This window comes from Lutjanus erythropterus, chromosome 24, assembly GCF_056507025.1.
Source record: "Lutjanus erythropterus isolate fLutEry1 chromosome 24, fLutEry1.hap2, whole genome shotgun sequence".
NCBI lineage: Eukaryota > Metazoa > Chordata > Actinopteri > Lutjaniformes > Lutjanidae > Lutjanus > Lutjanus erythropterus.
The window spans coordinates 1,052,347-1,196,525 of record NC_139340.1 but is presented as its reverse complement, the minus strand read 5'-3'; the positions used below and the strand labels follow the sequence as shown (position 1 = coordinate 1,196,525).

At 39.0% G+C, this 144,179-nt stretch overlaps 4 protein-coding genes and 1 pseudogene across 4 annotated transcripts; 1 reads left to right on the top strand and 4 right to left on the bottom strand.

Moving 5' to 3' along the window:
* Window positions 1–40,670: 40,670 nt before the first annotated feature.
* slx9 (SLX9 ribosome biogenesis factor) lies at window positions 40,671–79,674 on the bottom strand. Its single transcript, XM_084713558.1, has 6 exons — window positions 79,358–79,674; window positions 79,012–79,132; window positions 51,246–51,314; window positions 47,447–47,621; window positions 41,398–41,463; window positions 40,671–41,290 (listed from the first exon to the last, which is right to left on the bottom strand). Exons 1-6 carry the CDS (start codon window positions 79,562–79,564, stop codon window positions 41,164–41,166), a joined length of 765 nt encoding a protein of 254 aa, XP_084569684.1. The 5' UTR covers window positions 79,565–79,674; the 3' UTR covers window positions 40,671–41,163.
* Window positions 79,675–84,037: 4,363 nt separating this feature from the next.
* Window positions 84,038–106,205, bottom strand: plcd4a (phospholipase C, delta 4a). Its single transcript, XM_084713546.1, has 16 exons — window positions 106,088–106,205; window positions 101,784–101,834; window positions 101,246–101,404; window positions 100,875–101,103; window positions 99,392–99,521; window positions 98,989–99,220; window positions 98,613–98,814; window positions 97,687–97,831; window positions 96,102–96,254; window positions 92,823–92,990; window positions 87,873–88,029; window positions 86,754–86,870; window positions 86,312–86,490; window positions 86,094–86,226; window positions 85,845–85,994; window positions 84,038–84,677 (listed from the first exon to the last, which is right to left on the bottom strand). Exons 2-16 carry the CDS (start codon window positions 101,806–101,808, stop codon window positions 84,586–84,588), a joined length of 2,271 nt encoding a protein of 756 aa, XP_084569672.1. The 5' UTR covers window positions 101,809–101,834; window positions 106,088–106,205; the 3' UTR covers window positions 84,038–84,585.
* Window positions 106,206–111,371: 5,166 nt separating this feature from the next.
* On the bottom strand, window positions 111,372–115,639 carry cnot9 (CCR4-NOT transcription complex subunit 9). Its single transcript, XM_084713557.1, has 8 exons — window positions 115,583–115,639; window positions 114,637–114,816; window positions 114,412–114,527; window positions 114,162–114,271; window positions 113,385–113,494; window positions 113,163–113,261; window positions 112,983–113,074; window positions 111,372–111,814 (listed from the first exon to the last, which is right to left on the bottom strand). The coding sequence occupies exons 1-8, from the start codon at window positions 115,598–115,600 to the stop codon at window positions 111,646–111,648; spliced, it is 894 nt and encodes a 297-aa protein (XP_084569683.1). The 5' UTR covers window positions 115,601–115,639; the 3' UTR covers window positions 111,372–111,645.
* Window positions 115,640–116,768: 1,129 nt separating this feature from the next.
* Window positions 116,769–132,037, bottom strand: carm1l (coactivator-associated arginine methyltransferase 1, like). The gene is made up of 15 exons (XM_084713556.1): window positions 131,939–132,037; window positions 128,612–128,723; window positions 128,374–128,499; window positions 127,123–127,295; window positions 126,918–127,022; window positions 126,205–126,315; window positions 124,974–125,151; window positions 123,475–123,565; window positions 120,694–120,775; window positions 120,369–120,454; window positions 119,245–119,334; window positions 118,395–118,532; window positions 118,086–118,175; window positions 117,624–117,706; window positions 116,769–116,801 (listed from the first exon to the last, which is right to left on the bottom strand). The coding sequence occupies exons 1-14, from the start codon at window positions 132,026–132,028 to the stop codon at window positions 117,682–117,684; spliced, it is 1,497 nt and encodes a 498-aa protein (XP_084569682.1). The 5' UTR covers window positions 132,029–132,037; the 3' UTR covers window positions 116,769–116,801; window positions 117,624–117,681.
* Window positions 132,038–136,462: 4,425 nt separating this feature from the next.
* On the top strand, window positions 136,463–142,284 carry LOC146304468 (uncharacterized; annotated as a pseudogene).
* Window positions 142,285–144,179: the final 1,895 nt, after the last annotated feature.

The following is a 144,179-nucleotide window of genomic DNA, read 5'->3' as shown; positions in this document are numbered from 1 at the left end:
TTGTACATAGATCAGTCCCCTCAAGGAAGTTGTGATGCTGCGATTCAACAACATCACAATCCCTGTGAATTCTAACCAACCTTGGAATTTTGTCAAATCCCTGCAACTTTCCCACAAATTTGAACAATCAGCATCACTTACATGCAACATGCGTCACAGTTTCTTAGAAAAGATGCTGTGAAGTGTTGCAATTTAGACTGCAACAGTCCCAAAAAAAAAAGCCCATGAAATCCTGGAGGGACTGACAGATTGATTGATTGATTAATTCATTGATGGAATGATTTTATTGTCAGAACAAGTCTGAAATTTGTCTTGTGTCATAGTAGCGCTGTTATATATACACGTATTTCTGTCCCAGCAGTGGACATCAGTTGTGCAGGTGGTCCATCAATGTGGCCCAGGACACATAAGTGTTTACTCTACAAAATCTATGTGGCCAAATACGTCCAAGACCACCTCAGCAAGTGGTTTGAGGAATCAGATCACAATCATTTTAGCTCTGCCCACGTGTGATTGGAACAGCCAAGACTAACCTAATACCAGGTGTAAACAGACTCTATGAAAGGTTCGAAAAAAGATTTGGGAATGACTTAAGTTGGATGTCAAAGTGAGTGTGAGTGCCCCTGAAATACTGCACCATCTCACAGAAAAACTGTGGACACAATTACAGAGACTGCTGGTGTTACTTGACTCGTCTGACTTCTTTTTAGGGATTTTTAGCTGCGCTCAGAGACAGGAATTATGGACAAACCTACAAAAAGGAAGCAGAATTTTCTGGACTCTGGTAACTTGCTACCCTACTTTTCTACCCTACTTTCTTTTACTTGTCTCAACAATGGTGGGCTTTAATAAATGAAGGCAGGTTCAGCTGTCAGGGTGAAAAAGTAGAACTCATAGTTCTGAATCATAGTGCAGGGAAAAGACACAGCAGGAATATCAAATAACTCAAGTGAGCAGCCTGGGAGTTTATCGCCAGAAAAAAAGAGCTCGTCACCCTCAGAAGAGAGGAATTATGAGCTGTTTTGCTTCTAGCACCACCAGTTTCTCAGAACTAATTCATACCAGTGAAGATAACCCTTCTAGTCCCAATTCGACATGGTGGAAAAATGACTCAGAACTCTCCACTGTGCTCAGCTTTCTCTTCACCCCAAATAAGCTTTTTTACAGCTTTTAATTTAATTACTAAACTGTGAGTATCAGTGAGATTATCAGTATATTAGCTAATGAGGATCTGATCCCTTAGAAAAGGTACCTGCTACACTATTTTTTGAAGCTAAACCCACAACCTGTCAATTAAATGTCTCCGGTGTCCCGTGTTGTGTCATCTAAAGCAGCAGTGACCACCCCACGGCTTGTAAATCCTCACCTCAACCTTCGTGTCTCTAATTATTAGACCAAATTTAAATCCTCCCTGTCTCTGTGAAGTGCTAGAAAGTGAAGCAGCTAACCAAATAAGCCGCCCTCTCTCCAGAGGAGGTCTTTTTCAACTTCTTCAAACAGTCTTCATGCAACATTGAGGCTGCACCCACAAAGGTGGTAAATGACCCTACAAACCCCTCTTGATCGCCACAAGTCCCTTTGTTCTAACAAGACCAGAGAAACGTACAGCGCCCACTCAAGTTCCAACCTGCTATGCAATTGTATATGTATCTTTTATACAAACTTAAAATAGAGTGGTAATTCGTGATCTTTAGAGGAGCTGTTTTTGATTGATTGATTGAGATGATTTGATTTCGTCTTTTTCTTTTCTATTTACTCAGGTATGTTTTCTAAACTCGTAATCCAATTTCTTCTTTGCTACATTTGCTATTTATAGCATTGTTACAGCCTGTCTGCTCTAAATGCAGGGATTGAATGAAGCTGAATGAAGCTCACCATTAGCTATGTTGGGCCGATGGATGATGCCATGTGGTGACGTATTTCTATAGACGTGATGCAGAGAAGAAGACCCTTTTGGACTCAGCAAAGATAATGCCAACCCTATTATTAACATTATAACATTTATTTTGTAGCCAGTGGTTTGTTTAAGTTTGTTTAAGTTCCAGAAATGTCTTCTAGAAAGCATTGTGACATGCTGGCATTGAGCTCAAATGAGTGTGGATGTACAGTCCTCTAAAAAGAAATGATTGACTCCTGTCCCATTGCTAGTAGATGAGTTCTGGTTTTTAGATGTGTCATGCTCAAAATAAGGAATGTGCTGGAACACTGGCTTAGTAAACAGGACAGCGCAGCATGGAGGCCAGACACGGTGTTACAGTGGTAACTTTTTAAAACCTTTTACTTAAATCCATCTCAGCGCCAACTGATTTGGAACAACGTTCAAATGTTGCTTGAACGGAGACGGCTGCTGAGGTTTCCTCCTCAGCAGCTTCCTCTGTTCCCCAGGATGGCAAAGTCATGTTCTATGTCAGTTATTTGTTCAGGTTTTACAAAGGAACCAGTCCATACAACACTGCTAGCAATCACATCAGGCGTTAGATGCATGTTAGATGTTTTGTTTTTTTTTAATCCATAGATACCAGATCGGCACTTGGTATTGGGCAATATGCTAAGATCAGGTATCGGAATCAGTATCAGAACATTTCTAAAATGAGCTGCACAAGGCAACAAGCCCTCATAGCATCGCACTGGAAAAGGGGCTCGAATTAGTGTGTCCATCACTGCTGATCAGAGCCAGAGCCGATAAATACCCATGACTACCCAGGAATGAATGCCAATGTACCAGTTAAGACAAAAGCCAGGTGAGAGAAGCTAATTTCAAAAATGTTTGCTGGTTTTTAAGGTGTGTGAAACTAAAGTTTTTTATATTTAAGACCACTGTATGTAACAAATTCTTACAAGATGACTTGAATGTGTTAGGACACACATGAAGAACAACAAGCCTCAGCTTTGCTTCACACACACACACACACACACAAACACACTTGTATTCCAGACGGCTACATGTGCCCTTCGCTCTCCCTCTGCTCCTTCCCTCAGACAGAATGGATGTGATCTCTGGACCTCTCGCCTGTCTGCTCTGTGTGGCCGCTGGTCATGTCACCTGCCAGCAGAGGAGGAGGAGGGAGGACGAAAGGCTCGGCTTGTCCCGCTGTCTGGCTGGCTTGTCTCCTTGAGGTGTTGCAGCGCAGACACTGACAGTCACAAGCTGGAGGTGTGAGACATGCAGCAGTAGGTGTGGAAGCTGGGCAGGTTTGAAAGTTTGCTGAGGACATTGACATCTGCTAAATATTGTGACTGTAATAACTGTAATATAAATTTAACTCAAGGCCTGTACTTTTAAATATGATATATCTGTACCAAACATAACCACTGATCACACTGAAAAGTAGCATTAAATTTATTCATGATATCTAGTTAGCAAATATGTATGGTAACAATTGTGGTTTTATTATTAATTTATGACAAAATAAAACACAACTAAACTAAGGGTACTGTCACACCTGTAGTTTGACTCATTTGGTCTGGACCAAAAGAAAAAAAAAAACAGTTACATTTTAATCCTGGTGCATCATGAGGACGTATGTGGGAAAATCAAATTCCCCTGACTGACAGAGGTTTACACCGCACTTTAACGCTTCAGATGTGTATATTTAAACTCACAAAGAAATAACCAATTATAAGCCTTATTTAGTAAAATCACGGCGTGTTCAGAATAATGACTGACAGATAGAAACAGGACAAAAAGGAGGCATCTTGTAGCTTCCAGGACACTGAACACCTGTGTGCATCTCAGTGACTTGCTGTGGCGTAATGTCCACAGTCGTGTGTGACATACAGTTGTATTATTGTGGGATCACTTCAACACACTTTTTAATCTGACAAAGCACACACAGTTTGATACAAGCACGTTAGTTTGAACAGCTGTTAGCCTATTAATCATCAATTTCATACATATAGGCTGTACATGTTTCATGAATAATACAAACGCCTCCTGAACAGATTTATTGATCAGCAGATGGATGTATTATTTATCCAGCTCTTTAAATTGTGAAAAAATCGTATCTGCTATCATAAAATCCTGTGTTTTGTTTTTTGCTTTCACACCACAAATGAACTGAGTTTGTTTGTACCCACACTGCACCAGGGTTTGGCTGACAGCTTTCACACCAGCTCAAACAAACCACACTAAACAAGCGAATGGACCGCAGTCCCTTTAAACTGGACCAAAGGCAAGTGTTTGCACCTGTGTGATCGCACAATCACACAAGAATCCATCTTACTTCAATTTATCCATGTGCGGTCGAGCAAATCAACATCCTAGGGGAGGGAGAACCAATGGCAGCTGTAGCTCTAGTGTAGTTTTAGGTGTGACGACAGTGAGAAGCGTCCATGGACGTGATCTGTCCTGAACAAACGATGGCGGTTCCTTGGTGACATTCAAGGACTGAACAGTATGTTTCCTAAAAACATTTTGCAATGAGCTTTGAGATGCATTTTCTGTCATTTGGTGTGTTACACATTTTACCTTTATCAAAAACATTTGAGTATTAGACTTGGTCATACTGCAATTTTTAAAGTATTTCAATTAACTGAACAGTACACCTCAGAGCAGCTATGGCTGACCTGAATGCTTCAAAGCTTCAATGCTTCTACCGTTTCCAAGGTAATCAATGGTATTTGAATACTTTTCTTTTTCACTACATTTGCAATTTATATATTACCCATTTTTAAGAATTAGAATCAATTATGTCCTACCAAAAAAAAAGAAGAATTAATTAAATGATTAAAACCGACACTCTAATTCCATTTTTTATGTGAAAATGTATTATTCTGGGTTGCTTTAATTTCTTTTACACCGTAAGCAGAAAATAAATTTGCTATCAGCTGGAGTGACCCGAGTATTTCAAAGCTTTGATGCTTCTACCACTGCCATCGAATCCAAATCAGCATTCGAATGGTGTGGTTTTATTGTGCTTCTCATTTTTAAAGAGAGGAAGGAGGCGTTCGTCTTCGGCCGCAGAAAAAAGGAGGTAAAAGACTGATAAAGAGCAAGAAATGGAGTTCCTCTATGCTGTTTAATGAGTCACGCACAGTAAAAATTCACATGTAAATCAGGCAAGAAAGTGATACAAGTTCTCAGAACAGGATCCTAGTGAGGGTGCATTTCTGCTCCATAGGCATAAATGCAGTCCCACGAGTACAAGGCTGTGCAAACTGGATCGTCCCTACACACTTGCAACTGCTCAGCCTTTACTCGTCAAGTTGATTTTTGAGACTTTGGAGGGGGAGATGGACTAGACTGTGGCGGATGTCTCACCTCCTGTCCTTGTCTCCACATGTTTGACAAAAGTATCATACCATTAGTCTGACTGATTGCATATTAGGCGTTTCAGTCAGGAGTGTTTTCTGTAGGAGAGAGGATTCTTGCCAACACAGAGCCCCTATATTTACTTCTGCCAGCTATTTTATTTGAGTATCCAAACTGTGTATTGCACTTCAATTTCAATTATGTATTTCAATTTTAAAAAATTATTAAGTCAAGTAATACTACAGCTGAGTGATGAGGCAAAATGGTGTGTTATATAGGAATAAAAGAGCGAATGAGGCTGTGATTTCGGACACATCCTCTCTGTTCCACTGTAGAGCAGCGAGAAAGTCACCTTGTCTGCCTGCAGTAGCAGCACCCAGGGGTCCAGTCCCGCCCTCCCTGTCACAGCGTGGCCCCTGCTGGCCCCCATCTGACGCACTGACACAGAACTGCACACGCCGCCCTTGTTCCCCCCGTCCCCTTCCCAAAATAAGCTTTGACGACATGCGCGCAAACAGAGCATCAGCTGCTATGATGTGATTCCGGCTGACATCGTTCCATAGAGATAGAACAGATAATTAGATTTTAGATTCCTTGTTGTGAGTCCAAATCTAATTTATTATCACTTTTTGGAGCTGACGTTACGCTGATATGGTAAGCTTTGCTGTTTTTGGCCTTGCACGGGGCACCAGAACTTGAGGCTTCGGAAGAATCAGACGATCTAGTTTTTAATCTTTCCATCTGTCAAAATAGAGATAAAATGTGAAATCTCTCTGGATCCACATTTCATCCTTTAAAAAAGAAAGAGAAAAGCTGCACAACAATGAATCAGCCAGCCTGAGTTTATTTGGGTAAACCCTCAGACTGCTATCAGATCTTATTCTAATTCCCAGGTGGATGAACCATAGTGCCAGTGAGTCATCCATACACACACACACACACACACACACACTACAGATACAGAATTCTCCGAACATCACCACATTAAGACTCCTCACAACTGCACTCATTTGTTGCCTTGTCAGAAATGATAACAGCAAAAAAGTGGATTGACTCTGCAGTGGTTGCGTAAGTAGCTTGTGGCAGTGTCCTGGGTTAACCTCGCCCTTTCTGCCGTATCTGACTCTGACGCTCACGATCTTCAGCCCCTTACAATCCACCTCCAGGCTCCCACTTCAGTCACAGTGTGTTTTAGGAGTGCAGTGGGCAAAAGGATCAAAGTGGAATCAGGGATCCTTCGCTTGACGTCTGACAACCTCACGCGGACTGACAATGATGCAGAGGGATTCATCTCTAAATACATAACCAGCCCCTGGAGTACAAGGTCACATCCCACCAGGCTCTCAATGCCATCAGATGCTGTGATCTTTATCGGGGTTTCTAACAGCCTTAAAAAGTCTAAAATACAATCATCTGAATTTTAGGCCTTAAAATGTATTATATAGAACTTTGACAGGTATATGATTGGATTAATGAAATTAAAATGACTTTCATCAAGTTGCAGTAACTTAAGTTCCACTTTTTATAGGCAAATTGCAACAGGGTTCTTCTTGAATGGCTGAGGTTCTACCCAGAACCATATGATTCTAAAGAATCTCAATTTTTTTTGGAGAAAGGGTTCATCAAGGGTTCTTTGTAATACTCCATTAAGAACCCTTTTCAACCAAAGAACCCTTTTTGTAAGGAAAAGTTCTATTAGGATTGTTCAGACTGTTCTCTGTTGAGATTGTTCTTCCCACCCCCAACAGAAGTAGTTGGGTACTATAAAAAAGCTTGTGAATATAAAAAGGCATGGGTTCTAGATAAAACCTTAGGAATATAACAGGTTCTTGATAGATAATGATGTCAAAGAGATGCATCAAGTTTGTCTCAGCTTGGAGATAATTTTATAGAAGAGGACTGGACATGTGGAGTTTGTAGAATGTGATGGAAAGATGCTACTGGACAAGAAGTCCTAAATCTGCTGGAGTCAAAGTCAAAGGTTTCCTCCTTCTCTTGTTCTTCACCAAATGAGATAGAATGAAGGACTATTAACGAAAAACTCCTACACAAGTGGAAGATTAAACGGGTTTAGTCAGAACCTGATAAAGGAAAGCCTTTAGCCCATTTACAGACATCAAAACTGTAAATTAGGCAATGCTGGTTGGGGTAGGTTTTCCGATGGCACTCGCCCTGGTGTGTTGGTTAGAACACACTAGACAGGAGTCAGGATGCAGCTCCATGCTCAGGTGCATGCAGACACATGAGCGCAGAGAACTAAACTGATCTTGTTTATTACAGTTTATTACAACGTTGAAGAATAAAACTGTACATCTGCCTTTTAACCTAAGAACTCACATTTAAGCAAGCTGTTATAGAAGACAGATTTCTTTCTGATTGTAAACAGCTCTGCCATCCTGTTGTCACAGTGACCAGGGCTGTGGCTGCAGTGAAGATGATAAAAAGGTCTGACCTGCCTTTACTGTGACTCTCATACATAAACCATATAAATGGTAGACAGTGTTATCTACACCTTTCAATCTGTTTTTGTTGAGGAGTAATGATGTCAAGATGTAACACGTGTAACATGTACTAATGTTCTTGCCAAACAGCTCATACACATCAGTGTCAGACTGCTGCAACATCAGTTGATGTACAGCCCATAAGACATCACTGCCCAGCTCAGGCCACAATAAACCACTGCAACCATCCACCTAGTCATGGTGCCTTAGCTTCTTAAGCAGTGTATAGCCCAGTATCTTAGCTGCTCTGGACAGAGACCACAGATGTTGTTCCCAGAATCTGCTAGAGACACTCTCCTAGTTTGGGGGTCAAAGGATTTCACTTTCCATATCAGATCTAGTTCTTCCTCAGCACTTGGTATGTCTCTAGCCTCTCATTCTCTTTCTTCCTGATGTTGCTGTCATCTACATCAGTCGCTACTACTGTCTTCTGTTACTGGTTGACCACCACAATTTTCTGGTTGGTTGTCATTCTCAACCACCTTTTGTGGTGTCTTCCATTGGGACTTTCTTCACGCAAGGTAGTCACTTGAATGGTGGTGAGTGCAACCGCCACAAACAAACCTATGCCCCTTACATTTTTTTCAAGGACATCCTTTACCAGAAATGATGCTCTGCCTCCATTCTTTTCAGTGACAAGCATATCACTGTCCCAATACGAAGGGCTCCCTAAAGACTTTGGTTCAGCGACGTAGGGTTTTTTAAGTTGTTAAAAAATTGTTTCCACCCAGGTTTAGCAACAAAAGCTGTCCTCAGTCTCTATTGTGCAAAGAGTTTCGACACTGACTTGTAAGTCCAGTGCAGTCAGTATACAGAACAATTGTTCCTGTACAGTGGACTGGGTTATGCTTTTTAATGTACGCCCAGGTAGCATCTTACACACACAGTGGGGCATTTTTTAGAAATCTGCATCTTGGGTCTTGTCTGTTGTAGCAGACCCCTGCCTCAACTGATCTGTTGCTGAGTGGCTGTTCTTGTGCTGCTATGATCAGAGCCTCTGCCCTGTCCTGTCCACCCTTTTCAAGCCACCAGTAGGATTTCTTGATATCAGCAACATCTTCTGTCTGACGATGGTACAGCCCATGGATATATACACACCACTCAGCAACAGCATTAAACCCACCTGAATAATACTATGTAATAATATGTAAAATGCAATATTGTGTTGGTCTGCCCTGTTGAGGCATAAACTCAACAAGACCTCTACAATATTAATAGCAGATCCTTTAAAGGACCAGTGTGTAATAATTACAGGAATTTCTGTACATAAATGAGATATATTATATATAAGTATGTTATTTATTATTATCAATCAACGTAAAGTCATAATCTATATGTTCCCGTTACTTTAGAAATAGCCATTTATAGTTACATACTGTCGGGTCGACTTACGGAGATCATCATCCTGCGCCGTCTACGGCAGTGCAGAGTGGACAAACTGCACTAACAGTGAGTCTTGGGAAGCCCATGGCGACCTTACGTAGATGCCGTAGCGTAAACACGGAAGTAGACAGGGAGGATAGACGCGGGTGATTTCTGGCAGATCATTTAGCTTTGTGAACCTTGACTGGCCAAACTGGACAAACGTTTTCACAGTGACGCCGAGGTTGCCTGTTTTCTGCTGGACAGGTAATTCATCCTACACACATAACTTTAGTTTGTTGTGAGATAGCTTTCGCTCGCCATTTTGTCCGCTGACGGCCACCATACTCTTGGTGAGAGAGGGGCGGTGTCGGGGTAAATCCTCTTAGTTTCAATCTAAGGTTTGAACGTTAGATGCCACTGGAAATCACACACTTCTCCTTGAAGTCCTGTAAGTTGCAACATGGGGCCTCCACAGATCGAACCTGTTGTTCCAGCACAGTCCACAGATCAGTCACATTATCAGATATTATCAGCAATGTCCTGCAATAGCTCTTCTGTAGGACTGGACCAGACAGGCTAGCCTTCCCCCACACTCATCACTGACCATTGGGTGCCCATGACTCTGTCACAATTTGTCCATCCTTGGACCACTTTTGGTATATACTAACCACTGCATGCCACTAACACCCCACACAACCCGCTGCTTTGGAGATGCTCCTACCCAATCATTCAGTCATCACAATTTGGCCCTCGTCAGATTCTCATGTTGCCAATTCCTCTTGCTTCCAACACATCAACTTCTAGTTCACTTATTACACCCCTTGACAGGCGCCATTGTAATGAGAAGTTTAATGTTATCCCGGTTCAGTCCTTAGAAATTCTATGCTTTCAATGGTCACAAGGTGCAAACCATGAAGGGATAAAAGAATATGCTCTTGATTTATTATCTGACACCAAGAGGTAGGCAAAATCAGACACAACTATGTACAATACCTGCACAGTCAAAGTTTCAATTATCATGGGGGAGTGGTTGTTCCACAACTGAGCACAGGCCACAAGATGAGGTTTGAAAGCAAGTGGTATTGATCACCAATGCTCAGAATATATATTATACAATATTACAATAATTTTCTGCAGTGAAATAAATGTTGCGCTTATATTGGTTTTAGAAATGCTTTTTCTTAGTCTGTGTTTTGCTTTGGGACCTTTAGCAGTGGCCTGATGAGACTGAGGTGTTTATCCCGAAACAGTGATTAATGATGTGCAGTTGAAGGTGGTGCTTGGCTGGTTTTGTGTAATTATTGTAGCTGAGAGGTAATGAAATCATCAACACTTCCAATATCTCCACACAGATCATAAACTGTTGATGCTGCACAGCGCTGCTATTACACGCTCAGTTTACATCTGATGCATGTCAACACTAACAATGTAGGTGTTCTTTATCGCACACACATTCCTCTAGACCCAAAGCGTGTGTGTTAAAAATATATAACCCTTCCTTAGCTGTGAGTGTGTGCAGCTCTTCTCAGTGGTTCTGTGGCAAGCCTGTGCCTGAATGCATCAAAGAGCAGGTGAGGAGAGAAAAAAGCCAATGATAAATGATTCAGCAGTGAGGCATCTACGCATTGATAGCCTGACTCCCATTAATGAGGGCCAGCGTTCCCTCTGCTTCATCAAAGTGGTGACCTATGAAATATTAAAGTGAGCTTGACAGCGGCACAACATGCAGCTACAGAGGGGCTGGGCCTGACCTCCCACAGAAAGGGAAAAAAAAAAAAAAACTGAGGGAGCCGGGAAAAGCAGAAGGAATAGCGCTGACTCGAGGAAGGATTCAGGAAACACTCGCATCAGCGTCTCAGAAACTGAGGCAGCAAAACTCAGCCGAGCAGAATATCGACGCAATGTCTGCAAAGAAGGGTCTAAAGATGGAGAGAAGAGGACAGGAGTCTGATAGATTTACAGATAGGGGTTACGACGTTCATTACATTTAATTTAATTTGATGCGATTTTCAATTAGAGCTAAATTAAAGTGCTTTGCTTCCGCCACAAAAACGGCAATGTCACTGAGCAGTGAGCATTTCATTTTAGGCATTTAGTAGTTTAGTAATTTAGCAGTTACATATGCTTTAAAATTGTGGGATGTGGGGTTGGGATGTGTGTGACAAGTCAACTTACTGATTAAACAAAGCTACCCCTGCTAGTCAGCACCAGAAATACTAGTTGGTTAAACTGTTTATTAATATTTTATCAATTAACAGTGCAGGTAAAATGTTGCTTCTAAGATGTTACACAGCCATTAACCGAGGTTGCAGCCCCAGCAGATGGCAGTGCCCCTCATCCAACAATATCTCATTAAAACTAACATGGTTAGTAAGTATTTTGACCTCAAAAATGAAAATAAAGCTGTATGTAAGCTCTTTCAGAATAAACTGGCAAATAAGCACCGTTACTGGAGCAATGTGTAATCACACTGAGGGACTGTGGACGTTAACCTACAAGGACAGCAGGCTGTTGGTGCTGACATTGCTAACGTTAGCTTCACTCACCAAACCATTATGACATTGTCTGCATTGTTTTTTGTGATCTCTTAACTGTTTATCTAGTGCATTTTCAACTGCGCTTTGTGTTAAGTGCTAATTAGCGAATGTTAGCATGCTAACATGCTAAGCTAACATGGTGAATATAGTAAACATTATGTGTAAAAGCACATTAGCAAGCATGTTAGCATGTTGATGTTTTTGTTCAAAACACCACTGCTGCTCTGCTTATCGATTCCTCCACAAATTTCAATGTAATGTAAAGTATTTTTCTTATTAAAGTATCAGTGTAGCAATATTTACAGTCAACCTACTCAGCTGTTGCTAAGTTGCTTGACTAGCAGGTGAATAGCAACAAATTGTGTCAATCTTAATGACCATTATTTAGTCGACACTGCTACAAAATGCTTTACAAGGACAGGATGCTCCTCTATAGTAAAAGTAAAGTGGTCTCAGTAATCCCCAAAATATTCTAGAAACCAGAGAAAAGACCACAATCATTATGATTATCTAGCTAACATAGCTTAGCTCAGCGTTTCCACTGTTAACGTTCACTAGGAGTGCAAGAAAATATCTATCATGATATTACATTTTGTGATACTGTATGGATTCTCAAAACACTGTAACATGATATTGTGAAACATGCAAAGATTTGTGGCAGTGGTTCATTTTGTGTTGTGTTTAAACCCCTGATTACTAGATAGAGAGTGTTGTTATCCATCTTTCCTATTCTGATTGCATAAAAAAGTGGTTTGTTTATACAAGTTTTGGGACGTTTCCCTCCAATTAGGTTAAAAAATTAGCAATATATCATCTAGCTAATAGTATTGCAGTATATTGCAATATATTGAATTGTTACCCTTGTATTGTGATATATACCGTACCGCCAGATTCTTGCCAATACACCTTTTCCTGCATTCTTCACTGCAGAGTTGTGTGAAATGCTGATTACTATGAGCAAAAACTCAAAGAACCAGAATTAAGAATTGTTACAAACCGAAATAAGTAAGCAGAATCATAATTAGAATCATTCAAATCCAAATAATATCCAAGCCTATTTTAACACACAACGGCCAAAAAGAGCAAACTGCAAGTTAAGATGAAAATCTTTAGGGTTACAGAGCAACATTTCAACAGTTAGGTAAGCAAAATGGAAAGCAGGAACAGACAGCAACCTGCTGAGGTCCTGTTTATATTTTCCTCTCCTCACATGTTACCAGTATGTTCCAGAGATCTGAGCCCTAATCTCCCTACACAGGAAGTCAGGTTCCAGTCTTGGAAGTCTAACAAATCTAACAAACGTCTAAGATGAGAGGAAAAGTTAAGAAATTCCAAAACAACCACAGGTTCTTGTGGAGGCCAGGATTTGAAGTGGAAAGACAGAAAGGAAACACTGTGACCACAAATATGTTCTGGTAGCACAAAAATCCGCCAACATCCTTCAATCAGAGAGGCCAACATCCTTTATTTACTTTATTATGCCTGCGCTCTCTCTCTGACTTTGGATTTTTTTTAATATCCTTGGAACGTATTTGTGATCATAATGTTTCCTTCATGTCTTTCACACTTGAAATATTGTCAGTTGTCTGCAGCTTGATCGGGGTGCAGCACAATTCCTCTGTCTTAAAATTAGATTTTGGCGTTCCTGTCCTCTTCAACACTTAAAATAGAAGAATACCATGTAAATTCTCTAATGGCTATGATAATGATACTGTGGTGACCAAACAAGGTTTGAGAAAACCCTCCTAACTCACCCTCATACTAAAATCAGGTTATGTAACTGCTACATTTCTGATTTTGAGAGTGCACACGCAGAAAGGTGCAAAATATAGCTTTAATACAAGTTGAAACACATTACCTCCTGAAGAGGAGGTGTGCACCCTGTTTAAACTTTGTCTGTCTGTCTATAACTACAGCTGTAAACTTGAGGTTTGGACTCAAGCTAGAATTGCCATAAAAATAACTATAATAGGTAGTTGACTACTGTGAGAGTTGATTTAATTAAAGGAGTACATCACTGTCAGACTCAGGATGAACTGTTCAAAAAAAATGATCTAGCTCAACACAGCAGAACTAGAAATATCATCCTTTTCCTCACATTCTTCTTCTTTGTCAAAACATGGTGCCTACAATACCCAGAATACAATTCAGCTGCCAACAGTTTAGTCAGATATTCAGGTGTGTATGCTACTAGCAGCGAGCCTCAAGCAGAAATGATGAGCAGGCTACAGACATCTGGTCAGACAAGCTAACCAATCACGGCAGCAGTCAGCGGCGCATGTAGATGCTGCGGCATATAGTTCCTTCAAACAGCTACATTTTTGTTGTATTCTGTTATTTTATTTTTCTTTATTGCTAAAACGTATCAGCTGTGACAAAAAATATCTCGCAGGCTCTGAAAAAGGAAGAAATAGGGTTTGGGCTAAAGAGCAGTGGACTTTGAAATGATCAACAATAGGGGTGGGTAAAAATATAGAAAAATCGATGCATCGAAATTATCCACCCCCTAATTCAATATCGATTAAGCAAACCCTCTGAATCGATTCACCTCCTGGCCATTGGGGGCGTTGTGCGCAACATCTTCGCGTGATTCGCGTTTTAAGGACGGAGGCTGCACGCGACCAAACAACAACAATATGTCTGCAAACTACCGCCAAGCTCTGTCCGCGCACAGAAGATAACAGAGTCTGTTGCCGTCTTCATTTGCAAGGACCTTCGACCGTACAGTGTCGTGGAAAATGAAGGTTTTAAGAAGATGGTACACACACTTGAACCACGATACGCTATACCAACACGAAAACACATGACAGAGGTCGCCATCCCGAAGGTGTACACAGAGGTGAAGGCAGAGGTTTATATGCACAAGTGAGCTATTATGGTGCTGCTAATGTTTTATTTTCAGATGTTTTATTGCCCAAAGATGTGAAGTAACGTACCACATGTGTTATGGGCACGAAAATATATATTTAAAAATTGCCAACAGGCACTCTTAATTATTTGTGTATTTCTACTTCTTACTGAATCGATATTGAAGAATTTAAATTAATATCGAATCGAATCGAAATCGAATCGAATCGAAACCTAAAGAATCGAAATCGAATCGAATCGTGAGGTTCTTAACAATACCCAGCCCTAATCAACAAGGCAGATGGCTTCTTTCAACAATCCAACCAGATCAGCTGGACGCACCACTGCAGACCACCTACAGAGGAGTGGAGGAGAGTGGGAATAAGAGCCTTAAGGCTTCTCCTGGCTAATGTCTGGTCAAGAAAATGAAACAGAAAAAATGAGACTGGACAAACAGCGGGACACCAGATACTGTCGTGACCACATCTTACAGAGACCTGCTTCACAACAACATGCCAATTGTAACCTGAAAGATCATCTTAACTGTGTGTTTATTTCTTATAAATTCACATATTGATTATCAGGTATCGGGCTCCAATCTGCATTCCGATCTAAATGTGCACAATTAGTTGACAACACGATTAAACATTGCCACCCTCGCTAGCCAGCAACAGAAATACTAGTTAAACTATTTATCGATATTGTATTCATGTACAATGCCAGTTAACACCTTGATGCCTCTAAGGTGTTATGCAGCCACTCACCACTAGTCGGGGCATCAGACAGCAGCCCCTCTCGCCCAGTGCATATGCCCCGATGCTCCACCCAGCTCCGGATGTTTATATCTGTAAAGTTGGACAGATGACAGCTCGTAAAACCGCTGCAGTTTCTGAGTGTTTTCTTACTGTTAGACTAGTCGACTAGTCAAAAATAATTTGTATTTCATCAACAGGGAAATTAGTCGCCAAGAACATCCCTAGTAAATATTAGGCTAGGCAGTGCAAATTGAGAGTTTAGCTTACAATATAAAGGGAACATGCTCCAACATGAGAGAAAAAATGTCCCCACCACCTTTCTCATGATGTAACAATAAGCCAGCACAAAAATGACAATTACCAACACAAGCCAGCATACACCATCATGTTCTGAACAAACACATTACAAACAATAAAGCCACAATCCTACAGTGCCCCGCAATATTTGGGTGAAGCCATTACACAAGTTGGATTACACAGACTAAACAAGCTTTCCAGATGGTGAAAACTCTGACTGCATTTGGTTCAACATCAACTGACACCGAATTCTTCACTAAACTAAAGTTCAATTTCAGCTTCATGTAATCTTACAAATGTCAAATAATAAAGAAAAAAGTGATATTCTCATTATAATATTGGTTTCTGCAGATATCCAAATTCAGATGTTGTAATCGGAACTGCAATGATGCGTCTATACAACAAATCATACTCTTTCTTTAGTCTTTCTTTAAAAACCTGTCTCTGCACCAGCCCAGGCAACAGCACTTTAGCTTCTTATATCTCCTCACCTGCTGCTGATGCATCATGTCACACGGGTTTAACATATTTCTGAGGCACGCAGCACATTCCCACCTCTGACGGCGTGATTTTAAGCCTGTTTTTAGAAGCCATCTGCCACGATCAGCATTCTGCTCCTCTCTCTGACTTACAGAGCAGATCTAATATTAACACTGACTCACTCTGCTTCATTATGAGGGAAATAATGAGGTGTGGACTGATGGCGGCCAATCACAGTGAATGATGAACAAACACAAACATTACTCCTCATTCCTCTCGTCACACTTAGACCAATCTACCTAACAGTGCTGGGAGACAGTGACCTTGCCTGACTGTGATCATGAAACCCCTCCAGGATCGCAGACAGATCTGGTCAGCGTGTAGCCTCTTGTCCTCCGCCGAGGCTCTCGCCTCTCGTTGAGATAAGGGCACTTCCTCTTTGTCCAGCTGTCGCCCAGGGACAAGCTGTCATTAAGATAAAAGAGGAGTGCCTGCACATCCCAGAGCAACTCAACGCTCAGCTCTCACTTTGAGTCGAGTTCAAAGGTGCATTGTTACAGCAAGAAAGGGGAATTGTTTGGTTAAGGATAGCAATGGAAAGGAGAACAAGAGCAGAGGCTGCACCATAGAGGTTCCAGATCATTTAAACCATATGATCGTTTTCGGAGACCAGTAGTTCCTAACTGGTCTAATCTCAGCTTCCAGTGTATTTCCATCCATCTGTTCCACCTGCCAGTGATTCGGCTAACCACCATCCAACCTTTCAATTTCATTTCATAAAAACTTCAAGTGAGGCTTAAAAATCAGTGAAATAAGCAGCATTGCAGCAAGCATGAGCAGTTTTTCAGCACAGGATGTAAATGGGCCTGATAAAAGCAAATACAACAGCTGCAGTGCTGACAATAACACGAAATGTGCACTGCACTGCTGAGAACATACTGATGTTTTTCTTTAGTGTGTGTGTGTTTCAGTGTTTCAGTTTAAAGAGTGACTTCAATCTTCTTTTTGTGGATTCTGCACACATAACTACCTTTACATTTACTTTTGGACTACATTAAAAGTACTAAGCAGGGTACTACAGTAAAAGTAAAGTTACTTTACTGAGTACTTTTACTTTAGGAATTTATAGTTGTGCATTTAAGAGACCTCTTAAATAAAGCAAAAGTAATGTAATAGAAAAAAATTGCAGAATGCGCAATATTTCTTATCCGATTACTCAATTAATCGCCCGAATAATCGATAGATTACTCAATTACTAAAAGAATCGATAGCTGCAGCCCTATTGCCAACCATTTTGATAATCGATTTATCGTTTCAGTTATTTTTCAAGTAAAAATGTCAAACATTTGCTGGTTCCAGCTTCTTAAATGTGAGATTTAGACACTTTTTTTTTTTTTTTTTTTTTTTTTACAGTAAATGATGAGTCTTTGGGTTTTGGACTGATGGTTGGACTAAAGAAACAATATAAAAACAAATGGAGACTTTGGGTGATGAGTATTTTTCACTTTTGTTTTGACATTTTATAGACAAAACAATTAATCGTGGAAATAGCGAGCAGATTAAATGATAATGAAAATAACTGTTAGCTGCAGCTCCAGGGATGGGAATTAGGAACCAGTTCCAGTTGAGAACCTGTTCCAAATTGTCTGATCCTTCATAATAGTAAGGGAATGGATGATGAATCCAATGGACCACAAGAATATTGATACCAATCATTGGTATCAATAAAATCTTATCAATTCACCCCTCCACCAGACTACACTGGCCAGTATTTTATCTTCAACACAAAGAGCATTTCAACCATCTCCATCAGCAAATATTAAGGATATTATTAATCTAACCTGCCTGAATGTGTCACAGTGTGGCTCTAAAGGACATAAGTGAAGAGCACGAATTGATTTGATGGCCTCAGTAAATGTTGTCAAGGCTGACATCAGCAAAGCAGCCATGATCTATATGAGTCAGCACCTACAGAACGCCCTTCCTCTTCAGTCCACGACTTCATGCACCCGGCTGCACGGCGGAGTGAAGAAAACTGACTGTGTCATGTAAGACGTGGGGTTAAGCTGAAGACACATTAATTGTCTAAAAGAGGATTCAGCAGTCTACAAAATGCTCTGACCACCCAGTTTGCCCCGCTAATCCTCGGAGAGCGGAGCCTCGCAGCAGCCCGCCGCTCGGCCCGGGATTTAGTCCAAGACTCCGCGGAGTGACTATCACTAAGTAGGTCTAATATGCGAGAGTGGATGGGCAGAAAAAAAGAGTAAAATCACTTTCTGCTCCTTTTATACCTCGAGGACAGTCACTGGGTGGATGTCTTGGATACTGAACATTTGAAAGTGCTGAACAGGTCATCTATCAAACACTTTAAATCTGGTGTCTGTGTGAGGAAATGCTTATTTTCTATGTTTTATATGATTATTAATTGAATGTATTTGAGCACTTGGTCAGACAAGACAAGCAAATCATTAGTTGTGGTCCTCTATTCCTGGTTAAGAAAAAAATCTAAATGTTCAGAATATTTTTCAGTCTTGTCACCAGACAAGAACATTGATACTGAGGTATGGAGTCACGTCTTTCACATCTACAATGATGCTTTTTTACACTGGACCAAAAAAAAAAAACACTGTCATCATTTCCTTTGTATTCAGCAGGAAAGGGTACATTCAGTGGAAAGTATCTGTATGACACACTTTAGTGTCCTGCACTTTGTCCTGACTGAAATGTGAAGATACGTCATGCAAAACCTTCTTCAAAACTACCAAGAACACTGAAAAAAAATTTCCAATTACAACATAAAATTCATAATAAGTTGGTTAAAATACATATTTTAATTACAAAGTAGCAACATAGCACACAATCTACCATAGGAAAACCAGAAGTAAGTTCTCACAATTTTTTTATCATATGTATGACTGACATTCAGTCTTGTTACCTCAATAATTTCTTATGATTTTTAACATATTTTTGGTTAAAAAAAAAAAATTAAAGGTGTGGCCGTGTGGCTCCATTTCATATATTTGCCAATTAAAATCTCAGCCTTGTTACTTTCAGTCATGTGAAATGCAAATGTGAAATTCAAAACAGTCTCTCTTTGAGGACAGGAGTAGGGATTTTAAGATTAAAAGTCAAAAAAATATTCTAGGCAAAAAGTAGAACTTTAAGTTGACTTCACTACATACCAACATCTAAAAATGATCTTTTGCTATTCAAATTAGGGTTAGAAACCATTAAGATGTGTGATAGAACATGAACTCTGGCCTAACATACCCTTAACTCCTGCACTGTTAAATGAACTCACTGCTTCCTGCTTTGGCACTAAACGTGAACACTGACCGTAACTAATGAGGTGTGGAATCATCCATCGTGGAATCTGACATCCTGGGTTAATAGATCTGTTTATTTAGATGTTCTATTTTCCACCACTGCATGCAAAGCACACTGTAGGCCAGGATGAACCCGAAATAAATTTGTTCTTATCAAGTCTATCTATCTATCTATCATCTTGAAGATGTTCACGGTGTTCAGGGATTGGAATCCAGAACCGGTTCCAGTTGAGAACTGGTTCCAAATTGTCAGCTCCATGGAATCATATGACTCCAACCTTATCAATTCCTTTCAAACTCATGCGTCTGCACTGCTGGAAATGGAGATGGTGGAAAGCCTTTTTTCTTCTCTGTTTCTACACTGTGTTTAGAGCTCATGTTTTCACTTTCTCTTGCAGATTTATCTGGCCCCCCTTCCAATCAGACAGATCGGGTTGGGCCAATCACAACCCTGTTTAATGTGGGGCGGGGTCTACACGATGACTGTACAGTGGAGCATCACTTCACAAAACTCAGATCAAACTGTCCAACTAGGCATTTAAATATGAATCAAGATTCTGTTTCTCCTTTGCCTATATCTTGACCCTCGAGATATTTTGGTGTACTATTTAGCCGTAGCACCAGAAATATTGTGACCAAGCGGTCGCCATTATGTACCCAGCTTAGAAAACACAGCTGTGTCACATTTCATTTTTCTGATTGGTTTAGGTCTTTCCAATTGCATGCGGAGGCTTTTTGCTCTGCACGTACTGATAACATCACTTAGAAATCAAAAATGAGTGAGTGAGAAGTTCCAGACTGAGTCACATTTGTACACTTCAGACTGTTGCACTGTCATTGAAAAACTGCGTAGGCCTACTTTGTTCCCACACAAAAATGATCAGGAATCAATTAGGGAACTGATAAAGAAGATCAGAATTAATTATGCCATTAGTATCAACAAAATCAGACTGAAAAAAGTTGCACCTCAACCTTTATAATTAGCTGGGTATTAGACCTCAATGCTTTTTTTGATACCAACCAAAATCTGTTTGTAGCACAGGGTACCATTCAAAAAATGTTCAATATTTTACTGATGAGATTTACTCCTTAGGTTCCCGAAATTTGGTATCCAATGACAAGGCGTTTTTTGATAGTTGACAGTACTGAAGCAATTTGGCTGATGTCACAGAAGCATTAAAGTTCGACACTTATCCCTAAAACTGTCCAGTAGTGAACACTGGCATTGTCTTTCCAAGTCATAATCTTGTGTATCAGATTGTTTTAGTAGCGCTTCTAAGTTCAGTCGCCACAGCAGCACTAGTATCCATGAATTTCAAATTATTCTCAGCCCTAGGTTCTGCTTAAGTGATGCAGTAAATGCAGGAGAATGAAGCCCACTGATTGAGTCACACCTAACTGACTTTGAATACACATGCATGAAAGTGAACATGCATTCTGTCATCCGCCTTTTTAGTTCTATTTTTGTGCATGTAGGCTAAGTGGAAGACAAGAGCAAAAAAAAAAAAAAAAAAAGCCTGTGGCGAGTTGAGCCAAGCCATGCAGAGGCCAGAAGTAATGGCAGCACAAATGAATTTGCCAAATAGGCATTGTGTTGCAGCCAAAGGCATTTTTCCTCACAGGGGAATTACAATTACACAGGGTGATCTGTCTTTATACCACAATAGTCTTTTAATGTGTTCTGCATAATTTATGAATGTTTCCAAGAAAATGGATGTTTAACACACACCCGTTCTTAAAGATATAGATATGAGTGCCCAATTCTCAACTTTTAACAAGCTTTTCAGATTGAAGAGGGACTTTGCTTTTATTTACACTGTTGACAATCAATTCAGCAAAAAAATGTAGTTTTGTAGAGTGATTTTAAATTAAATTAGACTAAACTGTTTTCCAAAGACAATGTAGAGAAACAACCTTCCAATAGGGTGTTGAATTATGAACTGAATGTTCCTCAGGCAAAATATCAGTTTGTTTGCATCAGGTTGTGTTTGAACTGACTGCCTCTACATGATTAACATCGAAACCATTTCAAGTGTGTCACATGGCTTAATATTGATTTCAACGCTCACTTCTGCTGACTGTTATTACTAACAGCAGCACAGCACACAGTGCAAAACAAAAGTGATAAATACAGGAAAACATGCGTGTGGATTTTTCATATAGATGAAAATGGACGTTCCACGCAGTGATGAATGACAAAGCGTGTTGTGGATGAAGCGGGCTTTAACATTTCCATCAGAAGCAGGAAGCAGAGAGGAGACACTCAAACCTGTGATAACAAACAGTATGTGGAAGAACAGCGTGAGACTGAGGGGTTTGGGTTGTATCTTCCTGATGTTTGATTTTGTGGAATCAGTGAACGTTAGGGCTGGGTATTGTTAAGAAACCTCACGATTCGATTCGATTTCGATTCTTTAGGTTTCGATTCGATTCGATTTCGATTCGATTCGATATTGATTTAAATTCTTCAATATCGATTCAGTAAGAAGTAGAAATACACAAATAATTAAGAGTGCCTGTTGGCAATTTTTAAATATTTATTTTCATGCCCATAACACATGTGTGTACCATCTTCTTAAAACCTTCATTTTCCACAACACTGTACGGTCGAAGGTCCTTGCAAATGAAGACGGCAACAGACTCTGTTATCTTCTGTGCGCGGACAGAGCTTGGCGGTAGTTTGCAGACATATTGTTGTTGCTTGGTCGCGTGCAGCCTCCGTCCTTAAAACGCGAATCACGCGAAGATGTTGCGGACAGCGCCCCCAATGGCCAGGAGGTGAATCGATTCAGAGGGTTTGCTTAATCGATATTGAATTAGGGGGCGGATAATTTCGATTGCATCGATTTTTCGATATTTTTACCCACCCCTAGTGAACGTCAATGTCAACGTCAACGTCAAGAACCTCAGGCAACTTTCTCCTTTCCTGTTTCCTGTACCAGTTCTGCTACGTACCAGGCTCATCTATGTTGACAAAGAAAATCATCTTCTGAAGATGGTTAAAAAATGTTGCTGGGGAACCTGTAAAAGTGACATCCTACGTCAGCTAATGGTAGCAAGACTCGAGCTAGCTAGCTACTCTAATATATATGAATCCTTGGCTAGTTAGTTAGCTATTGTTTTTCAGCAAATTGCTAGGTATCTACCTAGATAATTGTTAGCATAAAATAAATTGTGTTGTCTACTTATAATAGCTAATATATAAAAAAAAACACTGGCTAAATAGGTATCTAATTTACATAAATCCTTAGCTAGCTTGATAGCAAGGTTTTAGTTGCTTTTACAGGTTACCGAGCAAATTTTAACCATCGTCAGAGCGTGGTTTTCTTTTCTATGTAGATGAGTTGAGCACATAGCAAAAAGGGGGCTGGATTTTAGAATGGTCAGTTGTAACAAGGGGCAGTTGTAACACACTCAGTACCTACAATCAGACACAACTTAGAGTGATGACACTTGTTTTGCACATGTGGAAGTAGAAAAGGAGCAGGATCATTTGACCTCATTTTACCTTTTAACAAAAACTTTTTAAAAGATGTTTGAGGTACTTGAGGTTCTTATTTAATGTGTCGTATTTTTCTTCTGCTGTCTAAACTTTTAGATGACAGCAAATTTAAACTTTAATGTCTGCCAACTTCTGTCCTCACTCTGTGATCTATTCAACATATCCTGTGTTTTCCCAGAATTATAGCAATTAGCAAAACAGAGAACAAACATTACCTTTGTGTTAATTATGGATTATTTACACATTAGTGTTTTTATGAAATGTTGCATATTATAGCTTTATATACAATATTATAGTCTCTCCAATCAATCATCAATTGTTTCATAAGTGCACATGCATATGTTTCTTACATGAACAGATGAGTCTTGTATGTCATGTAGTTTGTGAGTTTAAAGGAAAATGTCAGAAGAGTTACAAATGCCCCCGGTCTCCCCTGCATGAATGATCCTTCATCAAAAAAGCTTACTTTTTCAAAAGCCTCCAAAATCATATAATGATCATCAATTATATTAAGCAACATTTGCTTCTCTTAAAAAGTCAAAAGTTTGTGCTGTTCAGGCAACAAAAACTTCCTTCCATAATTGTCAAATTTGTGGGGGTTTTTTATTAGAAGGTCGAAATATTGAATGGTAATTATTAAATGTTGTTCATTTAATGTGTGGGTATGTTTACTTATAAGAAAGGCGAGATTATGTTCAGGTTTTCATAGTTTAGTGTGATACAAGACATAATGCATCTGACGGCGCGACTCGGATTTTGACGTTTGGTTTCCTGGCAGATTTGTATGTTGTGTTGTGCTACTAAACTGCTCGTTCTAATGTCATAACATAACTGATCGGTCTTCAGATACTGCGATACACAGCAGGTATTCCACGAGTCGTGCTCGCTGCGCTTTCCTCCCGATCAAGAGATCACGCCAAACTTCATTAAATAAGCTACTAATTCAAGAAAAAACTTGATTATCTGCCAAACCATATACATCGTAAATTAACTTAAAAGCCTGTCTTATTCAATCGGACTAATGCTTCAATTCGGCGTACAGATAACACATATTACCGCGGTGGCTCCAATAATATAACAGCTTTTCCAGGTGTATCCCCAGTTTTCTTCCGCCAAAATACACAGGACTGTGCTCTGGCAAAACGCGTCAACCTGTTCTTTAAGTTGTAGTTTGACAAAAACCCAACCGCTGTTTTTCACCTTATAAACATTCCGTATCAGTCAGTGTGCTTTATTTGTTGAAAAAAATACTGTGTAATGTTTCACGAGCCGTGTGATTAAACCGTTGAGAGGAGAATTATTAAATTGGCTATTTTTTAAATGGAGTTTTGACTTAAGGAAGACAGACGCTCTAAATGTGTGAGAAAAAAAAAATATATATATATATATATGAAAGCGACCCATTAAAGGGTACTTACTGTGAGCTTCTGTGTAAAGCTGTTTTCAGTCAGTGGGAATGTGAAGTCTCTGTTAAAACCAGCCGAGCCTGATGCAGGTGATGCTGCAGCGTCTGAACTCCACGCGCGGCGCTCCGGTGGAGGACACACCGATGGAGGAGTCGCTGGAGCTCTGCGGGGTGAGGGAGGAGAAAAAAACACACACACACACACACTCAAAAAAAAAAAAAAAAACACTGGGCGATCTCATCCAAGCAAGGTCTTTCCTGACTGCTCCAAAAGCTGCCTTTTCTTATTGGACAGGAGGAAAGAGGTGGCCGCAGAAAAATGAGGCCACATTGGCGCATTACGCCCCGGTAGACACACTGATTGGACACACTGCATATACGTGTATTGACAAAACTGTTTTTATACGCCATGTGTAACACTGGAGAGTTTTTTTTTTTGGGTCAGGCATAGGGGGTGAAAAAATGAAAAGCGGAGGATTTTTATTATTGATGTTATTATTTTGCATTTCAATGGTAACATTGACACACACATATTATATTTTTTCTAAATTCTTATTTTGTATTTAGAAGATAAAGATGAAATGTTAAGAATAAAGTATACCAAAGTATACCAAATAAAAGTACTGTGTTGACTTTATTCTCAAAATAGTATTTCAACTATATCATGGACATTCTGGACACTTTTTTTCAGCATGGGGAAAAAAAATCTTCCTGCTCTGATTACTTTTTTCAGCTGACTTTTTTCTCAACATTTTGAAATATTTCAGAAATATTCATAATTTTCACTCTGTTACGATAAATTAGCACATTTCTCTGGCAATTCAGTGTCTTTATAATCAGCTAAACTAGTTATGATGTGCTGCGTAACCTATAGGGCTCAAACACCTAAATGCCACTTAAAAATGTAGTTATAAAGCATTATGAATGCTGAACTTATAATACTTGACAAGCCTTGTTATATTTACACTGATACATAACCATCATTGTAAACATTTATAATGACTTTCATAAAGCCTAATAAATACATTAGAATATTATGAATGGGCTTATAATGCATTATAGACACGGCCTTCATAGAAAGAGTTAACAGAATCAGATTATAGATACTATATATTATTAGTTATATTCAGTATTTAATGTAATAATTTGCTAATAATAACACTGACAAGCCAAAATTGAAGTTTAAATTTATAATATCTATAATTAGATTCTGACAGGTAAGAATGAACCATTGAGTTTTAAGGATATGAAGAGTCTGGTTCCACTCAAAGGGAGTTAAAGGGGAGTTTTTCCTCACCACTGTCTCTCTAGTGCTTGTTCATGGTGAGAATTTTATGGTATGGTATTTTGTGGACTTTCCTATCAAGCCCAGCATTTTTCCCCAGCTATTTTGCATGTCCTCATTTTGTCACAATCTCCATTTTTCCTCATTTATTCCCTGTTCCACCATGTTTTTCTTTGCTCTTTCTGTTTGCTATGAGGCAGTAATGGCTCAGTTTCCCCTCAGGGTTCACTGACATTTCATCTGGTTAACCTTATTACAGAGGCTCAGATCAGTGGATAAACCTGCACTTTTGTATTTACTCTGAATTACCCAGGAAGCAGCACTGTAACAGCGGCGACTGAATGAAATCGCGTGTCGAATTAAAAACAAAAATGCAGTGAGAGTTGTAATTTGCGTTGTTGTAGTTGGAGCATGTTGCCCTGTGAAATCTGCTAACCGAAACAGTTCAACATCTGGATCTAGTAGAACTTAACATTCCTCCCTCTTCTGGAACCATTAATTTGGACTTTGAGGAAACTAATTAACAATTTAATAGTTCAGATGTTCCACATAAACATCATTTAGAATCACAGAGGGTTCTGGTTGTGTTACAGGAGACTGAATAAGCAGGAATAAGAGCTACACATGACACACTGTGACCTTATGACCTCTCCTGTTCAGCTTCTTGTTTCAAGGGTTTTGATTAGAACAGCTGTGAGTTTTTATTAGTATGAATATGAATGGAAAAATACACAAAACCAGGATCTGGGGTGAAGGGTAAAACTTTTTTAAACACCTCATAAAAACAGAATCAACTCTGGTTTAAAAATGTAATTAAATATGGTTCAAATGAGTGTTTGTTATGTCTGGACACCATGTTGTGTCACTATTTTTATATTCCTCTACATCACATCGAGCTTAAAGGAACAGCGTTTCCTTAAAAAAATGTTTTGTTTTGCTATTTTTGTCCTTTTTCTAGATCACAAATTATTTCTTGTATAAATTCTTGTGTTCAAAAGATCACAAATGAATTATTTTGTTATCTCCAGAAAACAACAGGCTGTTTTTTTGTGATAATGACATTAATTAATTAATTCATAATTCATCCCGTGATCTCGAGAAAAAAAAAAGGCTGATTTCTCAAGATAACAGGTTTATTTATCTCATCTTGTTATCTCTCAACAACACCTCATTATCTCAACAAAAAGTTAGTTTTGGTTTTTGAGATTAATCTTCTGATCCTGTGACAACAACTTTTGTTTTCTCAAGATCATGAGATAAATTAAACTCTTATCACAAGAGAATAACGTTTGCTTTAACCAGTTATCACAAGAAAACAACTATTGTTTTCTTCAGAAAACAAGACACGATTAACCCACGCATTATCACAGGAACATGACTTTGTCTCATTGAGGAGACGCTGTGATTGGTTGGCTGTTAGCATGAGATTTAGTGGCAGGGTTAAGTTCAGGTATAGATGGTGGAGAAACCTTGAGTTTCTCAAATTATTATATTATCATATTTTCTCCCTATTGTGGGACACATAGAAATGTATGCAGTGATTGTTTGAAATTAATATCGTGGACCAAAGACAGTATCAGCTGACTTCAGAATTTCAAGTCACCCCACAAGGAGCCAATTAAACAAGGGCAGAAAGACATCAGCAAAAGTTTACTGTTATCTAAATTGAATTTATTTCAATATCCATTAAAGCCATTTTTCATAAAGACGTCATTTCTGAAGTTGTATTTCTTTTAGACGTTACAATTAAACTTACAACACTTCTCCACACTGTTCAGGTCAGTACAATGTGATAAATCATTCTTCCAAAAGTGTTTTACCACACAGATTTAATTGACATTCTACAGTAAGTTAGTTAAAGAAACTTTTAGTTTTTGTTTTGTTTTGTTTTGGGTTTTTTTCTGAAGAGTAGGTGTTGCAGTGCAACCAAATCCCACACTGATTATTTTTGGCACATCAGAAACTCTGAACACAACGTGGGAGCCTGAAAGAGACGGGAACTGGAAATCGTCCAGTTTGAGGAGTTTTGGAAAATTTGGTTCACTGCTGTGCATACAGCATACAGCACATACAGTTTCTGAGTATCATTTCATCACAGACGATTGGCTTCTCTCTTTTTTTTTTTTTATTAAATGAATTCACTTACTATTCTTGTAATTGTCTCTTTATTTTGTCAGTGGCCCTCATGCTTGGAAAGGTATCTTCTGTTCATTTTTGTTCCTTCTATGATGAGAGTTTAATTATTGATTTTCAGGATTCTTGATTTTTGTTTTCTGTCTCCTGTTTATTTCAAAGTCTGCTACATAAAGACAGACAGACCTGTGATTCGGCACCTGTGTGAAAAAATCTATGGAAATTTTGAACACAAACAACTTTCTCCCAAACTGCAATCTACAAGGTAAATTCAGTGAGTGAGCCCTGTGTTAAAGAGCTCGCCATCAGGTCAGGAGGTGAAGTGACTGTTATTGTCCCACAGGATGTGGGTCAATGTGGCTCATGATCAATACGTCAATAATCAATTTGTTGAGTGCTGCTCAGACTTCTCCATTTGACCCTCGGTGTTCTGTATGGGACACTGCCGTCAAGACATTTCATCCAAAGGCCAAAAAAAAATAAAGAGACGCTCCAGTGTTCTGATGACAGGTTTCTTCTTTTTGTGGCATTGTTGATGATAAATGACGAAATGTTCCTTTAATATAATCATTACTAATTTTAGATTTGTTTGGGATATCGTCCTTTTTAAAATATCTATCCTTTTCTACATGTAGTTTCACAGTAACTACAGTTCATGCGTCACAACTGTATCGTGCTAATTGGCTCTCCGCACAAAAGAATAGCTGGTATCTGACCAATCAGGTCTCACTTTGCAGTATCTGACCTACATTTAGCTGCATCATGTTAGCAAAGCCACCACACCTGTCCCAACAGGCAACCGATTGTAGTTCTCTTTTTCTGAGCAGAATGAGTCCATTGATGTATGTTAGGTCAACTTGATTTGATGCATTCGGTGTACTACTATTATTGTAACTACTATTTTTTACTATTATTGTCAAGTGGACTTTACTTTCCATCTTATTTTACATGAATGTTCATTCCTTTTCGTGTGTCTTTTTTGTTTGTCATTTGTTTTGTTTTTTTTAAAGCAGTCAGAGCTCAGTTTCTTATTTGAAAAGTATTACTATTTATTTCTTTTCTTTTTAAACTCTGCCAATTATAAGAGGAAGAATTGTTTTACTTGGCCTTTTGAGAATAAAGTTGAATTGCCGAGAATTAAGTTGAAATGTCAAAAATAAAACTGATATGTTGGGACTAAAGTTGAAATGTTGAAAATAAGTAAAATGTCAAAAAAAAAAACAAAGCTGAAGTGTTGAGAGTAAAGTTAACATGTATAAAATAAAGTAGAAATCTTTCAGATTAAAATAAAAAAAAGAGTACAAATACTGAGAATAAATCTGAAAGACTGAAAATAAAGTTGAAATATTGAGAATAAAGATCAAATCTCAAAATAATGTTGAAATGGTGAGAATAGTGTTGCAATGTTGAAAATAGTCAAAATGTCGAAAATACAACTAAGAGTTTTTAATTTGCTTTTCAGAATAAAGTTCACATGTCAAGAATAAATTTGAAATTTTTAGAATAAAGTTGAAATATTGAAAATAAAATCTAAAAGTCAAGAATAATTAAATACTTGCAGTATTTATGCAATACATTTGAAATTTGAATTTGAAATGTGAAGAATAAAACTGAAATGTCAAGAACATGTATGTATACACACACACACACACACACACACACAACATTTTGACTTTCTTTTCGAAATGCAAAACTACTCTTCCGAATTCCTAGTAATGTTTTTCAACATTCATTTTCTATTTTCTCTTTTTTTTCTCTGTCCAGGTCCCTGCCAAACAGGTTACTGCAGAATGTTTTTCACACTGAACATGAACCAGATATGTATGAAATATAAGCAGCTGCTAGTAAATTACTTTTATTCCTGTGACATGAAATATCAGAAACTATAAATGTGAAATCTAACACATCTGGGCGCTTTAATCATTTTCTGTCAGACTTTTTGTGTAGCGGGACATGTGCTCGGGATAATTCCAGTGCACGGTGACTCATTTACTGTACGCTGTGTTTTAAAGGAGGCAGCCAGGCAAGAGAGGAAGCCCTGCAGCAAAGTTTCATCTCATTAATCACCAGCACCACTCAGGAGGCACTGAGAGGACGAGTTCTTACCACCAGGAATGTCGTTAAAACACTAACTTGTATTCAAATTCTTCTTTCTGTTATTTACCAAACAGGTGTTGTGTTAAGGAATTCTCAAGATCAGTGTTTTTTTTCCAGGATCTCGCAGCAGATATGAATGAGTCACAAATGAGAAAGCTCGAGGGGAGCAGAGCTGATCCTGAGTCAGAACAGACCACAGAAGCAGACAGACGGTGTGGAAATGAAAAGACTCCAGAGCCACGAGAAGTGTACACATCAGAGAAGCAAACACACAAAGGTGTTCCTCTGCTCCATTCATGTTCCCCTTATGAACCTCAGCTCTTTGAAGAGTGGGAAATATGATAAATAAAACTCATGTCCCTGTAAAAGTATGGTGGCCCAGAGGGGACAACAAAACTGAATTTAATGAAACACAGCCAGCAATGAGAGAAAGAATTACTCACCAGTGTCATTTATCATGCTGCATTAACATTAGTACTGCAAATATGGACAATAGCAGTTGACACGTTGCCTTCAAAATAAAAGACTAAAACCAATTTTTATATAAGTTGATTTACATTTATTAAAAAAGTTGCATCTGCACACCAAACCAAAAACTGATTAGCCAACATTTGGATGTAATCAAACATCTTTGTGTCTTTGAGATTGTATGAATCCTCACAGGTGCAATGAGGGGGTAAAAAGAAGGCAGATGCTATTTGCACCCAGGTGTCCATAGCCAGCTACGCCATTTGCATCCAGATTGTAAATAGTGAGTATATAGCCTAGCATGGCACAGATAAATAGGTAAATATATAAATAGATAAAAAGGTGTCAGTGGCCAACAATGCTTTTTGCAGCCAATGTGACCACTTACTCCTGGGAGTATATAGCCACGCATGGCAGAGGCATATACCTTAATGTCAGTAGCCAACAATGCTATTTGCACCCAGGGTAAAATAACCAATGTGGCTATTTACACCCAGTAGTATATTGCCTAGCATGGCAGAGAGAAGAAACCAGGTGTTAGTGAGCAACAATACTATTTGCACCCCCAGTGGAATGGCAATATGGCTATTTGCACACAGAAGTATAGCCTAGCATGGCAGAGACAAGCAGCCAGGAGCCAGTAGCTAACAATGTTATTTGCATCCAGAGGGAATAGCTAATGTGGCTATTTACACCCAGGAGTATTATGTCTAGGTTGGCAGGGAAAAGTAACTAGGTGTCAGTCACCAACAGTGCTATTTGCACCTGGGTTAAAATAGCCAATGTGGTTATTTGCACCTGGGAGTATAGAGACAAATACCCAGATGTCAGTAGCCAACAACGTGATTTACATCTGAGGTGGAACAGCCAATGTGACTATTTACCCTTAGGAGTATAGAGACAAATATTCACATGTCAGTAACCAACAATGCTATTTGCACCTGTGCTGTAAATAGCCAAGGAGAGAGTACTGTTTTAAACCCATTCATCCACCACAACTGCTTCTCTAGAGAGACTTTGTCATTCTTAATAGCTAAACTGAAGGGCCAAGTGTAAATAGCAAAATAGCTGCCATGTGACTATTCTCACACAGCTATAAATAGTCACTATGTAAAAAAGAATTTGTGTTCACAAATGGCTAATGCCTTGGATTAATAGCATACGTTTGCAATACTTAATTTGAGCACTCTAATCAATACGGTTTGCACATGAATTCATGTAAAATTAATTATTAAACTAAATAATGGTATTAACAATCTGATATATGTTTAAGGAAAGTCTGAAGTGGAGCCAGGTAAATAAATTGGGAATGCAGTGTTGCACTTTTTGCTCCTCTACATTTACTTTACAGTTAGCACAAAGTAGCAATTTAACAGCACTGATTACTACTGTTGATCATAAAGAACGAAACCAAAAAACATTTACCCCTGACAGCTGCTCGGCTCTGCAGGAGTGAAACATTGTCTATTTAAATGAATGTGAGTCCCTCTACTAAATTTCACAGCACAGCGAAATGAACTCAAATCAGTGGCTGTCTGAAAAATAGGAAGTCAATGTAAAAACTTTGAGATGTGAAGATGAAAGGCTGAGAGCCCACACAGTGTATACTGCTCTAGCGCCTTCATTAGACCATTAAACAACGTTTGGATCCAACTGGGGATCTCGACAGGTCTTCATCTGGCCCTGTTTGATCTGACAAAGACCCTCTTGTGGATTGAAACATTGTTTGATGGTCTAATAAATGTGCTGCTGGAGGATTATACAGCGTGTGGGCTTCCATCTTTTGATCACAGTGGAAAAAGATTTATGTCTGTTGTGCTTCAGAAACTGCTCAGCAGTCATGTAAAATATACACAGTTTTTTGTTAATGGGAGAAATATGCAAAACCACAGGTATGGTTGTATAAATATACTGTATATGAATATCAAGTAGGTTCCTGAAGCTGCCATGAACAGCAGCTCTGTGGAGCAGAGTGCATTTATGTTGAGAAATAAACCTCACAAAAATATTCACAGGACCCTGTCTGTTTACACTTGAAAGATGTTTTCATAAAGTCTCTCACTGTGCATTGAAATTCAGTTTTTATTTTGAGTCGGTAACATCAGATGAGAACTCTTCTTCTTGTGAATATTCATTTAGGTTTGTTTGAGAGAGTTTGTTTACATGTCAGCTTCTACCTTCATCTTCCATCACACATCTCACCCACAGAGAAAGTGTTTTTTGAAACATTATACTACTATTCTATGCCATAAAATAGTCAACAAACTAAGGCTATAGACAACTCTCAATCAAATATTGTGTTAACTAAAACAAATAATGTTAAATTTTATGAGGTACCACGAGTTGTAAGCTTTAATTTTGTAAATGACAAAACAAATAACTGTGAAAATGTATCTCCTTGTTCTTAACATAGTCACAACCATGGCTCCTCTCTGATATACAGCAAATCATAATGAGACATGGGCAAACACAGGTCCCCGACCGGTTGAGGTACCTACACCCGAACAAGGTAACACACCAACAACTATGTAACTGGTTTTGGTGAAATTAGATCATGAATTATGGAGAAAGTATTTTATGCTTTTCTCTCAGATGTCCTCCGGCTGCTCTGCCTCAACTCTTGGTGGTTTCCTGATGGTCAGGAAGTTTTACTTGGTGTTAAAGTAACTGTTAACTGTAGCTGCTATTAGCTCTAGTAACCTTGCAGCTAGCTGTTTATCGGTTTTATCACATATGTAATCATAATAATGTTTCCCAGCTAACATTAACCTCCAAGTGCCAAGTGGCTTGACGTATACAATTATGTTACCCACCATCAACAAAGATTAGTTAGAAATGTTCTACAGGGATAAGGCAGCCCAATTTGTGACCTTGACATTGCTTGTCAATTGGGATGAAGTACATTAACTTTATGCGTCAACTAGAAACAAAGCATGTTAACATTCAGGCTGATTTACACCCTCTTCACATTCGAAAATAGGCACATCTGTTTCTCAACAACGTAACCGTTGATGTCCACATACTTCCATGTGTGCAGCTGCTCAGACTCAAAAGTTAACCGCCGTTACACACAACTGGAATGAAATACAATAATACTATGTTCCAGCTTGAATGCAATATATTCATTCATGCTTCCTTTCCTTATGAAAAATCCCACACTGCCCACATACTTCATGCGTCCTGTACGTTGGCATGGATGTAAAGCAATATGTCCAATAGAGGGCGCTGCTCAGGGTCAAAAGGTATCCCAAAGAAGATGAAGAGTCAAAAGTTTCTGACAACAGCAAACATGTGTTGATGCTTCTACCTTCATGTGATGTGATGAACCTTCAAGGAAAAGTTGAGGCAACGTTATAGATGATGGTGGTCTGTGTGGCCATTAAACACATCACAGCTGGAATATGTGAATGTCTTCGTTGTGTCCTGTTGTCAAGTCTTGACTGAACCACTGGCTACACTGTGATTTAGTTACTTCATACTTGGCCTTCACATTCCTGCTGCCTGTCATTCAAACATATTTTTAATTCTTGTTAGAAGTCCTCAATTTGGACTGCAGCTTGGTCCTTTAATCCTCTTCCTGTCTCTCCATCGCCTGTGTTTACACTAGGTCATCCTCCGCTGTCACTGAGTATCAGCTGGTGACGAGACAGAGTGTCTCTGTCAAGTCTTTCTTCAATGCCAGGCTCCATTTGGCAGTGCAGGAATGTAGGACAGCCAAATTACACAAGTCATTTAACGCTGCAGTCAAAGGAGATGAAAGAGAAAAAAGGAGAATATGTCCACACCTGTCTTCGAGACACGGCAGACTGAGATGGAGGTAAAATCCCTGCTGAAAGAAGAGAAACACACCCATTCATCCATATATTCAGTATATGTTGAAGGTTGCAAACAAAGAGCTCTGATTACTTTTAATTTGACACTATGCTCTTCTCATAGTATCCATTATTAATGAGTCCTAATGGCCCACAGCAGCACTGAACCTTGTATTGATTAGGTTTTTCTTACTTCTAATCTAATCATAGAATGCTTCCAGAAGGCTGGGGAGGGGGGGTCTCTTTTCTTCTTTTGTCACTTCCATATCTTCTTCCATACTTGGTGCAGAGGTATCCAACTGGAAAACTTGACAAACACTAACTGAAGATGTCAATCTGTATCAAGCTTACACTGAAGTTGCTGCTGCCGCTCTGAATGCTTTGTTTAGCTGAGAGTGATCGCAACAAAATGCACTGCAAAACCAATCCAAAGTCTTCAGGGTGGTCCTTCATACTGGGGCGGTGACATGACGAAGTTGTGTACCTTCTACTGAAGAGAGAGGCAGGGGTGATGCATCCAGCAAGGCATATCCTAGAAAAAATGCAGGGGTGTAACCTTGTTTTCAGCTGTTCTCACCAGTGTTCAAGCAAATATTTTGCACTTCGGAAACCCCAGATCATGCATCATGGTTTGTATTACGATATTAGGCTAGAATGTCACAGTGGATGGAGACCCCTGTGCACCGCCGAAAGCACCAACAATGGGCACAAGAGCAGAACTGGACCACGGAGCAATGGAAGAAGGTGGCCTGGTCTGATGAATCACATTTTCTTTTATATCACATGGATGGTTGGGTGTGTGTGCGTTGCTTACCTAGGGAACACATGGCACCAGGATGCACTATGGGAAGAAGGCAAGCCGGCAGAGACAGTGTGATGCTTTGGACAATGTTCTGCTGGGAAACCTTGGGTCCTGCCATCCATGTGGATGTTACTTTGACACGTACCACCTACCTAAGCATTGTTGCAGACCATGTACACCCTTTCATGGAAACGGTATTCCCTGATGGCTGTGGCCTCTTTCAGCAGGATAATGCACCGTGCCACAAAGCAAAAATGGTTCAGGAATGGTTTGAGGAGCGCAACAATGAGTTTGAGGTGTTGACTTGGCCTCCAAATTCCTCAGATCTCAATCCAATCGAGCATCTGTGGGATGTGCTGGACAAACAAGTCTGATCCATGGAGGCCCCACCTCACAACTTACAGGACTTAAAGGATCTGCTGCTAACATCTTGGTGCCAGATACCACAGCACACCTTCAGGGGTCTAGTGGAGTCCATGCCTCGACGGGTCAGGGCTGTATTGGCAGAAAAAAGGGGACCAACACAATATTAGGCACGTGGTCATAATGTTATACTTGATTGGAGTAAGATAGCAGATGATGCAAAATGTTTCATGTTATAACGTGGTAATTTATTACCGACATAAAACATTTCACATTACAATGTGATACTTTTATAACTTTTATTGTTAGAATGTTATGCTGTTTTAAGTTAGCACATTATAACACAAAATGTTTGATGCTATAACAAGATAAACAGCAGAGATAAACAGGAAAAATTCTTGTCCAGAGTTGTGTTAATTTTTTACCAAGATCTTGAATTGATGATGGGAGAGTTGGACCGCTGTGTAAAGTCTCCAGCACATCCCAAAGATTCTCTGTGGGGTTCAGGTCTGGACTCTGGTAAACAAGACATGTGTGCAAATGATGTCTCATGCTCCCTGGACCAATCTTTCACTATTTGCCTCATGGCATTGTCATTTTTTGGGCACATAACATTGCTGAACCTCGACCTGAGCAACTGAAGCAAACCCAGATCATAATACCAATGCCGTCCCAAAATAATAACTAACTTAATAATAGTTAAAAGTAGTGTGAGCAGAAACATAAATAAAAAGAGACTGAACCACCGAAGTAATGAAGTCAGAATGTGCCATACTAACAGTTCACCAAACAATTAAGTTCGAGAGACCTACTTAAATAAAATTAAAAGTAATAAAAAGTCCTACAACCAAACTGAAATTAGATCTGCATACCCAAAGAGAAATTATTGGTCCAACAACTAAACAGAAAATACCATGAATGAGGTCCACAAACTTGATTTTCCTTTTTCTTTGTGTGTGTGAATGTGTGGAAAATAATAAAAGATCACAGGGATCAAACTGAAATAAAAGGTCATAAGACCAAACAGAAATTAAGGTCAATAAGAGACCGACTTAAATAAATGGAAAGTAATAAAGGTCTGACAACCAAACAACCAAATGAAGGTCAAAAGACTAGTGAAGTAGTAGTGATCCAAGATAATAATGAAAACAATTATCGGGGATGAGTTTATCAATTTGCTGATTGGTGCAGGTCCAGTTTCCTCATATGACACTAAGAAAACTTGGCTCAGGACTGATATCGACCCCCACTAGGAAATGAGTATTGATGAGTAGGGCAATGAAATGGTAGATGATTACAAACATTTAGGAATAAAATTAGATTCTAAACTGTCGTGGAATTCAAACACAGATGCTATATATTAAGACAGGCTATATTTCATGCATAAAGTCAGACAGTTTGAAGTGGACAAACGTGATGGTCCTCTTCTACCATTCTTCGAACAGCATTGTAACTTTCTGTCCTGTGGCTTAGATAGTAAATAACTAGGTAAGAATACTGGGCAACAACAAAATTGCATGACATTGATCTGTGACTCCTGCGTGGTGAGGAAATAGCAGGCGATTATTAAAGAGGAAGCACATCCCCTATTTAGTGCATATGAACTGCTACCACCCAGCAGACGGTATAGGGTGCTGTCCCCCTGAACCAGTCAGGCTTGAAGATCATTTGTACAGACTATAATTGTACTACTGAACAAACTGTGAAACAAGCAGATAACCAAACTCAGTGTGTGTGGATGCTGCTCCGTATAATATGTAGAGCACTTAGTTGACAGATGGTGTATAAGTGTATAGTGATGTCATGTCATCTGGTGGGGTCGATCTTGTTGGTTTTGTTGAAGTTGTTGTTTGCTGTATGAGTGATGTTGTACAAGCTGTTGTTTGTCACATTAGTTATGTCTGTTGTTGGCAGTGCTGGAAAGAGTACTGAAAATTTGCTAAAATAATACTCAATTACATGTAAAAGTACTGGTGTTACAAAGTACAAAGTATTCGTTGCAAACTACTCAGAGTATAAGTTATATGACATCATATGTTAAACCATGATGTCACTGTCAAATCTAAAAACAAGGCTTGCAAGTTCTGTGTATATATTCATTCTAACACCTTGAGATGATCTTTAAGTTTTACATTTAGGTCATTTTCCCCACTATTAGGAAATTTACAGCAAAAATCCCTATTCCTTGTAGAAGGGAAGCCCGTTGGGTGGTGTGCTATTATAAAATTTACAACAATGCATTACTTGCCAGACAGGTGGACTGTAAAAATGAAAAACTCTCAGGTTGAACTACAAACTGTATGCAGCCTGAACTGGACCGTGGGAGGAAGCTGTTTGCAAAACAGCAGACAGATGCAAACATTTGCGTGAGGAGAGGTGTTACCAACTCGAACTGTGTCGGTTCTCTTGCTTTGAATGAATCTGAATCTGAATGAATGAAGCTCTGAAGACCGCTGGTGAGCTGCGACGACCAGCGATGTCCAGAGGGCTGAGGCTGAAGCGGCACTGGCGTGAACTTGGTAGTCCTGTGGGTAGACCTCGACACAGAGACAGATGCAACATGAGGCCTGGTGCGCTGATGACATGACGGGGGCTGAAGTATTTTCCGAGGACTGAATGTTTGCATGGAGCTGGCTGGAGGCTGGCATGTGCGCACTCAGACCTGGATCCAGCAGCTGAAAAGAAAAAAGGTGGCGCACTGATTCCAGCTAAGACTCGGGTGATGGGGAATTGTGGTGCATTGTCGTACTGCAGTGGACCAGGATAGGCCATTCCAAAGAGCTCGGCACTAGCCGAGTTATGGTGAGGAGCCAGGAGGACGCTGGAGACATCAACCCGGAAGCTGTCCATGGATTGGAGTATGAATCTCAGACTGGATGACTTGGATTCCACTGGGGTAAGTGGAAACGTGCAGCAGGCCCAGAACTGGGCCTGCTGCACGTCGGAGATGACTGATTTTGACCTGAAGACTGAACATTTAGCTTCACACTGATAAACAAATAAGCAAAACGCCAGAAAGGTGTACAGTGTAGCTTAATGTGGCTACAAACTAAATAAAAATGACTATTTGAGGCAGAGCTTCCACAACAACATGACACGGGGGTTTCTTCTCTGGTTGAGGAAATAGGCATTAACTTGTTACAACGCCATTCGCAACAATTCCAGAGATGACAGCAGAAAGCCGCAGAGAGAACAGATTTAAAGTTCTGGCACAACGATGATTGACTGATGGAGACTGTGGCTAAATCTGGTTGGCTAACTTAATGAGTGAACACCCATGGATAGCTGATTGAAATAAGTGGGTAAAGAGAGAGGGAGAGAAAGACAGTTAGACTGAATGAGGCATGAGGTCTTCCTGATTGAGCTTACACTGAGCTTCATGACCTTTTTCCATTGTTCCACAGTCCAATCTTTATGCCCCCCAGCAAATTGAAGCCTTTTTTTCTGATTATCATCACTGATAAGTGGTTTTCTTGAGGCTACAAAGCTCTTTAGTCCCAATCCCTTGAGTTCACTTCACATTGTGTGTGTGGAAATGCTCATACTTTTCTTATTAAACATAGCAATGAGTTCCTACTGTTGAATTTTTTCTGATTTGTTTCACCAAACATTTAAATGATCTCTGATCACAATCATTCAAGATGTTTTTCTGACCACATTTCTTCCTTGAAGATGATGGTTCTCCTCTATCCTTCCAGGTTTTAATAATGTGTTGGACAGTTCTTAACCTAGTTTTAGTAGTTTCATCAGTCTCCTTAGTTGTTTTCTTTGCTTGATACAGGACAATAATTTGACTCTTCTGAAACAGAGGAACATCTTTTCCTCGACCACAGGATTTGTCTTCTGACATGGTTGTTCAAGAAATGAAAAGCTGCTCACTGCATCAGTTAGAGTTCAATAACTTGTTACCAGCTGAAACATATTAATCACTGCAGTCATTATACAATGGAAGGATCTGAACTATTTGATTGGTTAAATCCAGGTGGTGATTTTTTGGGCCAGGCAGTGAATATCTTCAGCTGGCATAAAAGCCCAAAAAATATATACCATAAAAAAAAAGATTCTGAAAAAGCAAAAATGTATTTTGCTTTGTTCTTATTTTTTCTTGCTTCCATATAAATACATATTTTTTAGTTTTGACAACTCTGGTATTAATCTACAATGTAGAATAATAATAATAATGCTTAACATTAAAACAAACGATATTGAATGAGAGGCTGTGTCTATCATAACATGCTAATATTATGCTATAACAGTGTAAGTTGAATATGTGTGAAATGTTTCATGTCAAACAGTATATTTTTATAACCAAAAACATTTCTTGTTCTAATGTGGTTTGTATTTGCCAATCTTGAAATAACATGAAAACAATTTGTTACAACTATAAACTTTTCATGTTTTAATGTGATATTGATCCATTTTTCTTTTTCTATAAAATACGCTGTTTTAAGACAGTTACAAAATTCAAATATGAGAAACATCATGGTAAACTTGTTGAATAAGATAGTCTTATAATTGTGTTTACATTACTAAAATAAAATCAATTTGTAATGGTGGATATTTAATTATATGAAAAGCCATTTAACTAACTGAGCTCAACACTTGACAGCACTGTGTGAAAGGAAGTTTAGACTCTGGAACAAATCCAGGCAAGTGTCCTTTAAATGTGAAGTCTGCATGCACACGTCGAGCACTTGGATCTCGTGATTTGCACATCTCTCCATACCATGCTGATTTGCTCACTGATAACAGTCTGACAATATTTCCATTCAGTTTGTGGCTCAGTGTTGCCCTGACAAGATGTTCATTTACATGGATCAGTGGAGTTGCTATGGTTATTGCTGATGAGTCACTCGGCGTATTCTGAATACGGCACAATGAGATGATACTGAAAATAGAAGAGTGGGGATGGTTGTGTAGGTGTTGATAGAAACAAGGCAGATTTGTTTGTACGTGCACCGTTTGATTAAGTGTGTGAGTCGAGCCAAAACCAATGCTGCTTAAAAAGTGACATATAGAAAGTACACATGAAAAATAATTAAGTGTCCTGTGATTTATTACTGAAGAGGAGATAATGGATAATAAACTGAAAGATTAACTGTTACAGTCAACATAAACTACATTTCATGTCACTCATCTTTGCATCTTTGTCTGGGAGGAGACAACAGCGTCCTTGATGGATGTGACCTTTAAAACTTGAGGATGTAAAGGGGTTGGGATTTGTTGATTAGGTTAACTACAGTCATTTCTGACCTGTTTTCAACCTTATTTTCCCATCTTATTGTGTCTAAAGGACTAAAGGGGACAACAATTTTTGAAACTACTTAGGAGCTGCCTCTGCTGCCCACTACAAGTGCTTGTTTTGCTACTGACTGGCTCAGATTGTTAATCTGACCTTCTGAAAAGGATCCCTACAGAGAGAGAGAGAGCTTTTCGTTAAAGAGTAACCAGAAACAGCTGTCTTATTGTTCTCGCCAAGCTAACCAAACTCCAAACCAAACTTTTCGTAATACACACTTTATTCAAACTCGACAAACAAAATAAAACTCTGTCTTGGTTACTCTTTCCGCTGCTCCAAAAAATCCCAACTCTGGTTTGGATGAAATAAACCCTTAATTCACTGAGGTAGAATAATATTCTGGCTTGACACATTTTCTCTCCACTGCTTCTCCCACTGGCTTTGTCTCAAACAAAAAGGATCTTACTCCTTAACAAAAAGCTTTCTCTCTGAAGGGATCCTTTCCATAATGTTGTCAGACTTACAATAACAATCTGAGCCTATCAGTGGTTAAAAAAAAAAAGCACTTTTAATGGATGTACTTTGATGACAAGAACTGTTGTCCCCCATTAGTCACCTAGACACAAAACATTGGAAAATAGTGTCCAGGTTGAAAATTACTAAAGTTAACCTTTAACATCTGTGGAAGCACTTCGATGTTAGCAGGGACCTTGCTCTTCTTCCTGTCTCATCCTCTTCCTGAGCTGCTCACCGATATCCACCAGAGGATTCATTTTGGCAGATAGCGTCTTTACTGCATCACTAAACCGGCTCATCTCCGTTTCCCTGCAATAAAGGCAAAAACGCAGACACGTTCGGATTTTTAAAGGAGGGAGTGATTTCACTGTTGCATGTGGAGGATATGGACAAGAAGAATTTGAAAGGCTGCTTACAGGAGTTTACGTTTCTGTGACTGTTTCATCTGACTGAAATCTGTCGGCTCTGGTCTCTTCACCGGCCTGCGGGGAAGACACAGGACAAAGACAGAGACAGTTTTACATGCACCACCACAAAATCATGATAGCATGTTCCAATTCATCCAACATATCTGGCCTGCATCAAATACATAACACTGTAATATGCTATCTTAGCTGACTGTTGAGTTTCGATTTTCATTCCCAAACACTGGGTCGGGACCCACAGGTGTGTCAAAGGAGATTTTATTTGGGTCATTAAATAAATAAAAAGACAATGGAAGAAATTTAGTGGTATCTTAATTATATTCTGATAATTCAGTAGTCTAAAATGTTCTATATCATTTTCCGGATGAGAGGAAATAAAAACAATGAGCCTCATTCACAAACAAATTTGTGCTTACAGATGGTGACTTTGCCTGGGAACTTATTTTGTGCCCAAAGTAAGAACATTTCTATGCACGTTAGTAAATGAGGCCCCATGAGATGTCCTGTTAACTCAGCCTAAATGCATTTATGTATCATTTATAAAGTATTTAATGTGTGTGTATATGTGCAATAACATGCATCAAGATTAGAGCTGCAAATAATTTACTGCCCATCAATCTGTCCATTATATTCACAAATGATCGATCAGTTGGTGATGAAAAACAGTGAAAAGTCGATCTGACACTAATTTTCCCACTAATTGATTAGTTCTTTGGTCCATAAAATGTCAGAAAATATTGATCAATGTTTCTCATTTTGTTCACAACTCAAAGATACTCAGTTTACTGTCAGAGAGGAGAAAAGAAACCAGAAAATATTCACATTTAAGAAACTGAAATAAGAGAATTTCAACGTTTGAGCGAGTGCATTTTTCACCATCATTCCCATCCAGCTGTTGAGTTAGCAATAGTAAAGATACAATATCTGGTTAGATGGTAACCTGCATTATAAATAAAGAAAACAAAATCATCATCATCATGCATTAATTTGACCCGGCCAGTTGTGAGAGGTTTCCACTGGACTTTAAACATATGCTTAAGGGCATTTCAGTACAATTTTCCTGCTTACTAATAATTGGCCCTGAAAAAAACAAACAAACAAAAAAAAAAAACGCATCAGTCAACCCCTAATGTCAACAGAGCTTATTTATTTATGCTTATCTCCTCAAGAATTATAGAATTTAGTATATGGATATGAAAATTTGCAGATTTTTAATTTTGTTTGGATTTACAAAAAAAAGCAAAAATGATGAACCAGTAATGTCTTGTATTGAAGGTAGTTTGGTGTTAGGGCTGCACAGTTTGGTAAAAAAAAAAAGTCCTATTGTGTTTATTTTGACTGAAATCATGATTGGAATATGTGATACAATTGGTGGAAATGATCAGTTTTGCATTACAATTGTCATGTTCACTGAAAATAAAACAAAATAAAATCATAATTGTATCAAACAAATATGTTTTCTTTGCTCTGGAGAACAAGATTTTTAGGCCAGGTCATCTCTGCGATTGCAATTGCAATGAATTGTGCAGCACTTTTTGGTGTCACATACAGAACCAGAGCCCAGAGCTGTTGTGATATAATGGCTGGTGCTGCAGCCACAGCACTGCTGTCCACTCAACTCATCTGTTACTAGCGCAGAGCAGGATCTGATGAAAATGAGCCCTCTACTCTGAGCTGTGGAACTTTTACGATCACATTTACGACCACAAGAAAAACTACTCCATCACATAAAAGATGCAGTGCAAGAGGAGGCAGGCAGAGCTCCACAGAGAAGACAGATCATTGAAAAACTTGGTATCAGACAGGATTTATGCATCCTGCAGTGACTGCTTTTATTTGGCTTTTGCATCAAATAATCAGGATTGTATTTGATGGATTCTCTGTTCCGCTTTCATTCACACGATGTCCTGCTTCTTTATCGTGTCATTATTCACACTCACCAACCCTTTTACACTCACCTGCCTCCCTCTTTTCACTGACAGTAACTCCTCACCTACTCTGATACACTGGACCTGTCCACACCGGTTTCAGCTGCAGCACAACCCTCTCTGACTTGCTTCATTACCCAGAGTCCTGTTCAGTCAGTGATAGTGAGGCTAATCTGTCTTCCTGAAGAGGATCTGAAATGTTTCTTTCTGACGGGAGACAAAAGTTTGGACATGAGCCATACAACTGTCTGACCACTCTCCATCACCAGGTATGACAGAGCATTGGAGGCACTCCGAGGAAAACTACATTGAAATTTTATAAGAATTAAGCTGTAAAATAGAGAAAACAGTCATTGTTGTTGTTATTATGAAACTTTTTCTGTTTCTATAATATATTTTTCATAATTCTGACCTTATCATGCAATACTGTGACTTGCCTAAAGAAGCATGTGAGAAAAGAAACTGTTCTGTCCTGTGTTCATTACTTAAAGTTATGATGTGCATTATTTCTGCATTACAATGTCAAAAAAAAACTAGACCTATCTGTCAATTCTTCAAGGTTACTTCTGGGGAAATCTACAAATGTAACAAAACGCAACATCAATGAAAACTGAAAATATTGTGGGCTTGCTTATAGCCCCCAGCTCAGCCGCCATGTGTTGGAGTTTTTCCGCGGTGAACGAGAGGGTCGTCGGCCTGCACCTTTGGGTCGGGGATAGGTGCCTCACTGTCGTTTCGGCCTATGGGCTGAACGGCAGTGCAGAGTACCCGGCTTTCTTAGAGACCTTGGGAAGGGTGCTGGAAAGTGCTCTGACTGGGGACTCTGTCGTTCTGCTGGAGGACTTCAACGCCCACGTGGGTGGCAACAGTGTTACCTGGAGGGGGGTGATTGGGAGGAACGCCCCCCCCGAACTGAACCTGAGTGGTGTTCTGTTATTGGACTTGTGCTAGTCATGGTTTGTCCATAACGAACACCACAGGGACACCCTAGGTCGGAGGTCAATGATCGACTTTGTAGTCGTGTCAACTGACCTTCGGCCATATGTCTTGGACACTCGGGTGAAGAGAGGGGCTGAGCTGTCAACTGATCACTACCTGGTGGTGAGGTGGATCTGCTGGCAGAGGAGGAAGCTGGACAGACTTGGCACGCCCAAACGTATTGTGAGGGTCTGTTGGGAACATCTGGAGGAACCCTCTGTCAGAGGGCTCTTCAACTCTCACCTCCGGGAGAGCTTTGACCAGATCCCGAAGGAGGCCAGAGACATTGAGTCCGAATGGACTATGTTCTCCACCTCCATTGTTGATGTGGCCATTCAGAGCTGTGGCCGTAAGGTCTCTGGTGCCTGTTGCGGCGGCAATCACCGAACCCGGTGGTGGACAACAGAGGTAAGGGATGCCGTCAGGCTGAAGAAGGAGTCTTATCGAGCTTTGTTGGCTCATGGGACTCCTGAGGCAGCCAACGGGTACCGGCAGGCCAAGTGCGCTGCGGCCCAGGCAGTTGCAGAAGCAAAAACTCGGGTATGGGAGTTCGGGGGGGCCATGGAGGAGGACTACTGGTTGACCTTGAGGAGATTGTGGCAAACCGTCCGGAGCCTCAGAAGGGGGAAGCAGTACCCTGCCAACACTGTTTACAGTGGTGGTGGGGAGCTGTTGACTTCAACTGGGGATATTGTCAGACAGTGGAAGGAATACTTCAAGGATCTCCTCAATCCCACTGACATACCTTCCGTAGAGGAAGCTGAAGCTGGGGACCCAGAGGTTGACTCATTCATCACCCAAGCTGAAGTCACTGAGGTAGTTCGGAAGCTCCTCAGTGGCAAGGCACCGTGGGTGGATGAGATCCACCCTGAGTACCTCAAGTATCCGGATGTTGTAGGGCTGTCTTGGTTGACACGCCTCTGCAACGTCACATGGCAGTTGGGGACAGTGCCTCTGGACTGGCAGACTGGGGTGGTGGTTCCTCTATTTAAGAAGGGGACTGGAGGGTGTGTCCAACTATAGGGGGATCACACTCCTCAGCCTCCCTGGTAAAGTCTATTCCAGGGTACTGGAGAGGAGAATTCGGCCGATAGTCGAACCTTGGATCCAGGAGGAACAATGTGGTTTTTGTCCTGGTCGTGGAACACTGGACCAGCTCTATACCCTCTGCAGGGTGTTTGAGGGTTCATGGGAGTTTGCCCAACCAGTCCACATGTGTTTTGTGGACTTGGAGAAGGCATTCGACCATGTCCCTCGTGGCATTCTGTGGGAGGTGCTTCGGGAGTATGGAGTTCGGGGCCCTCTGCCAAGGGCCGTATGGTCTCTGTATGACCGGAGCAGGAGCTTTGTTCGCATTGCCGGCAGTAAGTCAGACCTGTTTCCGGTGCATGCTGGACTCTGGCAGGGCTGCCCTTTGTCACCAGTTCTGTTCATTATTTTTATGGACAGAATTTCTCGGCGCTGCCAGGGGCCGGAGGGAGTCCGGTTCGGGGACCACAGGATTTCATCTCTGCTTTTTGCAGATGATGTTGTCCTGTTGGCTCCTTCGAACCAGGACCTTCAGCATGTACTGGGGTGGTTTGCAGCCAAGTGCGAAGCGGCTGGGATGAGAATCAGCACCTCCAAGTCTGAGGCCATGGTTCTCGACAAGAAAAAGGTGGCTTGCTCCCTACAGGTCGGAGGAGAGTTCCTGCCTCAAGTGGAGGAGTTCAAGTATTTTGGGGTCTTGTTTACGAGTGAGGGGAGGATGGAGCGTGAGATTGACAGACGGATCGGTGCATGTTAGACAACAATTTATAAGTTACCAACTAACGGAAAACGGTAAAATTATCCAGTACTGTATCTCTGAACCATCTCTTTAATCAGATCTCACACATTGAGGCTATTTTATGTGATCTCCTTTAGGTAACTAGTGTAATATTTTTTCACTTCCATTCACAGAGCTTCCCCTCCCTCAAACTGTTTGGTGCCTCTAAGGAGAGACCCACATCTCACTTTGAAAATCTCTGGACTGGATTATTAAATGTTGCTATCCTCACTAACTGTCACCAGAAATATTAGTTGTCTAAAATAATAATTAATATTTGATTAACTTGCAACGCGGATCAACTGCTGCATCTAAAATGTAACACTCCCATCTTCGTAACATCTTTTAAAACCAGTGTGTTTCAGCAGTATTTTGATCAAGAAAATGAAATAAGGTTGCATCCAGGCTGTGTTAAATGGCTTTTAAATATATGCAACATTTTTTCGACCAATGAGTAACTATATTGATTAAATTGTGCTCAATTTAGTCTGTTGTCTTTGTGTTGTGTGTATTTATACCAGCTGCAGTGCACTGTGGCTGTAGCAGACTTGCTACATGCAGCAAATATAGAATAAAGTTCTAGTTTTGCTATGTGGTGCAAGCTTGCTGCAGCACACAAAATAGTGTTTAAACATACAGAAAATTGCTTTAAAATTATGTCCTTCATATTATCTGATATCTTAATTTTTACCTGACTAAAAAATAAACATGAACATGAACATTTCCTGTCTTATTTTGGGGAGGTACTGGTTGACTTTGGAACTATATAACTGTTGTACACTCAGATTGTCCCCTGTTCGCATGGCTTAGCAACCACTCACAAACACCCTAGCAACCAGATGCTAAGGTATTTTAACTCAACATCCCGTAGTTGACATGCAAAATGACATGCAGATTGACCTGCTGTATATGTATCACAGCATGCAGTGTAAAATAGTCTTTAAAAAGTTGGTCCAAAGCAGACATTTACGTGTCAACACACTGCAGAGGAACAAGCCAGGATGTTTTTTTGAATTTGAAGGATGCACAATGAAACACTACAAAAGGTCTAAAATGTATGATAAAAAACTTCTCTATGCAGCTCATCATTCACTTTTATATCCAAATAATATTTGTTGATGAAACGTGACAACGTGCTACTGACAGTGTGACAACAGACAGCAGATGGAGACTCATCAGTCACTCTGCTGATACTCACGCCATCACGGCTGCCATATTCATGTGTTTATCTCTTCTCAAGGTCAACAGAAATGTGATAATCATGGAGCAACACACTTGAAAATCCACAACACCTGAAGCCTGCTGCAGCGGGCACCTTTGCACTTACGATTTGTTTTTCCTGCTCTTGCGGCGAGTGGAGGGGGCTGTGGCAGCAGGGGCGACGAGCTGAGAGAGCTCTGGTAGGGCGTCGGCCAGCGGCCTCATGTCTCCCACCACGGGTGTGGCCTGCCTCCGGGCCTCGGCCGCCTGCCGCTCCTTGGCCTGTTTGATGGAGCTGATCTCTGAGAGAAAAGTGAAGCGAGGGTGAATGTGCGTGAAGGCTCAGGGGGTTCATTTGTTACTCACACACAGAGAAATGTCAGAGTGAAGCATGGAACAGTTTAAAAGTTTAATGACATGAGGAACACATTTTACAGTCTGACGCTGGTGGTTGACACAGGCCTGTTCATGTAAAGCTAATGAAAACAGCCTCTGATCTGGCTGTCAACACAAACACTTTGTTTGTTTCAGTGCCAAATCATAATACAAGTTAGAGTATTTTAAAGAGACTCAACAGCTCTCACCATGAGCAAGCACTAGCCTGACAGTGTCAAAGAAAAACTTCACAGTACTTGTTTAGAAACAACACCAACAAAATAGTGTGACCTCAATGTCCAGTTGAATGTCTTTTCTCTCTTTCCTCCCATTGATTTGTCACTTTTTAAATTACAGTTTCAAAAAAAGTATAAACAAGAACAACAAACAAAAGTCAAACAAAACAAAAGTCCATTTGCTCCTCTTTTTCCAGTGATTCTGAGTTTTTAAATTTTTTTTTCATTAGTTTTTATTTTTATTTACTTTAGTTAAGCTTTGTTTTTGTTTAAAAAGGTGTTGTTGTTTACCTTTTATAATGTAAAATGTTTTGTTTTAGTTTCATTTTTATTGGTTTCAGTGTTTGTTTTGAGATTTTTTCTATAATATTATCATATATTATAATATTTATTTTTTAGTCTTGTACGTACAGAATAGTGTCACAGTTAGTTTTTGTATTTTCCTACAAATCTAGTTTTTATTTTTATTTCAGTAAACTACAGTGTTTTAGTTTGGAAAATGTTTTTTGGGACAGCATGCTTCACATGATGAATCTAGAAGGGTATGTTTTCTTATTTTTGTTACTTTTGTTGCTGAACTCACCACAAACCAGTTAAGTAAATTTAATCGAGTCAAACGAACATTAAGGAAATGAGAATCACTGATTCTGATGAATCTTGATTTGCTTGCACACCCAAATTAAGCATGTGTGCATATGGTGGCTTCATGAACATGGATGATGAGCCTTTTCATAGTCAGACTGAAAGCAAACATAAACCTATTTTTGCTAACAAGGTATGACAGGAACGACAAATCAGTGTCAGGAACTTCCAGGCTTTGACTGCATCTCTGGTGAATATTTTGTCCTGTAATAAACACAAGGAAAATATGTCTGGTGCCTCTTCACCTGCACCCTAGTGGTTTACTGGGTATAAAAATCAAAGAAAAGCACTGACTAAAGTGCAAACTATCTAAAATCATGAGCTCGAATCCTTAAATAGTGGCATTAGCCTGTAAAAATCCACATTGGTCAAACTGTGGTGTCCTTTGCTTGTGTCAATGATCTGACAAAAAGCTAATATTTCATTCTAATTTTCTTCTGATTCCTGAAAACTGTCAGTTTGGAGTCGCTCTTGGGTTTCAGCAGGATTGAGTTGCGCGGCCATTAGCACCTAATTATACGCCTAAACAGGATATGTGTTGTGTTACCCAGGAATTGATTGGCTCAGCAGAAGGGTAAGGTTACAGGCTTGATCGTAATTATGGGACATGATGGCGGCAGTGATGATGTTGGTGGTGCTGCGGAGAGGAGTTATAATTACAGACTCAAAGATGGACCCAAAAGAATGAAAACTTTATTTTTTAACAGAACATAATGCAGACTGTGCTTATTTATTAGCTTTATAGGCAGCTTTTTATGTATATTTGATCTGTTTTATTAACTCAGGTTTTATATATACATACATTTTGCTCTATTTGTGTACTTTTATTTATAGTTATTTATAATCCTTAAAAATATAGGTGAAAGTTGACTGTTTCAGTGCCCTGATGTCACTTCAGACAAGTTTACTGTTAAACTGTAAAGCATCCTTACACGTCTTTGTCATAAGTGGTCAACATTTTTGAGGGATAGTTGCAGAAGTGTTTAAAGTTTAACCCTAACCCTAACCCTTTTACAGTTGGACTGTATTAACCAAGAGTTTTTAAAATCAGAGGTCCAAACAGTTTTAATGATCAAATTTGAAATGAAAACACTAACTGTTAGGAATTTAATCACAGCTTACAATGAAACTGATAATTGAGTCATGTCAATTGTGTTTGTTAAGGTTACCCCTGTTCTTTCCATCATTCCTGTGTGTGAACACAATCGGCTCAGTTTTGGGAATCAGTGCTCATTTTCCTCCCTTCAGACATTCACTGCTACAGTGTGAGATAATCCATCAACTCATTATTTAAATATACCTTACTGCTGCTATCATACTGCCAATCACCTGAAACTCATGGGAAGGAAAGAAGGAAAAAGAAAATGTCTCTACTGCCAAAATTTCATCACATTACTGTCTTAACTGGGACAATAAAGTCTGCAATGAACAAAAAGTTGAAAACTAAATCACCAAGAAAAACTCATTTCATATTAACAAGGGAGAATTCACAGATGCCAAGTTGGTAAGATGTTCTTGTCCAGACTATCATTTAATATGTTGCATTAAAGTTGTACAGCCCAGTTTCTTTATGAGAAGAAAGACTAGTATTAATACTGCACTCTTGCAAATAATGGTGCCAAAAGGGTTCTTCTTTTTTGAATAATGGTTTGTGGAAGGTTTTTTGTAAGACTAGAGGTTCCATCAAGAATCCCTTTCATCCAAAGAACCCTTTTTGAAAGAAAGACTTCTTCAATGATTGTTGAAATCCTTTAATTCATTTGTCAAGGGTTCTTTATACTATATAAAAGGGTTCTCAGTAGCACCCACTGGGTGAATTTTAGATAAGACCCTTGGAATCTAAAAGGGTTCTTGGTAGAACCCCTTGGGTGAGCTTTAGATAAAATCCTTGGATACAAACGAGTTCTTGGTAGAAACCCCATCGGTAGGTTCTAGATAAAACCTTTTGAGTATTAAAAAGGTTCTTGGTAGAACCTCCTGAATGGGTTGAGTAAACCCTAATCCTAAACCTAAATCCTTGAAATATAAAAGGGTTCTCAGGAGAACACTCTGGATGGGTTGCACATGAAACCTTTGGAATATAAAAAGGTTTCTAGTGGAACCCCCTGGGTCGGTTCTAAATAAAACCCCTGAGATATAAAAGTTCTTGGTAGAATCCCCTGGATAGATTCTAGATGACATTCTTGGAGCATAAAGGGGTTCTATGTAGAATCCCCTAGGTAGGTTCAAGATGAAACCCTTGAATATAAATGGGTTCTCTACAGAACCCCCTGGGTGGCCTTAGAGAGGGTTCTGAGTGAAACCAGCACACCATAGAAGGGTTCCTCTGTAGAACCTCTCATGGGAGGTTCTGGGTGAAGCCTTTTCGCAGATGTTTCTAGGTAGGATTGGGCATATATATATGCTAATTGCTATCCATATAGTCTGATGATTGCTTTTTTTCATGTTGGGCTCAAGGTAGAACTCTCAGCATGGGTTCCAACTGGAACCTTTGGAAATGGTTCTACCAGTAACCAAAAAGGGTTCTCCCATGCGGACAAGCTGAAAAACCCTTTATGGTTCCAGTAGGCACCTTTATTTCTAATAGTGTAGAGGCCATGGTGATGTGGTGAAGTGTAAATGATGTGTGCTGGTACATTCCTCCTAAAGTGCTGAGTGTTGATCTAAACTCACTGTTGAGCCATCTCTCCCTCCTCTCCTTCATCTTCTCTTTCTTTGACTTGACTTTCTTTTCTTCTGGGCCTGTGAAAACATACACAGACAGACAGACGGACACACACACACAGGGAGAGTTAGGTGACAGCTCACATCAAACCCAGCTTGGCAGGGGGAGAAGCCTGCTAATTAAACATGAAGAGAAGCAAATTCATAAATGTGTTGAAGATACATCAAAGGTGGCGAGGGAAGACTTGGCTGTGAGCTACAGCGAGCCTCCGCCTGAATTTGATGCCTCCAAAAAAGTTGAGACAGCAGAAACAAAAGACTGTGAAAGTTGTGGAACGCTCCAAAAACACCTGTTTGGAACATTTCACGGGGACACAGGTGCAATGGTAACAGGTGACAGCATTATGATTGAGTATTAAAGGGGCGTCCTCCAAAGACTCAGTTGTTCACAAGCATGGATGGGATGAGGTTCACCACTTTGTGAAAAACTGCAAATAGTCCAACAGTTTGAGAAGAGCATTTCTTATTGGCCACACAATCTACAATATCATTAAAAGAGTCAGAGAATCCAGAGAAATCTCTGTACGTAAGGTCAAGGCTGAACACCAACACTGAATGTCTGACCTTTGACCCCTCAGTAGGGCTGGGCGATAAATCGATTTTATCGATTAATTCGAATTTGTACTTAATGTCGATTTGTTTTAATGAAAATCGATTTTCTCATCAACATCCGCCACCAGCGCCTGCCTGCTGGGCTCCCGTAGTTCAGAGAGCGCGGACTGCGCATCCCCCCTCCCCTCCCCCCTCCGCGCTTGATACCTATGCTTGATATACAAACAACATGGCCGCATGCGGTGCAGAGCTCACTCCGAAGAAAGGAAACGTATCCTCAGTTATTTGGAATTGGTTCGGGTTTGTGGCGTCAGACACAGAACAAACAGCACCTCGCTGCAAAGTCTGTTTAAAGGCTGTTGCTACCAAAGGTAGCAGTACTACCAATTTACTGCAGCACCTCAAACAGAGGCATGCTGCCGAGTGGGAGAGGTGTTGCTCCCTACGAAATGAACAAGACCGCGGCAGCCCAAGCACCGCCACCAAAAAACAACCCACCGTCTTGGAAACATTGACAAACTGTATCCCGTATGATAAGAAAGGAGCCCGGTGGAAAGCTGTCACGGATGCAGTCGCGATGTATATTGCAAGAGATATGGTGCCCATATACACCGTGGAAAAGCCGGGGTTTATTCACCTGCTGAAAGTTTTGGATCCCAGGTACGTGCTACCAGGCCGCAAACATTTTTCTGAAGTTGCCTTGCCTCAGCTGTATAACAGTACACGCCAAAGGATCGCTACGGAGCTCGAAGGAGTGTCGTTCTACTCTGCAACAACCGATCTGTGGTCCAGCAGAGTGATGCAGCCCTACCTAAGTTTAACGGTGCACTTCGTAAGCGACAACTGGACTCTGCGAAGCGTCTGCCTCCAAACGGCTTACTTTCCCGATGATCACAAAGGGGAAATAATTGCCCAGGGACTAAAAGACGTTCTGAGCTCGTGGAATCTTGCTGAGGACCGACTCACCTGTATGACCACTGACAGCGGTACCAACATGATCAAAGCTCTGAAAGACAATGAGTGGCCCAGCCTTCAGTGCTTTGGACACAGATTGAACTGTGCTATAGGTAAGAATCAAGTGATATCTATTTCCCCATTCGAAAACGACATGGAAAGCCTAATTAATGCATGATGTGAGTGATGCATTAGATCAAACCAACATATACTTTCACAAAATCTGCATGATTAAATATAATGGTATACACAGTACATGCTACTGTGTGTGTATGTGTGTGTGTGTGTCTGTGCACATGCATACATTTGTGTGCATAATAAAAACACTGAAACTACTAAATACTTTTAAACAATAAAAAACTAAACTGAAACAAGGAAACAGACTCTGGAAACTAACCGAAATTAAACTGAATTGAAAACAAAAAATAAATACTAAAACAAAAAGAAAACTAATGGAAAAATACAAAACTATAATAACTTGTGTGCATGCTCTTTGTGTGCATTAATAAAATGCAGATATGTGAAGACAGACAAGTTTGTGAATGTAGGTCATGTTCCACTAAAATTTGTTTTGCTTGTTTATTCTTTATCTATCACAGAGAACGGTGTGAAGGACCCACGAGTCGAACGTGCAGTTGGGGTTTGTAAAAAGGCTGTGTCTGCCTTTTCTTACAGCTGGAAAAAAAGAAAAGAGATGGCTGAAGTGCAGGCTGAGCTGGGTCTACCCACTCATCAGCTAGTAACAGAGTCCCCAACCAGATGGGGCTCACCCCAAAAGATGATTGAGAGGTTTCTCGAACAGGAGAAGGCCATAGTCCGTGTCCTGGGTTCGGACAAGAGAAGTCGCCATCTTGTACCCACTTGGCAAGATCTTGAAGTCTTAGAATCCATAAATAAAGCTGTGAAACCACTCCAAGACTTTACTGACGCACTCTCTGGCGAGTCATATGTCAGCGTTTCATGCATTAAACCAGTGCTCCATTTGTTCAGAACCAGTCTCCTACAGCGAGAGGCAGAAGACACAGAGCTCACTGCAACAATAAAAGGAAACATAATGCAGTACCTCAATGACAAATACAGCAATGCTGTGCAGGATGAACTGCTGGACATTTCCTCACTGATGGACCCAAGATTCCGTACAACCTACATTGACCCAGACAAGGTGGAACAAGTCAAAAAAAGAGCTGTCACTGAACTCATGTCTCTTGCTCCTGCTGACAAGAGTACACCACAGCAGCCTGGTCCACCTGTGCAGGTGTGTGAAGAAGAACAGCCTCTGCCCAAGAAAAAAATGACTTTAGCTGCCTTCTTCAAGAAGAATGCACCAGTGTCATCTCCTGACCAGCCAGAGGCAGTGAAAATAGAGACTGAGCTGACGTCGTACTTATTGACCCCTGAGGTTGACCCAGACACAGATCCACTTGACTGGTGGAAGCGCCACCAACCTAACTTTCCAAGGCTAAGTAATTTGGCAAAGAAATACCTCTCAGTCCCAGCTACAAGTGCCCCCTCTGAGAGGGTTTTCAGTGTTGGGGGGGGCATTGTTACATGCCACCGTGCATGCCTCAAGCCTGAGGTAGTGGACAGGCTTGTCTTCCTGGCGAAAAATGTTTAGAAACAGCAAAGAAGCACCTCATGCACTACTATTTGATGCAGTTGATAATGCTGTGAATGCAGATGTTTAATTTTGTTAACAGGCACTTTTTTATTATGCAAAATATGTGAAGGTAACTGAATACTGAATAGCAAGTTGTTAAACTTTTGTAAATGTTTTGTCAAAAAGGGTCACATACATTTTATTTCATGTTATGTTTATGTCACTGTCAGTTAGAAAAGCTTACTGAAAAGTTACATTTTCACAGTTGTTTACAATGGTAGGCTACTATTTCATTTTTAATTTAATTTTTAATTTTATTTGATGCAGATGTTTAATTTAGTTAACATGATTCAGGGAATTAAAATAGTGACCAAATACTTTTTGTTTACCACACAAGCACCTCTTTATTATGCAAAACATGTTCAGGTAACTGAGAGTTTTGTTTGCACTTTATTTTATCAACCTCAAAAAAGGGTCTTATAATTTTATGTTTTACTTATTTTTTTAAGTTAGTTTTAGAGTGCATTGTGTCATTTTGAAACTAGATAAAGCTTACTGAAAAGTTACATTGGCAGTTTACAATGGCAGGCAAGGCTTGCCATCTCTTTTTTTTGTGGCTTGTTTATGTAACTTAAACCCCAAAAGGGAAAATTTAAACAAAATAAAATTGTTTTGAACAATTTCTTTGTCATCTGCAAATTGATTTTAGGTAGGGGGTGAAAAAAATCGATTTCAATCGTGAATCGGGATTTTTTGTGAAAAAATCGGAGATTTCTTTTTTAGGCTATATCGCCCAGCCCTACCCCTCAGGCAGCTCTGCTTTAAAAACCCACATCATTGTATAAAGGATACTACACGGGCTGAGGAACACTTTGGGGAACTGTTGTCAGTAAACACAGTTTGTCTCTGCATCTACAAATGTAAGTTAAGACTCTACCATGCAAAGAGAAAGACATATATCAACAACATCCAGAAACACTGCAGACTTCTCTGGACCAGAGCTCATCTGAGATGGACTGACGCAAAGTGGAAAAGTGTGCTGTGGTCTGACGAGTCCACATTTCAGATTATTTTCACTAATCATGGAAGTTGTGTCCTCTGGGCTAAAGAGGAAAAGGACCATCCAGATTGTTCCTAGTGCTAACTTCAACAGACAGCATCTGTAATGGTATGGGGCATTTTTTAGAGTTTGTTTAATTCTGAAAGGTACATACAGCTTTTGGAGCAACATATGCTGCTATCCCTGCTATTTCAGCAAGACAATGCCAAGACACATAGTGTGTTGTGTGTCACAACATTGTGTCTTCATAGAAAGAGTTCAGGTACTGGACAGACCTGCTGTTGAAAATGTGTGGTGCATTATGAAGCACAAAATACAACAACAGAGACCCTGAACTGTTGAACAGCTGAAGTCGTATATCAAGCAAGAAAAAAAGAATTTCACTTTCAAAAACTTCAACAATTAGTGTCATCAGTTCCCAAACACTGACTCAGTGTTGTAAAAAAAAAAAAAAAAAAAAAAAAAAGTGTCCCGGTATGCTCCTGTCCCAACGTTTTTGGAACGTGTTACAGAAATCATATTCAGAATAAGTGTATCTTTCAACAAAACAAAGTTTGTTGGTTTGAACCTTAAATGTCTGGTCTGCTCTGTATTTAACTGAATAAATATTGAAAAGAATTTGCAAATCATTGGACTCCGTTTTATGCTTTGCACAGCATCCCGACTTTTTAGAATCAGGGTTCTTCAATAAATACATGGAAATGTATCTTGCAGCAGCCTGGAAAATACTGAGACTTCCTCTAAGAAATGGCACCTCACTTTTAAATTCCCTAATTTAACTTCAGAACTGATACAGACTGCAACCAATTATTTATCCCATTATTTAATGTGTTAAATGATGGATATAGTGATGGAAATACTGTGGAAGGGACCCAAAGTTCCATTTCCAAATGGAAAAAAAAAGGAAAAGTACGTAAACACGCAGGGTGCACAGTGGAGAGAGAGTCAGCAGTGACAGTCCTATCTACTTTCCACCTTTGTGAGAAGAACCTCCTGGGGCTGGAAGGGAACTTTTTTTAATGTCATTTTATCAGCAAAGCCACCTTGAGGTTCCCTGTTGTCAGGACATCCTCAGGGGCAAGAGAAGCCAGGCGGGGTGGCAAATACACTGTGACAACATGTCTGTGTATGTGTTGGTGTGTGTGAGAGTGAGAGTGAGGAAAAATACAGTAAAATGTGTTCAATACTGGACAGAAATTCTAATCTAATAGTAGCTACCGACTTCTGGTTTGGGGGGGAAATAGATATATGCGTTGGTGCCTGGACCTCCACCCAATATTCAGTGAGGATGGTTGTGTAAAACAGCTCAGAGTGGAAAAGAATCATGAGGAAAAGGGAAAATACCCACACTAAGAATATCATCAGTGACTGGGCGTTTCCATTATCTGTATCACTTCCTCTCTTTTGTCCCCGTTTGTGCCTTTGTCCCCTCAGTTTAGACAGAGAAATGGAAAAAGACATACAAGTGAGAGACGCATCAAGCCCCCAGGTAGAGTGTTGGGTTTTGAAACTAATATGACATAGTGGCCAAACAATGTAATGACAATGTCACATGATGCTGTGCATAAGCTTATATTGTAATAGAAAAGGCTGGAAAACAAAGACTAAATTTTTTCTGCATCAAAACCCATTAGTATCAGAATTTGATTTATTCCGTCCAATACCATTTGGAAAGTCTGAAGAACCGTGTGATTAATTCATTTCTCCCATTCATTCTTTTGTAGCGGCTCAACCAAAAGTTAGCCGCTCAGTTAAAGAAAGTCTCTACTTTGCTCTGTTCGATTCACTCCCACATTTTCATTGCTTTTTCGTTTTCTCACAGTCAGCCATTTGTATTTCTGGTTCCTCTGTAAGGAATGTGTTAGCAGTCTGAGTCAGTATCCAGCCAGGGACAGGTACTGGTGCATGATTTTGTAGAATGCTGAACTAAAAGACACAAAGGAATTGGATGTTTGTGGAACTACAGTGTTGTGTTGGTGATCCTTTCTGCATTCCAAGAGGTTTAACAGTCAATGAATTTGCATGCTGCTGTGCCCTTGTTCATAAATGCAAACAGTATCTCTTCCACTTCCACCTCCAATGACCAGGAGCCAGCAGTTTCAACTGTTATCCAAGCATCATTCATCCTTTTGTTGCTCAGACCAACAGATATTTTAACTAGATGGTGAATCAGAATACAATTAAAATATAAAACTTAGGCCATTAGTTCACCTGTCATTATGAAACTCCTATCGGTCCAATCAGCTTCACCATCCAATCAATAACTGATATCCAACAACAGGGAGCTGTCAGACAGTAAAAGACTTCTGTGGAGGCTGCTCCTCAGAGATCCCTCCTTGCTCCTCAGAGCGGAAATAAGCAGAGGTGACAAACGTACACACAGTCTGTACTCAAGTAGAAGTACAGATATTTGTGCAAAAGATAATTCTGGTAAAGGCAGAAGTACTCACTCAACTTTTTTACTGCTGTAAAAGTGAAAAAGAACAGGCACTGAAATGAACTTGAAGCAAAAAGATGCCCTCTGAAGGACATTCCTACCAGCTGTTTCTGTGCAAAGCTCTGAACCTCATCTTTTCTCCATGGTCAGGTATCCCTTTTTGTCTGTTACATCTTTTACATGGTTTTATTCTTGTGTTGTCTTTCAATTCATTATTGTCTTGTTACGTTTTGTCATTTTCATATCGTTACATTTTGTTACATAGTTTTTGTCTTGTTGCATCTTTTATCTTGTTATATAATTTTTGTCGATACATCATTTTTGTCTGGTTACATTTTTTACATAATTTTTGTCTTCTACGTGTTAAGTCGTATTAATTCTTGCTTTCTTTGTTTTCGTCAAACTGTGAAACTGTGTACTGTGAAAACTACAAAGAAATCACTTAAAGGGATCGTTCACCCAAAAATGAAATTTCACTCAATATCTACTCACCTCTGTGCTGATGGGTGAAGATCGAGATCGATACGAGATACGAGATCTCATGATACCTTCACATCTGTGTTTACATGCTACCTGGAAACGACTCAGACAACAGAGAGTTCTACTCAGAAATAGTGACTTGTTATGCACACAGTTGACTTTGCAAACTTTCAACCAAGAAGACATTTTGTGTTTTTTTTGTGTTCTTTTTTTACATTTTAAAACTGGTCACAATTCATTTCAATTGTACTGGATTTGGCTGCAACACTGTTTTCTGCTGAAGCTCCAGGAGTGTTTTGTGAACTGGAGATCTTCACCCATCCTCACATCAGCACAGGGGGGAGTAGATATTGAGTGAAATTCGCTTTAAGACTCTTGATTCCCTAATACACAGGCAAATAACATGCCACAGCCACTATTTGAGAATTTATGGTACTTTAAATGATCTTATCTGGTTTGTCTGAGGGTTTATAACATACAACAGAACACTTGACTGTATGATAAACTCCAGCCATCAGCTCTGTGTGTGTGAACACACAGGGGGGCAATCGATGAGCTCTTCCCCGAATGAAGTGCACTATTGCAATGCTGAATTATAGAGGCCTGAAGGCAGTGACTGTAATTAACAAGGCTTTAAAGACTTTGAGCACCATTTCTTGGAATGGCCTGAGGGTGTGAGCGGACACTAGAATTAGGATGATACACTGGGTTGCCTGTTTATGTACGGGGTCAACATTAGCCTTTTGTTAAATATGAATTATTGGCAAATCAGAGCCATGTCATGTGGTTTATGTGATTATATATTTATTATAGATTGTCCAAGGGTATTCTATAGCACAGTATTCATGTTCTATGCATAAAGAAAGGTAAAAAATATCCCTTAACAACTTAAGCTATTAGCCTTCATAAACTATACCCATTAAATCCAGTATTTTTCTATCTACTCCAGAAATATCTGACATTTAGTGTGACATTTACCTTCCCTGCTCAAAATATCCCAACATAATGCCACATCAGCTTGGTCTGAATGTTATCCATACATGAAAAATTCTCAAACCGTCAAAATGTGCCCAGGACTGCTGAACACATTTGAAAGTCTGTATTGGGTGCACTGAAGTTTATTTTTCCTCATCACTGAATTTCATGTACACTCAATGATGCAATGTCGTGTCTGGCCTTGTATCTATCCATTGATTTGTGTCAGCTGCGGCTCTGCGGAGTTCAGAGGTCAGAGGTAACAGATAGGCCACATGTCATTTCAATGAGCAGAGCAGGCTGCGATGAGTCCTGTCCTGTCCTGTTCTGTCCTGTCCTGTCCTGTCCCAGCAGCAGCAGCAGCAACAGCAGCAGGGCGACAGTGTGCTGCTGGCCTATTGATCCCATTTAGCTCAACCTCAGGCATGAGGACTGAAGCTGTATAGCTGAAATACTGTGTGTTTGCATCTGTATTCTACAGACGTTATTTCAGTCCATAGCAGCATTTACCAAACTAAACATACATGATCTCATTGGGTCACCAATTGTGATAACTAAAGGATCAACCATCAACTCTTGCTAGTTGGCATGAGAAATATTTTATTAATTTACAATGGCAATTATCTGTTGCATTTAAAATGCTATGCAGCTGCCTGCTACTGCAACATTTAATTTTTGTGACATAAAAAGCTAACTACTCAGTCCAGCACTAGGCATGATGACAACAATGATTGATTGTCACGTTTAAAATGTTATGTACCTGCCCACCACTAGGCACGTTTTCATTTTGCAACATAAAACAGAAAATTTGATTATGTGAAATGTGGGCTGTCATGCCAAAATGTATATTAAATATTAATTATTTAATACAACTATGATTAACTGTTGTTAATTTTTTTTCATTTTGCAACAAAAAACAGCTAACTTAACAATCCAATCAGTCCAGCATTAGGCATGATGGGAAACATGGGGCATCACTACAGTATTATTAACATTTTATTAATGTACAACAATAATAACTGTTTTCTAAAATCAACCAAATTAATAGGCATATTTTCATTTTGCAACATAGAACTTTACAAACTACTTAGTCCACCACTAGGCTTGATGGGAAATGTAGGCCACCACAATAATAGCATAGTATTCTTTTAATGTACAAAAACAACTGTTGCCACTATAATGTTACACAGCTTCCCTCCACTAGCCACATTTCCATTTTGTGGCATAAAACAGCTAACTTAACAACCTTCTCAGTGCAGTACAAAGCATGATGGGAAATGTGGCCTATCACTACAATATTTAAGTACAAAGCCTCTTCTCATCTGCCTTAAAGTTGCTGCATTATGCTATTAATACAAACTCAAATTTCTTTCAAATTAAAAGTGTTTCAAATCGCAAGATCTCTAATCATGATAAGGTGGTGAGAAACTTCACATTCACGCAATGTTACACTTAGCAAATTGGATTATTGCTGTGATGTACTTTTATAATGAAATCAGCACACTTCATATACATTTTAAATTCACGGTTTGTTGTGTTCTTGGATCAATAGTTTAGAAATGTTGATATTATAGCAATTCATCCCAACTTCAAGTTTAATTTCTGACTGCAATCTGTAGCCTTGCTTGAATACCATTTACATACTGGATGTACCCATGTACCCTGGTATCCATAACTGCACGGTCACATTTTGAATGTAACATTATTATTCTATCACAGTGCAATATAATACACAGTTCGCTGTGTATTGTGTAGTTTAAGGCATAAAATTCCAATATTTAGATTTTGCTGAATTACATTGGAGATTAGTTATTTTGGCTCCTAACTGCTTCTTTTGGTTGTGTCCCACTTCCGTAATGTGGACACTCATTTGTCAGTTAGTGAATGGCCTCCTTACTCCTTATATCATATATAATGGAATAGACTGGTGTTTCAGTTATACTCAACATATGCCATGGAATAATCCAAACGTAAAATGGGTTAATCCATTGGCTCCTTCTGAAAATGCAAGTCTTTCATAACAGCTCACAAATATAGAGTTCTATTATGGAAACGGCTCAGAAATTTCCTAAAACAGCTGTTCATTCTAGTTATTTAAAGGCATTGGTTCGGGGCTATTTTGAGTTGCAGGTTAATCCACATTTGGTGCTCTAGTGAGTATTTGGGGCAGCAGGATGGCACATGTGGGATTAGGTCCAACTAAACTACAGTGTATGTGTTCAGGATAACCACTGATGTGTTTTAACTTTATAGTTGTCACCCATTAAATAACACATGTACTAGTGACCAAGTGTTCTAACAGGACTATTAGTTTAAGAATTCAGTTTCTGAGAGGCACCATTCAGTGTCTGTGGCCATGACTAACAGCACGTCTAGACGGGATGTTCGATCACAGGATGAGCTCGACCTCAGTCCTTCTTCAAAGCTGCAGAAACCCAGACAGCCTTATCAACATACAGGATTTTTTTTTTCCGACCTTGATCTTGTTTTCGTAATTGGAGGCATCATTCCTATCTGTTAAGACAACATTACTCATCAGCTAGTGACAGTCACACAGCAGTGTTTCCCACACACAGGGTTTCAAGACTGTGGCGGCCCGCCTGATTTGTCCCGCCACACTTTCATAATGAGATTATACTGTTTACTAGAGCACAAAACTGTTTACACAAGAATAAAGTTCTTCATAGATCTAGCTTCTTAATTTCCCTCTCAAAGTGCACCAGTGATGCTTTTAACTTTAAAATGTACATAATTTTCTTTCTATATGACCAGCTTCCTAACTAAATGACAGAGACAGAGAAACGGCCACAAATGTGTCGACTTAGAAACTACTCATAAATTGACTCCTAGTCAAATCAAGTCTCCTAACAAGCACAACCACAGCATCTGTGTCGAATGAAAATGACATCAGGCATGAAGTCACTTGCTATTGGTTAGCTTAAGCAAACCAAATCCAGAGGATAAAAGTAACCGCCAGTAACATAACCAAGAGTCTTCAGCCAGCAGCAAGCACGCCTGTGGTGTTGGTGTGCAGCAGTGAAATGGGTCCCCGCTGAAACACTTTCCCACTGCACACGTTCCGGACGTTGTTTGGGCTATTCACCGGTATGGCGGTATATGAAAAATTTATATCATAATGAAAATAAAGACCAGTTTTTGGTATGAACCGGTATACAGGCCTAGCCATGCTACAGCTTTGTAATACTGTACTCAGGGTGCTTTGTGTTAAATGCCAGCATAAGGCTGTTAACATGCCTATGTTCACAATAGCCATGTTTCTTTTGCAATTTTAACTGAATTTTGAGTGAATCAGCAAAAGAAATTGCAAAAGAAAGCTTGTTTCCATGCATTATGCGATTCACTGGAGTTGGTTCATAAGGAGTAGGAAGGAGGAGAGGAGAGGAAGAGGCCACCACAAAACGATATAATTCAAAAAGTGCCAGTCAAATCTCAAAAGGTGAGAAACAATGCAGAAAATAGGATTGAAATCTGATATTTCTGTTAGGTTCATGTATGAATGTGAGGAAGGTTCAATGAGATCTATGTGGATGCATCATGGATGTATAAGAGCCTTAAGAGCCATGAGGAGACTGCTGGAGCAGAAACAGCTGTTCAGTCATGTGATTTACATATTTGAAACATCAGTATTATTCTGAAAAACTGTTTTCATATCCCACTAAGCATTATTGTAACTTGAAAGAGGCAGACCTCAGGCCTGCATAAAAATTATTCTTTGCTAAGTTTTTTTTTTTTTTTTTTCGAAGGTTGTTGTTTCCATCAGTCTTTTATAATGTGATACTTATATATTGATGGAAGTGAGCATGCTGATGTTTAGCAGTTATAATGTGAACAATGCTTACCATGTTCACCTCCTAAAGCCTTGATTCCAACAGGAACATCATGTCTGCAACATGGGAACAGAACGTTTTTGCCTGCTTGATTTTGTCGTCTCAGATTTTGTTGATGAGGTCATGAGACTCTGGCTCAATTATTAAATAAATAAATAAATCCTTGCATAAATGCTGACTGCCAATCAGTCCAATGTAGACTAATAACAAATAATATGCAATTGACCTGAAAAGAAATAACATGACATAAATGGTTGTTCAGATAAAATAGAATGGCAGATGTTGGTGAGCACAGCATTTCACCATTGAACTGGTAACTGCAAAATAATTGCAATTTTGAATATTGCTGAGTTGGGAGAAACTTTGTCTTGTCTCTTACTGTGACAAATTCTTAATTATTTGGGCATTCTTGTAAATTCTGCAAATAGCATTTAATTATTATGCCTGATGTTACGTCTGACTGAATAAGATTAATTTCCCACCTGTATTGCTTTTATTTTCCACACAGTTCTGCTGAATAACTTGTCTCTTTGAGTGTTTGTAGCACAGAATAGAAGGTGTCTGTGACTAGAGGCTGTATATCTGTATTAGTCAGGCTAGATTTTGACTTTACACCTTCTCCCAACTAGGGATGCACCGATTGACCAGCATCACATATCTGATTCTGTACCCATCAATAGGTGTGTTCAAGATGAGGCAGGCCTGCGCAGAATCAATCAGCGGTGATCGCCACACAATGCATGCCGGTTAGATTTGTCTCCGACTTGATTCCAACTGGCTCTGACGTCATGCACATGTGGGCAATGATAACCTCACAAGATCGAGATGGTCACAGTTTTCAAAGCCAGGCACCGCAATTGCTCTCCACCGACTGCAAACGCCTGATCAATGAGCTGACAGGCTCCACTTGGCTCTTAATTTTGACAATAAACACCACATGTTGTAAATAATACTCATTTTCTGTGTCATTGTAATATATGACACTGGATATATTAGTCTGATGTTGTGCAATTAAGTTTTAATCTGTCAACAAGCAGATATCTTGTGGCTCATAATATAATAATAAAGTTTTTTATATGTGACTGATCAAAAGAACAGTTTCAAAGTGCTTAACAAGGCAGATAAAAGAACAGATGTTCCATGTAACAGAAGGGGGATCTCTATTTCAACTTCAATCAACAATCAAGGACGCACTTTACTTCTTCAGCTATGAACGTGGTCTGCAAACTTCAGGTAACCTACAGGTGATCTAACAGGATGTTCGTGTCTCTTCCTTTATGTTCTCTGAAGTTTGCTGGAAACTGTCCGACTTGACTGCAGCTTTCTGTCTCCACCTCGTGCTGTGGCCGCCTGATCTCGTCTAGTCTCCAGGTGAGGCGCAGCTTTACTGCAGCAAACTGTTGCACTGCATCTGTCTCTAGTTCGTTTACATCTGCTTCCACGTGAGATAACGTGAAATTGTGTCCTGCGATTATAGTATATGCATATGCATATTAGTATAGTGCAAGCTCATGATTCTAAGAGACCAGGAGCAGAACAGGGTAAGGAGAAATAACGGTCACAGAAGAGATACTAAGTTGTGGTGTGAGGAGAATCAGTGGAGAACTGGGCAGGTGTCTTTCTAGCCGCAGCAGCTAGACAGAGAGGGTGAGGAAGAAAGAGAAAGGGGGGAGAAGGAGAGATGAACACCTGCAAGAAACACACCCAGGAGCGAGACTAGTGTCTGCTCTTCTCCTGTCAGGAAAACCGTGGACTTGTTCTGACAGGCAGAGTTTGTGCACCCACAGCATGGTCACCGGAAGTGAAATGCACTGTACAACTATCTAAAAAATACCAACTCACTGAAACTCACTAATAACAACTAGGGGTGGGTAAAAATATCGAAAAATCGATGCATCAAAATTATCCGCCCCCTAATTCAATATCGATTAAGCAAACCCTCTGAATCGATTCACCTCCTGGCCATTGGGGGCGTTGTGCGCAACATCTTCGTGTGATTCGCGTTTTAAGGACGGAGGCTGCACGCGACCAAACAACAACAATATGTCTGCAAACTACTATACGCTATACCAACACGAAAACACATGACAGAGGTCGCCATCCCGAAGCTGTACACAGAGGTGAAGACAGAGATTTATATGCACAAGTGAGCTATTATGGTGCTGCTAATGTTTTATTTTCAGATGTTTTATTGCCCAAAGATGTGAAGTAACGTACCACATGTGTTATGGGCATGAAAATAAATATTTAAAAATTGCCAACAGGTACTCTTAATTATTTGTGTATTTCTACTTCTTACTGAATCGATATTGAAGAATTTAAATCAATATTGAATCGAATCGAAATCGAATCGAATCGAAATCGAATCGAATCGTGAGGTTCTTAACAATACCCAGCCCTAATAACAACTATTTCTGCAAAAAGGTCATAGGGAGGCACAACCAGTTCCTCCTCTTACATAATATCATGCAACATTTGTTTTTCAGAACCTTGCTCAAGCAAACCATCTTTTCTTCTGATTTTTTTCCCTTTATGTCCAAAAATATCTTCAATTAAGTTTTAAAATAGATGAGAACTGAACTTTCCTTTAATGAGCTTCAACTTCCAAGGTTTAAATAATATTTGGGCAAACATTTAACCAAAATCCTACTTGTGAGAGCTGTATTTAGTGTATGAAACATGTTGTGTACATATTCAATCTGCTGGTGTGTCAGTGGAGGCTGTTCAGACAGGCACATTATCTCCCAGAGTCTACACACTCCAGAGATCCTGGCAGGCCTTTATCTGCCACCACAGCGCTAAACAACAGAAGTGTTTCTGCTGCTGTTTGCAGTAGGAGAACAGGCAAAGATAGGCATCTGCTGCTGACTACAAATGTGGGTAGAGGTGGAGAAATCTAATCTCTCATGAGTGGGTGGGGGGTGTCTATTGTGTTTGTGGAGGGGGGGAAGTGGGGAGGGTGCTTTACCACCACTCAGATCCCAGTGGGAGCATCGTCTTCCCGCTGTTAGATGAAATGGATAGCTGTGATTATGGCTGGCTGGAGGCTACCCCCCCCCCCCCCCCAACTACCCTGCCTGCATGCACCCTGACTGTACATCCTGCTCAGACTCCTCACCTTCCTGCACCTTCTGGGCTGGACTGACAGCTGCATGTAGGGGGTGAAGGATGCACAGAAGGTGTTTTGTTGTATTGAGTCTTTGAAAATGAAAAGGCTTGAGCAGGACTGAGTGATATAGAACAGGTGAGGGTCAACAAATGAGGGCTGGAGACATGACTGGAAACTAAGAAAAATAAAGCAGGACTTTATGCTTATATTTATTTTTAGGGGCACATACAGAAGTTAAGGGGCTTGGTTATGCAACAGTGTCTTTACAAAACAGTTTCTCTACCAGCTTGTAAAGAGCACACAAACCTGACAACAGCAAAGGTTCATTGTATCCTGTCATCAAGTTTCACATAGAATTAACATTGGTTAGCGACAGCTGACATGTAGATGCAGCAGCAGGTGCTCCTTTGTAAGCTGATACTTTTCTCCTTTAGTTCCTAATTTTTTTGGCTTTACTGCTGAAATACACATCATCTATGACAGAAACACTGGAAAACGAAGCAGTGAGGTTTGGATTGAAGAGCAGGAGAGCCTGAGACAATCAACAATGCAGCTGGTATGTTTTGAAAATGCATTCAGATTTTCTGGATGCTCCACCACAGGTGACATAAGCAGATAAGAGCCATTCAAAAAATGCACTACAGAGTTATTTCCTGAGTGTTTACTAGGGACGCCGTCTTTTAGCATGACCAGCCCTGACCAGTGACTGGATGGTCAGTGTCACATTTATGTCCTGGTGAAATTTACACACATGCTCCACACGATGGTGATTTGTGTATGCAGCATCACAGCCAGCAATATCACAGCCACAACAGCACTGACTACAGCAACAAATACAAACACATGCTTGGAGGCATTAGCACTTCCAAGAACAGGATAAAGAGAAGACAGTCTACGAGGAGACAGAGCAGCTGAGCAGCTGACAGAGACACCGAACAATTGTAAAGCTTAATGTTAGCCAGAAGGATACTACTGCTCACAGACCGACAGTTAAAATCTGACCTCCTGTTCTGGCTGAAGAATAAACAACCTGTGTTGATGTGTCTCCTCAAACATTTTCTCATTCAGACTCATTTAACTTCTGCTTCGGTTTTTCTCCCTGCAAAGTTTTATTACAACAAACATCACGTCAGTCTCTATCATGTCCTGCGAGAGCTTGTGGAATCGTGCTCCCTCTAGTACATAATTTGAATAAAATAATGTAACAAGGCCTGGCTGTAACCTGGAGCACTTTTGCATAAAATGTAAAAGTTATTTAATTGTCATTGTTTTATTATGATCATTTGAACTAATCTTACAAGAACAGTTGCAAAAATGTTTGTGAATGCTGTCACTTATAGGTCTTAGAAAGACTTGGCCAAAATCAGAACTGGCAGCTCCAACCCATAAACAAAAAAAAAACATTGGAAATAGGCATTGGCCAAGAAAATTTAAATTGGTGCATCTCTAGTGTACACATGTATGTATATACAGTACTGTGCGCAAGTTTTAGGCAGGTGTGAAGAAATACCGTAAAGTAAAATATAAAAATATAAATTTTAAGGGAGACCTTAAAATACAACTTACGATGCATGTAGCGCTACCAAGGCTCTGGGAAACGAGGCCCAGATCTCTATCTATTGTGACACTTAATCAAAATTTAGTTTAACATTATGAGATCAAGAATTTGTTTCTGAATGTGTCGCTGATATAAACTAAATACAAATACACATTCTGCTTAGGTTCCACCAGATGCAATTACCCGAGAATAATCCTTCACTTTGGCGCTCACAGTAAGGACCCATTTCTTTGACAATGAAATATGACTGCTGAGTTGATTCCCAGTGAAGCGTGAATGTCATGACTTTTCTGTTTCAGGGAGGTGTGAAGTCATTCCACTGCTAGCTAATAACAAGCCCTGTGTCTGCCTATATATCTTCACGGTCAAATGAACACGTTAGCAAGCGCAAACGGCCCAGCAGATATGACCGTTAACAGTTCATGCATATATAGTTCAGCCCATGATAGAGATCAATACATGTACACTGTATCAGTATAACCTCCCGCTGACCAGCTTTTAAAGCACACATTGATCAAACCAATGTGTTGTTAGAGTTCCAATGACATCCATAAAATACTAAAGTACATATTACATTATTAAATACAATACAGAATGTTGTTGGCTGCTTAATAACCTGCTATTCAACGCCCTTCAGACACGGTAAAATGTAGAATTGGCAACACATTTACAAAATGAAGTGCACATCTGAAAGGGTTTTATGTTTGGTGGGAAGTTTGCTGAACAGGTGCAAAGAATAAAACTCACTTCCACATTTACCCCTTTAAGATAAATAATAAGATACAAGAGAATTAGAGGTAGGACGAAGAGGGTTATGGGACATTTGCACTAACAACAGAAACAGAACTGTCAGACTGGGTTGCACCAGAAAAGATTACTTAAAATCTAAGATTAATTCTAATCAGAGTTTAAAATAACTAGGTTTAAAATGAATAAATCCAAATTTAAAATACTAAATCCAAGGTCATTCATGTAAATCACAGTTTGAATCAATATAGAGAAGCTTGTTACTCAAATTACAGTGAAAAAAAGAATAATCCAAGTCCTGTCAGTGCCTAGAAAATGGCTAAATTGTATTTGTTCTATATTCCTTTAAAAAATAGGTTACGTTGTTTGCTAGCATGCTAAAATGTTAACATAATGTTGCAAAAACTTAAAACATTACATTGGTTTCTTGTTAAAAAGTTAAAACTAAAAAGTTAGCAGATGTTACATCATTTGCTAAAATGCTATATTGTTATGTTTAGAATTAAGCAGTACTCTGTTGCACAAGTCAAAACTAATCTCCAAGACACATGACACATAGAGTCCAAGTTCAGTGATGAACAGAAATTAAACAGTTTAATCAATACAGAGAAGGATTTGGGGAAGTATAAAAGAAAATGTTACATTGCTTCCTAGCTAGCTAGCTAAAAAGTTAACAAAACCTTACATTTTTTGCTAGCTAGCTAAGGTCCATCCATCCATCCATTGTCCGTAACTGCTTATCCTGACGGGTCGAGTGCGGGCTGGGGCCTATCCCAGCTGACATTGGGTGAGAGGCCAAACAACAAACAACAGACAAACAACCACTCCCGCTCACATTCACACCTACGTGCAATTTAGAGTTATGCTGCATGTCTTTGGACTGTGGCAGGAAGCCGGAGTACCCGGAGAGAACCCACAGGGACACGAGAACATTCAAACCCCACACAGAAAGGTCCTGCCACAAACTCCCCAGCCCCCCAAGATGACTGGGGAATTACTGACAGTGCTAACCACTGCACCACCGTGCTGCCCTGCTAGCTAAATTGTTAACAAAATGCTACACTGTTTCCGAGCTAACTAAATATTTATGGAAATGTTACAATAGCTGTTTCTCAATATGCGTTCTTCTCTGTACTTGTGTTCTTGTGTACTTGAGAAATGTCATCAGTCTCAGTCCAAGTACTGTTTCAATTCAAAAGTCCAGATCTCGCCAAGTACAGTCAAATACCCGGATGTGTTCTTGCCCCACCCCTTTTATCAAGGATGCATCGGGTGGTGACTTGTGTGGACTTGGGGAAGCCACGTATCCCAGAATACATTTCATATCAACAATGGCAGAGGAGAAGACCCACAACTTTAAGTTACAAGTGTCGAAATACTACTGTTTTAGTACCACAGAATGCAATTTTAAGATTATTTTATGTGAGAATGTAGACATTAAAACTTAGAATCTGTGGTCGATTCATCACGAGAGCGTGTAGTTTAAAATTTGCTCCAAAGTTTTCAGAGATGTGTCGTCCTGCTAACAGGACGGCCAGCATACCTCCCCAGCTGGCAAGATGACCAGGCTGTTAGCATTCATGTTACCCCGCTAAAAACAGCCTTATCCCAGCATGACCTTTTGAAATTGGCTGCTGGCGCTGATATCTCTGTAGTAGTAAAACGAGATATAATTTGTTTTCCTCACATTTAAACCAAAAGATAGAGGGTTGTGTTTTATATCAAATTTCGTTTTATTTCAAATACACATTAATAGTGAAAATTACTGGAAGTGGGTAAGCCAAGACAAGCTGAGATGGTGACATCATCAAGTACGCTACTGTCCCAATAGCAGAATGACCATCTTGTGTCCTCCTGTCCTCCAGACACTGTACTCCCAAGTCAAACTTGCTAAGTCCAAATTGCCAAGTCCGTAAGTCTGAACTTGGTGTACTTGGTGTACTGTATTGAGAAACGGCTATTGTTTGCTAGCTAGCTAAAAAGTTAAAATGTTACATTGTTTGTTGTTGTTGCTAACTAAAATCTTAGTCAGTCTAGTGGAGTTTTAAGTTTACCACACCAGAATTGATTTGAATCTAGGTTAAAACGAAAACTATGCTGAAGTTAAAACATGGGTTTAAGCCTCTTAATTTGAAGCCAGTTTTAAAGTTTGGTGCAACATAATTGAAAGTTAAACCATGGGATTAGAATGAATCCTTGTTGGTACAACACGTTTTGAGTGAAAAATGCAAACAGAAAGGTTCTCTGTAGTATCACACTCAAATAACTCACAGTGTTTCCTCTAGGATTTTTTTCAGCAGCGGGGGCAGGAGTTCCGTTTCTCTTCTTAGAGAAATATTTCAATAAACTCATCTGAAAAATGCAGTCAGTTGTTACATAAGGGCGTGTAGATATTAACGTTAGCCTAATACTATCAATTAGTTTACCCACATTAGCGACACTGAGTTGGCACCGGGCCAAATTAACTTAAACTACCAATAAGTTACGTAATGTTAGCTGGTCATCAACATATTGTGAACGTCTGTTTAACTTGTAAAATCTATGTCGAGTTATCTGAAGCTAATAACTTACATCTACCTCTTCTCCGGCCGGTAATTCGCTGCTTTATTGTTTATTTGTAATTCAGGAATTCGCTCCTGACTCTGCCCTGTCGCCTAGGTGCTTGACGTGCTTGACGACCACGCCCCCCAAACAACGCTAGCATCATGCAAATGAGCACGCGCAAGTATATTTCCATACTGAGCAAGATAGTTATCTGCAGTTTACCTTAGTGCTCGCAAGTACCTGACAGGAGTCTGTTTTGAAGGTGGAGATGCGGCGGTGGTGTATTTGCGTCAACAATAATAAAAAACTCCTAAATGAATGTAGAGGAAACACTGACTCATGTTTTGACTTTCAATTCCAAAGCCTGCTACAACTATTTAATGAGCACTCTGGGTTGTTTGTTTTTGTTTGAGAGCGGTTATTTTGACCAGTTCAGTTCTAAACAGTTCCACCAACCTGACCAGAGGAGCCCTTGAAAACTATCTTGGTTTCTCACCCAGAAACCATTTTCATCTTTACAGCATCACTGAGTTTCACATGCAGATAACCATTACTTCCATTGCATGCTCTCATGCTCTGACGCACACAGTTGCGTTGTAATGATGCAAGTAAACATGACAGCTCTACATGGGCAAATTGGCCTGTCAGCCTCGGACCAACCAAGAGAAAAACAACAGAGATGGGTAAAGAAAAACTAAACGCGCAGAAAGGCTGAGAACATGGGAATGTTGACACTAAAAATTATATAAATTAGTGAAATTATGCCAATTTTTCTGTGGATTCATGAACATGCAAGAGAGGAGAGGAAAAAGTGGTCCTGATGAGAGGAGAAGAAAGATGTGGAGGGCAGAGGACGGGGAAGACGAGAGGAGGGAAGTGGGCAGGCGGGCGGTCTGTGGGGAGGTGACCTCAGAATAAAGAGGAGCTGGGGTCTTTCCTCCAGGGTCTGGTAGTGATACGATACCTCTAATTAGACTGCAGACAGAGCGCTTTGTCAAAAGGCCGTGGGGGCTGTCTGATCAACTTCCACAGTCAGGGCTTAACATTGAAGGCTCAGGACAGGATACAGGCTACTGGCCTTTTATTATTGATACGATCTGAGAAAATGGATACCATACAGTTTGGGAACACAGGCTTAGTTTTGATTGGTACTACACTGGCTGTCTATCCCTTTTTCCATCAAAATATTTTTATGTGCATATTGAAGCATTGCTTTAGAAATGGCAAAATTAAAAAAAAAATCCTCAATTTCGACAAAAGTTCACAGCACTTCACGGGAGGACTGTGTTTCACAGGACACATCGACTCCAGCAGGACGAGGGGAAGAGGACTCTGTCTTTACATCAAAGTTTCCCAAATGTGGAACTTTTTATGTGAACATGTTAACCATATTAACATGACCAAAGGATGCAAAAAAAACAACACCCACCCTAGCCACAGCCTGTCCATCCTGCTGAAAAAAAAAGAGAAAATATCCAGTGAGCAGCAGTTCTCTGCCTTGTTGATGCCAGTGGTCAGAGGAGAATGGCCAGACTGGTTCGAGACAATAGAAAGGCAACAGTAACTCAAATAACCACTCGCTACAACCAAGGTATGTAGAAGACCATCTCTGAACACACAGCAGATGGGCTACAGCAGCAGAAGACCACACCAGGTACCACTCCTGTCAGCTAAGAACAGGAAACAGAGGCTACAATTCACACAGGCTCACCAAAACTGGATAATAGAAGACTGGAAAAATGTTGCCTGGGCTGATGAGTCTTGATTTCTGCTGTGACATTCAGATGGTCGAGTCAGAATTTGGTGTAAACAACATGAAAGCAGGGATCCATCCTGCCTTGTATCAACACTTCAGGCTGCTAGAGCTGGTGTAGTGGTGTGGGGTTTATTTTCTTAGCCTACCTGAGTATTGTTGCTGACCAAGTCCATCCCTTTATGACCACAGTGTACCCATCTTCTGGTGACTACTTCCAGCAGCATAACACACCATGTCACAAAGCTCAAATCATCTCCAACTGGTTTCTTGAACATGACAATGAGTTCACTGTACTCCACTGACCTCCACAGTCACCTGATCTCAATCCAGCAGAGCACCTTTGGGATGTGGTGGAACAGGAGATTCACATCATGGATGTGCAGCCGACAAATCTGCAGCAACTGTGTGATGCTGTCATGTCAATATGGACCGAAATCTCTGAGGAATGTTTCCAGCACCTTGTTAAACCTATGCGACAAAGAATTAAGACAGCTCAGAAGGCAAAGGGGGGTCTAACCCAGTACTAGTAAGGTATGAAGTGGCTGGTGAGTGTAAATTTACCAATATGTGCTGATTTTATTAATTTATTTATTATTTACAGAATTTTTTAAATTCTGTTTTGATTTCGTAGGCTGTATTTTGCATAAGTCCTATATTAGATATTTTTTTAGTCAAATTTAATATATAGAGATATTGTCTTTTTAATTTAAAGTTAATTATAATTATTGGAAGTTTACTATTTCAGTGCCCTGATGTCATCTTAGGTAATTAAGTCCATTTATATATTTATTTATTTATTATTTATATTTATTTTATATTTATCATTTACATATCTTTGTCATGAGTGTTTTATAACCATATTTGAGTAATCTCTGTAATATCAGCCAATCAGGGGTCAATATAAATATTCTTTTTTCACTTGCCCAGTCAGGCAAGTTGGTCAGGCATCTACTTGCCCCAAGTCAATCTTTCCTTGCCCCTGTACAACTTGTTTTATGTGTTAATGGTTATCACATAACAACAAAGATTGAAGTTAATTGTCATGTTCAATCTAGGACTGCAACGTCTAGAATTTTTTTTTTCTTTTTCAAAGTACAAGTTGATATCTTTAAATGGCTCATTTTGTCATATGTCAATCAAAGATTTTCAATTTAATACGATGATAAATAAAGAAAATCTTGAAATTTCCATATTTGAACAGCATTTGACATTTTGCATGAAAAATTCAATGATTACCCGATTATCCAAATAGTTCAGTAATTTAATTCTTTTTTACAAATTGCCCTGTCAAGCAAGTAAGTTGCTTGCCCGACATGGCATTTTACTCATTTAAGGCAATCCTTATTACTGAAACCTGAATTATTTTCTTTTCTTTTTTTTTTCCTTTTTTTTTTAAGTTGACCATTTCAGTGCCCTGATATAATTTTGGGCCACCATCTTTATCACAAGTGTTTGATATCGAGTAATCACTGCAATATGGATTTTTTTACTCCCTAATATCATTATCTGCATTGGCCCCAAAAATCCTGTATCAGTCAGGCTCTAATTGGTACAGAGCTTTAAGAAGATTAGCAAGTAAACCAGCATTTACAAAAACTGATTTTTGCATTTGCAGCTAATCATTTCCTGTTTTAGTCATCAGGAGCTCATAAGATTAAGAAGATTGTCCTTAAACTGAAACAACACCAGCCTCAGTGTCTTCCAGCTGAAGCAAAGAAACACTGATGCAGCTAAACCTTGATTTCATGCATGAGCTAAATTTATACCGCGCCTGGTCTATAAATAGCTGCAGGCCGTTGTCTGGTGAGGCTTCATGCAGCACAGCGTGCTTAGCAACTAGGCTCACATCCATCACTCCCTTCTTCAGACACATCCCCGGTCACAAAGATGCTACCACTGCCCTCCGCCCTCCTCATTATCTTTTCATTTTGTTGTTCTTCAACAGCTCTGCTCACATTTCTGCAGCGGCCTTTTAAACCAAAGCACAAAAGAGATGTTCCTGCAGCCTTTAATTAGTGTCACAGAAATCCCCCAAAAACCCTTTACTGTACTCTGCTGTGGTGCTGCTGGACCATGAGGAGGATAATGATAAGTCTTATACGCCATCTAGTGGACAGAGAATGAAATGCTACAAAATAAGACAATGCTGAACTGTGTCTCAGCTCCACTCATGGGCTAATAATTACAAGCACATTTTCAGTATGTGGTGTGTTCACATTATTTTGTTTGGGTACAGAATAATTAAATCCAATTATTTCTTGCAGAATAACTTATAATAATATATACTGATAATCAGTGTAAACAAACAGTATACAGTTTAGGGTTGCAAATAATCAGCATAAAATCAGTTTTCTTGATTAATTGATTAGTTGTTTGATACAGAATATGGTGAAAAATGTTGATCAGCGTCTCCCAAATCCCAAGATGATGTCCTCAAACATCTTGTTTTGCTCACAACCCAAAGATATTCAGTTTACTGTCAGAGAGGAGTAAAGAAAGCAGAAAATATTTACATTTGAACAGCTGAAATCAGAGAATATTCTCTGACAAAAAATGACTTAAAATGATTTAATCGATTACCAAAATAGTTCTAATACAATTAGTATGTAAAACTTCCATGGGTCAACTCTCCAAGACCAGACTGGCCATGACATTTGACAAGTGCCTACATCTCATCTAAATAAATATTTTATGCTTTTACTAGATTTTTGGGGCCAAAGCCAATAACGATACTGAGTAAATAAAAGGTAAGTAAAGTCTGATCATTTAAATGTGGTTATAACACTTGAGACAAAGATATATAAATGGTGACAGGATATTTTGCAGCTTAAAAATAAACATTACTATCTGAAATGAAACTAATTCTAATTTTAACCCAGAGTTCAATGATAGGGATTTCCCTCTTACTCAGGTCGAGTTAAATGCCATGTTGGGCAAGAAATCCAGCAGCTACCACTTGCTGAACCATACGGTGGAAAAAAAAATAATTAAACGATTTTCATAATTGATTAATTGTAACAGTAATTTTTCGTGCAAAATCACAGAAAATGCTGTTTTCAGTCTCTCAAATATGAAGCTTTCCCACTTTCCTAAAACAATTTCTTCTTGGGTAAGTAAAAATTATTTAAATTATTACTTTTAGGGCAAAAAGATTTCTGACCCACTTGCCAGACTAGACAAGTGAATAAAAACATTAACTGCAACTAATTAATATTTTTTTATATTTATATTTTTCAATTAATTAAATAGTTGTCTGGTCTATAAAATGTCAGAAAATGGTGAAAAATGTTGTTTTAAACATCCAGTATGACTCCTCACATGTCTTTTTTGTCCACAACCCAAAGTTTACTGTAGTAAATGAGGAAAGAAACCAGAAAATAGTAGACTTTTTTCTTCAAACTGATTAATTAATTATCAAAATAGTTAGTGACAAAACAAAACAAGGTTAAAGTTTCTTTTTTATAAATTAGCACTGTCCAGTTAGGGTCACAGTTGCAGAGCCTGATGTCACAATGAGAGGGATTCTGGATCATTGTAGGAGACTGGAGTCAAACCTCACTTCTGGAACTTGACCTGAGACTTACATTTCTGTTGCATTTCTTCACTTGATCTGTTCAGATTGCCAGACATGTAGTGAGAAACGCTCTGAAAGTCTGAAAATATCCCTTGTTTTCATGTAGTTTAGTAGTAGAAGACAGGTTTTATAAGAACACTTTCTTTGGTACAAGAGGCAACAGTTTCTGTTCTTGTGGAAATTTTTTAAAGTAATTCCTTCATGCTGTGAGCACAACAAACCGCAGGCGTGGAGGTAGAAACCTCAAAGACAGATGTCTTAAAACCTGGAACAATAAAACCAAATTTATTCACATTTTATAGACATGCATTTTCAGTCAATTAGCTGATTAACTGATTGAAAGAAAATAAATTCACCATTATTTTGGTGATCAATTACTACTTTAAGTAATTTTTTGTCAAACATTTGTTGGATGCAGTTTATTAAATGTGAGGATTTGCTGCTTTTCCTTGTCATCTGACAGTAAATGAGTCTTTGGCTGGGCTGCATCAACAAGAATTCATTTTTAAACATGGTTTAATTTTGAATTATGTTGCACCAAACTTTTGAAAAAGATTCAAATTAATTCAGATGACCTTCAAACCTCTTTTCACACCTCAATTTAGTTGTTACTCTAAACCTAGATTAAATTTTATTTTGTTGGATCAAAACTTTACATGTAAAATGTTTGTGTTGTTTTTCCCAATTTCTTGACATTTTATTGCTTAAAGGACTAATTGATTAATCGGGAAAAACCTGTCAGATTAACTGATGATGAAAATATAATATGTAGTTGCAGTCCTAGTGCATACAAGTGGGATTTTTGTATTTGAGTGAACTAACCCTGAACAGTAAAAAGTAGAAGACGTCAAGCTAAGTCTTACAAGACCTGTTTTCATACTGTTAGGCGACCTCGTGTGCTAAGAAAGGACCCCTTCAGTTCAGGAGCCACAGCTGCCCACCAACAACAGCTTGGTGACGATTAGACCTCAGTGTCACAGATACACCTCTGGGCTGAATCTGCAGCTCCTTGGCTTTACAGAGCTTTGCTTAGCTGCTGAGGTGCTGAGTAATAATAATATATTGGTTATAGGTCTGGGTCCATATAGGACAGCGTGTGGGTCTGGACTCAGATCGTGGTCCGCCAGTTAGTCTATTGGTTATGTTATGGTAAATCTAAGATTTGGTATTTCTGAAGCTTGACTTTACACACTAGAGATTTTAAGTCTGTATATCTTGAACTCTGCTGCTTTGATTGTTCACTGTCATTTTTAATCTGTCTTTTGTTAGTCCTAACCTGACACGCCAGGTGGTTTGTTACACAGAACCATCTGGGAAGTCATCCTTAGAAGCTGGTTGGAAAGGGGCAGGCACTTTAAAAGAAAGAAAAACATTTGGTGGGTGATTGTATCAACCATTGTTTAACTGCATCTTACACAGGCTAATTCAACCAAGTTGGGAGAAATGCCTAAAAACCTTCTGTGCCGTTCTTTACTCTTCAGGAGCCGCCATCATTTGTTTGAGAGGAGTCACTTCCATAGACGCGTCGCAGTGTCGTGACACTTAAAACCATGTCTGTAACTCAGAGCTTGAAATCTGTGCCCGAACCCGACGGGACCTGATGGGTTTGGGTTGGGTCGGGCCTTATTTCTCACATATTTCACAGGCTCATGTAGGGTTTGGGCTGTACTTTATTTATCTATTTTCATTTTTCTCCCAAATTTAGTTGTTGCCTATTACAATGCCTCCCATGTATTGTCCCTCCTGCTGCCAATTCCTAATGTTTGGTGCATAGAGGGAAGCTTCTTAAGAAAAATGTCGAGCTGTAAGCAGGTTCAGGCTGAAATATAGAAATGAGGGTCAGGTTCAGGTTGGTTTGAGACAGAAATTTGTTGGCACCAGCCTTGACAGGCTCATCTTTTCAGGCCCGATCAAAGCTCTACCGTAGATCCCGTCCCTCCTAGGATGCTGATTGGCTGCACAGCTTGTAGTATAGGCACAAACAGATAACTTGAAGACTGGCGAGATGGATTCTTGAGTAATCTCACAAATCCATCCGCCTCGTGAGACCCCAATTTTGAAATGCAAAATTGCTGAGATAGTCGTTTAGTCTTTATCTTGTCTCATATTAATACAATATACACATGTATTGAAATATAATTGTCATATTAATCAGTGTACTTCCAATTACTTTGACTCCAATTTCCACAACGTGTGACAAAGTATATATCTGTCCCCCTCACACAGTCACCGCAATTGCAAAACTGTCAGTCAGTTTCAGTCGTTATGAGATGAGAGAAAAACTAGCAGACAGACTAAACAGTGTTCCCCAACCCTGGTCCTCAGGGCCCACTGTCCTGCATGTTTTAGATGTTTCCCTGGTCCAACACACCTGATTAAGATGGTCAGGTTGTTGTCAGGCTTCTGCAGAGGCTTGATGATGAGCTGACCATGTGAATCAGGTGTGCTGGAGCAGGGAAATATGGGGAAATCAGTGGGCCAGGGTTGGGGAACACTGGACTAAATAACTTTCAACAGGTCTTACCTTTCTGACCAGGTGTGGGCACATCTGGAGGTTCCTCAAACTTAAGTGTTTGTACCAGGGCCTCTGGAGTAATTTTAGTGCCTGCAAAGATGCCACTGGGGAATGAGCTCTCCGCCAGAACCTGTCGGGTTTAACCAAAGCAATTATCCACCACATTCATGCTTAAATTTTGAGGTTTAGTTTTTACAATTCTAACCTAATAGGGAGCAAGATTCCAAAATTAAGCTCCTATATTACTGGGGTAACTTGCAAACGAAATTTGGCACTTCTTGGTGCAGCTATCATCAATGTACATTCAATATCATTTGTCAGTGTTATTTTTTTTAGAATGGCTGTTATATCAGACCTGTTTAACATGTTTCGAGGCGTCAGTCTTGTTATTTTCCAGCAGTGGAGAAATTGTAGTGTGTAGTCCCAGAGCAGGAGGTGGCTTCTCTAAACTCTGCGCTGACGGTACCGCGGAGCCGGGGGTCTGTGTGAGACTGCTCGGCCTGTCCAGCTTCACCGCCTCTTGGTGAATCTTCTGACGAACGTGTTTTATCTTTCCGACCATTTTAATTTAGCCTGGCGAACTTTCTATTCAGCTCGGTGTGAGGTGTTTGACACGAGCAGGCGTGTTGCGTCTGTCCGATGTCGACGGCGTGTGACGTTATCAAGTCAGCGATACTCGTACAAGGAAGTGAGTCTGTTTCGCCTTCAAAGTTATATACACATTTCTTGCTTTTATCATTTTTCTTTTTTTTTTCTATAATATAGCAGCCGTCGTGGATTTAATATACACATTACACGATATAAGTCGTCTCTTTACATTGTTTAGCTCCTTTCTTTTTATTCATTCAGCTTCGGCCTCACGTATATGGTATCTTATGGAGGCTACATGGCTTGCTACCAGTAGAGCCAGCTATTCCTTAAAAATACGACATATGGGGAACATTGCTTTCACTGTTCCGCTCAGTTTCTTCTTTTATTTTTATGGTTTAGTTTTGTATTAATCAAAACTCCAACACAGAACATGTTTATATCTGAATAACAGTTTTAGTCTGAAAGTACGTACCGGAAGTATAAGTTTCTTTTCCGGTTAGTTTAACATTGTTGACATGACAAGCATGATTGGCGTCCCGGGTTTGTGCTCCGGTGGAAAACGACGCGAACGAAAGTTCCGCATGCTGTTAATTACCATCAAAATCAAATGAAAGACATTCTTAAAATGAATTAACAGTGGTGGAAGAAATATTTATATCCTTTACTTCAGCAAAAGTAGCAATACTACAATGTGAAAATACAAGTACAGTCACGAACGCATGCATTCAAAATAAATTAATTAAACTTCAATAAAAGGAGATTTCAGAACAATGTGTATTATATCAATGAATTATGGATTATTGATCAATTTATGTGTTCATCATTTTAATGTTATAGCTAGTAGAGGTGGGGCTCAGTTTAAAATACTTAATATATACTGCTGGGAAGCTTATTCTATAATAATATATCTTAAGTTATTCGTTGATCTAAATTTTGTATTAATAATATAAATCTGCAAAGTAACTAATAACTGAAGCTTTAAAAGTATATGTAGTGGGGTAAAAAGTGCAATATTTGCCTCCAAAATATAGTCAAGTAGAAATGGAAATATTTAAGTAGAAGTAAAGTACAAGTACATCTTCTTGAGTAAATGTTATTAGTTACTTTCCACTACTGTGAATAAAGCAACACCAGTTTGACTGATATTCCACTGAGTGACCAAAAAAAGGAAAATGACAGAAATTTGGAATGAACCCTTCATTCACCTATGTGACATTAATTAATTGAACTTAACTTTTGTTGCTTTGTCTTTCCTGTATGCTCGTCCTCGGTTGTCTTTCTCTTATCCGCAGGTGTATCTCTCTCGTTTAGCTTAATGTTAGCGTGGCACCGGTCCAGTTTACTAGTGCTATTTTTTTTTAAGTAGACTTCCCTCGGTGTCGCACACAGATTGCACTTCACTATTTTGCTCTTGTCCTTTTCTCTGAAGAACTAAAAATAAAGTGAGTATGTCCATCTCGCAAATGCAGAATCCGTGTCTGTAGTCATCTTTGTGAGCTCCACCAATAGGAAATGACTCTCGCGGATTTTTTTCTGTTCTCTTGATGTCTCGCGGTGTTGGTGAATTCTTAAAAAACAAAACCTAATCGGGTTAAAATGCTTTTAACTGGTATAATATTACAGAAATTTTATTAGTAATGCGTTACATTACTGCGTTACATCAAATAGTAATACATTATTCTAACTGCGTTACTTTTGTAACGCGTTACTCCCAACACTGTTTATTATTGCTTTTATAACGTGATCAAATCAGTGATATTAAGTTACATTTGTTGCCTTCAGGAAGCAGGAAAATAGTGACTGACAGTAAGATAAGCATTTCTGAAAATGTAAGGCTGTTATGTCCTGAATTTAAACAACATAGACATTTGTTTAAAGGTTGTGTTTACAGGTTTAGGTTGTTCATAGAGCTGATTTTCTTGAAGTATTTTATATCCTGCATTGTTTCTATCCATGTTTACTTGAAAGCAGTCATCTTCATATATTGCAGCATATCTGAACATCACCACTTGTAGATCAGTGGAATAATGTGAATTTATTAGCAGGACTGTGTATTGTGCACATGAAAACAGGGACCCACAGAACCATATGTGGTGCTAATACTCCAGTGGCACAGCGCAGCCTGGGCCTGACTCCTCCCTTGGCCAACCTCCTAATCAAGGTCAGGCAATAAATGGCACCTGTAGGCCTTTGTTCTCCCTTTTCCTGCCTCATGCCTTGTCCCTGCTGTTGTTTGTCTGCCCCGGGTATGTGCCAAAAGCACCTCTCTATGCACAATTTTACCTGCATTGCAATTTTAGTTCTGACTGACAAGTGTAATGTGTTGGCTGGCCAGGTACAAGCTGACCTCCCTCAGTTTATTAGTTTCTGTAGTTAGTTTGGTTATGTTGGACTGAGGTCAAGGCCTTTTTAGTATAAATTATAATAAAGTAATTTGATCCACCTTAAGTTTTGGTTATCAACAGCTCCAGCCCCTGCTTTTTGCTTTGATTATTTTTGCTTATTATAAATAAAATTTCTGCTTTTAATTGTGATAGCACATCACATTCTTCTACCTTTTATAAACAATATTCAATGTATCTTAAAGTAGTTCCTGGAGTGATGGTGTTGTCTGGTTTACTCTTTACTCTCCCCTTAACGACACAGTTTTACACACCAAACCTACCAATCCCCCCTCGCCACATATAGCACTCTACAGGAAACCTTTAAGTGATAAGGCTGTGGAAAAATGAAACACATTTCTGTTTTATCCCTCAGGTTCTCAGAGTATGAAGCAGATCTGAGAAGAATGAGGTCACAGCATTTACTGGTATGTGTGGTGTATCACCTTCTGCCCACCAGGAGGTGCTTTAGGCTGCCAGAGTGCAGGAAAACCAGGTACTAGTAAGCTTTAGTTCCTCACTCAGAAACACTGTTCAATTAACAAAGAAAGGTGATCAATCACTCCTCATACACCCTCACAGTTGAGCTGTGGAATTTGAAATAATGTAAGTACACAACTCAACAAAATATGCAACATATGTTGCGTGTTTTTAGATATTTTAATGTGGAAATGTTACATATTATAGCTTTAAGCTGAAATTATACTTATAAATTTAGTCATAGGGGGAGTACATGTAGGCTGTGTGCGGACATCTGTGTACCCCCAGTTTGTGGAGTTGTCCAAAAGGCTACCATGCAACAACAAGCTGCAGAATAACACCAACAGAATAACATGTACATGTCCACCTCCCTCCAAACAGATCCAGTACTATAATTGTACATGGACAGATGCAGACATGCGCATATGTATTCTGTAGACATTATTGCACATATCAGGGGGGTTTTAAAGACCACAGGCATCCCCTCAGATGAAGCTCAGAAAAAGGTGTCCCCTCACCACCCCCTTAGTTTTCATGTTAGTATGATACCGTCAGTTACATCAGAACAGGAGAGTATTTCTTCATTGACAGAAGAGCAAAGTCAGGCATCTTGGCACATGTTTTTTTTCCCAAACTGCCTGCCTCCAAACAGTTTAAGGACAACTTTCCAGATGGTTCTGTGTAATAAACCATCCAGCGTGTCAGATTAGCATGTATATAGGATCAATTTGATCCCATAAACACTCAACAACTCAGCCAAGGTAGCCTAATATTGCTATCTGATATAAGTTCAGGCATCAAATACATGAAAAAAGGTCTGTCTTAAGAAGTGTATTAGTTTTTGACTCTTGGAATAACAGTAAAAAGTCAGAACTACTGTATGTATGGAATATCTCTGTAACCTAATCACACTCATTTAGGCCATGTGATCTCTTGCCCAATACAGCTCAATAAGAAGAGCAGTAATCTCAGTGATAATGAAGGTAAAATAGTTCCATCATTAAGTGAAAATCATATTTATTTGCAAGTAGATGTGGCAAATGAATATGAGATCTTCTACAATAAAAAAAACAAGCAAATAGTGATTTAAATACTACAATGTGCCATACTGTACAGTACATATGAATGTTTGCATGTATACAAAAATAGACATATCAAAACACATTTACACAAATGGATAATATGTACATACCACAAAAATAAATGAGTACTAAATTCTGGTTTCAGCTTTTCAGTCTTTAGCTTGAGCCTCATAACATATATCATGCTATTCAAGCAAATCAAGAGAGCGTAACTACAATCACATTTGCCTTTTATAAAAGAATTACATGGGGAAGAATCTTGTGTTGATGGAAAAAAGTCAGAGAGAAGCCTCGATGATCTGACTGGGAACACGGAGGTGTCACAATGCCCTGACCTTTGACCTCCAGTTGTTCCACTGCAGCTGTGCAGTGGGCACTAGAAAAGCTTTGGTTGTGATGAGTTTCCAAGAGTAAATATGAGATAGTGAAACATATTTCTATTGTATTTGAAATGTTTTGTATCACCATAATTCGGACCTGAATTTTGTTATATATTTTAAACTTAATTTAAACAACTTTTTAGAAATTAATTTATAAATTCAGAATATAGAATAGAAATCCAATTTCAAATTTATTAATGTCCCCCACCCCGTTCCAAACGTTGTGTTATCTGTGCCGCAGGAAGAAAAGTGAGTTTTCCATGTTGACCAAAGTGACAGTGTCCATGAAGTGCTGTTTGTTAAAAGAAAATACTGACAGAAAATACACGTCCTGATCTAAACATATTGGTGGCACGTTCTTCTCTACAAAGACAATATTTCAGCTGAAACAAATTTGTGCTACAGATGCAGTACACCAAATATGAGCAGCAAAATTCAAGTCAATCACAGGAACAAATTAACACACTATAGTGAATTAAACAATAACATGCATATCTAATATACATCTGCTGCCTATGACCCACTAAACATTTGGCATAGTATTTATTCACATCAAATAATAATATTAAATACAATTTTAGGAACTCTAAGTATTTTCTATAGGAAAGAAGGATTCTACTCTTATCATTAATAGTATGTGCTGAGGATGTCCTTTCTAATACCAATGGTTTATTCCAGGTCTGTGATCCTGATGTGCACAAATAAGGAGGAGGGAGGAATACTGGTTCCATCTTTGGACAATAAGTGAATGTGACGATAACCTGAGAACACAAAGCAAAACCAGAGGGATTAGGACAGCAGGTCCTTGACTTATTTATACAAGGTAAATGAAATCTGACATATATTTATTCATGACATGAATTTAAAAAAAATACTAAAGATATATCATTTGTTGCTCTAAAACTATAAAGTATGAGATGCTAGCTTGTGATACTAGAGTGACTTCTTAGCAGAGTTTTGGAAGTCACTGGACATAGTATTAAGAGTGAGAAAGACACTTTCACACATTCACTTCAATTGTACTGGATTTGGCTGCAATATTATATTATTGTTATTTTCTGTTTTCTATCAGAGTTCAAGTAGGTTTGTTTGCTTTTAATGTGAAATTCTTTCCCATTCTTGCTTGATATACAACTTACTTTGCTCAACAGTCCAGGGTTGCCATATTTGGCACTTCATAACGCGCCACTAACACAACCCTATACAGTGGGTTAACAGTATGGATGGTCCTTTTCCTCTTTAGCCCAGAGGATACAAAGTGCAGGATTTCCATAAACAATCTGAAATGTGGATTCGTCAGACCACAGCCAACTCCTTTCAGCCACTTTTCATCAGTCCGTCTCAGATGAGCTCAGACCCAGAGAAGTTTGCAGCATATTTGGATGTTGTGTATATAGGCTGTGGCTTGCCTGGTAGAGTCTTAATTTGTATTTGTAGACAAGCTGTATTTACTGCAGTGTTCCTAAGCGCATTTAGTAATAAACTCTTATACAATCATATTGGTTTTTAATGTTTTTTAATGCCTGTGAGGTCAAAGGTCACAAGCAGTCACATTATGTGGAGAGATTTTTCCAGATTCTCTAACTCTTTTCATGATATTATGGATTGTAGATGGTGAAATAAATTTCTTGCAGTTGTGTGCTGAGAAATGTTTTTCCTAAAGAGTTGGACTATTTGGCCACACAGTTTTCCACAAAGTGGTGAATACTGCCACATCCTTGCATGCGAACAACTGGGCCTTTCAAGGATGCCCTTCTCATCGACTTTTATTTCCACACAGGACACAAACCCTGTCACCTGACTTAAAGTCCTGTGTTCGTCTGATCCATCCATCCACCCCACCTTGGGGAAGAACAGGTTGTATATAGCAGGACAAAATTAGCTTGAAGAAGTTCTAAGATGTAACTTACTCCATTTTTCAACTTTACCTTGCTGCATGCAACTGAGAGGGAGTGTATACTGTCCCACAAAGTCATTTTTGGATGTCTTGTCATAGTCTTCCACTACAAAGCGCACCATGGCCAGCTCTGGAGCGTGGATGGTGAAGCGCAGAGTGTCATACCACACAGGGTTGAACCCTACAGAGAAGACGCAATCATTTCAGTGTCAGCACTCACAATGCCAAGAGACAAGTCCTAATTCTGAGTGGAACCAAGCCAAATCAGCATGTCCTGTACCATTGTTTTCGATGTATCTGGTCTCCTGCTTGGCCTGATCCATAGGAACACCATGGATCTCCACTCTGACCAGAGGATCCACTATAGAATCCTCTTTGATGTTGACTTTGGGCAGCTGCTGACCACTGATCACCTTCAACACAGAAACACAGTGTCCTCAATAGATGTATGATTGAAATAGCAAGTAAACTGTCAGAATACATGTTGTCGTGCTGTACCTGTATGGTGAGAACAACAGGTTGGTAGCTGTCTCGTTTTTGGGGTGTCTCAGGGTCAAATCTTTTCTCTGACTCTTGCATAAAACTGGGCTTTAGGACGTAGCCACAGCTACCATTCTGACTGAACAGTCCGTCGTTCAAATCCATCCCCTCCCCAGCAGTCTGGAAATTCAACGCAACTGAATGAAAAGGAAAAGAAGCAATATTATTTTTTTTAAAATTAGATTTACAACATATTATAATCAGGCACTTTTAGAGAATGGAAATGCATCAGTTTTAAAGAAATGCCTAAAAGCTACAGTACAAATGCTAATAAGAAACAAGACATCTTTATGCAAACTTAATAGTGAAAATAATATGACAGAAGTGCAACTTAATTAAAGAAAGGAAGTCTGAGGGCCTGCTTGAGATAAAGTCAAGTCTGTCTTCCAGTTGCAATCACCGATTTGGCACCCGGCATTCCACATGTCCTGAGGATTGAAATTGGAGGAGTCAGTTCGGAAGCCACTGGGATAAACCCTGGTCAGCTGCCGCGAGTTATGGTGCACAAACTCAGCCCCTGAAAAGGAGATAATATTAGAAATGTGGTTAAAGTTGACAAATTGGGTGTGACTGAAACCCCTGATGATATAAAATAAAGCATGACTTGCTTTATTTTAAATTCGAAGCTAGTGAAAACTGAAACAAAATATCTGTTGATAGAACTAAAATCCTAAATATAAAATATCAAAAAAAATTGTTTTGGTTAAACCTTGCTATTTATATTATTAAAGGTGTGTTTCTCACTGACTTAGACCAATTCAATATGTATCTCGATACATGTTCAACGATACGATATATCTTAGAAATTTTTAAATGGCCAACAATTCGGTTCGATACAATTCAGCTCTGTCACGATATGATATGACATGATGCAATACAAGACAATGCAATGAGTGAATCTTTACATTTTGATTCAATTAAAGCTACATTTGTAGAGTGCTATTAGTTGCAAAAAGAAATCCTGATAGTTTTACTAAATATAGTAACAGTAGAGACAGAGAGAGGGAGACATTACAGTGGTGTTAACATCTTAGTTTTGTGTAAATGAGATCCTGTAGCCTAAATCGGAATCTGTGAACAAACTTTAAATGTTTAAAATATTTTTGCGGTAACAGGATGTGCTGCTCTGTTTCATATGAAGAGACCTGTGGTTTTGATTAGTACATGAGGGTTACTCTGTTCTCTGCTGTCAGACATATTTTGCATAAACGATTTGCGGCAGTGTTTCTCATCTTTCTTATAAAACCCAAACTTACTCTACACTTGCGTGTTTTGAAAGTTTGATGGTCTGATGCAGTACAATGTCACTTCTGTTGCTGTTTTCAGCGCCGTCTCTTTTGAGGAAATGAAGAGGAGACACAGGAGAGGGAGGAGGGAGCGCTTGTTTTGTGTGAGCGCAGCAGCAGGCTCGTATCTTACACATTAAAATCTGATGCATCGCATGCATGAGTGGATCATTATACCCCTATATATTATATATCATAAGCCATTCTGAGAGGAATGATGAGACCAGACTCACCAGCCTCTCTCAGGTGTTTGCGGGCCTTGGACTCTGTGAAAGAGGCAACCTCATAGAACTTGGAATGGATGCGGGAGTGTTTGAAGCTACTGAAGTGGACACTTTTGCAGTAAACCACACAGTCCGACAACTCCTTGGAAAGACGCTGCTTTGACCTCTGTGGAAATAAGTAGACAAAGGATGAAAATGCTGATAAATGCATGGGTTAATATAGGGGGTAGGTTGTAGAAGTAACCAACCAACAACCTTTGCAGAGACATTGTAAGTTTATTAAAGCTTCTACTGTTCAGACTATGAAGGTTGTTTTCCACTCCCCACTGATATATGCCACAACTCTCGTTGTAATATCTGCCTAATGGCTCTATTATAGTCCTGAACAGACGAGTACACCACAAATGGTAGTGATAACGTATTGGATGGACAGGTGTGGAACAACAAGGAGAAAGGTCCTTCAAAGGGCTTGTACGGACAAAGGAGTGTTTGGGAGGTGAAAAGGGACATAGCAAGTGCCATGGAAGAACTTTTGTGGCCATTTTCCTGTCGCTAACCTATCTAGCTCTGGTACAGGAAGATAACTTCATCATTCTCAGTCGTTGTACAAAGCCCTTGATTGTTAATTTTCCAACTGTGGAATAAGCTGTTAATACAATAAGTTAATAAATACAACTCTAGACCTATTTGAGGTCAACAAAACTGGGATGTGTGCAATGATTCAAAGGCAAATGAGGATACCACGCCATAGTTATCTAATACAGGTTGAATTGAGGGCAGCTGGACTTTGTTTTAGATGCATGAAAATGTTTCATTTCTCAAATAAAGGGCTTCTTCAGGATCTCTATGAATACTAAGTCAAAGGCAATTAGCTTGATCTGTGTTGGACTTGAACATGCTTTATTACTTATCCAGAAAGCTTCCTTAGTTCTGCTAAGTGCAAACCTAATGACCCAAAGAGGCATTCAAACCACTTTGAGCCATTAACACATTGAAGTTACATGAGGCTCATTGAGGTCGACCCATGAAGTGACTGCGCTAAAGTGAGCTGGCTGTTATCTCCATCACTACCACATGATAGGGTAAACCCTTGTGATACAAAGGAATCCTGTCATGGATGGAAGCGCCGAGCATATCGAAACCTTGAGACAACCCCCTTTTGAATTGTGTAAGTGATCCTCGACCACAGTGCCAAGCAAAAGCAGGTGAGCTGCCAGGGTTGCTTCCATGACTGGAGAGATCAGAGGTATGGCGGGTTTTACGGTGAACCCTGCTGAGCACCTGCATGCACGCCTGCCTGCTTCCACATGAAAGCTGATCTGGCTGGACTACCCAGGCTTCCAAGCGTCAGCCTCCCCTCCCCTGTCTACCAGACAGCAAGACCGCTATCTCTTCAGACACCTAAACCATCAGCAGAGGCACCTGCAAGCTCACATCACTGCCAAACTCGACGCTGACCTCACCTCTGACGACCGTGTTGACAGGAGTCCCAGTGTGGCGTTTCATGCTTCTCAAATGCTTATCAATAAACATGACTCTAAGTGCCCAATGATTCTTTTACACACTTAGTTTGCTGCACTGGACGTAGATGCCCATTCAAGATCAAACTTATCCTCTAAATTTGCTTAGTTAAGATGGTAACTTGCATGACAATCACAGATGTAAAAAGTTTACGCCGGGTCATAGATGGAACAAGAGATTTTGTGGCCCTGTGCAGAACTTCATCCATTCACAACTCTGAAAGCAGTTTCAAACTGAACTTTGCAGTGTGTAGACTGCAAACACCTTAACAGTGCAGCAGACAGCAGTGTAAGTTCAGCCTCATGTGCAATAAAAAATTCACAGAAGATAAGTGAGAGTGCAAATAGAGTTGATAGAATTAGAAAAAGTTCTCTTTCAAACCAAACATCTTAATACGTGGAAGAATTCTTCAACTGTATATTTAACATTATCTGACTCAAATGTGGCTTAACCCAGGTTCTATGACTTTCTACAGTACATCGCAAGAACAAGAATTACCATGAACAAAACAAGGACAAATTGCACTTAGATGCACAACTTTATGGGCATGTTTGTTCTGTAATATCATTAGTGCGATATCTTTTGTGAATCGGACCTTGACATGCACATAGTGTTTGTAAGTGATTCGCAATTCATGGCGCTATCAGTGCAGGGACAAATAAAAGTAGAAGTACTGAACTATTCCACAGTTGCACCAACCTTTATGAGCTTGTGTCAGTCATTTCAACAGGAAGCCACAGAATCTCAAATTCTGATTCTGTTTGTATGACGTTAATTTTCACAGTTCTGAGGGCACAGCCAATGAAATGTCTTGTTATATCCAAACAAATGTATATGAGCAGAGCATCAAAACAAGGCAACACAAATACTACTGAAAGGATGATAAGTGAAAAGAAAGCCTCAAAATAATCTCAAAATAGATTTTTAAGTGGTTTTTAAATATCTTTTATTAGTTTTATTTTAGTTATTTTTTCATTAGTTCAATATCTTGTTTCAGTTGCATGGACAAAGTATTTCTAAATTAGCTTTTTAATGTGCATTTTTTGAAAACTGCAGCATCAAACTGCTAGATTGAATTATTACAAATTCCTTATCAATTTTATTATTTTTTATATAATGGCTGTGCTATTATTGTAAACTGTAAATTGAATTATTCAATGAAATATTTGTTGCCTCTTATGATAATTATCAGTGAGTATTATAGTATGTATGTAACCAAAAAGGCCACACCTGATACTAACTGGATACTACATTGCAGCCCTGCTTAGAGACTCAACATTTGAGTATTTACCACCAGAGGTGATTACTGACTGCAATTAGTGCTGTTCAGAGTATCTGGTATCCCATTTTAGAGGAGACTGTACAACCTTCACCTTGTGGGACAGCCTTTGTCCTAGCCTGGCATGGCTTGGCCTGGTTTGACATGACAGATCGGAAGAAGGCAACCATGAGATCCTCTTTTCCATCGTTTCTCTGTATCTGTCTTGTCTACCCCTACATTTGACATTCACATTAGTAGATGTGTGCTTTCTTTAGTTATCTAAGAGTTGATGTGTATATCTTTGAGCTCAAGAGCTGAAATACTTTTACAGATATATGTTTTTTTATCTAGAGCTGTTTTTAAAGTTCCATTAAGTTCATTTCAGATCTGGATGACTGGGGTAGAGGACACCAATGTCACGAGTGGTGGCACAGTGGTGAAGCCTCATTCTCGCTTTCCTCCCTGTCCCTGCCTGCTATCACAGTGTAAACAGATCACCTTATCTAACACCCAGTGTCTGCTCCCTGCCCTTCAATCCTTTGTATTTTTCATGAGGGATGACAGAAGTTTATGCAATCCTTTTCCGCTGGTTAAAAAGGCAACCAGATTTCTGGACATGACCTGAGTGGCTGACGACAAGCCAATACTCAATCACACTGTGACAACCAACACACACGAGGAGAAAAATATGTTGCTTGATATGTTGCACCAACTGTGTTGTAAAACAAAGTGAGGAAGTGTATCTTTAAATGCATTCTGTATGTTACAAAAAAAGAAAAGTATGGTAGATGGTTGTATCGTAATGTGCTGTTACAGAAAAGCAGTAGAACAAAAAGAGTTTGTGTATTCCAGGAAAAGCTTGAGCATGAAAGTTAAAAGAACCTGACCGAGTTTATCCTCTTAATTTATCCAGTCATCCAGTCTCTGTTCTTCAATATATTGCTCCTCATTCATGCAGATATATACATTCACACTATGAACCACCCAGTATAACCATAGGCCTTTACATGATGACACCAAAAAGCCATTGTAGAGTGATAGAGGGTTCATTGCCTCCCACAGTGGAACCTTGGAATTGGTTTTGAGGGAGGTGAAAGTTGTTAGATTTCTGTAATTTAATTGTTTCAGAATGCTTTGAGATATAAACAGGCAACCTTTCATTCCATCCCACAGTTGTTGATAGTCTTAAGAATTTGGTAAATAATCCCAAAAGCACAGCAGAAAGGACATCTAGACATCTAGTAGGTTTCTGTGAAGGTCCTCAATCACCCAGTCCATGGATATTTGTTGAACTGAGGTTGAATTGAGGGCAACTGGACTTGGTTGTAGTTCCTGTAGATGGTTGTTGATGATAATGCTATCTTTTCCTCTCTTCCTGGGAGACTCAACAACCATTCACATGGTTGCCATTTTATGCCTCAGGTAACTTCAACAACTCTTAACCACTGTCTCTGGTAGATAAACAAAGGCAGCCAGACTTGCTTGAGGTTCTTGAAGACGTTTCACCTCTCATCCCAAAGGCTTCCTCAGTTGAGAACTCGTATCTCTAGGAGCTATACGAAGGCAACTGGGCTTGCTTGAGGTTCTTGAAGATGTTTCGCCTCTTATCTGAAAGGCTTTTTCAGTTCAGAACTGAAGGCTTTTTCTGCAAGCAAGTCCAGGTGCCTTTGTATAGTTTCTAGAGATACCATGACCTGGATGATTTATAAACTTCACAGACATGTTGAACAAACTGTCATTAAAACAGCCAGGAGCTTTCATGAAACAAGTGGTATCAATGACTTTAATAACAACCCCACAGAGGTTGCATCAGTTAAATAATAAAAACTGTAAAAGACCCTTGAATAAGAGACGAAATGTTTACAAGGATCTGCAGCCAAGTCTAGTTGCCTTCAATTCAACCTTTCTTGGACATCTGTACTAACTACCAACTGTAATTAACAAGATCCATTTAATCAAAAGGAGTGCCTTTATTTTGGATTACTCAGTTTAATCTAGTAAGTGTTCCATTCATACATTGAAATCCACTTCCTGATTTGCTTCAGCGTTGCATCAGCAATCTAAAAATGACTAAAATACTGGATCCTGATTCTATATCAGGCTGGCTCATCAGACTGTGTGAAATGGGCTGTCTGAGTCAAAGAGGTGAGCCCTGTGTGTTAAAAAGTCTGACCTACCTTCATCCTGCGACGGACGCTCTCGCGATGGAGGTTATCTTCATCGATTTCAGTCACCTCGTCTTCATCGCTGACCTCTCCGGTCAGAGAGTCTTCCACCATCCCATTGAAACTGTCCTCCAGACCGCCAATTTTCTTCGCCTTCAGCAGAATCTTTCCTTTAAGATCCTGACAAGAAGGTGTAGTGGGAAAATTATATGTTGAACTCAAATCAAATCAAATGTCTAACAGGAACTAATTGGTTACCTGTCCTTGAGCACACATAGTTCTCCTTTGGGAGGCCAGTGTCTGATAACACAAGTATATCATTCAGACAAGCACATAAAGTATGTCTTGACTCTACCACCTCCTCCTCTTGACCCTATAAAATGACTTGTTATTAGCTACTTTTACACTCTCTCTGTGTGTGAGAGTACTGTATTGTGTGTCCTGATCCTTTGCAAAGTCTTAAAACACCACATAGACAATTTTGGTCATTGTGTCTGTCTTTATTTTCAGATTTTCCACCACAGAGGTCAAACAAAACCCAAGGGTCATACTTTATATCCAGTTTCATTTTCAAATAACTCATGTTGGAAATAATGGTCAGATGGTAGATGTGGGAGTTGATAAAACTCTTAAATCAGCCAGACAAAGTGGCTAACGGACTATTTGATAGGGGAAACCATGGAAAAATTCTCATATTCTTCAACATTCTAGGAGGGGAAAAATATTGTGGTGTTGAATAATTCATGTTGCCAGTGTTGCATGTAGAAACAGATCATATGGCCCAGGAGGCACTGACAGGCTTTGGGGAGAAAGTGAAGGTGTCCTCTGGGCCACTGTGAGGGATTGGGCTGCCAAACCAAGCAGAAGCTGACCATTGTTAGCACCACTGTCGCACTAGGGATGCAAACATTTTACTGTAGATTTTGTCACAGAAAAAACATTGGACTGAATGATGTTTTGTCATCCAATGATTTTATCTAAATACAAGACCTGGTGACTATCTACATTCAGTGACATCACCAACAGAGCTTTCAGGTCTGAAAAGTGAAGCCAGTGTGGAAATGCTTTAAACCTGCATTCTTTCTAATCGCAGGAGATGACTCTACTGGTTGCAAAATGTCAGATTTTATGTAAGGCTATGAGAAAATGAGGCCACTTGTCAATGGATTTACCCTTGGTTACACCTAAGCTAACTCTAACTTGTTCTTAATGTCACTGAAAGTAGATTGCTTACCTATGATACAACACAAGTTGCCTATCACTGGTCCAAGAACTATGTTGTATTATTTGACAACTCATTTGAGTATCACCTTGACAAGGATATGGTTTCAATTGATCAAGCTGCTAAAATTAACATGGTGGCACTATTTCTTGCTAGCTTTGCTTTTGAGTGACAAGAGGAATAGAAGGTGAGGCAGTCCATTGTGGTACGTATCTGGAGCATTACTGTAACTTAAAGTATTACCATGTAAAAGAAAGGTATATAATCAAAACTCTGAATTTAGAGAATTTGCTTTACAGGACTCAACTTAGTTAGCTTATTAAGCTAAACACATTTTGCCTTTATTTGCTGATATAGAAGTCTGCTTAGTTGGCTTATTCAGCAAAACAAATTTTGCCAAGTTAGCTGTTAAGCCAGTAAGATATGCACATATTGAGGAGTGCTACATTTAACTACTACCCTCTATTAACTTGGTGTTAACATGTTGACAACAGGCCAATATTTGTTGGACAATAGTATATTTAGCTAGGTTACAAGTTAACATTTTGTTAAACACAAAATCTGATTTATAACTCAAAAATGATGAGTTACAAGAACACAGCACAAAAAGTTGCAAAAGGACTCCCGCACACTGTCTAACTTGCAATATATAATTTATTTGCAGCATTTTGGTACCAGGCCTTAATCAGGCAAACAGTGCCAAGTACCAAAACGTCGCAAATAAATTATATATTGCAAGTTAGACAGTGTGCAGGAGTCCTTTTGCAACTTTTGGTCTACTCTCTCCAACGCACCTGCCTTGCAAAGCGTTTCCTTTGTTCTTTGTTCTAAATAACACAGCACAGAAATTAATTGACCTTTAAAAGGCTCTGTACATAGACAGGTTTTACAGTTCTTGCTAGGTAAATACAAAAACCAGTAACAGAGTGAGGAAGACATAAATCAGTGATTGTCTGTCCTGGCTCACACTGCAAAGTGTGAATGTGTAGGTGTACTGTGGGTGTGTAGGTGCTTCCAAGACCTAAACTGCAACACACAGCAGCCATGTGACAAAGCTTGGTCCCATATGAGCCAGAACACACTGGACACATCATAAAGACAGAAGAAGGGGTCTCAAGGTACAATAGTCAGAACGCTACAAATGCAAGTGTGAGAAAATCTATTTTTCTGGCTTATCATGAAACAGTTACACACATCAACTTGCAATGATGCGCTTCCATGAAAAACAGGCACAAGTGTTACAGTGCACCTCAACATTGCCTTGTAGTGTTGGAAACGATATCTGCCCTGCAAAGCACCAAAATATAATGGTGAGGGCATGTTGTTTCACATACTGGTGGTGAGACAAGAAAAGAAAATATATACACCCAGCATTACATCTTTTTGTCACATGACACCGCTGCTGTGCCAGTGTTCTCCTTGAAATAATGAGCAGGCTGCCTTTTTCATGCAGTCACTGCCTGTCTAAACACAGCTTTAAAAAGGATTTATGTAGATTTAGGTCCACAGAGAGAAAGTATAGAGCCTTACTAACCTCACTAACCTTTTTACTATAAAGCCAGTGAGTACCTATTTTATGTGGGACTGTACAGCATTTTTTATCCCTTGTCCTGCGTTCCACATACTGAAATGATGTCCTACATTTTGAATGGCTCTGACTGGCTTTCTAAAGTCTGACTTTTATCCAATAGGTGTGAAGAAAACAGGGAAGGCTGTTATGGTCCATGTGGGGCAAGTAACCTGTCACCATCTTTGTTGCCAACACTATACCCAGTGGGAAAATTGCACGGCATAGTCACAAACTATGCAGATTGATACGATGTAGCCTAACACAAATAAATGGAAATACAGCTACAACAAAGGCTGGGAAACTGGTTATAACTGGGTGCAGCCAGTGGAAGTCATAGAGATGTTATAAACTAAGGGGCAGAATAGAGTTTTTCTCTTTAAGCTAGCTAGACATTATATCAAAATTTCAGTATTGTCAAACATAGCCAGATTTGGTTTGTTGGGATCCGTTAATCCTAACCATAGAGCACATGTAGGGTTAGGACAACTGCACTGCTCACCTCAGGAGACGGCAGCCCAATGGGGGCCTTGCCATCCAGTGTGCTTTTCAGCAGCTTGTCACCAAGGATGTGGTTGAGGTGTTGGGCCATGACTCTCTGTTGCTCAACACTGCAGTGGTTCTCAATGGACAGGATGACTGGATATTCCGATACCTGGATGGGGGAGAGGAGGAAGCGAAGCGAGGGAGGGAGTGAGTTCGTAATTTAACACTGGAGAGCATTATCATAGGGGAAAGCTAATACGCCTGTTGCCATATACCTGTGGGTTGTGCTTGGCTGGCTGAAAGACCAGCAGATAGATGGACAAGGGGTCATAAGGGCACAATATTCAGTCGCAGACACATGCTAATACACAGAGGCTCTGACATGCACGTGAACCTGGCAGCTGTTCACTTTGGCATGAGGCTGGCACTATGTGGCAGATCCCTGGCTTGCTCACTTTATAAGGCTTTCAGATTATGTCTTGGATATCATTGCACAGTTGTACTCCCGCTTATAAATTTGCAATGAGATGCTGAGCGATTTGTTGATAGAGCTTTACAAGACAATGAAAGCAAAAACAGTTGCAATGGCAGCATGAGGGGATTACAAAACATGATTGTCTACTTGAAAAAACACATTCAGACCAATGTGATCATCTTTCCAACTGAGCTGCAAGTGTGTAACGTGCATTGTAAAAAGTAGTGTAAAAATAGTGTTCCAAATATTACTGTACAATCCAGCAAAGAATAATAACGTGGCCAAATACTTAATAAACTTGAAGGGCAGGTGCATCAGAAACCAGAGGTGGGTCAAAGTCATTGTTTTGCAATTCACGAGTATGTTTCAAGACTTTGCACTTATGTCCCAAGTCAAGACAAGCAAGTTCCAAGTCAAGATCAAAGTCCTAAACTTTGAATTTTGAGTCCTAGACAAGTCATAATACGCTCTTTACCAAAAGGTAACGCCATTTGAACAACAGAGCCTTGAACTGTTCTTGGTGCATCTACAAATGGTTCACGAAGTTGGAAGTATTTGCATTTCTGTCTGTAATTTTCAACCTGAACATTTTGCATACCACAATTCATTTTTTTACCACCACATAGTTTTTGTAGACATATGAAATCTTTGGTATTATTTTCACAACTGGAGCTTAGTAACCTAATATTGGTTCTTCCTTCTTCGTTTCATTTCCCGAAACTTTAAGTCTCTTTTCAAGTTTATGACTCTGACTCAAGGCCAAGTCATATGATTCTAGTCTACAACTCTGCCAAAAACTCACCTTACTCAATAAACAACTACAGAAACTCTGTGTATTGAACAAAGCTTAGGAGTAGGAGTAGGAGTAGATGTTTTGCTCTGGCAAGAATCAATTAAAAAGAACTGATTAAAAAAAAGACACAACCAATTCATGGTTGGGTTGAAATGTTGGCCACTAACATATGTTCTAATGTTCCTAGTTTCAAGCTATGGACAAAACTAATGACTAATATTAAGCTCCAGACTATGTGGGTGGTGCTTTATTATTTTTGGATCAAACATAAAGTTCACATTCACTCCTGTACTGGCAGTAATTAAAGTGAAAGAACCAGACAGGTCATGCTACCTTGAAGGCGTAGTTGCCCACTGCGTTGACCACATCCTTGAAGAGTATCTTGGAGGTGAAAGTGTGGCCATGATAGACAATGGGTTCTCCGTTCGCACCATCCCAGCAGTCCACTTCCACACACCGGCAGCCACGACTCAGAGCCCTGAGCAGCAAAGACAAAGTCAGTCTTCATTCTTTCATTATTGTTTTTTATTCAGGGTCACAGGAGGGTTAAACATACATACACAGCCCATAAGTTAATTTATTTTGTCAGTGCATTATCAGACTGACTTTTCCATTAATACATTTCATTAAATATAATTAATCACTTAAGAAGAATTTGACATCAGGAATTCCACTTCATTTCATTAATGAATTTTGTAAAAACCAATGAATGAGGGGAGATTAATTCAGAGCAACGTCACAGTAAATCTCATTACCCCGCGAGGCTCAATGAAGCATAGTAAAGAGCACATTAGGGGATTTCCGCTAAGGGAAACCCTTAAATCTATGAATTGTTTTGGAAGTGGATTTGGATAGGATCACAGTGATTAAAGCAACAAAATGTTCTGACTGATTTTCTACCAAGCCAAGTCATATACCCCATCAATCCCCATTTTGTATAAGAAGTTACACAGGAGGCCCCCACAATAGTACTTCATAGCCTGTTAAACAAATAGCACAATATGTTAAATTATGAGATTTCAGCACCACCCTACACATATTCATTGTTACTGGTCTCAGCAGTCATCAAATTGTGCCAACTACACAAGTCCTCCAGCACAAATTGCACACAAAGATGTGTAAATTAATTTTGCTGTGACCCATTTCGCTGTTAGTGGGCAGTTAATATATTTTGATCGACTGAACATCTCTGGGACATTTCCAGCAGAACCACGTGATCAAAATAAATTAAGTTTAGAAGATGAGCCCAGCAGCAGTACCTGATGTACCCTTCCACACTGCTCTGTCCTCTGAGCTGGTCCTCCATCAGGTAGGTGTTGTGGGAGGAGGAGATAAAGTAATGGCACAGAGGCTGGCTCATGTCCTGGAAGAAGCCTCGCCGCTGTGGGTTGAAGATGGAGCCTTCAGCTGAGCCAAGGTACATCAAGAAGCCATCAAATGTCATGGCATTCAGCAGCTTGGCTGGAAACACAGCAGGATGGTGTCAGAACCTTCTCACATAGTGCTGGAATCCAGCCTTTAATAATACATTATCCAATACTAAGGCAAGATATGTAGGACTTCACAATAATCTTAATTTTCCGACAGTTTTATAGAATAATACAAGATAAAGTATATTCTTTACTGTCCACTTACCTGTGTCAGAGGGCTCATAGCGCTCAATGAGCTTCTTGGCATGTTGCTGGATGTCACCCCTCTCCAGCTGCTCCTCCCTCAGGAAGTCCTCCAAGTCACTCTGGGATAACTTCTGTCCATCAGCTGAGTACTCCTGGAAAACCTTCAGTACATCCTCCCGTTGGGTCAGCATCTTGTAGAAGAGCACAAACTCGTCGTCTTCTAATGTACCAGACTGGGACTTATCAGCCATCTGAGAGAAGAGAAGGTAACATGCTGTAGTTCTGTGGATATATGTATCAAAACCCAAGAGGTCTTACAGTGACGACAAGCTGGTCTCAGGAAAATTATCTGAAAATGAAACACTCTATGCTCAATGCATGAATCACAAGAAGGACCAAAGTTTATGTATTTAGACTCTCACTGTGAAGAGGCGATGGGCGTGGTGCTCATTCATGTCCACATTCATCATCTTCAGTAAATCTCGCACTTCCTTGAAGTTCATCCTGCCATCGTTGTTCTTGTCTGCCTTCTTGAACCAGTCACCAATCCATCTGGGTAGGCCATTTAAGGAAAGTGACACATTCAATAGTGGATGAAACACCTGGCTGTGTATCTGAAAGCTTTGAAAGGGCTACTTAATGAAGACTGACAAGCTGACTGATGAGGTACACAGCATAATATACTTGACAGTAAGCACTAGATACTTATCCACTTCTCAAACTGTTCAATTTCAATGTGTATAAGGATCATTTGGCAAGAAGGTTGCATCAGTCCAGTGGTTGCACAAGATATTGAAAACTGGCTGGATTTCCACTGAATGTGCCACATATTTCTCTGAAATACAAATTTACTGATTTAAGTGAGTAATTAGTCCAGTGCTTGATCAAGACCAATATATTTGACTACTTATGACCAGTTTGCTTGAAATGTAGTACTGGATCTTCATGGATTGAGAGTGATTCACAGTGGCTTGGTGAATTTGTATTCTGTAGTACCATGGATAAGTCAAAGTTTACCTTTGACCAAGGTTTTTGTCCTTGATAAGATAGTGGACGGTTTTCCATGGAATTAGCTGTGAACATTTATGGTCCCCATAGACTGAATTCATCATTCTGGACAACTGAATAAAACCCTTGGGTCAGACTAAGAATTTTGGCACAAGAAACTATGAGGATTTCCACTGAACCTGCCATGGATTTCTGTGAAATACAGATTTTTTTTCTGAGTAATCTGAATGTCAGTCATACGCTTGCTCAAGTACAAGATATTTGACCACTTTTGACCGGACTGCTTTGAAATCTATTATGGATCATTATGGGCTAAGAGTGATTACCATTGGCTGGGTGAATTTGTATTTTCTATTACCATGGAGAAGTCAAAGTTTACCCTTGACCAACCTTTTTTGTCGCTGGTAAGGCATCTTTACAAATAACAGATTGATTTCCTTAGAATTTGCTTTGGACATTTTTTGGTCCACATTGAATGAATTCTTCATTCTGGGCAGCTGAATAAAAGCCTTGGGTCAGACTTTCGGGTTATGGCACAAGATATTGAAAAGTGAGAAACTGAGTCAGCAACAGATTTCTATGAAATTTACTGTGGATATACATGAACCCCAGAAGATGAATCCTGTTGTTTTTGGTGACCTCTTTATGTTTTCTGTAGTGCCTCTATCAGGTCAGATTGCAACTTGTAGCCACTATAAGGACGTATCAATTTATAAATGGGCAGGTGGCCATTATCGACTACTTGATTGGCTTTAGTCTCTTTGTATGGTGTATCGTTTTGCTAATGAGCACAACTCCAACCAAAAGTAGGAAAACAATCAGTGGACATGCCTTCAGTAGAGTTGGTTTGGGTATTGATGGCATATTACTAAAAAAAAAACACTGAGTGAAAGATACTGGTCTAGTTTTTCTCGCTCTCCCATGTTCTCTAGGTTCTCAATCAGCTTCCTCATGCCTCTGATCCAGGATTGCGCTTCTTCAGCCGACTCGGCCACCAAGTCCAGGTTGCCCCTGCGACCACGGAAGACCAGCGTGAAGCATCGGTCAGCTGGGAACTCATCGGCAATGCTGAGCAGCACCTCGGACTGGTGGCCCTCTCGTATTGCCTCCACATCACTCACTGAAACTGGACACAAAGACCAACACAGGAATTTATCCACCACTGTTTTCTTTTGTCATCAGTATCTACATTTGAGTTATCATAGCTGTCATGTTGGGCTCAGGGTCTGACCAGAGAGGTCCATCACATCAGTGAAATGTGTCCTTACATGTGGAGTGGGCATTGCCAGCCTTCTTGGACTTGTACCAGATGGTCATGCAGTCATCCTGCAGTTTGAAATAGCGCTGTTTCTTCCAGGTACGAGACTTGATCTTCCTCATTACTGTCCCCACCAACATGGACTGGAGGTTGTCATCCCCCCGGATGCCTGCAAAGAGAAGGACAGAGTTATGATCGATGAAAAATATACTAAATAATATCATATACTTTGACACAAAAGTTCTCATATGTGGGTAATATGAAATAAGATGTCTACTTTACCTAGGCAGCTTTCTGGGTCTTAGATTTGTGAGACACTATAATTAGTAAGCCTGTATCTCAACTTGTAGCTTTTGTATACCTTGGTGTCTTGATTTAAAATTTCAGTGAACTGGCCAGTTTCACTCTGATATTAAATTAATTAATATATCAATTATCTTTTCCATATCAGTTTAGTGAACCAGTAGAACATTTCCATGTATTTTACTCAGTTTAATATTTTGAAAAGTATATCACATTCATACCACAATATGTAAAAAGAGACTTACGGCGGCCACTCTCTGTGGAAGCCATTCGTTGTTGTCTCACTTTTCTGCCATCTAAATAAAAGAACAGAACAGGAAACAGAATGTTTAAAAAAGTTACTGTGCTTTCATATGTTCAAGTCAAAGACATTTGGACATTATGGTGATTCCATCAGCAAAACCAATTATTAATTGTGTTTAAGATAACCTCAAAACTCAAATTTTTGATTTTGTAAGTCTGTTGCTAGATTTTATGGGCACATATGCCCTTGTTTTTTGCAGGATTTGATTACCAACACTTAATTTCGTTTGCCATCTTTTTATTTTTTTTCAATTGGTACCAAAACATGAGACAACAGATTCACTTAATAATAATAAATGATTTTATAAAGATTCAGAGTGATCTTTTAGGCTTAAGGAATACACCTCTCTGGTTCTCTGATGGCAGCTGAATGCCATATTAAAACCTTCCTGCTACTGAGCATTATTAACTTTTTACTGTAACATTAGGAATAACCATTCAAGAGTCTTATATAGTAAGTAATATTAATAAATACATTTAAATTATTAATTCCTTATTTAGACAAGATACTTTCATAGCCATATGGAAAACAAATAGAAAACAACTTATAAGACTTTGTTATTGCCTCTGGTAGTAAATGTTTGTTTTATAGGCCTAAAACTTGTATGTATCATACTGTGAATTACTCATGACAGTGGCCACTAATAATTATAAGCATTGAATATGAATGAAGTAACCTTTATGCCTGTTGTTTATAACTAAAGAGGGGAGAGCAAAGGTAAATCAAACCCAGCTCACTGCAGTAAGGATCTGATACATGGTGCATGTTCTACTAGATGAGCAACTGTGGAGCTACATGTCTGTAGTTAACACATATTCCTTTATTAGTCCCACAATTACAGGAGAAAAGTAGATGGCAACAATTTAAAGAAGCATATATATAAAAAATATGTAAAATAAATAAAATATAAGCAAGAGGAAATATAAAAAATACCAAATGGGAACAATTTAAATAGGGGAAATCTAAAAAGAAGAACAGTATATATAATATAAGGAGACTCAGCAGTTGAATTTATATTATTGCACAGCAGGAATATTCATATTGCACATAGAGTGATAATAATACACCTAATTATTGCACATTGAAATTAAAATTCACCTGAGTGAAATACTGATATTGCAAACTGAATGATAAAACACCTGACTGAAGTACTGAATATTGCACTTTGAAATTAAAATTTCACCTGCGTGAAGTATTGCACAGTATGAAATGACATTACATGTTTCATATGTGCCATCTTACATGTCTTAGAGGTTTTAATACAGTACTTGCAAGTAAGGCCTGACTGATACTGAAATTTTGGGGCTGATGCTGATAGCAATATTAGATAGTAAAAACACTGAGATGTCAGTATATTTGTGGATATTCACAGTATTCTCAAAAACAGACACACATCTGTGAACAAAATTTGACATAATGAAATAAATCCTCTCTGTGCACAGAACAGCTGTTACTTCAACTCATGAAAAATAGGAGCAAAAATAAAAGTGTTGGGTTTATACAGCAAAATACTGGTAAGAAAAATGATCAAATATGCATACAATATTCATAAACCGATGCCAACATATGCAGATACTGATATAGACTCATATAGCTATAACAGGCCAATACTGGGCAGATAATATAGGCTTAATGATATATCTCTCTTGCTCTACTTGCAAGATTTTGTTTTCATTAGTTGTTACTCATATTATACATATATACTGAGAAAACTGCATGGATTTATTGTCATATGGCGCTTTAAAGTTCACAAATTCTAGAAGTTACATATAACGTGTGTTTCCGAGGGCCTTGTATCTGGTTTGTCATATATTACTAAGTTTCACATAAATTATATAAACATTTAGTAAAAAAGTATCTCTATCTTTTCCATATGGGTACATTCAGCTTATAGCAAACTGTGCAAGCTCTAACAGGACCTTTTGCTGCTGTTATGATGCCTTAATTAAAGGCTTATTATAGCAAATGTTGATATGATGCTGGGATAGTTCTATGCTGATCAACATATCCTCATGCTGTTACAAACAACCATTTAGGAATTAGAGAAGTTCCCAGGCAGTAATAGAGGAACTCTAATTAAATCAGTTTGCATAGAATCACTTCCCTAACCAAAGACCTCACAAGAACTTGTTCTCTGGGTCTAGCTGCATTAGATGTCTGCTCCATATAGCGTTATAACAGCTTATAATTGAGCCTTCATTTCCGTGCATGTGTATGATGTCACCAGGCGGCTTGCAAAGCTGCTCTGGACGCTCTTTTGCTGCTCCGCTCTGTTTTCACTGCATTCTGTCTGTGCTGTCCTGCACTTTTTGTTCTGTCTCTGTGTCGAGCTCGCTAAGCCAACTAATCTCCCCAAATCCCTGTCATGTCATGGTCGGTGCATTCCTTTCACTTATGAATGACCTCAGCTAACTGTGCCCATCCAACTCCTGCTCAGAACAGTTGTTATTTATTTCATTAACAAAATTCAGAATTTGAGTTGTAAACAATGTTATTTTAGCAAAATATTTTTCTGCTATTTAGGAGGTAAGCCTCCAATGGGTCACTAACTCCGATCATAGTTAATAGAGCGGACAAACACAATACATACACCACTGCAAACCATTATAATAATAAAATACACCAAAGACAATGACCTGATCACCCAAGCCCTATAAAATGCCAAAAAATAACATACCCAAAATGAATCAGGAATGTCTAAAAAAAAGGTTTTTTTTGGAATCAACGAATATTTTCTCATTTACTTTATGTAAATATAAAAGTTTTATTTATTCAAGCTAATTAAACTTAATTTTTAGTATTGTCAAAACACTTGCTGACAAACATGAGTTCTTACTTAGTTATTTGTTGTTGTTGTTGTTTGATTTCACTGAATGTCCTTTTTGAACATTTTTTTTTTAATTGAATTAATATTAAGTTTATTTGATTAGGAAAGTGTATTTCTTTTTAATCTTTTCAGATCGATTGTAATTTTAAGGCTGCCCAGATGCTAACTTTTTAAAGTTGAAACTCATAGTTAATTTGTACATTTTAAGTCTTATATGTGTATTTCTGTTCTCTCTGGAGAAGCAGCGAGTTAAATGAATCCACCACTTAATCCATGTCACTATTCCAGAGTAAATGGAGATGTAAAAATTAGATTTTTATCATCATCCAGTATAAAACTTTCAAAGGCACTATCACCCTTAGAACCAAGTTCCACTGGATCATTATGAAACTGAATGTCTTTTCCTTCTCCTCGACTACAACTGTGAGTGGACATTTGATGCAAATTCACAAAAGTACAGCAATTATGATATTATTTATATAGATAAACTTAGGTGTTCTCTAGGTTTTGGCCATGTTGTTGTTGGCTTGTTTTATTTTCCATATAGCCATGTTACAGATAGCATATATCTTCCCAAAACATTGAAATATTAAATAGACGAAAGTAAGCAAGTTTTAAATTGAATAAACCCCAGATCAAGTACACGAAAAATACAATATAAAATCAATCAGAAAGTTGAGGAGGTTTTGAATTGGAATATTCACTCATTTCAGTCTTTATTTTACAGCACACTAATAACAAATAACAAATACATCAGCTGTGTTAAATTAAACAGAAACTACAAATGTGTTCTTTATTAGACAGCATTATACCCTTATTAGACTTTATTGTAATGATGGACATGTTAGAACTGTACTGTAAACTAAAATGTATTATTTATTATTTAGACTTTATTAGAGGGAAATTAGGGACACGTTACATATCTGCTACTTGAGACTTGGCCTTTACTCCGTTTTCAAATGGAGAAGTTTTTGTCTGAGGTCTGGCTTGTTGCATCTTATTAGTGTAATGTAAAATAAAGTGTGCTCCTTATTTCTAGAGGGACAACAGTTCAGCTGCTGTATTTCTCTTTTCTTGCTCATTACATGTGATATCTGCTTTGTTAGGAGACTAGGACCAGACAGAAAAGCAGCCAACAATCTTCAACGTATGTTATGTAGGAAATATCTAATCAGACAACATTTTCATCTCTGCATATTTTGACAGCAAAGTTGTCCTCAATATTCCAGTGATCTCTATTTTTAATCTTGTCCAACATCCACACATATTTCAGGTCCAACTATTAGAGCAAGCACATGGAAGTGTCATATTGTTTTCCTGTTTTGCAACACGAACCTCCTTCACAGCTTTGTTGTAAGTGAAGCAAAATGAGCCAAAGGAAGAAAAAGCAGCATTATTTATCTAAAGGTGAATCTGACCTGTTGCAGGATCATCCCTGAGTCCTGGTCCTCGGCGCTGTGGGATGTTTGCAGAGCTGTATCAGATCATATGGCCCCGGGAGCTGCTGCTGCTGCCTCTCTGCATGCCACGCTGCAGTGATGAAAGCCGGAGTCAACCTAGTGTGATGCTCCCCCTGCTCCTCCTCTTTCTCCTCCTCTTCCTCCCTTCACACTCTTCTGTCCCTCAGGATCTGTTTTGCCCCGCTGCTTGATCACCTGTTTGTCCCTGTTTAGCATTTTAACTGTTCTGACAGTTGTGGCTTCATTAGATTCCTTGGATAAGGAGAGGAGTGAAGGTTAAGCCTGAACACAATGAGAACCTGCGTACAACTTGAGCTGCTGAGGCAGAAAAGGCTTCAGTAGGAGAAAAACAGGCCCAGTTCCTGTATTAGATGAAACATCAGTTTGATTTGCATGATGATCTGTTAGACTATTTATTCAGATGCACAAGTAAGACTTTGCATAGCACCTAACAGATAAAGATAGCACAGCAGGATTCTCCGGAAAGCAAGACAGTAAATATTTGTATATGCAGGAACAACTTTATTTTCAACGTTTTAGCATTTTTCTGAACATTCTGACTTTATTTCAACTTTGTTCTCAACATTTTGGCATTATTCTTGACATTTTGAATTTCATTCAACTTTATTATTGACATTTTGATTTTATTCTCGACATTTCAGCATTGTGTTTTTATTCTCAACAGTTTGACTGTATTTTCTCTCTTATTATCAACATTTCATCTTTATTATTGACATGTGACTTTACTCTTGAAATTTCAACTTTCTTTTTGACATTTTGACTTTATTCTTCATTACATCTGTAATGAATTAACTGTAGGATACAAGTGATTTGTAAAAAGCATGATATTAACACCTTTAAAACAGAGTGCAGTTTAAGATAGACGTAATAATACTCACAATATTTAGCTCTAATAAGGAGATCATATTAAAAAGAACAAATCAACTAGTATTTACTACCTTGTGTGTGAAATTCTGTAGCATAATCATGTGACATCATCTTCAGTGTTTGCTTAGTTGTCACAGAATTGCAGATGTTCAATCAAACAGCGCATCACAGTCCATAGTCACATCAAAGTTCATGTAATGGTTTTAGGAAGTAAAATTCTCTTTTCTTGAAAATGTATTTACAAAATTAAGTACAAAAAAATTCTTCATCGTCTTGTTTCATTTCTGTGTTTTTTCCTAACTATGTGAAACTCAATTACTAAATTCCAAAATCTGTTACAGTAATAATAACGTAGGAATTACAGCATCTAATTCAGAGACCCATCATGGCCACATTTAATCTTCTGTCATACAGAACAAAGGATTACGGTGAGCCTGTTTCCCCAGATTTGGCCCTGGACCACCTGTATCCCATCATGCCAGGCGGAGGACCAGCAGTGCTCCACCACAGAGAGACAGCCAGCAAGTTTTCTCTCCTGTCTAGGGTTACTAAGCCGCGCTCATCAAACTTTGATCAGGCCAGTTTAGCTGCAGGCCGTGAGGACAGCACAGCAGGGACAGATTCATCATCAAATTAACAAACTGCTTTACCAGCCCCAGTACCTCTGGAGTCATTACTGACATGCAGCTGAGAGCTCACACACATGAAGTTTGGCTGTTTTGAACATCAATATTCTCTCTGTGGTTTTCATCAGTGTCTCCTTCTCAGGTTCAGAGACATTAATAATCCACAGCTTCAGCTCAGCTTCCCAGATCAGATTACAAAGACTGAGCCAAGACTCAAATGGAGGGGCTCCCTCACAATGACCTCCTCTGAGGAAAGGATAAAACTACAGTACCCAGCAGCAACCTTGACAATAGATAACCTGAGGTCATTCACGGCAGACATCACAGGGTTAGTCTGTCCGCCGCTTCAGAAAACGTTTTGTTCAAGGTTGGGAGGGTTACTTTATAAACGTATTCCAACACAATTACTTATCGCCTGTTAAAAAATGTAGTCAGTAATATAATCTAAGTATCACAATTTAGTAATGTAATTTGATTTCTTTCTGTTACTTTTAGATTATCTCAGTATAAAATATGGTGAAATTGTTTAGCCTAATGTAGTGTTTTTAGAGCTGCAACTAGCAATTGTTGTCATCATCGATTAATCGGTCAATTTTTTTTTTTTTTATCAATTAATCAATAAGTTGTTTGGTCCATGAAGCATCAGAAAAAGGTGAGAAATGTTGATCAGAGTCCAAGATATCGTCCTCGTATGTCTTTTGTCCACAACTCAGAGATATTCAGTTTAAGTTAAGAAGCTGAAATCAGAGAATTTAGATTTGTTTTTCAATAAAAATTAGCTTAAAATGATTAATCGATTATCAATATAGATGCATATTAATTTAGTAGTCGATTAATAATAGATTAATTGTTGCAGCTGTGTGTTTTATGTTCATGGTTCTGTTTATTAATTTGTCCAGTTGTTAATTTCTTTGTTATACACAATTTATTGATTGATTTAAAGACAAAATGTGGTGAAATTTCCACCCAGTGAGGATTTTTTCTTTTTGAGGCCATAATCATGAATTTGCAGCTGTGTGTGCACTGTGCATGGTAGGATGTCGTTTTTTTATTTTAAAATTGTAATCCTACTAATAATCCACATTTTTACTAAATGTATCTGTAATCTGACCACATCTTTTTTTTTTTATCTGTAACCATAATGGAACACAGGGAAAATGTTTTCACATCCAGATGATGTAATCCTGTTGCATGTAATCTGTTACTCCCTAATCCTGGTGACCAACACATTTATGGGATGAGAATAATATAGAAATATGGTGATGTGCTGCACACACATCAAGACATAATCATACATTTTAGACTATTTCCGCCTGATGTCAAATAATAATGTAATAAAAGGCATGAATGAAGTTAAATTTTCAAACAAATGAGCCAACAGTGACACTGAAAAATGAATATTTTCTATGTGCAAAAATATTTTAGATCTGGGTTTCTTGGGCAATGTGTTCTTTTTTTTACTCTGTACTGTTTTGTCCAATAATGACTAACTATAAAGGAACAAAGACAGACAGATCAACAGTTACACAGGACCCAAAGAAGTGCAGTGTCAAATGTGGAGTAAGTTGGCCAAGGTGGTGCCAAGGTGGTGCTTGATGCTTTGCTTGTAGTCTCAGTTTTTACTGCTGCTACTCCTAGAAATGTTACAGTTTATATGATACAGTTTTCCTATAGGTGACCCTTGTTTGCTCAAATGCTGTGGGCAGGGCTTATAATACAAAACGTCCTGTCTCCGGAACACTTTCTGCTATTGAGACCACCTTTAATGGACATCCAAATAGGATGTCTGAGTAACCACGACAAACTTGGTGCCATTTGGCCAACCGGTAGCATTGTAGTAGCTTCATTTAACTATATGTGTCTCCTTTCTGTATTTGTATTTGTGTGTATGACTGTCCTCCGCATATCTCAACAACCATTCATCCAATTGACCTTGCATGTGTTTTGGTGAGGACCCAATGGAGTGCAATATCAAGTGTGAAGTCAATCAGATGAGCAGTTCTACACAACACACTGGAAGCCAAGCAATTGGACCACTCCAAAAGCATGTGTTCTTACAGATGAGGACGAAATTATTAGCCCCGCTATGACAACTGAATATTTTAAGTAAGTATTTCCCAAGTGCTGTTAAACAGAGCGAGGAATTTTTGACACAGCTTTTCCAAACATCCTAGTTGTATTTTGGTTGCTTACATTATTTTACTTCGCACACAGAAACAACATTATTTCACAAAAACCAAAAACTACCAGGGTCAAAATTATTTGACCCCTAATGCTAATAGTCAGTTGTGTATCCTTTTTTTTCTGGATAACAGCCTGCAGTTGTTTGTTGTAGTTTTCATCAAGTCTCAGACACGTCTCCTGAGGAATCCCGGCCCAGTCTTCTCTGGTGAATCTGTCAAGCTCCTCCAGGTTTGATGGTCTTCTGGCAGGGACTTTGGTCTTCAGTTCACCCCACAGATTTTCAGGTCTTTGTGCAGGCCAGTCAGTAATATTCACTTTGGTCTTCTGGAGGTAGTTCTTCGCCAGGAGCCACGTATGTTTTGGGACCTTGTGTTGGAAGACAAAGCGAAGACCCAGACACAGTTTTGCTGCTGACTGCTTGAGGTTGAGGTTTTCTTTCTACTTCAGTCTAGCTTGAAGGTGTCTCTTCTGCAGAAGTGGAGTTTCTCTAGTGTCTTGACAGTTGTTCTGGGGTCTTTAGACGCATCTCTCACTAGTTTTCTTTCCAGAGTCTTTGAAATCTTTGGCTTTCTACCTCTGCCAGTCTTGTCCTGTACTGTGTGGCTCTCTTTGAATTTCTTGATGATACTTCTCACTCCAGGTCTTGAAACATGGAAATGCCGTTATCCTTCTCCTGCTTTGTGAGCATCAACAATTCTTTTTCTCATGTCTAAACTGATTTCTTTTGTTTTTTGCACGATGCTTTCTCAAGTGACAGCTCAAACCCTTACTGAAGTTTTTATACTGTGCGTAAATGGGAAGATAAGCCTCAGTTTTAACTGATTACTGAACTTGATTTTACAAGCTGTGAGCATTACAAAGTTAAAGCACATAATTGCACAACAGTGGTTTGAGCTATGGCTCAATAAAAAAAGATCAGTTTTTTAAAGGGGCAAATAATATTGACCCTAATCATCTTATTTCTGAAATAATTCTCTTATTGTGTGTAAACAGAAATAATTCATGACGTCTCAAGGAAAGTAGTATGTTTAGAAATGCTGTTGAAAATTCCTTGCTCTGTTAAAAAAAGCACTTGGGAAAATTTTGAAAAAAACTTTAAATTTCATAGGGAGGCTAATAATTTTGTCCTCAACTGTATATGGGCACTAAACTAGGGCTGCAAATGGTTATTTTCATCGTTGACTATTTTTACTATTAATGAAATACTTATTTGGTCTATAGAGTGCCAGAAACTGGTGGAAGATGTCAATTAGAAAGCACAGGCAACATCTCAAAGATATTCAGTTTACTGTCATTGAATACAAGAAAGACAAGAAATTAGAAAATATATACAACACAATGCCTGTAAAATTTGTTGAAAACACAACCAGCACCCTGGAAATGACTGATGTTAGAGCCTGTATCCAGAACATTCCTGTTCTTAAATACTAGAATACTACATTAAGATATTTTATTAGTAACAGTTATCTATAGGTGACAGAAGGCATCACACACCACCAGTTTATTCATATATCTAATAATACAGAATGATGATAACGAAGCTGTTGTTTGCTGTGCAACATTTTATTGTAGCTCTGTAAATCAGTTGCAGAACACATGGCAAGGCAGCAGATGTGAATGTCTCTGAAACCGTGAATTCATGGAGGGCAGAGTTGTACATCTGATCATAAAAATAATCAGGCAGCAGCCTTGTGTTTAAAGTCTTTCATAAAAACTGTGCCATCTAAATGTGTCCGTGATTGAAGGCTCATCTGTTAGGCAGTTCTTTGCTGGTGTTCCTCAGGGTGGGAGAGGAGCGGGGCATGGAGGGGGGGGGGGTCATTGTGGCGGGAGAGGGATGCCCCGGGGATCGGTGACCTGCCCCTCTTGTAGATTCTTCACCAGCTGGGCCAGCCAGCGCTTGGTGGTGGTGTCGTCCTTCAGGACCTGGGCAAAGGTGGTGTCTTTGAGCTGGTCAGGGAGGCACTGACGCAGAGCTTCTCTGGCTCTGTGCAACAAAAACAGATCACAGGTCAGGCATAGATAGGCATATATAGGCAGAGATTACACTTATATTTAAATGTGTATCAGAGCATTTTTATACTTTGTTACTTTTAATAGTTTCAACTTTGATTATGCTATTATAATCAAGTAAAAATTGGGAAGAATTATGAAGAGTACATCTCAACCTGCTCTATATGAAAAGTACCCAGATGACTTTATGATTGGAGCTGTACCGTACAAATAAAAATTGGAATTTTATTTCACTTGTTTCACATTATTTTTATCCTGACTTGTTGAATCCTATCAATAAGTGTCAGTGAATCACCACAGTTTTAATTCTTTTTTAAATCTTTCACTCTTTTTTTTACTTACATATTTAATATCTTCAGGCAAACTACCTCCATGTGTCTCTAAGTTTTTCAATAGAGAAAATAAGTTCTGACGGATTAAGCTGAAAGTGGACACTGATAATAAAACTGAAGCGTATGTGAGCCTCAGCTTTGACAGTGTGAGCTCTGGATGTAACATGGCTAAAAAAACAGCATTAAACAAATTCTTTTTATGGCAAATAAACATTTTTTCAGTCAAATAACTTTTTCTATGTTGATTTCATACCAGGATGTGATCAGATAATGTTCGATATTTTTATTAAAACATAGTAAATCTAACAGTTGGCACTTGATGTTGTTGGCATCACATTGATTACACCTATATTGTTAGTGAATTCGATGGAAGTTGACTGAATGCAGAATAGCCTACTGGCCCCGGGCTTTTCACGTAACTGCACACTAACCCCTGAATAATGTGTTACAAATGCTTTGACGTGTGCTGACCTGGCATGCATGACGTGAAAACTAGACTAACTGATGAAGAACAGAAACATGCAGACAGCACTGTAGATTTTAGCTCCATGTCATACAACATAAATGACATTTGAAAAATACCCCATAAATGTTAGTTTTTTTTTTCACCATTCCCTGCACATATTTTCTCCACGCCACATGCTGAATGGGGATCAAAACTAACTAACTGTAACTATCAGAGAGCTCTGTCGCAGAATCACAGACTACATGTTATCTGGTGTCCTGTGGCGCCTCTGTGTAAGTGTTGTTTCCTATCTTGCGACAGATCCAGAAACATGATTTGGAGTTCTTATTTCAGTGGTTACGTACCTGGAGTTGTCAGACAGACGAAGGTAGCAGCGCACTACATGCTTCAGCAGGCGGGCTGACGGCTCTTTGGAGAGCTGGAGGACCATTTTACCCTGAGAGAGACAAAGAGGGACTGTGAGGCCAACAAGAAAACCTGCTCACATGTATCAGGCGTTACTCATTAAGATATGAACAACTTACAAGGATCATAGCAACATGGGAGAAGCGCTCATAAGTCTGACAGATGTATGCAAGCCCTGTATCATCCAAGAGGATCTTCTGTAGTATAAAGGTAGCAACCTAAAAACATAATTAGACCATATGTTGATTATTAGTACCAACTTTTTATCAGTTTAACTAGCAATAATATGAAAACCTGTGACTGCTGGATATGTTGGCAAGAATAAAGTCATGTTGGAGTACCGTTTTAGAGAGTTCACTGCCAGACTCCATGATGCGAAGGCACAAGGGAATTATCTCTGTGGTTAACAGGAAGTTGATGACTTCCTGCTCATCAGTCTTCACCAAAGCACCTGGACAGAGTCGGCACAAGAAAGCAATGGCATCAAACTTTTTCAAGGCATGAAGAGGACTCACTTCTAATGTCACTCTAATATTTTACAATATATCAGTATTTCTACTTTCTATCATGTAGCCAAATAAATGTTCTTAGGGCTGAGCAATATAGCAAAAAATGTATCACTATAAAATGTTTCATTTCGGTTGATATTGATAATTACTGATCATTTTGAATGACCTATTTTTAATAAGAACCAAGAGAAAAGACAGATTTTAACCACTTTATGAAATCTGACAGAAATTTCCATTAATCATTGATAAGCACCGTCTCAGCCCGGTCTGGAGACTTCTATATTTAAGTGTTTTTCTTGAAAAGTTGTTGTGTTTAAAATTTGAAGAAGAAAAAAAAAACATGCACAGTTTGCATTAGTACTTATTGGTCCCACATTGGTTTTGTTTTGTAGTTTTGTTACAGCGTGATCAAATCTTTTTTTTTCCCAAAATCACAAGTATGTAAGTGTAGACATTTTAAGGTCTACAATTTATATTTTAAGGACCCGCAGAAACCCTGTTTGACCACCTGAAAATACATCAAACAGCAGAGGTGACGGGAAGAAATGTTTGTGATGAAATCATGCCATCAAGTGTCGTGGAATGAACAGTGGAATGAACATTTCTTACCAATGACTCCTAAGCTGGTTAGGCGAAGGTACTCAAACGGTCGTGTTTTGCTCACTGTGTGTAAGAACGGGTAGAGGAAGAGAGGGATGTGTGCTGCCAGGAATGCTGACCTGTAGAGGACAAAACTCACTATTTACACTTTGCTCTGGAATGAACTACTGTATGTTTTCTAGTCATCTCATTTTTAAGTTCTGCCCTGGAACATGTTTCTAAAACCACACTGGCAGTATTTACCAATGAACTAAGTTACCTAGTCTCTGGATGGGAGGCCACACACTGGAGGAGCGCAAGGGCATTACATACTCTGTTGGACTGGTGTGCTGTCAGGGTCGGGGGGTTGATTGATGGGTAGATGTTGACAATTTCCTAGAAATGACAATGATGAAAAGGCAGACACTGCACAATGCATCACCAGCAAATGTGTCTAAGTCACTCTCTGTGGTGTGTAACCCATGGAAAACACTGACTGACTCACCTGCAGCAGGGCTGCTATAGTGCCACACGAGTGCCACAGCATGGGTGCCAGGTCAGGTACAGACTCCCTCTTCTTGCTGAGCTCCAGCAAGGCGTTTTCCCTAGTCTCTGGACTGGACAGCTCATTGATCCACTGGTAGATCTTCTCTCTGTCCACCTGTGCCAGCGCTGTGGTTACAGCCTGAAAGGAACAGAGAAAACGTAGCATCAGTACAGCCTGTTCTGTTTTCAACAGTGATATCTCAAAACAGTCAGTGTGATGCAACAGCTGCAGTTCACATCTGGGGAAAATTTAACTAAAACTGTTGCTTGTCTGTTTTAATTGTAATCAGTAATACTTTATTGATCCCTGGGAGGAAATTGTTTGTGTTACAGTTGTTCCCATTCAAGAATATTAGTATGTATAAACATATAGAAAATATTACAATGGAAATAGACATTGTAAGAATATAAAATATATGCAAATAAAACGTGCATTATGCTACCACACACACAATAAAATAGGTAAATAGAAATAAGGAAGAAATAACTCACGTTGATGTAAGATGTGATGTGTGTGATGAGAAGTGACAATAAATATGTGATATAAAAAGTACTGGATGCGTACCAGATTAAATATTTCTGTGCAGTTCATCTTAAAAAACAACATTGCGCATCACAGGAAAAATTGACAGATTTTTAGACTGAATTCAGAGTGCACGTTTACATGGCGTCTGCAGACATATTAAAAGAAGCCAGCTTATTATTATCAAGCTACCTTACCGACTCAAGCCTCAACTGAGCTAAACAGTTATCTTACAGTCTGTCTCTGCTGTGTTGCTACAAAAAACACACTGAATTCCAAGTTTGGCGATATCACTATGGTTAAACTAGCATACAATAGCCTGGGTGACATTTTAGCTAGCGCTAGCCCAGCTAATGTGTGAAGTTAACAGACGTGTACTCACCGCTCCTGTAGCCAACATTCTGAGCAGCGCGCGCTTTTAAGGCCTTTTAAAAACGCTGTATTATAAGTTTTCGGTATTTTAGACAGAAAAAGAAAAAGAATAATTATTATTATTCTGCTGAAACAGAGAGATTAGTTTAACTACATTGACTTCACTGAGCTGCTAACGACAACTCAAACACTTCCGGGTTACTATTTTCAAATTAAAAGCGGACGTACACGGAAGTGCTGCGGCTAGGAATGTAATGATACATTCAGCTCAGGATTCGATTTCCGATACCGTCTTAACCATACGATTTTTTACTTTTTTTTTTTAAGAGAATGAGCTTGCAGACAAATCATGACTGAAAAATATTCCTGTAATTATATCTCATAGAAAAATCACAACATGTCTGAGGTAGGGTGTAGCTGCAAAACTATGCGATGAATGTAAAACAACCTATATGTTCTCTTCTTAAAAGTGCCACTGAAATTATATTTTAAGAAAATAAGAAAATAATGGCAAATCTTAACAAAATTAAATTAAATATTAAATTAAATTATAATAATAATTAATTTAAAAAGTTATAATCTCAAAATAATGACAATCTTTAACAACATAATGAATCAGTACCTCAAAATAATGACAAACTTTAAAGAAAATGTTCAGTAAATTTATAAATATTTGTTATGTTTTGCTTTCACCGAGTTCAACACATCAAATTTTCATTTTCAACTGTAGTATTACACAAACCAAGCTGATTTTCTGTCCCAAACTGCAAATACATGATTGTGTTACATTTAATAAACATACAGGTAAGCGGTACATGGCAGTGCAGTAATACTGGTTGAATACACAATTTAATTAAGGCGAATGTAACTTACAGAGTGCATGTACAATGATGCAGGTCTCACTATGTGCTGTCTACAATGTGTTCACTCTCTAGAAAATGAATCACATTCATACAGAACACAAATACATACAAAATGATCACAGGCAATTAAAAACATGCACTGCTGCTATAGAAATAGCAGTTTCCAGTTTTGTTCTGCACAGTTGAATGTGTACATTTTTTTCATCACACTGATTTCTGTGAATGAATGTGTATTTCGAGTATTCACATTTAGTTTGTACTAAAGACATGTTTCAGCACTTAGGTTTTTTTTTTTATTATTAAATGTATATAAGAACAAAATAAGAATTGGTCAGTTGTGGCATCTGATGGTTCCTCATGAGGTTCCTGTGGAGACGAAAGACAGAGATGGTCAAATACAACACTAGAAGTCGCACAATTTCAGAACTACTAGAACGGCCATAAGTGTCATTTTGACTTTTGACTTCCAAACTCAATTATCTCTCATGATAAATACCAGACTAAGAGATGAACACACTTATTTTGTTAGTTTTCAAAATGAAACTACACCAAAACTTTATAAAATGTATTTCTATATATTATATATATATATTTCCATATATTTTAGAAATATTTCTATTTTTATCAATATGCATACCATTGTGTGTAGTAAACCATAATGATAACATATATTCGCAGCAATATATTTCTGTAGTATAATAATCATAAGTGAACTGATTAACATTTTTGATTAATCTAGAATTACAGAAAGTGAGAAACAATTAAATGTATTTTATAAGATTATAAATGTATTATTTAAACATTAATAATAAAAAATTTCCATGTAGAACCATCACAAAATAATTTCATAATTACAACTATCCCTGGTCTCCCCTACTTTATTTTTAATTGAACTTTATTTTTTAATAAAAATTTGAAAACAGACACAATTACTGCCTTGGCTGTTCTGATGTCAAATAATAACAAATATAATATAATATAATATAATATAATATAATATAATATAATATAATATAATGAATTGGGATTATTATTCCAGATGAACAGTCCAAATTCTTATGCTGCCCTCATGTGGATCCTTCAGTTAGTGGTTCTATCTGGCTGTAATGTGGAGGTTGTGTTTATTGTGCATATGACTTATGTTTACTAGGCAACAGGGTTTGCAAGGTTTACATCTGTTCTCCTCACCCTGCATCCAGGAGGAAAAGAGGCCACCTGCCCTGGACCTCTGGGTCTCCAATGGTCTCTAGCAGTGGAACCAAGATGGCGTCCTGCACACAGAATCACACTTTCACTTGTCATTTAAGTTATGAGCACTTTTTTTTTTTAAATCAGAGTCTTCATGCTTCATGAAGGTGAGCTGAACAAACTGAGTCAGAGGCAAAATATGTAACAAATAAGTTAAAATATCTGCATAGATTAATTTCCTCCTATATGTAATGATGATTTTTTAGACTGGCTGATGAGTTACCAACTTTACATCTGGCCAGGGACTACAGATTGACCTTTGGCTAATTCTGGCATATTTACAGTAATGTTTATTAATATGTATTGTCCCTGAGAAATAAATAAATACGTGGCTTTGTAAAAAATAATGTGGTTGTATGAATCTTATGTTATTTAATGTATCATAGATGAAAAAGGTGTAACCGGAAGAAAGGGTTCTTCAGGTCCAGGATGTTTCCAGATTTGAAGCCTGATTGGTCAACTGTGGCTGTGATGTGGATGTCATAGCTCTGCCTGAACGTGGAAAAGACAAATCTATGATTATTTGGGACACTCACAGAAAAACAGGCTGCAACAAGAGCTTTCGTCAGTTTAACGAAATGATCTTCAGCTGGTCTAAACTAAAGTTAGTGGAGACAAAGCAGTGTTTCATGATATAGAACAGATCACAAAGAAATGTACATTTAAGAGAAAACATGTGGAAGAGCAGGCTCAGTGGAAGTTGAGATGTACCTGTTGTTAGCGGCCAGCAGGACAGTCCCAGACAGAGTTTGTCCCAGTTTGGCGAAGAGCGGTGTCTGAAGCAAACACCTGACCTGATACCAGCGGGTCAGCGGCTCAGTGGGAGCTGTGGACAGCCACACTGTGGACCTGCAGGGACAGACAATATTTCATATTGATATAGTCATGATTTGAGTCTGAACTTGTATGATATTTATATCTTTAACCAGAAGCAGTTGTTTTTATCACTCATACCAAAGCCACCAGCCTCCAATTACAGGCAATGTAATTTTATCAACATAAAACATTTCACTCAGACTTGACAGAAACAAAGTAAAACTCACCAAAATCAATTTGATTTGTCTTTCGGCTGTCCCAACAATCACCCACTCTGGTTTGACCCAAATAAATACTAAATTCATTGAGTTACCTATCCAAATAATGGGAGAGGAGCGAGAGGGACGTTGGACACCAGCAAGGGGAAAACAGAGTGTACAGCAGCACCAGAATATTTTTCACATCTAAAAAGTCAATTAAAAGTTGGTGATTGTTGGAACAGTGGACAGATGAATCAAGACAGTTTTGGTGAGTTTTATTTTGTTTCTGTCAAGTTTGAATGAAGTGTTTTATTTATTAAATGGAATTTGATGGCTTTGATGAGAGCAATAAAAACATCTGTTTCTGGTCAAACAAAACAGGAAAAATAGGGTCCAGGTTGATGATGAATATTCTAATGTATTAAGAAGCCTTTTCCATAACATATTTCCTTCATGTCTTCCCTGTCATGTATGATAAGAGCCATACAAATCAAAATAATACAATATTACACACAAGAATGAAGTTAAATTTGTGTATTTCTTACTTTGATCCCAGATAGGCCACATCGAACCAGAAGGCGAGCCCGTGGACCAGACCAGACTGCAGCAGCGTGAACACAAACGGAATCTCCACTCTGGAAGAAACAAGAGTTTTATTAAACATTACATTATGATTACAATTGTTGCCTGCATCAGTAATATCTATCATTTAATAGTGTATGTTCATATTCTCTGTTTTTCTTTGCTGCTACATTTTACTGCATTCTGCTGCACCAGGGATTAATTTATTTAAATTCTCAAGTCTCAGTGTTGTGACTCCAAACTTTCAAATGTCATTTATCAATCGCATTTAGAAAAAAATCTGCTAATTAAGTACCAACAAATTTTTAGTCTTAATGTCAGTCTATCTGGTAGATGTTTAGTAGGAGCATCTGAAGCCCCATTCATGACTTTTCAAAGTGAAGATATCAAGCATTTGATCAAGCACTTTACTTTAACCTTTCATCATCAATAAGCAGTATATGAACATATTACAAATCGCTCTTAATAAACTGTAATGTAGCAGATATAAATACATTTATTTGTTTAATAATGTACAGTGTTTTCATATTTATAGCGCAGTGTTTCCCAAAGTTTTTTTTGTGGACCCACTTTTTAATAAATTGAATAAACCTTTCTTCAACACTGTATATTATCTTGATGCTTTATTGAAAACACATATTAAAACTTTGTAAATGTGAAATATATTTAGGCAGAGTTTACTGGCCAATGTTTTTATTTTGTCTTATCAGGAAGCCAATATAGGACATTTTAATCTAATTCATAAATGAGACAAATAAGGTGCATTTAGATGGAATAAACAGGCCCTTGTTTTTTTTTCTTACATCAGTATAACAAAATACACATTTTAAATGCTTTATAAAAGGTGTACTGCAGAATTTCCTCCACAGTCTTTTACTTATTTGGAGACTCAAATCAAATCTCATGTGACCCACGTGTGGGTCCTGACCCCGGGAATAACTGCCATAGCAGGTCAACATGGTTAAACTATTAAAATTGCACTATGTCAAACAACTTTATTTTAATGCATTTCAGCTCTGGCCTTTATCAGGGCCATCCATCCTGATGAAGATATGAGGTCTTATTAAGTATTTCTGAGAATGCTAACCTCTGTAAGTCTTCTTCTTTGACCTCCATGAAGTTGATGCAGTGCTTGACAGACCTGGCCATCAGGATCTGAACATCGAATGTGTCCTGAAAAAGATAATACATAAAGAGTCTGTTGACAAAATCTATAGAATATCAATGTTCGTAAAATATTTAAATGTCATCTCCATTATTGTACACAGTTTTATTTTGTATCTTCAAAGATGTCCTCTAGAATACCAAATATTTTTTTGGAGCAATGCCATGAACTGTCCCATGCATTTGTCAGAACATACTGATGTGTTCTGTTTTGACACCTACAGTAAATGGAGTTTTGCTCCACGTACCACTATAGGCTGCTGAAAGAACTCATCCACTGCAGCACTGTGAAGAGCACTCACGTTAACACCATAGAAGCTTCTCTGCTGCCTGAAAGAAAGAAAGTGAACTGAAGTCAGCTGACAGACACGTCTGGGAGTTTATCAGCTGATTGCTGTATTCAACACATTATGTCTTGATGTGTCTTTTGCATGCTGGTTGGATTTATTTGTGCAGGTATTTGTGCTCTAATACAGTAATATCAAGCCTGATGAGCTGATGAGCAGATGTCACTACCAGATCCAGCAACAATGTAGGCTATCTGATAGTTAAAATGGATGACATACAGGCAAAAATAGACAGTGGAGAATTCCACATAGTGGACAACACATTGACAGAAGCCAAGTGTGATGTTTGGGAGGATTTTGGTGTGCTCAAACACTGTGACAATATTGTTCTCAGTGACTTTTCTACTAGTAAAAAGTACCAAAAAGTATTAGCTTTTGACAGCTGAGCTAGGCTTGTTGTCACTATGGAAACGCATCGACAGCTGCAGGAGCACAGGCGCTGCACCAGTTGAAAATACAAATGATTGACGGGTGCAGGTCGAGTCATGAGAATTATATTCACAGCTCCAGGTGGGACCAAATTTGATTTGGAGAAAATTGTGGATGATGGGTCAGGCCCGGTACTCAGCTTTGGTACAGGCAGGTACAGGTTTGCAAAGCTGGATGTTGTAAGCCAGCGCCTTGTTCAGGGAAACTAACTGGAGAATTAACCTGGCACACGTTTTTGATGGTGGGATTACATTGTGAGGCAGCTGGAGTCACAAGATCACGTGAGAATCTACCTTGCCAGGCTGCAAGCTTTCTGTTTGTGTCTACACCAGAAATGTCCATGGAAATAACTCATCTCAAACAAACAATGTTCGCATAGATACTGTGATAGCAGTGGTGGAAACAGTATTTAAATCTGTACTCAAGTACAAGTACTGTTACATTGCTAAAATATTACTCAATTACAAGTAAAAGTACTGATGCTAGAGATATACTTCAGTAAAAGTACAAAGTATTTATCTCGACAACTATTCAGAGTATTAGTTACTTTTAACCATTGATGTCACAGTCACCTCTCCAGACTAGGGTTGTAAATTCTGTGTGTTTTCCTGAACCACTAGTTGAAAACACTAACAACAGATTAATCATTAATAATGTGTAAGATACATAACACATTTGTTCTGGGGTTTTTTTTTGTCTTTTTTTCATTTTAAGTCAAAATTTAAGTTTCCTTATTCAACAAATGGCTCTGCAGACAAAACAATATCAAATGAGGTGCAGTTACTTCCATGACTATTGATTAATCATCAATGAATACATTTCTAATTGGGTAAATTCTGAATGGCAATTAATTGATTAATCATTAATCATTAACATCCTTACTTGGCTTGTTTGTGATCAGATCACCTGATTAGCTACAAAAATGCAGATGAAAGGTTTGGATATTAATTCAAAATGTATTCAGTAGTCAACTATGATTTTGAAAGTAACTAAGTAGATTACATGCCATAATGAATACTTAAGTACAAGCACAGACTTGAAAATCTACTCATAAAAGTACAAGTACCCCAAAAACTATTTAATTACAGTAATTTGAGTATTTGTAATTAGTTACTTTCACCCTTGTGTGATAGCATCAGTTATTTCAGAACTGCCAAGTATTTTTTAATTGAAAGAAGAGCAAGGAACAACACTTAAGGCTTTTATTGATGGAAAACGTGTTTTCGGTCTTCTTACGACCAGCTTCGGCTTCAGTTCGGTGAGTTGATCTGAATGTTTGAAGTTAGCCTGTGTTAGATATGACAGATGGTTCATCCAATCACCTGCCAAGTATTTTTCCAAACAGTTTCTATGGATGGCATCCCAGATGGTTTTCTTAGTGGGTGTGTTATTTTGGGTTTAAAAGCTTCAGCATCTAAGTGTAAACAAATATGTTAATAAAGTCTTTCTCTCAGCATCACTGCTAAATTATTTTTTGGTGAAGAACATCAGTTTATAGTTCACCTTCATTCCTCAAGGCTGATTGAGCCTAACCTCCACATAGTGGTGGAGCAGGGAAGGGCACAGACCATGGCAGCACACACACACAAACACACACACACATGCATGCTGGTATGCTTGCATACACTTGTGCAAAAACTGTACAACAGAGGTTGTATTGTTTGCACAAATCTTCTAGAAATGCATGAATATAGCAGAATAAACCCTCTGAAATGAATGAATTATAGTAGATCCTTCCACCAGATTGAATTATACCAATGTATGGGATCAATATACTCATTTGCCACCCTTAAATTCTTAATTTCTTCTTTCCTTAACTATATCTGACCAATTACTGTCCCAGGTTTCAACATTCAAGTTTAATGTCCCATCATGGACTAAATCCACTTACGAAGAAAAGAATTTCCTGACAGGAAATCTTAAATATTTTTACTTTTAGTATAAAATGTCAGCTTCACCTCTAACTTATCGGCCCACAAAAGATCATATCAGTCAAACTCTTGGTCGGTCTGTATGAGTCAGGACTAGACTGAATCAGAGCGTTTTATACCCAACAGGAAACATGGCTGACTGAGTTCGAGCGTGTGTGTGTGTGTGTGAGTGTGTGTGTGTGTGTGTCTGTGTGAGAGTGAGAGACAGAGAGAAAAGGAAAGAAAGGAAGAAAGGGAGCCAGTGTGTTTGTGTCCTCATGCATGGATTTATGGCAGTGTGTGTGTGTGTGTGTGTGTGTGTGTGTGTGTGTGTGTGTGAGACCAGAAACTAGCTCGTGCGTAGTGCTCGAAGTAGAGCTGCTCGTCACTGAAGGGAGCCAGATGAATATCGCCATAGGAGGGAAACATCTGACCTGGAGACAGACAGATTGAGAATGATACAGAAAATGAGTAAGACAGAAAGACATTCAACATGAGAGACAGACATAAAGAGAGACTTAAAAGGTAAATGACACCTTCAGAGTCGTTGGGTAAAACTTCAGTTGTCATAAACTTTTCCCAAGTAAAGACAGGTAAACCCCAAATCAAATCCCAAGTCAAGAAAGGTAAGTTCCAGAGCATGACCCAATCAAACTGAATGAGTCCCAGCCAGTCCCAGTCAGGTAAGTCCAAAGACATCAGCCAAATCAACAAGTTTTGCGTCAAAATAGGGTCCCAATGCAAATCCCAAGTCGAGACAAGCATGTCCCAGGTTAAGACAGGTAAATCCCAAGTCAAGGCAAACAACTCCCAGGGAAAGACCCAAGTCCACCAAAAGCTACCAAATCAAGACAGTTATGTCCCAAGTCAAGACCCCAGATAATACCTAAACGTCCCAAGGCAAGATCCAAGTTAATACCAACAAGTCCCAATTCAAGAAAGGCCAGTCCCAAAGCAAATCCCAAGTCAAGACAAAGTCCTAAACTTGTCTGATCTAAATGCACCTTTGCCTTCTGCTCACAGCCATAGTAATAGACTTTGAGATTTGACAAAACTGTCAACAAGAAAGGACCTCAAGAAAAGGAAAGAATGTCAACCACAGAACATTAATATTTCAGTTTGATGTAACAGTTTACATGCATGTTCTAAAACATTTTTTTTTAAATGACCAGAAACCAGCCATGCCATCATTCCAATGGCCCATTATTCTGAAATCCCAGTAGTCCAAAAACTGAAAGCTAAAGTTCATTTGTCCAGCAGCCCATTATCCCAAAAACAAATTCTCATTGTTTTGAAGGCTCATTGATCCAAAAATACACACTCTCCATGCAGTTGGTAACCCTAACCCTGATCCATTTAACGACTCGGGTAACAGCTGCCCACAAAAGCTGAGGTAGAACCCTTGTCAGATTTTATGCTGACATTGGAAAATTGTCTGTAACGGTTTAACTACAGGGAGAGTAAGAATTGTTGGAGCAGTGGGCTTTTGTTTTGGGATACTGGGCTGTTGGACAAATGTGTTTTCACTCAATTGGAACATTTTTCAAACTGTTGGGGTTTTTGGATAACTGGCTGTCAGAAAAAAAGGGCATTACCTGCAAAGAGTACCAGTTTGCAGGAGGAGCTACATAATTATATGTAGTAATAGACTGTTTTCTGTGTTTATTATTTCCCATATATCCTATGAAATTCAAAACAGAAGTAATTTTCGTAATAATTTACATCTATATCATTAATTATAACTTTAGAGATTTGTCTGATGATTCGACTATCTTATTCAGTTATTGTATTATTATTATGAAGGTTTGTCCACCTCTTGATCCCTGATGCTTCTACTCCTACCATTGGGTTTGAGCCATTTTCTGGCATGCAAGAAGCTCTCCATGAGTCTGTTACTGAGCAGCATGTATCCCATTGGCTCAGAGACAATGACATCCACCATGTCCGGACAGCTGACTTCCTCCACCTCCCCCTCTAGGACCCTGATCCGCTCAGACAGACAGTTACTCTGGACCAGGATCTGCACAGGACACACAAGACATTAACTTACACAGTAAAAACACACATCTACTAAAGAATCTCCATATTCTACACAGGACTACAGCACATACATTGGGCTATGATTTTTAAAGCAGCTTAATTCCTCAGAGAACATTAAGGGACAGACTCAATCCAAGTCAGTTTTATGATGCATCTCTTCTTTCTTTATCAGTCTTAGAACAGTCTGCCAGTTGCTGCCAGGCAGTCTCTGTTTTTTTACTTATTGTGTTGTGTTGTCAATTTTTAATCTTCTATTATTTATCTTCTATTATCTGGGCATATTGTTCCATTAATTTGACAAACAACCATTTCTCAAAGGAGAAATTAGAGCTTTTCTGCCAAGCCATCATTAGTAGGCTAAATAGGCTAACTATATTTTTAATTAGCTATTAAAAAATGTAACATGTTAATTTTTATAGGGATTGTTTCTTCAGAATGATCTTCCATTAAAAACTGTGGACAGTGTGTTCTGTCCATTTTCCAGAAAAACAGGGACACTTAAAGAGGCATTTCAAAATCTGGAAAAAAAAATATAAGTATCCAAATTCTTTTAAAATATTTGGTCTTTTCAGATTTTGTGGTGTGTTTAACTTTTCAGAACAGGTTGATCAGGTAAGTCTGCCAGCATGCTGATATTCATGCAGATCGAATACCCATATTTCGGTATGAGCCCAGTACAGCATCTCTCTGCAGCCCCCATCGTACTGAACTCGGCCAGATGTTGCCGCAACCCATTAACTCCCCAGAATGCCACGCTCTGCATGTGATGTATGTACTCTATGTGTGTGTGTGCTATCTAGTGCATTGCTGCGGTTTCTCTTTAGGCTCTATAAAGGCCAAAACACACAAATAACACTACTGTCCAAACTCTGCATGCTAGCTCACAGTCTGGAGATCCAGATCTTGAACTCAAACATTACTGCAGAGATGGAAGAAGACCAGTTTTAAACCCTCTGTTCATCAAAATGTACACTACTTTAAAGCTGACAATGTAACGACAAAGATGGACGATGCAAGCTTCAGTTCTACTGACCTGTGTGTACTTTGCCATGGGGCTGGACTCTACAGCATACACTCTGGTGGCTCCTGCCTGGACTGCAAAGAAAGACAGAATACCAGAACCGCAACACACATCCAGAACCACCTATAGGGACAGGGAGAGGAAAGGAGTACTGGAACCTTTTACATATATACATACATGGAAACTGATGACTCCTTGGACATATTTATCTGTCTCTTTCTTTGCATCTAAGCAAACACTACATCCTACTGTATATGATGACATCATTAATCTGTAGGAAGTACTTTAACAGAAAATTCCAAATGCATAACTTTTGTCTTTTTGCCGTAATTGCTGTGGGTTGTGATAACAGTGTAGTCTCTAGTAACATGACAACATGACATTATTCAGTCCAACAAGAAAAGAAACAAAAGCTCATACAATCAGACAGGTTGTTTTCGGTGTTAATAATCTGGCTATGACACAGTTATAATGGTCTCATGACCACATATGACAATTTAATGTGAATATAAAGCCAAATACTTTTCATAATGTCAATCGGTCGTAACATCATCTCAAACAATGACAACTTTGCATTGAAAATGACATAAATGACAACAGTGACAACAGTCATAAACATTCATAAAGACTGCCAAACTATAAATGAGACCTGATATACTAGAATTAACCACCATCTCCACTAACAGTCGTGTTTGGTGAGGAGCTGTGAGCACATGTGTTGTCACCTTGTCTCTGAAGTCCGACTCGTTGACTAACATGGCTCTCTGGTAGGTGGTGAGCCGCACGTAGTCCTGAAGGAGGCTCTGCTGCTGGGACACACAGCTGTGGAACTACACACACGTAACAATGAACTATTTGTATTTTAAGTTCTTTTTCAAGCTTATTTATTCATCCCACCACCTGCAAATTGAGCATTATTGATGGGCCTACCTGGTAGCCTTGTGTTGGGGCATGTTCATTCTTTGTTTCAACCACAGTGGAATGTCTCCTACACGGTGTCTGGTCTCTCTCTGCATCTCTGTTTGCTCTAATATCTCTTTCTGTGTACACTTTTGTCTCTTCATTATCATCTGTCTTCAGTGACTTCTGGAAGTTCTTCATATCTGGAGAACCAAAGAGGACAAGATGGTTGAACAAGATGGTTGAGAGGCAGTATAAAAGGAAGCATTATCTACATGCAGAGATGAAAAAAGTAAAAACATTCTGTACTTGAGTGAAAGTACAGATATTTGTGTAAAAAAGAAAGTAGAAGTACTTATTCAACTTCTTTAGTCAAGTAAAAGTGAAAAAGTACAGGCTCTGAAATGCACTCAAAGTATAAAGTTGTCCTCTGAAGGACTTTTCATCCAGCTGTTGCATCTGTGCAAAGCGAACTGAACCTTACCTTTTCTCAACAGTCAAGCCTCCATCTCTGTCTTTTTTGTCTTGTTACATCTTTTATGTCCTGTTATATCTTTCATCTTGATACATCTTTAATACCATTTTCATCTTGTAACATCTTGCACATCATTTTCTTCCTGTACATCATTGTTGCTTTGTTACATCTTTTCCATCATTTTTGTTTTTGTACGTTTTTTATGTAATTTTCAGCTTATAATGTATTATTAGGCCATTTTTGTCTTGTTGTTTTTGTTGTGTTATGTCTTTTACGTTGTTGTTGTCTTGTTACATCTTCTTATATCATTTTCATCTTTTACATTGGTTTTGTCTCGTTACATCTTTCAGTTGCTTTTGTCTGATGTTTTCATCTTGTTACTTCTTGTTATGTCTTCTTACATAATGTTCGTCTTGTTAAACCTGTTACATAGTTGTCTGATAAATCTGTTGGGTCACTGTTGTCGTTACGTAATTTTTATCTTAAACCTTTTACATTGTTTTTGTCTTGTTACATCCTTTAGTTGTTTTCATCTTGTTACATCTTTAAGTTCAATTTTGTCTTGTTAAGTCTTTTTATGTTGTTTCCATCTTGCACTAAAGTAACTAAACTACTAAAACTACTAAAGTAACATGCCTGTTTTGAAAATATAAGGAGTAGAAAGTGCAGATAATTGTGTTCAAATGTAGGGAGAAGTTGTCAGAAAAAGAAATACTCAAGTAAAGTTCAGACACCTGAAAAATCTACAGTACAGTAACAAAGTATATGTACTTAGTTTCTTCCCATCTCTGTCTTCATGTACAAACCAGTTGGAGTTTTAAACTGCAGAAGAAGACTCAGTTTGCCAGCGTTGACCAGGAAGGACTGTCCTCCGACTTGGCAACAGTCCATCTCCTTGGAAACAGTAAATTGGAAGACTGATGCTCTGTTGGCTGAAAACATACTTGTTTAAACTACGCAAACACAGGAAAAGACACTTGAGGTTTGACACCATAATAGGCTTCAATGGAAGCTTTAGATTTGTGTGTGTTTGTGTGTGCTCACCATCGTGCACAGTGAGCAGCTGAGCGTCCTGCGCTGTGGTCAGGAGCAGAGTGAGCTCCTGTTCTGCTCTCTGTCTACACACACTGACCTGCCACGCTTTGCTCACCTCCTCCTTCAGAACACATTCACATATACAGTTATATTTGCTCACACCGGAGTGCTTCACATCAAACCAAGCTACACCAAAACACAGCTAATTTGATCTAATTTCTGTAGCTACTTTGAATATTAACCCCACAGTTAAATCAAATCTTAAATTGGGCAATGAGGACAATGAGGTATGACATGCAAGCAAGTTTATTGTGACTGTCAAAGAAATAAACACAACCTAATAAACTATTTTAAAGTATGATTTGATCATCAGGCTAAGAAAACCCACTGTGCATTTGTTTGTTGTCCAATTCATGTAAACCAGGAATATAACTGTCCTTTAAGCCAGCCAACATCTGAATTTGAGAGATATATTATGGCTTATAATGACCAGGATTATTGTGACAAATCAGGTTTAGGCTGATAATTGTGTGAAATTATACTTTAACACTCACTGTGGATGAGTTTGTCCTCAATCAGTGACTGGATCCCCTTTTAGCCGACATTATACTTTCTGTGCGTAGATGCAAGCAAGGGTCTGCTAGAGTCATCATCAGCAGATGTAGGCATAAAGGCTAGATTATACTCCCAAATGGACATGTGCATGGACAGCTACAGTCACCTATTAGTTCTGTTTCTACTAATTTCTGTGGTCCACTTGCAAGACATATTCCACACATGCACAGTAAATGTGCTCCATGTGGTCCACGTAATCACAACAAATTGGGGGTATGCGTATGTCCACACAGAGTACACTCTCTGATGATGAAATTTACGTCACGTGGACCCTCATGGACATCTATAGTACTGCATTAAGTCTGGATTATACTCCCAAACGGACATGTACACAGAGAGCTGTGGACACCATGGACACGTAGAAGTTCTGCTTATACTACTGTCTGGAGTCTGCTTAGAGGACACATTCCACACAGTGCATTACTTTCTACGGGATCGGTGTAGTGCTCGTCCACGAACAAGTCTGCACAGTCTCAACAAGTTCCTGGATAATGCTCAGAGCTAGGGCTGCACAATTAATCGCAGTAAAATCACAATATAACCAAGTGCAACATCTAAATCACAGAACCAGAGCCAAATTGCAATTATTTGAAAAAGGAAAAATGTGTGCAAAAACAACATTATTATGAGGTACTGTAGTGCTGAAGAAATAACCTGGCCTAAAAGTCTTGCAACATGAAAACATGTTTGTTTGATGCAGACCTCAATAAATATTACATCATCATGATTTTTTACTGAAAAATAACTTATTAAAATAGGAATATGCAATATTTTTTTTTTTCAAATCGTGCAACCCTACTCAGAATCTAAACATGGTTCCTCTAATGATGAAATATGATGACCCTAGTGGATCCTTGCACAGCTCTCTTAGCTAGCAAAGGCACTCATTAGCTCTTTCTCAATATGCGTTCTTCTCTGTACTTGTGTTCTTGTGTACTTGAGAAACGTCATCAGTCTGACTCCAAGTACTGTTCCAATTCAAAAGTCCAGATCTCGCCAAGTACAGTCAAATACCCGGATGTGTTCTTGCCCCGCCCCTTTTATCGAGGATGCATCGGGTGGTGACTTGTGTGGACTTAAGGAAGCCACGTATCCCTGAATGCATTTCGTAGCAACAATGGCAGAAGACCCACAACTTTAAGTTGCAAGTGTCAAAATACTACTGTTTTAGTACCACAGAATGCAATTTTAAGATTATTTTATGTGAGAAGGTTGACATTAAAACTTAAAATCTGTGGCTGATTCATCACGAGAGCGCGTAGTTTAAAATTTGCTTAGAAGTTTTTGGAGATGTGTTGTCCTGCTAATTGGACAGCCAGCATACCTCACCAGCTAGCAAGATGACCGGGCTGTTAGCATTCACGTTACCCCGCTAAAAACAGCCTCATCCGGGCATGACCTTTCGAAATTGGCCACTGGCTCTGATATCTCTATAGTCGTAAAACATAAGATATAATTCATTTTCTGCACATGTAAACTAAAAGATATAGCTATGTTTGTTTTATTTCAAATATACATTAATGGTGAAAATAACTGGAGGTGGGTAAGCCAAGACGAGCTGAGATGGTGACGTCATCAAGTACGCTACCGTCCCAATTGCAGAATGACCGTCCTGCGTCCTCCTGTCCTCGAGAGACTGTACTCCCAGGTCGAACTTGGTAAGACCGAACTGACAGGTATGTAAGTCCGAACTTGGCGTACTTGGTATTGAGAAACGGCTATTGTCTTTGTATATTATGTGTCTTGCTAGCCTCTACGGTTAGCACGGACACTCCATGAGTGCTCTGCTAGCTAGCAAAGTCACTCATCTGTTTTTTTGTGTTTTTGTTAGCCTGTCTGGCTTGTCTTTTGTGTGTTGTTGTTGTTGTTGCTGTTTAATTTAGTAGGTTAAGTTAACCCTTTTGTTTTATTTGATTTATTAACTTAATTTGTTGTTTGTTAATAAAACTTTTTTCCACTTTTACTCCACACTGTGCGTTAGATCACCAACTACAGGATTGGCCAAGTGGTCGTCTATGGACATGTCCACATAGTCACTACAAATTAGGGATATGCAGATGTTGGGGTGTCAGACAGACAAGAGCAAACTCAAGTGCATTTGTAGATACAGAAAGTATAATACCGGCTGTAAGCTTTGCATGTGTGCTTTGTCATGTACCCCCAATTTCATGCAACCATGCGGACTTGTCTGCAGCTTATCTGCAGGGCTATTACATCCCAAAAAGCTGTGCATGTTTGGAAAGTATCCTCCATGTGCTTTTTACACAATATATTATTAACCATCATTTTTCATCCAGTACAGGGTACTCTATCCAAAATCTGTTTCAGTTAATTGCTCAATCACATTTTGTAAAAAATATACGATTTTCAAGATAATAACAAAAAGTCCAGTTCCAGTTAATAGCAGGGGATAATCATACTATGATAGTACATATAAACACAGTGCACACATGTTGTCTTTAGCTTACCATGGTCTAAGATCTCAATCCTTTTTGATTTTGCACCTTTATGTACCTACCATTTCAAACTGAAGTAAATCAAAACAGAATAATAAGAGAGCTGGACAGATTAGAAATACACAGATTAGATGATGCACTGATTTATTAGCTAAATCTATAACCCTAAACCAGGTTTATTTAGTTAAAGAGCATCCCATAAAGTCACAAACCAGTTAAGAAAAGCAGTATATGAAAGTGTGCCCTCTGCAGCCTCCACTGTTACCTCCTCTTGTGTCTCCATGTGCTCCTCCTCCTCCTGCAGAGTGAAGACCCTGACAGAAAAAGCCAGTGACTCCTCACTCCTCTCCTCCATTCTGCTGTGTGAGAGGAAGCTGCTCTTTAGGAAGAAAGAAAAGGAGAGAGCAGAGGGGAGGAGGAAAAGGGGAGGAGAGATGGAGGAAGGCTTATGAGGGAAAAGAGGGAGAAAGTAGGGAATGACAGTTAACATATCAAGAAAATGAGGAATCTGCAGCATTTCTCTTAAAGCACGTACTTTGCATACTTACTTACTTTACACTGTTGTTTTACTGGATAGTCTTGCCCTCTTTCTTTGTAATTAATTCAAGTGATGCATCCAATACATGTATGGTCAGATTCCAACTTACTACTACAAATTACTTACAACTCATTTGAAGTTGGCTGTGTAGAGATCTAGCTGCTTAGACTGGGCGGGAATACTGGTGGGATACTGGCACTATATAACTTACTTTATTACTTACTCTTAACCTAAAGCTGTGATAATATAAGGATGCACGATAACATCAGCACATCGTCAGTATCAGGAATGAACATTCCTGCTGGTATAAAAGACTGATAAGATGATTTTGAATTGTCTGAAATGGATAGAAGAGTTCCAGTTTGCAATGATCACTCAGTTAGTCATGTCATCATTACAAATTTAATTGCCCATGTTAATAGCTGTCATTTCGCAAAACTTGGTGAAGAACAAAGAAAAATAGGCACCAGCAAAAGAAATCTGTCAGCAGTGACTGAGGCGAAGGGAATGTCATTAGTTTTGAATTTGTTCGGTCATAAACCAAAATATTGGACAGATTCAAATCTTCAGAGGATCACCAAGGTGACTGTACCTTCTCTTGAGGGGCCTACAGTGTGTGTTGCAAATGTCATGGCAGCCCATCCCACAGTTGTTGAGACATTTCATTCAAAACCATGAATATCAACCCCATGGTGGAAGTGTCAGAAGATGACCAAAGTCATAGGATTCAGTCTCTAGTGTACCTTAATGCATGGTAATCCATTGAATCAGCCAGTGTTAGATTATGTTGGGAACTAGACTGTTCCACAATGAAAAGACCTGCAAGTCCTGGCTTAGGTGGGGATCAATTTCAGGTGTAATTGCCTGATTTTTAATCCACTTTGATTTATCAAAAGGATTGTCAGACAATCAATTTTACGAACACAATAAAACTTAGAACGAGTCCATCAAGTAACAGCACTCTATATTTTGTTTCTGGTGCAAGGTCGGCCCATTTAAGATAAGAACACTCCCTCTGTTGGATATACAGCATCACTGCAAGACCACAAATGAAACATCAACTAATCTAATTTTACAAGAACATGAACAACACACAAGCAAAGCAATGACAAAAAAACAGAACACCAACTTTTGAGAGTAAACATTTGTACATTGAGTACTAGTAACTCTGATAGTTTTTTTGTCTACATCATGGCATTTCATTTCTACTTCCTACCAAAGATAGTTTTTGCGCCTTTCATAGAAATGAATATAGTCTTTTCAAATCCACATGTACCCAGTATTTTTATCTGCCTCTTTGGATATAGAGAAGATGGGAACAAGTGACAGGGACCCCTGTCTACAATCAAACTGGGATGGTTTAAAAGTGTTTTTAATGTCTTCTCATCCTGATTTGCTGATACTGTTTTACTTTTCACCAGTGACTTTCTGTTGCCACATCACATGGATGCAGCCCTCACATCTGCTGAAGATGATTTTAACCAGCCTTTAAGGGGCCAACTGAAGCTAACACTGCTGCTAACATACCTGTGTTTGTTTTTAGCCTGGCAGCTAGCAGGCTGAAGTTAGTACAGAGACTGAGAGCTAGTATTCACCATGTTACCACTCACCTCTCCATCTACTCCCTGCAAGGCCCTGCTGGTTTATCTGACAACCACTAACAACCACTTCCTTGTTAACTAAAGCTCTCTTAACGTCTCTATCTAAGACCAGAATTCATTGTTGCGCAACCAAGTCTAAACTGACTTTGAAATGGTGAAATATAGCGTCTAATCTATGTACAAGCCTGTCAGTGACCATTCTTTCCATTATCTTATGTGACTGCTGTAAGTGCAATTGGCCTTCAGGGGTCCCTAACTGGCGGACCGCGGTCCGAGTCCAGACCCACATGAGGTCCTATATGGATCCAGACCTATAACCAATAAATTATTAAGAGATTTTAAATGTTTCTATTTTAACTGGCGCAACTTTTCTAGTCTTTCCGCCCCTGGTTTAGCTGAACAGGAAATGCAGACCAACTGCAGAGAATCTGCGTGTGGAGGAGACTGTTGTTAATGACGGAGTTTATTACAACAGAAACTAACGTGATGGTTAATGACATCATCACCAACCAGATGCACTTATAAAATTAAACAACTGTATAAGGAGGCCTAAACGTAAAACAGGAGAGTCTGTGTTTGTCTGTGAGAAACTTTCAGACCTTCTCACAGCAGAGTGAACAGGTGAGGGAGGAGAAGAGGGTAGACTGATCACTAATCAATCACTGATACCGTCGTCCTCTCGGACTGATTAAAAAATAAAAATGACAAAGTTGGTGACAAACCACACCTGGGTGTCCACACAAATAAAGTCTTTGTGTGAAACACTGCAGAGTTTAACGTCGTGCTGTTTACTGACAGTTTGCTGTCTGTAGTTTGACAGAGAGACAGAGAGGGTCGTGTCTAGAAGGGAACCCTAGACCCGCGAAAGATCGCGTGAGTTTGATATTTTAGTAGAAATAACGGAAACAAATCTCGCGAGAGTTGTGCAAACAAAGAGTTACCTTCTAGACACGACCGAAAAAGAGGCGCAGCTCCAAAAATAGAAAATCATGTCGTGGTGTTGATGTTTTTAATGTGGCGGGCCGCCATAAATAAAACACTATTCACTGAAACACTGATCACTGACCTGCTGTGATGGAAAAAATACTCACATTCTTTATTTAGGTATTTTTACATTGTGGTATTAGTGTTTTTACTTAATTACAATAGAAATATTTTGCATGTTATTGTTTCCTTTTTTGAAAAATCAACATTTTTATTGCTGTTGTTGTACTTTAATGGTATTCTTATTGGTATTTTTTGATGACTAAATACAAACCTGCAAACTCATAAGAGGAGAAAAAGGTGTCATGTTGGTAAACCAGTCCTCTGTCCTCTGGGGGTCTGGGAGCGTCTGTCCTGCTCCAGAAGAAAAATGACTGGCAATGATTTTAACATGTGAACAAAACATTCTGGTGACTGTTTCAGTTAAAAGAGTTAGTTCACTCTTCTGTTTGTGGTTTCTGCAGACATTACTGCCTTTACTTTTACCTTTGTACTTGGAAAAAAAGTAAAAAGTAAAGTAAAAACAATAAAAGTAAATCTACAGTAAAAGTAAAGTTACCTTACTGAGTATTTTTACTTTAGCAATTTATAGTTGTTCATTTAATAGACCTGTCTTCTCTTTTGTATATTACCATTGTTCTTAAATCAAGCAAATGTAATGTAATAGAAAAAAATGCAGAACACACAATATTTCTTATCTGATTACTCGATTAATCGCCGGAATAATCAATAGATTATGCTTTAATTTTACTGGTTCGACCCACTTGAGATCAAATTGGGCTGTATGTGGCCCCTGAACCAAAATGAGTTTGACACCCCTGATGTAGACGCTGATACAACACTGAAAAAATGGAAGAAGGAGGGATGTTCAATTTACAAGTATGCATTTTGTATATGCTACATAATTGATTTATATTTCTCTCCAAAACATGATTAAATCTTTTAAAAGCATTTCAATATTGGGGAATTTAAAACCTACATGTCTCCATCATTTGAAGAAGAAAGGAAGAAGTTATGTTTTATCAGCCGGAAGTTGAAAACCCCGCCTCCTAGGGGCGGACTCCTGGACAGAAAACGGTTGCTGAAGACCTGCAAGCGCCGCCATTTTCTCCCTCGCCTTGATATTTTCGGTGGATTTGGGCTGCTTGGGACACAATAAAGGTAATAAAAACATGTCAAATATGAACCAGTGTTAGAGGCAGAGTGTTTATAATCAAGATTTTAAAAGGTTTAGCTCTCTACTTGCCGGTAATGTCGAGTAAATCCAAGTCAGTCTTCATGCTAACGTTCGGCCATTCAACTGGTTGCTAATGGTGGCGGTCATGCCTGCCATCCTTGAATATCTTTACATTTATTTTTTATGTCTGGTAAGGTTAATGTGGGCACGGCAACTACTCTGTATGGGAAAATTCATCGAACATGCGCCGTCTTTTCACTTTTCAAATCGACACCCGCCGGAGATATTAAACGAGTGTGGGGGATGGGTAACGTAACTCTGACATTGGCCTTGGTGAAACATGGCTGCAGTAACGCCATAGGTAAGGCAGAAAGGGAGACTAATAATTGACTATGGACGTCTTTTCGGTACAACAGTGGCTTTCAGTGTTTTCCCGTTAACTAACTCCGCCACAGTCTCTTTCTGTCGCACACACACAAACACTGGCGCATGGACAGGTCGCGCCTGACGGTCCGAGACAACCTGTGGGAAACACTGCCTTTAATTCATTATCAACCTAGCTCTTTTCTAATTGATATGTCCTGCCTTCAGATGAGTTTGACATTTTTTCTTTCTGTAGATATCCTCCAGCTAAGGCCAATATTTGATGTAAGGTATGTCTCTGGGTACTGTGTCAAAGGCTCTGTAGTGGTGGTGAGTATTACTATTCAATTGCTTTTGTTGATTTTGGAGATGTGTTTCTAATAATTAGTCTCTCAGGATTACACAAAACAGTTTAACGGCACCACAAACTACACCTTCTTAAAAAGGCTGTGATTGTAATTTTTTGTAAGTTTTCCAACAATTACTAAACTATATAACTATAACTTTTATGATGGTAAGATTTATTGATTTCTGGATTAGACTACATTGGTTTAGGATTAGAGTGGGGCCCTAATAAACTGGAAAGATCATGCATAAATTCATAAATTATGATAAAAATTTGCTCTATTTCTGTTGGATGTGTGTGGGTGAGTTGATTTGTTTCTCTCTCTTTCTCTAGTGAATGTGGCAGTATAAAGGGTGTTCAGCCGCAGTGCAAAGTAGGTCTGACTTACTTCAGCATTATAAACTCAAACACCCACATTTTGGACGCACCATAAATTATCCATGTACGTATTCTAAATGTCCCTGTACATTTAAGACATGGAATGCTTTAATCATCCATTAAAGTAGAGTTGAATTGAACAGCAGCTTGCAGCAGCCTTACTAAAGTTGGAATATTTAGTTCATGTGCCAGGCACAGCAATTGATGATTTTTTGCAAGAACTTTACTACTTGATAAACACAGCGTCAGTCACACTATCTAGAGGTGTTGTGACAGATATCCTCAAGCATCACAACCTACAAGTTGATGACTCTGTAGTTACAGAAATCACCACAGCACTGTGCTCATCTAACCTAGGAAAAATTCTGTGTTGTGGAACCAGTTAGTTACAAACTTGATCATAAAAAGAAACACACCTTTCAGTATGTCCCACTGTTGAAATCTTTGCAGCAAATTTTAAATAATAAGGCCATTCTTGATCAGGTAATTGAAAATCATAGAGGGCAGCAGGACATTGAACTTGACCCATCTCTTGAATTCAGGTCCCCTGAAGATGGTTTGCATTTTAAGGAAAACAGCTTCCTAAATGCAGAGGAGTTACGGATATCACTGCGTCTCTATGTGGATGATTTTGAGACCTGCAATCCCCTCGGCACCTCTCGGAAAAAACACAAACTTTGTGGTGTTTACTGGATACTCGGTAACCTGCCACCAGGCTCCCACTCATCTTTATCGTCTATTTATCTTGCAGTGCTTTGCAAAAGTGGTGATATAAAAGCATCTGGTAATTCTTGAGGACCATGGCGTGTATGTTCCTTTATTAGGTAAATCTCTTAAAGGTACAGTACTGAGTATTGTGGCTGACAACCTGTGCATTTTTACCAAAACGCTTTCTCATTTTCATGTTGTCTCCGGTTTTCCGCCTGATGTTGCTCACGATATATTTGAGGGCATTGTGCCTGTTGAGCTGGCCCACTGCTTGGCATTAATGATATCAAAGAAGTTATTTACATTAGATGAACTAAATAAAGCTATACTGACTTTCCGCTATAAATGGTCTGACAAAACAAACAAGCCACACATTGTACCACAGAGTTTCTTGGGTCGGAAAACTATCGGTGGCAACGCTCATGAAAACTGGGGCCTGCTGAGGCTGCTCCCATTTGTGATAGGTCCCCTTAACCCAGAAAATTAGCCAGCATGGCTTGTGTTGATGGATTTAAAAGATATTGTGCAGTTAGTTGTTGCTCCTGTGCATACAGATGAATCCATCTCATACCTTGAAAGCAAAATTGTTGAGCACAGACAGAGGTACCAAGACCTGTTCCCTGGTGTCAAACTTCTACCCAAACACCACTATCTAGAACACTACCCACAGATGATAAAGTGTTTTGGCCCTCTAGTCACAGTTTGGACAATGCGATTTGAAGCCAAACATAGTTTCTTTAAGAACATTGTGAAACACACAAGTTGCTTTAAGAATGTACCACTGACTTTGGCTTCAAAACATCAAATGATGATTGCATTTCACATAAACTCACCATCTTATGGTAAATCATGCCTAGATGTATATACTGTCTCCACAGTTCCAGTTGATGTCCTGAAGGAGGAAGTAGCTGAGGCTATAAAGCTAAAATGCCCTAGCACATCTGAAGTGCATCTTGCTAAGAATGCATCAAGCAATGGCATAGCCTACAGCAATGGCATGATAGTTGCCCACGGATCAGTAGGTGGATTACCAGAGTTCGCTGAAATTATTCAGATATGTGTAATAAATGAGATGTTGTTCCTCTGTGAAAGTGCTGTGTGGGTGGTACACTGAACACTACAGAGCCTTTGAGCTAAGCCTGTCACCATCCAGAGAAGTTAAACTTGTGGCGCTCAGTGAACTCACTGACCCCTATCCACTGGCCTCTTACACAGTTGGATCAAGTCATATGGTGACCTTAAAAAGGCAGATCATCATAAAAGGTTGGTTAACCACCAAAATGTTGATTAATAGTAGGACTGAACAATAAATTACGATAAGATACATATTCAGTCTAAAGAAATTTCTTTTCTTTTTTTACACACATACATTTGGTGACTTCAGAGACATTAGACTTGACTTCAGACTTCAGTTTATGGATGCACTATTTGGAAATGACTTCATGAACCTCACTTCTATGGATGAAGTACAGGATAGAGGAACAATTAGAGTGATTGCCTTGACAGATTCCTCAACTCCTCAGTGTCCTAATATCCATCCCACCTCAGCTGCCCATCACTCCCTTAATGATTCCTCATCCCTGTCGAGAGGATGTGTTGACACTGACATACTCTCTTCACCGGAGTCAGAGTCATCCAGTTCTCGGTCATCTTGGCCGAGCATCTTTTGTGTTCCTCAGTTTAGTTATGATGCCGAGTTGAAACTTGAGCAGGGCAATGCAGCTTACAGGGAAAAGGGTACAGTGTTTATTCTGGACCCGAAACTGAAGTCGAACATTCTTGAGGGCCTAGTGCAAGAAATTGTTCGGTACAAACTTTATGTTTCTGACAAAGACTTTAACACAGTTGGAGAGGCTCTAATCTCAAAGCATCCTTGCCTGACTGAGAAAGGCTTCCTCTCTGGATATGCTGGGTGGAAATGCAGCTTGAAGAACAAATTGGCAATCTACCGCACTCACCTGAGAAAGCTTGGCTGTCCTGAGGTGACAATAAACTCTCTCTAGCACAAACCAGAGGGCAAATCAAGCCCTGCTTTTGGCATTAAAAAACCAAGAACGTCTGAAGTGAACTACTGTCCCCCCTATCCTACTGGAGAATCTGAGAAGAGTCTTGAGAGTGTGAGAATGGAGCTTCTTTCAGATGTTAAGAAGAAGAACAACAGGGAAGCAGTAAGGATGAAAATGGAGAAGACGTTTGCATACAGGAGACAGGAAGTGGTTCGTGACACACCAATGATAAGTGACTTCCAGGCAAGATGGCCAGCACTTTTTGAAGTAGGCGAGGTATGTGATTTATTCTCTCTCTCTCTTACAGTCACTCACTCACTCTCTCTCTCTCGCTCACACTACAAACAAACTAATATTAAATCTGTATGGTTCCTATGTTGATTTACCTTCATTTGACAAAGTTGTGTACACTTAACTGCTGGTAGACCCTCTCCCAAGCTAAATCAATTGTTAAGCACCAAGTTTAAGCTGAAAAATATTTGGAGGGTATAAATGAGTATGACCATGACATAAGATAACTAGAAAATAAAGCAATAAAAGGAAAAGGAACTTTTTTGAATTATTCTGCTCCTGTACACATGTTCTAATTTACTTTTAACTTACTGTTGGTCATGATAACTTGATTGTTCTTTTTTTGTTTTTTTAAAGAATTGCTGCCATATCGTGTGTTGATGTCTTAAATCATTCTCATTTTCAGATAAATGCTGAATTCAAACGGATCACGACAATGCTCCTGCAGTCCAGATTTCTATCACAATTTGATGTTCACTCTGAGAAACTGCTCAAACTTTTTAAAAACAGAGAAGGGCAGATTGGCAGATGCCTAATGGGCATTATTGCACCAGTGGATGAAGTAAGTATACTCTCTCGGGGTGGGTGGGTATAACACTTGATTGAATGTCTTCAAGAAAAAAAAAACTGTCCAGTTAACTTGATTCAGTAGCGTAGAGATGCCTTTTATTTGGACAAATGAGAATTTACACAGACATGAACTCAAACAAAACAACTTTTGCTTCTTCTTTTCTGCCTCAGGATAATGACGTGGATCTGGGAAGAGAATGTGTCATAAAGGCACTCTGTGGCTGTGTTCGAAACCGCATACTCACTACTACATACTTCCATACCCATACTATCCATACTCCATACTGCATACCCAATCCATCAGACAGTATGCAAAGCGTTTACACTACAGCGTACTGCATGATAACCCACAATGCATTGCGCTCCTACTCGAGCCAAAATCGACAGGCTGAAGCTGATTTCACTTTAGCTCTAAACTCTTTAAATATATCACTTTATCGAGATTTTTTTAAAAATCAGGCGAGAAAGTGGCTGTTTAGATCCCGAGTGTGCCGTTTATTTGTCCAAATACCAACCGTTTACAATTTTGTTCAGACGAATTCGGCGAAATTTAAACTAGCCGCAGTGACCAACGCACTTCCGGTTATATTCACAAAATAAAACACCCCTTTCCCTTTCTCATACCAAAAGACCATGGTGATAAATAGTGCTTTTACTTTGAAAACAAGAAGCGAACCAACCAAGCAATATATCCTGCTTGACACCGCCGTTTGGACTGATCTCGTCCCGTTAATGGAATTTGACCAGTCATGATGCCTTACCGGTGGAGAGTCTTGTCGGCTATGAGACGAAGATCAGCCCGCCGTCTTCGGTATATCATGGTCGCTATCAACTTGGGCTTGTTGTAAGATGTAAACTGTATTTATTTTTTAAACTTTCTTAATAAATGTAAATCCAATGAGAAATCGCATACTCAAAAATTGCATACTGCCAGTGTAGACACACTGCATACTCAAAGAGTTAGTATGAGTAGTAGGTAAGTATGCGGTTTCGAACACAGCCTGTTTACCTGAACGAGGACCCGGAGAATCTATTGAGAGAGTATGTGGTAAGCATTACTTAGTATGTTGAGATGTTATCTTTCATATTTTGTATAAGTTTTAAAGCATCTACCCATTGTAATTAGTAAGTTGTAAGATAAAATGGTAGTGATCTTAATAACAAAGTGTGTGACTTTGAGCCTCTGTGAGGCACTTTGTGTTACTTTTCTGTATGAAAAGTGCCCTATAAATAAAGTTTGATTTGATTATCTTAATAAATTCCTCAATACATATATGCAGTATGTAGGCATGTAGTGTAATCACTTCTTCTATTCTTTTTGTGCATTGTACAGGCAGCAGATGATTCCCTTCTCCGGGAATCCATTGAGGAAACCACTGTGGGTATATACGTCTTGAAACACAGAGATGCAGGTGAAAAACCAAATGACATTGGCATCGTCCTCGAGTCCCAGATTGTGATGCAGGATTTGGACACTGTTCCCCTAGCTGCTGCCATTTTGTTTGGCTTAATATATTGTTTGAACTTAAACTACCCTGCTGAACTCAAGTATACCTTTGAAGTGCTGCAGAAGGTGGTCATGGAAGTTGAAGGTAATGCACTGTCCAAAAAAGTCCAAGTCCTGAAGAACAGATTTTATCAGTGAACTGGTTATCCAGGCTCTCGAGCTTGATTTCATGTTAAGACATGTATTATGTCACCTACCTCTTCCAGTTGTTGGACTTTTCTTTTGGGTGGGTGGGAGGTTTTTTGTTTGTTATTTTTGAATGGAACTATGAAAGACTTTTCCCCCCATTTTTAGAGTTTGGGGTGATTTTTGTTTACTGTGAACACTAGTAATTGGAAACAAGCCAGTAATTGTCAATGTTCACATTATGGAACATACTGTGGTCATGGTCAGGCTGTGTGCTAGCAAAAGGACAGGTGTGTATTCAAGTGAAAATTCTCTGTGTCAGTGTGTTCACTCCCCTTGCCTGGCCCTGCAACCGTCCCTCCAGTACCCACTGCAAACAAGGTTAAAAAAAAAAAACAAAAACTCACTGTTTTCCTGGCTAAACTACCAACCCAGGTTTGACTATTCTCCAAATGGGTACAGGCCACTGCGCTTCAGGCTCCAGCATCTTTGTCATCTAGAATGTGTCTTCCGTTGGGTCACTGCCATCTCTGCTGGTTCTGCGTGGTCACTCTGTCTGCTTGCTCACGGTGTGCTTCTACATTTCTTGTCTTCTTTTCCTGCACACTGCACCTGTTGCTCATCTTCTGATTGCTGCCAGGGGTTTTGTCAGTGTCTGTTGCTTTCAGGGACAATAGGGAAAACAAAACTGCATGCAAAAATAATCACACTATAACAATAAAAACACAATCTGATAAAATTTCTGATTAAAACTGTCAGCATGGCAACTTATAAAAACACAATAAATAAATGCTCTAAAACATGCAGCAAAATATATTAAAACATGCATAAAAATCTCCATCAACACCAACCCTGTCACACATGCATCTTCTCGTTGTCCTCATAGCTCCGTAGTTGTGTTTACAATCAGCAAAAGTCACTGTCACCTCACTCAACGTGACATGAATGGTGAACAGTTTGAATGATTCTGGCAATCCCTTCAAAATTAGCAACCCATCAATGAGTGCCTCAATGCCGTGATCGCTGCCTCTCTTTGAATGGTACATATTCTTCAACACAAGTATTAATTTTAGTGTAATACAAAAGAGGTATAGAATGCAATTAATCATTTCTCACTGGTGAACATTAAGTCTCCATACCTGCATTGTCAAACTTAGAGTAAATAAGGCCCCAGCAGACCTCCACACATTATGCTTAGTTGGCAACCTGCACATGTGAACTGGACACCAAGAGGCATGTGGCATAATTCTCACTCATCCATACTGGGAAATCTGAAGTGCACTGGAAGCATCTGACGTTTAGTTTTGGAGAAATGTTTACAGTGTGGCAATATGACCACTATTTGTACACAGGAAATACAGCCAAGAGAAAAATCAAATTCTAATATAATCTAATTACTAAGACTAGAGTAGCATGGATTGATTAAAAACAGGAACTTCATTTTCTGTGTTTGTAGTACAGTCAAGGTTTAGTGAGATGTCTTAATGAAATCACTACACAATATATGAACACACTCAACAAAAGAAAGAAAAAATACTATTAGTAGTATTACTATTACTTTTTATTTTACTATTACAGAAAAGGCCACTGCTTGTTTAAAACCACATCTATCAGTGTGATTTTGACATTTTGTAAATATATCAAACACGAGTAACATTGTTATACAGTTTACATTTACAGTACAGCAATGATTGTGTACATAAATCAGATCACTTTTGAAATATTAGATGGCACGAGGCCCATGCTGCCTGTAAGTGGGGTTCCACCACATGAGAATATACAGGGACTCTCTGAACACAACTCTTTTTTTCTCTTTATTTTATGAGAAATTATTCAGATTATATCAGCAGGTTGCAAAGCTGTCATCAAAAAAAAAGGCGGCTACTTTGAAGAATCTTTTACTGTAGATTT

Bases quoted from the DNA above. Each gene is read 5' to 3' on its own strand.
- slx9 (XM_084713558.1), bottom strand. From the start codon at position 79,564: ATGGTCGGAAAGATAAAACACGTTCGTCAGAAGATTCACCAAGAGGCG. The intron at 79,133-79,357 runs GTCTGATATAAC...TAAACCCGACAG, and splicing joins CCTCGAAACATGTTAAACAG to GTTCTGGCGGAGAGCTCATT. The intron at 41,464-47,446 runs GTAAGTGCAAAG...TCTTCCCCGCAG, and splicing joins AAGAGCAGGAAAAACAAATC to GCCGGTGAAGAGACCAGAGC.
- plcd4a (XM_084713546.1), bottom strand. From the start codon at position 101,808: ATGGCTTCCACAGAGAGTGGCCGCC. The intron at 101,405-101,783 runs GTAAGTCTCTTT...TTCTCTTTGCAG, and splicing joins TTCCACAGAGAGTGGCCGCC to GCATCCGGGGGGATGACAAC. The intron at 84,678-85,844 runs GTAAAGTTGAAA...TTGTGTTCTCAG, and splicing joins TCTCAGTTGCATGCAGCAAG to GTTATCGTCACATTCACTTA.
- cnot9 (XM_084713557.1), bottom strand. The intron at 114,272-114,411 runs GTAACTTAGTTC...TGTCCTCTACAG, and splicing joins GCCTCCCATCCAGAGACTAG to GTCAGCATTCCTGGCAGCAC. The intron at 113,075-113,162 runs GTAAGTTGTTCA...TGTCTCTCTCAG, and splicing joins CCCATGTTGCTATGATCCTT to GGTAAAATGGTCCTCCAGCT.
- carm1l (XM_084713556.1), bottom strand. From the start codon at position 132,028: ATGGAGGAGAGGAGTGAGGAGTCACTGGCTTTTTCTGTCAGGGTCTTC. The intron at 126,316-126,917 runs GTGACAACACAT...CTGTCCCTATAG, and splicing joins AGTCGGACTTCAGAGACAAG to GTGGTTCTGGATGTGTGTTG. The intron at 118,533-119,244 runs GTAAGAAATACA...CTGTCCCTGCAG, and splicing joins GTGGCCTATCTGGGATCAAA to GTCCACAGTGTGGCTGTCCA.